This window comes from Temnothorax nylanderi, unplaced genomic scaffold (assembly GCF_030848795.1).
Source record: "Temnothorax nylanderi isolate EJ_2023f unplaced genomic scaffold, tnyl_v1.0 TNYL_tig0142_pilon, whole genome shotgun sequence".
Lineage (NCBI taxonomy): Eukaryota > Metazoa > Arthropoda > Insecta > Hymenoptera > Formicidae > Temnothorax > Temnothorax nylanderi.
Window position 1 is genome coordinate 256,140 of NW_027249204.1, and position 144,179 is coordinate 400,318.

General features: G+C 45.0%; 1 protein-coding gene and 2 long non-coding RNA genes across 5 annotated transcripts; 2 read left to right on the forward strand and 1 right to left on the reverse strand.

The window, feature by feature from the left end:
• The first annotated feature begins 6,737 nt into the window (after positions 1-6,737).
• Positions 6,738-52,715, forward strand: Vvl (ventral veins lacking). The gene is made up of 3 exons (XM_071714579.1): positions 6,738-11,165; positions 48,410-48,658; positions 52,533-52,715. Exon 1 carries the CDS (start codon positions 8,348-8,350, stop codon positions 9,695-9,697), a length of 1,350 nt encoding a protein of 449 aa, XP_071570680.1. The 5' UTR covers positions 6,738-8,347; the 3' UTR covers positions 9,698-11,165; positions 48,410-48,658; positions 52,533-52,715.
• A 14,396-nt stretch (positions 52,716-67,111) lies between these two features.
• LOC139777262 (uncharacterized) lies at positions 67,112-69,154 on the forward strand. Of its 2 annotated transcripts, XR_011719300.1 has the most exons (4): positions 67,112-67,529; positions 67,807-68,018; positions 68,624-68,814; positions 68,902-69,154. It is a non-coding gene; the product is annotated as an uncharacterized lncRNA (long non-coding RNA). The 2 variants fall into 2 exon arrangements; XR_011719299.1 differs by having other exon boundaries at positions 68,624-69,154.
• Positions 69,155-97,142: 27,988 nt separating this feature from the next.
• Positions 97,143-127,004, reverse strand: LOC139777261 (uncharacterized). 2 transcript variants are annotated; one of them, XR_011719298.1, is made up of 5 exons: positions 126,710-127,004; positions 126,220-126,351; positions 124,973-125,270; positions 124,146-124,331; positions 97,143-97,743 (listed from the first exon to the last, which is right to left on the reverse strand). It is a non-coding gene; the product is annotated as an uncharacterized lncRNA (long non-coding RNA). The 2 variants fall into 2 exon arrangements; XR_011719297.1 differs by lacking the exon at positions 97,143-97,743 and adding an exon at positions 121,833-124,021 and having other exon boundaries at positions 126,710-127,001.
• Between the last annotated feature and the right edge of the window lie 17,175 nt (positions 127,005-144,179).

The window sequence follows — 144,179 nt, forward strand, 5'->3', positions numbered from 1 at the left end:
ACGAATACTTATATAATCTGTATCACTAATTTACATTATTGAATATATAGATGTAATCAGTGAAGGCATAGGTCTTTATTATTGCAATATTGTTTAATAATTTCATAAACCGCATTTTTTTTACAATGTAACAATTTTTTTTGCTGTTTATATTGGAAGGAGAGATTAGTTCGTCATATATCGTTGCGAATGTAACGCAATTAAAGTTATCAGTATAGACATATTATCTTCGAAGCTTCAGTCTTCCTTTCCGAACTCTCTGTCTCTGAAACTCTCGATTTGTTTCATAGATGTCACCATATTCATCAACGCATCCCTCTCTTCAGCAACCCCTTCGAAGGGGTGTCCTCGTGTCCTGCGAAGTTTTCCTCCGTTTGCGATGGCATAGCCGCGCGCTGCTGCCATCTCGTTGCAATTCTGTTCACTATACAACAATCCCCCCTTTCCTGTTCCCTTGAACGGCACTCGCCGCACCCCCTCCTTCTGTCTTCTCGAACCCTGTCCCCACTATTCGTATCGCTACCTCCCTCCTTTCCGAGCACGCCAAATCTCGCTGCTTTCTCTCCACGCGCACGTTGCCCTTTCCCCCCCCTTTCCTTACCTCCACGAGGGCAGATACCCATAATAGGGAAAAGCGCACCATAAAATCCCTCATAGCGTATTTCGTATTAAAATATTAAAATATTCATTTCGGGCATAAAAGCGACCAAATTACGCCGGTTAACGTCCTCCATTCACGTACGAGTGACGTGGCATTCCCACTCGGTTTTTTTTTTTTTTTTTACGGCCGCCGCGACCTACGACACGTTCTAAATATTCGCTTTTGCACATAGACTCCTCGGCGAGGAGCGCGTGCTGTTTCGTGGAGATCGTCACGCGTTTTTTATTTCGACGATCGTTAAAACGTGGATACCATATATGCGTGTATGTGTGTGTGTATATGCGTGTAATCGAGTCACAACGATGGTCCAACATTGTCACACGTCGCACTCTGCTTTAACAGATGATCAAATTCGCGCGAATTTGACGCGTGCACTCGCGCAGTATTTTCGGGGTTCGGAATATTCGCATATTTCGGAAAATGAACGGAACGAAATTTTGACAGGTTTTTGGATCGTCGATGGAAGCCGGAAAACATTTACGCGTCATGTTCTACGTTTCTGATGACCGATGAACCGTGTTTGCTTAACGAAGATCCCGGTGTAACACCGGGCTCGTATCTGCAGGCAGTGCAATTGCGTGCGTTTTTACGGACTTTTAAAACCTACAATACATTCCGAAGTACCTGGATTGAACGTTTCTGGGGTGAGCAGTTAGTCGTTAAAGATCATAAAAAATACCCGTCTCGTCGATTATTTTATAGTCTTATTTCTCGGTTTGTCGTTGTGACGTAGAGTCTCGACGTGACACGTTGACGAGTAGTAACGATTGTAATTTCAAATGTCACACCCGAAAAAGTTGACCCAGCTAGCCTTGTGTGCACGCCCTATTATCGTAGCCTTCCGTAGGCGACAATCACGAGCGCGTTGTGTGCGCACGAGTATCGTGTATATCTCTCTTCGGGTCTACAGACGGATTTCGTATGTAAATACGTTTTCTTGGCCACTGTGAGCGCTGTCGCGCATGTCGCGACAGTTGGTTGAGGGGAAGAGGAAAAAACGATTATTTGGGTTTCGACAATACTTTCTCAAAGAGTCGCAGCTAATTTCGGTGCCCGCCCGACGCTACGTCAGCGAGCAAATGTATACATATTGAAATTAAGAGGGCAAAGGTCAGGGATATGTTTCGTTGCTCCGTGTAATGTATAAACTTATTTAGTCTGTGTATGAAGTGTTGCTAAAAACTTTATGTCGATTAACATAAGTGTTGCTGGTACTTTATGTCGATTCAATTCAAGTAATTTTATACAATAATTTCTATTAATTATTTAAAAGTAATTTGTGTATTATAAAATTACGATGTAATTACAATTGATGAAATTACGTAATGCGCACGAATGTGAGATGCTATAAGACATTCAAGTGAGATCAGAACATGAAAAGAAGAAAAGGTGGGGCGTGAAAATTGTCATTTAACGCCCAATTGGACAGAATCGATTTCGTATTGTTTTGCACAAATGTTTTCGCACTTCCGTGGAGCCTCGATCATGAAGATAAGGTGCAACCGGCTCGCTCGGACCCCTTAGGGTTGGGTCCCGAAAGAACCGCTTAAATTATGCAAGCAAATGTCAGGTAGCAAAACATTTTCATGTTGGCAGGAGTAGGCCGTTAGTTCGTTGTTCTCTGCGTTTTCCTGCATTCCTTTCTTTCTCATGCACCCTCGTCAGCTCTCATCTCCCTCTGTTCTTCCTACCTAAATTTATCCCGTGTCGTACGTGAAGTAGAAAGCTAGAGCTACCTGTCGGATCCTAAACAAATATTTCACGGCAGCATTCAATCCAATTTGACACAATAGGGATACACGAAATCGAATTAAGGGTGCATTATGATGCCGCGACCCACTCGATCGATCGAGACGATCCAAAAAGGAAATTTCGCGAGAACGGCTGCCTATGTTATGCAGATAATAGTCGGAAAAACTGAATAGTATATTGCAATAAATTAAATAAATCAAGCAATTAAGGAAATTTCTTTTTTTTTTTTAAGACAACTCGCGATTTTTTACATCAATATATTTTTATATTTACCACATTTTTCACGATATGTTTGAAAATCAAACATTGTTAGCAGAATCGACACTAAGTACACTCATTGTCTATCAATTTATCTTTTATAATCAAATAAGTTTGATCATTCGTTTTTCTTTATTTCGGTACGTCCTAAGACAACATCTTTTGTAAATATCTAGGACAAGGAAAATAACGGTCAAGTGAATTTTGCTCCTTTATTTTTTAAATTCCTTTATTTAGTAGATTTAGCTGGTGACTGTCAATAATAATTTGATCTTTACCACATTGTTCGCGAACAATGAACTTTGTATATTTTTTTTATGTCAGAATATAATGATTTAAAAATAAAACACCAAACTTTCGAATCCTTTTTTGACTTGTCGTGCCGGAAGTATAGAATCTTACTTTTCGTACGTGTCAGTGCCCTTTCCTGCTCGCCCTTCTAATCCTCTTCGAAGCCTCTTCCGCTCTTAGCCGGTATTACGCTTTCTGTTATGCCTAAACACAAGGATGCGTGCGCGCGTGTCACGTTAAAATTCGTTACATGCGTTATATGCGTCAATATCATTTCGGTCGAACGACCGCTCCGACGAGATACGTCTTCGGCATTTTAAGCAGCGTCATTCATAATTTGTCAGTTTAGCGATAGGTATGTAAAGGTGATCCTATTATTGTTCCTCATCCTCTCCCTCCTCGATCCGCCTGTGTCCTATGACAAGCGATGGCACTTGTCGCAGCGAGCCACCGTGGCGCGTGTAACGAACGCGAATTTATACGCCTCGCGTGAGTCTTTTATCGACCGCTCGTAGATCACCGTTGTGCCAGTACCGTCGCGAAAAGTTGGCGAAAGATAAAAAGCGCGAAAAGGGGAAGAAAAGACGGATGACTGGTCTTTCGTTATGTCTGGCCGGCCAACCAGAATTAGTTGCGATAACGTGCTAATATTATGATACACAAGGATCTTATATAAATCTATGAGAATAGTTTTACAGCGTCATAAAAAATAAAAATTTAATTAATCCATTCTAGTTTATTCACACGCACATGTAGCATATTTAACAATATATTTATGCAACGTGTTTTTTTTTTTAATAAGCAATCAATAGCACATTTCGGATTTCGGATGCTTCGCTCGAGAACTCTGGAGGCAAGCCGCGCGTACTCTTGAATATTTGCGGCAACGGAATGGAGAAAGGGGACGAGGCGAGTGAAATTCCGGAGGCCGTTCGCGGGTAACGTACACCCGCGTACACGCGGAATGCATAATTTCTTTCTTAAGCCCGGTGTCCACGATGCTAGAACTGCGTCCGAGTTTCGGTTTAAGCCAATCAACTAGCAGCTCTTACAGAAAAGCAGCAGTTTCATTGGCTTAAACCGAAACTCGGACGCAGTTCTAGCATCGTGGACACAAGGCTTTAGCGACAGAGCTTTGCAGAGCGTTGCTGGCGGCGTGCCGTGGCGGTGATAAAAAAAAGGACACGCAATAAAAACCGTCGAAATGTGACGTCTCGCGGATCTCGCGGAAATCGATGGGTCGTTAGCGATGGACGACAAGGCTCGCGAAACATCGCGATATTTTGAGCATAACGGGCATCCACCGACACGCGCTAAGAGTTTCTCCGGCGCGCTAAGAGGGCCTCAGTATTACCGTGTCGACCTAGAAACCCCACGGCCAACTGTTGCACTTTGTAGAAAATTATTTGGAGAATGCCTCGTAGGAATTCTTTCGAACCGCGAGATTCTTGCTGGTGCCCGTTTGCAAAGTCGTGTTCAAATGTTTTAACATAGCTATTCTAATGCAACTATAATATTGGTATCTTTTACGATTAAAAAGTAAGAAATTGGTGTCATATTTAAATTAATTTTTATACAAATAATTTTCATGACGCTGTTATAGAAATAAGATAATATTCTACTATATTTTAAATCTAATATTGATTAAATAGCAATAAAAAAGTTGAAATAGCTGTAAATCTAGCGTATATTATTTACTTATTACGATCGGACGGCATATTACGGGTAATTATCGCTCTTTTAATTTTCTCACTCTGCATCGCTGGAATCACACAAGGCGTGGAAGACCAAGTATCGCGCGCGCATCTGTGTTTCCACAATTTTTTTTTTTATCGCAACGCTCGAAGCGCAGAACTCGCGTACGTCTCGTACGGGCGATAATTAGTTGCGCTTCCTCGCACGCGCGAGTAATAAAGAACAAGAAAACGAAGGAAGTTAACGGCAACAATAACACGAATGGCCACAGGTGCGGAGGCGCGCAAAGCCAGTCGGGTAGTTGAAACAGACTACGACACAGGAGGATCCCGTGGCACACGATGATCTAACTCACCCCTCCTGAGGGGTAGCTGGCACGTACTGCATAATGCTGCTACCTGTGGCTCTCATTTAAATGTACTAAACCTCGCTCACTCGCGCGTTCGTTCTCGACTCCTCTCCCCCCTTTCTTCTTCCCTCTTCTCAATACACTTACACGCTTTAGCTCGTTTCTTGTGTTCGGCTCGTTCTTATTGATACCACCCCCTTCCCGCCCCTCCCTCACGGGCGAGATCGGGGCAGCCTTTCTCCATAATTAATCATCCCCAATGAGTACCTGTTGCTGTTGCGTAATCGGCAATTGATCGATCTACCTTCGTTCGGATTCCTCTTGAAAGTTTTACGTTCGCAAATTTGGATTATTTTTGCGAATAGTAAAATATCTTTTAAAAAATATTTAAGTAAAGTAAAGGAAAGTATACATGGATCAGTGCCATATCCTGCTTTCTGGTCTGTTAAAGAATTTCGTATATTGAAAACATTTTCGGTGTATAGTCATCATAATTTTTTTAAAAATGTTTTTGGAGAATTTTGCTAGAGTTGTAAATTGGAGTTTTGTGGCGCGTCTCGGATTATTCTTTTTATCTCTTTTTGTCGCTTATTTGCTCACGAGACGCGACGACGATGCGGGGTGCAGAATATTGATAACGAAGGCGTGCGTAATCAGTGAACGAGCCGAAACCAACGGTTATCCGTGCACCTGTTGCACCGCGAGCTACGCGAAAAGGAAATGAAACTGTCGACGGGCAGGATTGTACCGCGACAATGCTTGAAAAATTGATCTTTCGTTTGCGTACGTGACGAGTATGCTATCGTCGTTCTCGTGGAGGGAATCGCAGGACGCGGCAGAATGAACTCTCATATTCAGACTTGTGCTGTTCCAAAAGCTCAACGGAAACAATGAGACTCTTATGATTTGTGTCCCGAGGGTACTGTGTGCTTTAGTTATTTTATATCCTTTATGATTACTTGAATTAATAATGCCTCATGTGCGCGATTCCCACATACGATTCTCATAGCCCCGGATATTCCCACAAGATATACTTTATCCTGAAGACGCGGGACTATTCGTGGCGTCGCGACGTCTACCGTGCCTCGTCGCACATACAATTATTCGTTATTAAATCAGTACCTGTTGCGTGCGCGCGCGCGCGCGTGCCGTGAGAAATCGTGACAACGATCGCTGACCGTGATCGTGAAAAATTTCTGAAGGCATCCGTCGTTTGAAAAACGACGAGATACTCGGTGAGATGTAGTACATGAACATGGAGAGACGCATAGAGATGAGGTATTGAGTGCACCTGAGAAGCGAAGTCGCGGGGAGCTGTGTCACATGGCGAACGTGAATGAGCGCGGGACGAGCCGCGTGTCGAGTCTGCTCGAGTCGCGCCTCTCCTAATCGCGACGGCAGGAACGGAGCAAAACGGAGCAACGGAACGGTTGTGCGGTTGTGGCATAGCGCAGCAACACGGCGCGATGTGACACGGTACGGTGTGGCGATGGTGGCGCGGCACGGTGTGGCAGTGTTGGCGCGGCGCGGGAGCAGCAACGTCGGCGCTGACGGTGGTGGCGATGGAGGTGGTGGTGGTGATGGTGGTGGTGGTGGTGGTGGTGGTGGTGGTGGTGGTGGTGGTGGTGGTAGTGGTGGTGGTGGCGGTGGCGGCGACGGCGGCGGCAGCGGCAGCGGCGACGGCGACGGCGACGGCGGCGGCGGTGGCAGCGTCAGCGAACGAGCATTGTTAGCCAGGCGAGAACGTAGTCAAGTGACGGCAAGGGGGGGTCGAGAAGGACTGGCGCCTGGGGTGCCTCGCCTGCCTTCGTAGGCGCGGTCACAGGAGGTTCCGCCTGATGCTGACGTACGTCGACGGCCACCTTGCCAGCCCGTCCAATTGCGAGCTGCGCAGCGTGCGACGGTGGGGATGTGCACGGCGGTGACGCGCATGACGAACTTCCACCACAAGCGGCTCCGGGAGCCTCGGGAACCTCGGGCGAGCTGCGAGGCGAGGCAGTCAGTCGCTCTCAGCTACGACATGCATAACGCATGAGAGCCCGAGCGAGATCTTTCTAACCCGTCTCTCTTCCGTCGCCATACACACATACACATACACATATACACTTACATACATACACTCTCTTTCCCCTTCTCTCTCTCTCGCTCTCTCTCTTTCTCTCTCTCTCTCTCTTTTTCCTTATATTCTCTCACCCACACGCTCTTTCCACGCATACACGTACACCGTATGTATACGCACACGTACACTCACGTAAAGAGAGGGACATCTACCACCAGAAGGAACATACACGCACGACATCATATACCTATTCTACTCCCGCCGAGTCGAGTCTCTTCCGTTTCGCGATTGCCGTCGTACGTCCCTTTACGCCGAGCCGGTCGGTCGGTCGCTCGCTGCTCGGTCGTCGGTCTGCGGTGGCAACCCCTGAGTGCAGTCGCGTCGTGCATCGTTGTCGTCGGTACGTGTCTACCACGTCGGGGCTACAGACACGACGCCAGTGCGGAGTAATCCTCGCATCGCCGTAGACATCGCCGTCGTCGTCGCCGTCATCAAGACAAGATTAGTGATTACTCGACAAGTTCGAATCCCCACCAGGGATGTGTGACCTCGGCTGAATCGATATCCTCGTCGCGAGTGACTTCCCGACTCGACTCGAGGGTTGGCCAGTACATAGCCAAGAGGCGAGCTTTCGTTTCACGTGTGATTTTCGTGTGGGAACGAGAGTAGCCGCGACACCCAGGGCTGACGACAGAGAGAGAGAGCGCGAGAGAAAGAAGCAAAATTCCGGAGCGCCACGACAGAGCGGTGCTCCGATCTGGAAACGCGCTTTTCCTCCGCGGGGACCCACCCCGTCGGAGCGAACGAGAGAGAAACGGGATATCGACAATCCTCTCTCGCTACGGATTCGTCGATGTTGCCGTACTGTTGTATACATGACACTCTTGAGAAACTATGGACGAAACTTTGTCGAGAACGACGACCAGCTTCGTCTGGTCCTCGGTGTGTCGACGTGAATTGTGGATTGTGCAACGAGTGATCAGTGATTACTAAGAGATTTGCTCTTCGAGGATCATTGGATTGTGAGGTGACTAGACAATCGACGAAAGCTGCATCTAAGGTCCTGCGAGGAGATTGTACCGACAATCTCTTGATTCGTTCTCGTGGAATCTTTACCGAGTTATAAAGTCTTCGTATACTTTCCATCTATTAACAAAAATCGGAAAGTTCAGAGGACTGTTTGCGAAAGGGGTGCGAGCGAGAAACGTACCCCGTGGACGTGTCCACGGTGGGGAACCACACTGAGAGGGTTTCGCGAAACCTCTCGACGAGGGGGAAGTAGATGGCCGCTACCACGTACATGCCGGTTAGTAGCGCAGTGTCTACCGACCTGGATGGTGGTTCGGGTACAATCGGGATGAACATCGCCGTGGGTGGCTATTCCTCGGGCTCGCCCCGTAGCGCCGCCGACGCTGGCGAGATGAAGTACATGCCGGCGCCGCAGCATCATCACCATCATCATCATCACCATCAGGGTGTAGGCTCGCCGTCACCGAACGGACTTTCCCATCCGGCGAGTCTCTCGTCGGCGAATCCCTGGGTGAGCCTACAGCCCGGTAGCGATCCCTGGGCGGCCTCGATGGGCATGCACCATACTAGCCATCATCCCCATCATCACCCCCATCAAGCGAACTCGAGCCTCGATGTGAAACCGTTGACCGCGGCCGCGGCGACCGCGACGGACCAGGGTATGCACCATCGGGGCCCGCACCAGTCCCCGGGTATGGCCTCACCGCACTCCTGGCACGCACCGGTCGTCCCGTCGGCGCACTACAATCCGAGCGGTGGCGCGGCCTCGCCCACCACCCTCCAACAGTATCACGCAGCGATGAACGGCATGCTGCATCAACATCCGCATCAGCATCCACATCAGCTACACAACCATCAGACTGGTCTACCTCACCACTTGAGGGACGCGCACAATCACAGTCCACCGTCGGGGCATCCTCTGCACGCGGGTCATCCTCTCGACAGGGATCACAGCGCCGGCGAGGAAGACACGCCGACGTCGGACGACCTCGAGGCCTTCGCCAAGCAGTTTAAGCAACGGCGCATCAAGCTCGGCTTCACCCAGGCGGACGTCGGTCTCGCGCTCGGTACTCTCTACGGCAACGTCTTCTCGCAGACGACAATATGTAGGTTCGAGGCTCTACAGTTGAGCTTTAAAAATATGTGCAAGCTGAAGCCGCTGCTGCAGAAGTGGCTCGAGGAGGCGGACTCGACGACCGGCTCGCCGACGAGCATCGACAAGATCGCCGCCCAGGGTAGAAAACGGAAGAAGAGGACGTCGATCGAGGTGTCGGTGAAGGGTGCCCTCGAGCAGCATTTCCACAAGCAGCCAAAACCGTCGGCCCAGGAGATCACCTCCCTCGCGGACTCGTTGCAACTCGAAAAGGAAGTGGTCAGGGTGTGGTTCTGCAATCGGCGGCAAAAGGAAAAGAGAATGACGCCGCCCAATACACTCGGCGACGGCATGATGGAGGGTATGCCGCCGGGTCACCAGAGCCAGGGCGGCCTCCATCAGGGTTATCATCCGCAAGATCACCTGCACGGCTCGCCCATGGGTCACAGTCACAGTCCACCAATGCTCAGCCCTCAGGCCCTCACGGCCCACTCGCTCGCGGCTCACTAGCGTTCGCCGGGGCCTCCCCCGTTGGGCCTCGCGGTAACCTCGCAGAACTCGGCGAACGTGTCGTCGACGGCAGAGACGAGCCTGCCGCCATTCTATCATCACTACCTTCAGGCACGCACCGGCAGTTACACGACATCGTAGCTGACCGACTCGCGGCGCCCTTTCTACCTATCAGACGGCGGCGCTCGTTACCGAGACGAGGGTACGGAATGGTGGCTCGTTCGACGAGATTCAACGGGGTTTAACGAGGCCGAGACCGGTCCACCGGGGAGGCTGAGGAGCTGACGCGCACGGTCGGTGATTTTTTTGTCGACCTTGACCGCGCGCCTAGACCCGGAGAGAGGATGAAAGCCGCACGGGGACGGAACAGACAGAATAAGAAAAATACCGAGTAAGGAGAGGACGCGGTGCCGGGACTGTCGCCGCGGCCGTCGGCGAACATCGTGATTGTTCTTCGCCCGAAGTTCTTCAAGATATTTTCATCGCCGAAGTATCATCCTCGTCGTCATCACCGTCATCGTCATCTCACCGTTGTTCGCGTTGTTCCAGCTATTTTCGCGATGTCCCGGTGATAAGTGAAATGTCTTTATCGTGTTTTTCGCGACGCGACGCAAGAGGAGACCCAGTGGCGTTCTCTCGAAGGGTACCATTGACAGACACGTAGTGATGACGTTCCTCCTTCACGCGGCCAGGTCGGGGCCCGTTCGTTCGTTCGTGGAGTCCGAGCTGGATCCCGGACCTTGTTGGCTGTTCGCTGTTGTTGTTGTTGTTGTTTCATCGTCGCCGGTGAGCGGAAGTGGTTAACTCGACGGTCTCCGACGGGGACCGACCCAAGAAAGGACGGTTCGATAACAAGGTGCGTGGACGCGCAAGACTCGGGCGAGGGTGCGGTTAAAAGGAACGGAGGTTTTCTCTCTCTCGCCCACGAACGAAACGGGAATATCGGACACGAGACACGGATCGCAAGGGTGTCTTTTCGCGCGCGTGCGATTCTCCCTTATCTCCCGCGAGGTCAGGAAATTCGCGACGGACGAACGGGCGTCAAGAAAAAAAAACATACGTAAGGAGCGAGTGCTGTGTTCGCACGGGATTTGCTCGGAGCAAACCCGGCGGATGATGTAACATAAGTAAATATGGACTGTAAATAATGTACTAGATAAAGCTAGTAAGTTAAGTGAGAGAGAGCATGAATCGTCATTGTCGTTGTCGTTGTCGTCGACAACGAGCACAAAAAACAGACGCGGGAGCTGGAATAAACGGAGGAAGGTGATATAAAGAGAGATGAGAGGAAGGAGAGAGACAAGGAATATGCAGCGCGACAAAATAAAAAGAGGGACAGATTTATATATATAAAAGGACAGGATGCACATCGAAGAGAGACCGCGTATTGGAAAAGCGCGTGCGAAATCCTAGCGAGACAGCAAGACAGAGTTCCCCCCTCACGCGAAAAACCCCTTCTGTATAAAGAGTAAGTATCCATAAATATATACGTGTATATATACACACAAGTCTATATAGATGAAGATATATTATTATATATAAATAGAAAAAGGATATATATATATATATAAAATATATATATATATATATATATATATGTATAGGAAGACACACACACACACGGAATGGCGTTACATCCGAAAGCTCTATGTCTATGTATAGATCGGAAGGTTTTAGCTATGTCTAATCATTATTGTATTATTATTATGTTTATTATTATATTGCTATTATTATATATTATCATTATTATTATTATATTATTGTGACGTTCATTGTCTGGTCTTGAGAAAACGTTGTGATTGTGGCACAAAATCCGGCGTTAACGCGAATTTATTATTATCGCTATTATAATATTCGCCACTATTATTATTGTCACTTATTATTATTATTATTCTTTATTATTGCGATTATTATAATTTTAATTATTATTATTGTCATCTCGTCGATATTAATATCATCGATATCTGTACTGCCCGGGAGTCGAGCGCCGCGGAGCCGAGAATCTCGCGTCTTCCATCGCTGCTGGGCATAATATCGAAGAACTCTTCCTCTCTCGCTCTCTCGATCTGTCTCCCTTTGTCTCTCCGCTTCTCATCTCGTTCGTCTCCTCTCCTGTCTGGATTGTGACTCTTTTTTTTTTTCAAAGAGGCTTAGGCAGATGCGAAGCTGACGCGCACGGTTCGTACAGTACTATTTACTGAAAGTATCTTACGTCACGAAGTATAGTATTAGACAATGATAAACTGTGTGATTTACGTGGAAGTTATTAATTATCCGATCAGTTTATGGTACAGTATAATTGTATTGTGAGGAATAATATGGGACGTACAATCTCGTATTTACCTTCTGTTATGTTATTAAATTCTACTGTCTTTAAATATCAGTGTGACGAAAAGCACAAAAAATTCGAATAGAATATTTATACGAACCGTGGAGGAAAAAAAACCCATATTTCCCCGCATAGAGATGGTTTATTTAGATTATTATGTATGTAGAATTTTAGATTATTATTACGTAGACCGGCTGCGCTTCTACCAAATTCTCTTTGGTTTGTTTGCCGATCGTCTCTATATACATGAATCGTCTCGCTAAGTTTCGGTTTCTGTTTGTCGCTGTGCGTAACTAATTTGCACTTGTCTGTGCGTGATATAAAGTACCCAGAGATACTTGGTCGAAGGTGACGAAGCTGTCATTCTTGCCGTCGGTAAAATTAAGTTTGGCTTATGACCTCTAAACTTTAAATGAAATGGAAAATAATGAGAATAGGCGCGCGAGAACTTTCTTTCACATAATGTTTTTTGTAATAATTTCGTGTGATATAATAACCCTTTATAGTATCGTATATTATTATTATTATTATTATTATTATTATTATTATTATTATTAAAAATTGTGTTCAATGTTTATTCTCTATAGAGACAATCTCGAGACTTTTTTCTGTTTTTAATTTAATTTATACAGGAAGATTTATTTAATCGAGTTAATTCTCGACAATGTTTTATTCCATAAAAGATCAGTGTTATATCGACAGATTTTCTCATAAGAAATAAACATGATTTTATACCCTCTATGAAATTTAAATTGTGCCCCTCGAGCAACAACTCGAAATTGAGATGAGATCGATCGATCGTACATTCTGTTTTTACTCTCGCGCTTCGTCAAGATTTCACTTTCTGTTTTTAAATGTTTTTTTAAAAGACATTTGTAGATAGTCACGTGTCTCGATGCTCCAGCCAGCATCTCCGTGCTGACTATCTACACGGTTTCTTTTGCGACACGCTCTCTCGCTTCGATAATCGCGTTGATCACGGTAATCGAGCGTTATCGATGTTCCCAGTACGCTCAATAATATTTTCTGTATAATTCTCACATTATAAATTATTAATTCTGAAGATCGCGCTCTAGATCTGCATAAGGAAACATCCGTCGCGCGACGTATTCTGCAAGAAGAAAATCCCCTTCTTTTTCTCCGACTGTCGCGGGTATCCTCGATCGAAGTCTCTCGGTCTCTCAGTGTCGCTTTGTTCCGCCGTTTTATATACGTATATTTTTATCTATCGAGCCCTCTCGATCGACACGCCGCCTTTTTGCGGCTCTTCCTTGGCGTCGTAAAACGCGTAGGTGGTCGCGAACTCCATAGCGCCGACGCACACCTTCGCCTTCTCTCTAGCGATTTATTTTCCACCTCAATCGTTGTGTGGTACTTGGCTGATCGCGCCGGTGTATCGAATGCCCACGCGAAACGCGCGGTGTCATCTCCTTTTCTTTTTCATCGCGGTAGGCTCGTTACGCGCTGTGTCGCGCGGATTTATTTGTCTGGCGTCATCGGCTACTGCAACCGTTGTCATTACTAGCGCGTCCGCAGGTGCTGTTTTCCGCGGTTGTTTGTACGGCATCCAATCAACTTCAACGTGTTAACGAGAGAAATCCGGGATAAGATTTTGATTTGCCGGTTTTGCGAGGATCTTGTCGCACGACTTCGATTTTGTGCGTTCCTCGCGAAAGTTGACATTCGATCCAACGATGAAGTCATTTCCCAGACATTATTTCGACGGTGCTCTTGTACATTTTTTCATGATCTTTTTATGATTCTATTATTGCGCAGCATTCTTTGGTATGCGAAATAATACAATATTAAGTTTAGAAAATTGTTATTAATTACAAGATTTATATTACTATTCATATTCTTTGAGTATTATAGTTATAGTATTCCATGATTAGAATGACAATACAAGCGACGCATTATAAAAGTCAGGTCATCGCAAAAAGCACATACTCGAAGGTCGCGTTCTTATTTGAATAAGGTGGTTCAACGAACCCGTTCGTCATCGTCTATTAATGCCCAAACTATTGTGTTGACATTACGCGTATTTACCGAAATGCCGACGGTAATTTATACACTTCCGCGGAGTTGTACTTGCGTCTGGCAGCCGGGGCCGCATAACGATGCATTAGGTGTGTATAAACTGCCCGGCGCGTTAATAGCACCTATAGTATCTACTTGCCGGACTAAAAGAGTCGTTTAGGGGGCACAAACGTGCGCCGGGGCCGCGGCTTGTAATTCACGGCCCAATTTGGGAAGAGAGAGATTTTTATGGGGACGCGATCGTTCCGTGGCGAGCGCGTCACGGGGCTTTAATAAGGAGGGCCCCACCGCACCGGGGGGACTTTACGGACAGACCGACGTTACGCCGCACGACCCGCTAATCATCGTAATTTTTGATCGTTATAATGCGCTTAACGCATCGCGGGCTATTCATTTCCGTGATACTTCGACGGTTTCGGTAATGGCACGGCATTGGGCCCAAACCACCCCCCCCCCAAAACTTAGGCTCTGCTTAGGAGGTTTAGCCATTGCGTATCTACGACGTGACTACCAGACTTCGACCATTTATTAAATGAATCTAGTCCTCAGCACCATTATTTATAGAAAACTTCTGTGTTTAACTATGATAACGATACAAGATTCATGAAACACTTTTATTTCATTTCATGAAAATTTATTTGTGAAATTGATAAAAGCTAATAATGATATCTAGTAACGAGAAATTTGAATAAAAACTTTCTCAGAGTTACTCTAATTCCACGAGTCACATTCTTATTCGTTTGTGCACTGATTAATCTGTATTCTCGCTGCACTACGACCTTGAAAATTTAGCTCGTTCATTACGATCGATCGTAGCATGCGTTTCCCTTTACGGATTAACATTTCCTAACAAATCAGTTAACGTGTATCCGCTCTTCGCTACTATCGTGCGAACGCTTTAAGGTCTTATCTATGACTATCATAATGGATCGGTAGAAGCATATTTGCTTACGAGACGAGCTTGGGAATTTTATGAGATCCGATATTAGGCCGTTCATCCTCCTGCGAGGATAGAGTCCTTCTCGCATTAGCGACGCTCGTTAGCCTATCCGTTCATTGGAATACAGACGTTTTTCTTTAACGTAATCACCGCGCCGTCGTCAAGGACGAATCAAATCCTTGTTAGGTCCATTTACCAATGCCGGCGTAATAGAAACGTATCTATTCCCGCAGATTCGCTCTAAGAAATTTCAAGCGTTATGTCGTCGTTAAGCTCGCGCTAATGTTTTTCGTCAGCCTCATTGAGTATTACAATATCTTTCCCTGAACAACCTCTTTTCTACATGATTACTGTCGTAAACTGATAAATAATTAATTCGGAGGACCACCGGCTGTAGAATACATCTAGAGAAATTATATAAATCTTGTTCAGCCTTGCTCGTCAACTGGGAATCGATTTCTTATTCTCCACTAATAAGATATGATTCACAATACAAATATCTGTTCTCTCGCATGAATGACAGGATTCGAATAAATCCACCGCGTGGCGAGTTACAACAATTACACCTCATGAAAGTTTTAAGGTTCTATTTAGGAAGAATAAAATTCGGGCCTCGGAAATTTATTTAAGCATTATATCGTATGAAAATATTTCTGAATGTGATGTTAATAGATAATTTCTTCTTTATTAGAATGAAAAGTTCATCTTTTATGATTAGTAACGCATCGCTCTCTGCTCAAAATAGCAGCTTTGCTATATATTACATATGATATACTGATTACTGCAATTACGTGGGCTATTATCAGTCATACATATAACTTCTGTGATTATTTGCTCAATTGGCTGCTGATGCTTATCGCCGTATACTCTTCTCACATTTCCTCGATTAAGCGCGATATATTCGATATGTCAAACACATCTTCGACTTCATCGTGTTTATTCGCTTTTGAGAGGATCAAGCTTGCCTAAAAAGTAGTTATTCGACGAGGAATTTCACTGGTTATATCACCGACAAAAATATAATTTCTATAAACAATGTTCTCATACGTATTATCGCTCAAGCTCGGTATTAATCAAGCAGACGCTAATAAAGTAGTGTCCATGAAAAGATTAATATCCTTGCCAGTACCTGTTTCTAACTTCGACGAGAAGTGTAATTTCGATAATTTTAATGAAATGTATAAATGACGTTGCGGAATTAATCAATTAAAAATTGCTGCAAATTGATCCTGAACAGCGTAAAAAAGCACGTTATTTTATGAATGTTGTAGATGCGATTGACATGCGACGCTCATTATTAAAATGATTCAAAAGATTTCACTTGCGCCATTTGCATGTACATATGTATATTTTTTTTATACGCTGTTCCGCATAATTCAATTGACGCTCTCGTGAATTATAAATTCCGCGCTGTGGAGATTGCACTGCACGTTGATTTTATGATGTGATCTTTTTTATTGTTGCATAAAAAGCTGTTAGCGAAACGAATATTGTTAGAGGGATCTTTTTCCGAGAGGCGCATCGGCTGCAAACTTTTCGCATTAGTTAATTACTCGCGTATTATAACAGTAATTGCGTCACGTTACAAATCGTGTAGAATATACGCGTTAACGGAGGCGTTAACGAAGAATTGTATGTGATATGCGCGATATTTAAAGTCAATCGCCATTTTATCTTTTGTTATTGCATGCTAGTTTCTGTTATTATTATTTTTTCTTTTTAATGAAGATAAAGAAAAAAAACGACACACACACACATACAATGAAAGAGGGCGAGAGGCGAGGAAGAGAGAAAGAAGCGAGTAGATGCGTAATGTGCGTAAAGAAGATTTGTTGAGCCAACGGAATCATCTGCCGTTGTTTAAATTTATCGAGAGATACAAGAAAATACAATCTCTTCCCGTAAAATTTAGCAACATCTTACAACGTTTCCTTTTGTTTTGTTTGTACAATTTGATTGAGAGGGTGGAGAGGGTGGGAGGCAAATGCGTGTGGCTGGCAAAGTGATTTTGTTGTATCGACAAACGACTTTACCCATCGGCATCGGTGCGCGATTGCGAATCCGTTGCGAGAGAGCGACGGACGCTTATAATTTAACTCTCACGCAAAAAGAATGGGCGTCCCCGGGATCGAAATTAACGGTGATTGATCGCGCTGGGTGATTTTATTGGCTGAACAAATCGGACCGTTCGTTTTTTCCGGGCGCCGAGACGAGAGCGAGGGAGACTGATGCGAAATTGCGAAACGATGAATGAGACGCTGCGCCAAAAAATTCGACATTATTATTTTTTTTGTAAATGCAAAAGAAAAAATAGAACGGAAGAAAGGAGCGCAAAGCAAGCGAGAAGGAAAAAAAGGTACGTGTGCGACCGTGTACGGCGTGCGATTGGTGGAAAATCGATATTAATTGTTGCGAATCGTGGCATCGTGCGATTGCTAGCGAACGTGTTCGGACACGTGGAGGTCGAGGAGCGCGGTTGTTCGTTAAGGAAATTAAGGAAATCCTTTTCCGGGCGAATCGGCGCGCGCAAACGCGAAATTGGACAATTGCTAATTGGATCATGTCCCGAGGTACGTTTATTTTTTCCTTCCTCTTTGTGGAATTGACAATAATCGTGATTTCGCGAAACAACCGCACTCTTCGATTCGCGTTCTCTATCTCCCGTGGAAAGTGAAATCGGTATAATTTCGATAAATTCAATTTTATATATACATGTATATTATAAATGCAATGATATACATACATATATGTATATGTGTATGTGTGTATGTATATACAGTGTATTTAAAATAGCTGATAAAAATATATTTGAAATACTATTTCGTTTGTATTTTTGTATTATTTTCTATTAAATTTTCATTTTAAATTTGAAAGATCTTTCTCTGAATATTTTGTACTTATATTTCACATTTGCATTATATTTTCTTATAAAATCAGTTTTATATCTGGGACAATTAGAACGAGAATTCATGAAAATTATACTGATTTCGATCCATAATTTCGCATTTTCTTGAAATGTCAACGCGTGTGGATGTTGCGAATTATGAGCGATATGCAAACGAGAGAGAGGCGACAGAAAGACATGTAAAGGTACATCTATAGAGATACACACGAAATCGTTAAACGATACGCATCTGTAAACGATTTTTTTTCCCCCCGCTCCTCTTTTCCCATGCTGTATATTATTAATATAATTAAATCTTAATTATTATATTAACGTAAAAATAAAGATCTGGCGAGTGATGGTGAACACGATTTTGTTAGAATGGCGGAAGCTAAATTACTATTGAATTTCGATTAATAAATGACATGAAAGTAATGTGCAACATACACCTGGCGTTTTGCTTTATTTTTCGGATCATCATCACCTATATGGCCGAGAAATTCTCACCTCTCTCTATCTCGTCGATATTTTATGTACGTCGTGAGAATAGAATCGTCCTACGGTTCCCCCTTGTAAATTATTTCTTGTTGTACCATAATGTTGATTGTTCAAATAAATGCGAAAGTGCGATATTCCTATTTGGGGTTTTGATCATTACAATCTGCATAATACATGTTTCGATAGGTAAATATTCCATGCACGAGATAAGGTCAGTAGACTTTGAAGCGACTAGAAAGCTGTAGCAATAGTACGATAAATTTCATAAAAAAGAATATTTACACGGGACACGTGATTGACCAAAATCAGTTGTTCATTCGTTTCGTAATAATTGGGTTTTCACAGGATTTTTTTTTAATTTCACAATGGATAAATCTTAAACTACTCGAGGTCTTTAAAGTCTTCTCTTTTTTTTTGTCGGATCACCGTGGGCGAACACTTTTACTCTCGCGTCTCATTTCCATCCGTGATGTATCCATGAATAATTACGGTAAAAGTTCATTCGTGCGACTTAATGCGGTGGTATTGAAGTCTTTCATTGCATTAATTAAGAGCTTAATGAGCAACGTGAGCGACGTGAGGAAACGGCGAAAAATGTGTATTCGCACGCATAATCGATCGAACCTGAATAACTCTTCATCTCTCCGAAGACCTTTTCCTCGCGATTGTCTCTTGTTTCCACGGACGAAGTCCGGGGCTCTGTTTGTCGATCGACGGCGAGAGAGAGAGAGAGATACCTCGCCCGATCGCTCGATTATTCTCTTCGTACATCGCATCGCGTGTAATTATCGCACGATATGACGAAATTGCCGTGACGGCCAAGTGACAAGCGGGATAATCGCGCTTTGCAGAGAAAAAAAACGCTTGAGATTAGTGTTGCGCTAGTGAAATCCATTAAACGTTTATGATATTCTCTGGGATGGGCACATGTCCTATAGGATCACTAACAAAGAATATTGTTCAACTCGCGCTAAAGCAATTGGATCAAACGATCTCTCGTATGCGAGTCGGGATATTAATTGTCTATTATATATTACGTTCTAAAATTAATTAATAGTAAATTATATAATTAGAACTGCATGCATGCGACACGCATATATCTAAAAATCTTATTATAATAGTCGATATACACGGTCGAGCTTTTAATATCTAACTATTTCAAGTAGTTGATAACTTTCAATGATTTTTCGTTTTATTAATGCCTTAGTACATATATCCGCGTTTTATATATTTATTTAACGTGAGTGTGCTTTATGCTCCGCAAATTGTTTTATCATTTCGAAGCAGTCCATTACGCAAAGAAGGTTGGAAAACATTGCTCTAACGTTCGTGAGATTCCAGAGAGAGCTTGGTGTGTTTGCTCATCATCGAACGCGCATCGGGCTGACTTCGAAGGTGTTTCTCGCTACGCCTACGGTTACGCATCGAAGGCTCGTGTCGTTGTTGCTTATCGCGAAATCGAATATCGTGGCATGTTTTACCTTGAAGAAGCAGTCGCCTCCTCCCAGGGATTTTATTGCTCGAATCGTGATGCAATCCGAAACAAAAAGGCTCTAACATTGGCTTCATTCAATAATAATAATTAAGTAACACGTATCTCTTTTTTTGTTCGTCAAGCTTTTCGATTTAGATTCGTATAGTTATTTAATTACTGTTTGCCGTCAATAGAATCCCGTGGCCAGTCTCGCTGCTCGTAATTAAGCCATTTGGAATATCTGATTGAGAGATCTCGGAATATCGTCATGTTTATTATTATTTATTCTAATCTCTGTCTCCTCTGTTATTCCGTAAACGTCACGTAAATAGCTCGATCGATTAATAAACTGGAATCAACGTAAAAGTTTTACAATCGAGTAAAAAACTGTGCAAAGAAAAATGATAGCTTTAGACGAAAGAAAAAAATAAACATGTTTATATATGCAGAAGGATTTATAATATAATTAAAGATGAAGCATGTGAAAAAAATGTGATTAATGTTTTCTTCGTAATTAACGACTTGACTTTAGCACGGAAAATATCGATCTATCTAATGTTTTTATTTTAAACGCATTATTTCAAAATATTTTGCACGTATTTACGCTGCAATTTCGTCGATCGACGTTTAATTATGCATTCTCGATCGTGTTTTTCTCCTGTCTGATACTCGCTGCGAGGGAAATTACGCGAGTCCGATGAAACTAATCGCTACCATACTCGGAGGGCAAATAGTAAATTATTATCGCAGCCGAAATCGTCCTCGATTTAGCGTAACAAGATTCTGCTATCGCAATCAGTATGTCGACGTTCATTTCGTCGTGTCACACAGGTGGTCTCAACGCTGATGCTTTTCGCTAAAATTATTGGTTGGCGCGACACGCTAAATTCGGAACGGAAAATATTTAGATCGGCGCACGTCGAACGAATTCGACGTTTTGTCTGCGCTATTTCTACGTGATTATTCTACGCGATCGTGAATTAATTGGAGGTATATCACATTTGGTCCAATTTTTCCACGTTGATTAGGATGACGGGGGAGAGAGCCTTTTTATGCGGCAATAATGTCACGCTGTTACATGAAAATATCACGCGAAGTACCTCTACACGATATTTCAGGATATACTGCTATCGATTTATCAAAAATAACCGCCGTATACAATTGATTAAAACACGCGAATTCAATTCGATGAATACCAGATCATAGAATACGAATTGTACAAACAAGTGATTTTGCTTGTAGAGTGCAGAATGCATCCAAGTTGATCAAACCTTATAAGAAGTCAATTCTAATAGAAATATTGAGAGTAATATACTATGGATACCTGTAATAAAAATCTTGAGATTCCTGGACCAATCTGTGGAGTCAATTATTTCCTAACGAACAACTGATACAAATTTTCTGGTTTCGTTAGAGGGAGAAAAAGAGCCCCTTATTACTCCTCTGAAACAGCAGGTCTGATATATCTTCCTGTTTTACAACTTCAAGTTCTCTTTAATTACTAGTTTACCACCGCAAAATTAACAGGTGCAAGAGGGCTTGATAAAGATGTTAATATATCGACGGGAAAAGCGTGCGTAACGTTTCTTCTAACGCGATGTCCAATTGTGTAACGGATTTAAAGCTCTTTAACCACTTCTCTCGCGTCACGCCAAACGAATATGACTGACCATTATACTCCGAATGCGTGCGTTTGTCTCGTAAATCTCGTCCGAGTAAGCCATACTCGGACGCCTTTTTTTTTTACAATCCGCCGAATTTATTCGGGGGTATAATACTCCTCTCCTGGACGTTTTTCGTGACGGGGAAAAAAGTCGCACAGGGCACCGCTCCTGTTCGTCCCTGCTGCATCTCGCACGCGGTTGCGCGCGCGCGCGAGTGTGAGGGTATTTTTACAATCGGTTTTTACACGCATTGTTCGCGGTTTATGTCGCGCTTATTTTTACGGCCGTTAAAGGCGAAAGAGTATGATCGCGCGGCCGCGAAACAACCCGTCGATTTCATTGCCTGCGTTCGCTTCCTGCTACGGCTTCCCCATGCGCAAACTAACCATCTGATGCATTATTCAATGCTTCATCTTTTGTCTGAAAAATCACAGATAATTCCATTTACAGTGATAATCAAGTTTTATCAGAAAGTAATAAAGAGGAGTTATAGATTTATCTTAAAGGTATAACGTAGGTAAGCGATGCAAACTAGAAATTTCACACTCCCGTACTCAATTTTAACAATTTCCTCTTTTGGCTAGTTTAGTGAGGAGGGAAAGGGTTGCAGAGCGTCCTGTAAATTCTTGGCGCATAAATTTTTGTAGGTCGCGGATAAACGCGCTTATAATTTCCGGAATTAATTCCGAAATAACGTCGCGGAAACCCCGGCGACAATAATACACGTGGGGAAAACGGCGTAAAAATCTCCGGAACATTAATATGCAAATTTCACGCGCGACGATTACGCTGGTGGCGAAGATCGCGGCTTCCTGACGATGACGGCGTGGCGATCTCCGCCAATCGAGGGGAATGGGCGTCACGGTGAAGGTATCGCGTTACAATCTACTCACTTCGGAAGCGCGCAAACATGCTCCGGGTATAATCTCTGCTGAGAGAGTAAAAGACAGGCGGGGATAATGCCGATAATCATAATCGCGGTCGTCGATAGCCGCGGTGGGCCCCGGTGATTCGCCGCCATCGCTCGGTTCGATGCCTGTCGGTGATATATCGGGCATGTCGAACCACCATCGCATCGACCTTGAGCGCATTTTCTTTGATGAATTTACGGTCGATTTTTTTTTGCTCAGCGAAGGTGTCGAATTAACGTTTCCTGGATGACAAGTCACGGAGAACAAGTGAATTTTCGAGAATTAAATTTTGAAAAGATAGGTATTATGTTTTATCCTTGAAAAAATATCTAATAGACTTTAACAGCGTTATGATGAGAATAATAGAAGCTGGTGCAAACAAAATATTGACTGGTGTAAACAAAAAATCTGTGTCCATTAGGGAAGAATCTGTTTCAGATTTAAAAGACGTGTTATTAAAGATCGCTAGGGCGATGCGAGCGATCCTAATTTCGCATGCCGGTGCACGCCGGTCGTGCAGTCCGTAACAGAGGTGACGATCAGGTGGCTGACACGTGGCTTCCGGTTCCTATAGTGCTAAGAGAAAGAACGGTGTTGCCCGATGCGCGATGTTTAAGTGCCCGACGCTGCCAGGGGTATCCATGCGAGGCAGATTATTATGTTAATGTGCGAATTTCGACTTTAATTATGTGTGGAAATGTGCATCTGATTAAGAGGCATCACGCAGGTAGTCAGAAGGGCGCAGAAAGGCGAGATTCGCCCGCGAAACGTAAGCACTTTAGCTCAGCGCGTCATTGCTCCTCGACGAAGAATAAGCGAAGCGCGATGCATTCTATGATTACGCTGTTAATTAAACGCATAGATCCTAAATAGGTTTCCAAACAGGAGTTTGTACATCAAAATACGCTAGAATTATTGTTAACGAATTACGTGTTACAAATTGTTCAGTGTAAGAATTTCTTACGTTCTATTTAAAAGACACTTCTCTGTCTTTTCTCTTTCAAAATTAAATCAGGAAATGTTGATCATGCAATATCGCAAGATAATGACAATGGTGACGTCGCGTTCATTTCGACGCACCTGTTCTGACTGATCATAATACATAGGTACATACGACAATCTTGACAAATCAATATTAAATTACGATAGTCCATTAGTTGTTTCGTTATTATCAATATCAATCGTTTAATTATATCATGCAACACAACGTACTGATTTACTAAAATTATATAACCGCATCGAACGATAATATATATCTCCGCGTGAAACGTTTAAATCTCTCCTTAAATGGCGTTCGTAAAAACACGACACCCTTTAAACATCGTTATTATAAAACCATCTCTTTCGTTCTACCGATTTCACCGCCGCTACTTGCCCTTCCTCCCCGGGACTGGGATCACAAACGTACTAATTTGACGCTACACCTGTCACATCCTCGTTAGCTCCCCCGCCATTGACAGTGACATCGGTCACTTCGGAAGTCGTCCTCCCCCTTTCCGTCGTCTCGTCACGATCCACCGATCGGTGTGCTCTCCAGCCGGTCAACGGTAACAACGGCTTCTACGATGAGAGCAGACAAGGGAAAGAGACAGGGAGATAGAGAGGAAAAAAAGCAGCGCGTGAAACCAGGTGCCAGCCAGGAAATCGTCGGATGGTTTCACCTCGGCGATGCGTGACACGCGCGAACAATGAGCGGCGCGTATCGAAAGGGGGTGAAACTGACCGACAAGCGAGAGAAAGAAGGGGGGAGAAAGCGATGGACAGAGCCGCTTGATGAGGGAAGGAGCGAGGCAGGGGAAAAAATCTGAGTTCTTCGAGGAGAAAGAGAGGGAAAGTCGGGAGAAGAGAAAGGGAAACGCAAACGAGGGACGGACAAACGAGGAGAAAGACGGGAGACGACGGGAAAAACGATGGACGGAAGGGGGCGAAAGCGAGTGAGGAGCGCAACGAAGGGGGTAGATGCGAGGAGGGGATGATAACGGAGTGGGATGGCTGATAAGAGAGGGGACGCGTTTCCTAGAGGAGGGAGGAAAGGGGGAACAGCGAAGGGATGGAAGTGGAGGGAGAAAGCGGCGCAGGCGCTAATCAACCCCTATCAACCCCTCCGATTCACCGGCGGACATGCGCTCTGGGGGCTCGTGTTCGCATTTCCTCCCCGTGTGTTCTCCTTCATCCCTCTCCTCCGATGGTTTCGTTAACACCTACTGAAATTATTGTTATAGGCGTAGCACGACGTCTGCATGGGCTCACGCGTGCACATTGCAATTTGCGCTCTGCGACGCTTCGTCCTCGGGATCCGTGCCGCTTTCTTCGACGATACCGATCGACCCGACGAACGTTTTGGCCTTCCTAGTTTCTAAAATTATAATGTCGACTTCTTCAATATCTTTCATTTGAATCTCTGATCCAATCTCTTTCCAGGATTTCGTTTACGTTTTCTACGTCTTCCTCGATGCGTTGCAATAATGTTTCCTTTGTTTTGCTCTCTCGTAGAATTCTTTTAAAAATTGGATATCTATCGTACAAATACGTAATAATCCAAGCATAGCGCAAAGAAACCTTCTTAAATAAATCTTGATAAAGGAGAATAAAGTGATTGTAGGAGGTAGGAGGGAAGAATAACTTGGTGCGTCAATCTCAGTACGATCCCTATTTGAATACTGAAATATCAGGAGACGTGAAAGGGTGGTTTAATGGAATTGGCATATGGGCGGATTCCGGTTCTCGTTATCACGGCGCCAATCCCGATCGCCTTCCTGACATTCCACGGATCGCGCATTAGCGAGGCGTGAACGCCGCGCCGCACCGCGATCGGCCGGCATTGCATGCATTGATTTAATAGCCGATTGATAAAAGTGGCCGCTCGTACAAGAGACCGGTAGCCGCGTACGGAGTCGTTACTACACGTTACCCGACCTTATCTGGAATACCATAATTATACTTAGCGACACCTCTCTCGCTCTACTGCATCTTCATCTTGAATCGCCGCCGTCGCGCTTTGTTCGCCGGCATTCCACGCGCGTACTCGCAAGGTACGAATAGACCTCGACATTTTGCTGCCATTGGTACAGGCTGTTCCAAAGAGAACGACCATAATACTTTAAAAAGCGACGTAACTGATATTGTCGAGAACAAGAAGCTCCCCGTTATCTATTTTCCGACATATATGTGACGCTCGTATATTTCTTTAATTTAATTATATCTTATTACATCCTCTAAATTATTCGAAATTTTTTTCTTCTTACAGTGAGTCGTTACGCACACTCTGCGTAACGACAAGAAACGAATGAAAGATAACGTGTACGCGCGACCAGGTAACGCCGGCTTTAATTATAGAATACGCGCGCACGTAGAACCCCTCGCTCGCCTGTCGAGCACGTCGCTCGAACCCACAAATTGTCGTTACTTCTGTTAATTAGTTATTGACGAACATTTCGCCACTCCTTTAATGGTTTTCTCTCTCTCTCTCTCTCTCTCTCTCTCTCTCTTTCTCTCTCTTTCGCTCTCGGAACACGGAGCATAACGAACGCATAGACGCAATCGTTCTTGCTCGCGTACATATAAACGTTTTAGACGATGTGACGAGGAAATGGAAGTGCGATCGTTGCGAAAATAATGCACGTTCAAACCGCAAAGTGCTATCCAAGTATTAGCTGAATAAGTCTTTTCCCCGAGTGCGGTCACACGCAAACTTACTCACTCTTCCTTATTCATTCCTCATTCACAAATAACTGAAGCAATCGAGGAAACATTTTTAACGTACAATTATTTTTTTTTTATACTCATCGTAAAGGGTGCAGTAATTAAAAATAGAATTCTTGCTTATATCTTACCGATATATCATCGCATTTATTGAAGCAATAACTTAACTCCATGGTAGCTCTTTCACTCTCACATTTAGTCATAGGTGAGAATTAATGGTACAACATTTATCTTGTAAAGCTCGATTTTGACGAATCGATCACTCGTTTTACTTGTTTTCTCGGGAGACGTTTCACGCGACATTTCCGTGGCATTCAGCACACAATCTTAAAATCTCCGCTCATCGAATAAGTCGCAGGAAGAGGTGTCTTTACCTACCCTTATGGTTCGCGAGATTTTCCTATGCCGCTGCAGCAGAGCGGCAGCAGCCTCCTTTTCTCAAGGTAGTCGCCTCGTTGACATTCTACGAGTGTATTAGCGAGGCGTGAACAGATCCTGACACCAGCGCATTGATTTAATAGCCGATGCCCACACTAGGATCTTCGCAGCGCATCGCCGTCTTCTTTATATATACGAACGGACGTAGGTACGTACCTACGTGCATACGCGGCACGCGTGTGCGGAGGAAACAATTGAACGCCATCCTTCCCTCTCTCCGTTTTTCTCTCTAGACCTCTTTCTCTCCCTTTGACCGCTGTTCCATCGAGCTCTCTCGCTCTCTCGCTCTCTTTCTCTCTCTTTTTGCCTCTCTTTCTCTTTCTCTTTTTCTCTCTCTCTCTCTCTCTCTCTCTCTCTCTCTCTCTCTCTCTCTCTCTCTCTCTCTCTCTCTCTCTCTCTCTCTCCTTGTAGTTCCCTCTCTCGCGCTCTGAAGCTTAATAAGCATCGCTACCTACATTCCATTTCCGGTGACGCTGACGTCACTCAACAATCCGGCTACGGAGAGCGAGCGTGAGCCGCGTACGCGAGACTTCATCCATCGTTTACGTATCTCCGCACCGAATTTTTCATCGCGGCTTCCCGCTTGAAAATCGCGCAGCCTCGCGGTTAGATCGACGAAACACGATTGATTCGGATTTAACGAATCGAGCGATAGTGAAGACTTTCTTTTTCCAGGCGTTTATACATATTACCTCAAAATGCTGAGATGATTAATTGGCCTCGTAAGAAAATTCGCGCACACGTGCGCAAATAGGCGTGAATCTCAGAATCACATAACGTACAATTGTTTAACTATTTTTAAATTCTTTGCACATTTTCGTTGATCAGTTTCACGAATCCAACATCGGCGTGATCGAAAACACGTCGACGCGAAACGACATCACCATCTAACGATCGTTCTCGGTCCCACTCGAGACTCTTGGGACGCGCGAACTCGTCAATGTTAAGTACCGGATCCACTTTGCGGGAGATTCCTCGGGATCGTCCTTATGCCAACCTTGTTCACCTCTTGGCCATTCTTTTTTTTCCGTCGATTTTCTGTTTCTTTTTTTCTCGCGAGATCGTGTAGTGGTCGCGGCAAAACGGACCGAGCGATAGAGAAAGAAAGAGCGAGAAAGAGAGGGAAGGGAAAAGAAACGGGGAGACTGAGGTGATGGAGACAAACATATAGAAATCGAGAGACGGACGTAGCGTAAGAAGGAAAGGAGAGAACCGATCGTGCGTCCGACAGCAACATAACCAGGTAGGCCTTGAACAGAGAAAAAAAAAGACTCGGGGACCCACGCGCATACGACTCTCTAGGAGTGTTGGCTCGTATATAGAGGCATTCTCGACTGGCGCTGCCGGGCAAAAGACAGATAAATAACTCAGCTATGGCATTGGCTAAGTAAACGAGCCTACGCATACGCTCGTGAAACGTACACCTGTACGTCCACGGTGTCGTGTACGTGCGTGTACAACGTGTGCAACGTGTGTGCACACGCACGTCACACGGCGACCGCGGTACATCTCTTGTACGGTACACGTTTGCGTAGGCGGACCTATCCGTGTACGTTGTGATTTTTTTCATTTCGCGTGCACACGCGTAACTGTACGTGCGTTCGTGCACGCGTTCGAAAATATGCGTGCGTGTGCCTGCACGCTTACGCACGGCCCGCCGCGTCGGTGCAGCGCGATAAAGATTGAACGCTCCTTCGAGAGAGCACCGCTCTTTTAGGTAGCCGAGATTACGTCGGGATCCGCCGACGCTCGCCTGACTTATGCCCGCATTACCTTACACTGCCCGCGGAAACGCGCTTGGCCGCGGAAACGACGGGACCGACACATTTGTCGAACCGCAGAAACGTGGGAGACGGCCTCTCCGCGACGCAACCTGATCGGCGATATTACCTCATTGCTATCTTTTAATGCCTGTGCTTTATTTTGAGAAATTATCTCGACTTCCAGCAAAGACAATCAATTAGGAATCTAGAATTTACTTTCAATCTTTCCGAGGCTTTTGATACGCACATCTGTCACTTTTTGAAAGGATTATATTGAAAAGTAATAATTAACAGTCAACTGAATTATACGAATATTAGTAAATGCAGCTTCATCTTGGGTACATAATATATTTATTGTCCTTTATGTATTTTTTTAGTCACACTTATCTCTAATAATAATCACTAAATAATTCAAATAATGATCTCTAATAACTGATAATGCATCTACCTTTATATTATATATCTATCGTCTCGGAAAGGATACGACAAACGTGTCTTACACACATATTGCAAATGGAATAAGCGTTCCGTGCAAACAATCTTGGTGCGTGCATCCCTGCGAGCTCCACCGTTCTTCCGTGGCTCCATTACACCTCCATAAAAGTGCCCCAACACCCGGTAGTGAGATTTGGCACTTGTAGAATGAACATCGCATGCAATGGAGATACGAACGAACTGACGGACGGTCGGGCGCACGCCTCCTTACTCACTTATAAAGTTAATTGAGGGCAAACGTCCACCGCGGTCTACTGACTAACCCGAAAACATTCGTCGGAAAAAGCTTGCGTGAAACCATCGCAGAAATTTATTTTCGACGTATTAAAAAAAAATGTCCCTTATTTCTGTCCCTGCGACACGTTTCTGTCATAAATATTGATATACATCATCCATACTTCTTTGTACATTTTTTTTGATATGTTAAAAATAATTTATCTCAAAGACTATGTTTGCGAAGCTATGGTTAACTCCGATTAGACAGGTATACTCACAAAATCGTTTTCAGTTACTTCCGAGTAAAGTGCCGCGCCGGTGAGCGTCATGTGTCGTAAATGCATCTCGACTTCGCGAAATGCACTCCGTACGCGAAACGTGTAATGACAGGCTGACACGCCGTGACATAAACGCGACCCATATTCGTCAGTCACAAGACAGCTGGAATTACCGGTGTATGTGCACGTTTATATGTACGTGTGCCTAAAAATAATGAAGAAGCTTTTATGATAATTTGCAATACGCATTGACATGTAGCCGAGAGTCAGAAGTTATGGAGCGAGACAAACTCCAAAGTGAACAATCGCGCGTGACGCGACAGATCTATATATTCTCCTATTACGATATTTTCTCTCTCTCTCTCTCTCTCTCTCTCTCTCTTTCTTTCTTCTTTTTCTTTCTTTGTTTTCTGTTTATACAGATTAGGTAATGTCAGAGAAAAGGAGATTTTTTTTTATTATCGTAATCAGTAAATGTATCGACTGTGATCATGCGTTTTCGTTGACTTATCATTTTACTCGCGTTCCGTCGTCGCTGACCTTCGCAATTGCAAAGTTACTCGCCGAGAGTCTGCGTTTTGAAAAGCATTCACGATAAGTTATTACGTTTTAATGGCCTTCGGCAAAGCACTGGGGTCAAAACACAGATATCGGTGTGTCGAGACCAGTTTCTGCATTTTTCTGCATTTTTCTGCATTTTTCTGCTTCGCCCCGAGAGCGCGGGCAAAGTTTGTTCTGAATTATTTATGAGAGTTGAGTGTCGCAGTGATATGATTATGGATTTTCAGTGGGTAGACTGGTGCTTAAGAGCATGTAACAAATATATGAAAATTTCATTAAATTACTCATTTCTCACTTGTAACTCGAAAGATATTAATATTCCAAATATATATCTGTTATATTTTTAAAATCGAAATTAAAATTGAAATCTTATCTGTGAGAAATAGACGCTCAATTTTTAGCAGGCTTATTAGAATCTTGATGTAACATATTTGCCGAAGTCGATATTACTAGTCACTTATCTAGATGACAGCGGCAATTAGTCATACACCCCGCAGATCGCTTTTTCGATGCTCGAGGAATTAATTTGCCCGTCACGTTTTTATGACTGTCCGAGGCTCATTCGTATTACGCTGACGTATGTACATTCATATGTCTCAATGCGGGGTCCATTTGGTTATACGTCGGAGAGGTGTTATGATTCGCGGTAGCGGGAGAATTTACGGAAGATAATCGCGCTAATTTCGCTGCGGCGTGCAACCGCGCCGCGTATTAATCACGCATTTTTCGCCCGCGGGGCGAGATCGGGCTGACAAATCGCCAGATAGACGCACGGGTCGTCCTGATGAATTATAGTAACGGCGTGACAAGCTACAAATATTGAATCTAATTATGGTAATGCGCCAGCAATCTATTTGCATTGCTGAATAATGAAGACACACAGGTGGCACGGAAAGATCCCACCCCGATCGTCGCGCGAATGGCCCATAGGGAGCGGGACGAAACCGGCGCGGCGCAGCGCGGCGGAGAGGTCGAGACAAATATACAGAGAGACCAAGACATAAGCAGGATGATTACGGGATCAGCCGCAAGTGAGATAGGGAAGAGACGATAGTCTACTTCGGAGCTGGCTCGTTGCTGCTGTACCAGCGATCGCGACATTTCTCTACGCCAGATCGGTCTCAATTTATACGCAAAGATCTTATACTTTGATACCTGCGAAGGTGATCGAAAGATAATATTCGAGTTGGCGTTTCCTTCCTTTCTAAAAAAAAGGCATGTTAAATCGATACTCTCTCGAAGTCTTCTCGAAAGTCTCGAATTGCTTTGTTGGCTCTTTTCCGCGATGCTGATTGGTTTTCTCGCTGCGCTAACTTCGTGAGCGGCTGTCATAGCATATTTTGACAGTTGTGTGTATTGTGTGTAATGTTAAAGCTAAATAGCGCGCGCGAAGCGCGCGTTTGTGATGTCTAGTGATTAAAATTACTCCGGATTGTTTTCAGAACAATCAAATAATACGGAAAACACTATCCTTCTGACACTTTTTTCTTAAAAAACAAATGAAAGATATCAAATCGTTACTAGTGAAAACTTTCGTAAATTATCATTTATACGGAAAAATTCTTTCGCACAGCGTGCCCTCATTTTCCCGTTCTTTTTATTGCGTCACGATACGGATCGTTGATCGCGTGATTGATCGCGCGTGCGTTTGAACCCTTTCGCCGGTTTTTTTTCTTTCTCTTGGATTACGCGCGCATAGTCGTCACCGAGCATGCAAATCATTAATTAAATTATGTGTCACACGGACACATTCGTGTCGTCACGCTTCAAATTGCGGACGAAACTGACGCAGGCCGCCTGTTCTCTACGTTTCGCAAGGGCGTACCTTAATCGTACTTATGCGGCGACACGTGCACGCACTCGCGTGCCGCACGCCGCACCGAAACGCGGAACTTTCGCGTGTGTTCCTGTACGAGACGTGACCCGTGGGACCGATAAAACGCATTCAGATTAAAGCTCGTTCCTTAGAAACTTTTCATAAATCTCGCCGGACTTCTTTCCGTCTAATCGAAAATCTGTCGTAAAGTTTTTGCCTTCGGGAGGCCCCGTTCGGGGCCGGGACGATGATAAAGTGTCTCTGAGTGACCAATTCTGAATACAATATCGTACAGTTTGGAGAGCACTCCTCCACACTCTTCGAGGTTGGTTTCGCTTGTTCCGTGCCTCCGGAGAGCGATCATTTTGACTTATGTGCTTTTAATATGTCGAGAAAAACTTACAGAAATAAGGAGCGCGTTTTATATTCAGTAAATTTGATATAAAGTAAAGCATTTAAGAAAAAGAAATGTTGTACGTAAATCACGTGCGTACAAGTATATCACGTCGCGAGTATGAATCATAGAGCTTATCACTTTTGAGTCGTCGGCTAAACGGAGGTAATATATGTCGAAGGCAATTTCCATCAATTTTTCCGAGGACGGCCACTCCTCCGTCGAGATCGCCATCGAATATGCCGCCCCGGAAGGAATTCCGCTCCGGGCGCATTCGGTGGACATTTAAAAGAGCCAAACGACGAGCCGCGACGGACGCGTGTCGCCGTGGCCGCGTGTGGAACGCGTGTCTCGTGCCGGCGATGCATTCCGCATGCCCGCGGGAGGGCGATAAAACGTATGCAGATTAAAACATTTTATTTGAATGATAATATAACACTTGTTGATGCAACCGCGTTGGCCTAGGTTAGCATAATAAACATTATGTAGATCTCCGTGCTGCTGCCGCTGCCGCCGCCGCCGCTGTCGTTCCGGCTACGTCCCGCCGTTACACAAACGTTAAACTCCGCCGTACGTGTGCGTGCATATGCGCGCGTGTTGCGTGTACGTGTACGTACACGCGTGCACATGTACTCGCCCCCTCCCGTATCTCGCCGTTCTTCATATCCCTCCTCGCCCACCCCGCCCTCGTGGGGCCCCTTACGTCCTCCCCCTCCTCTTTACTATATTCACGAGACGTTCATTCATTAAAAGCGGTAGACCGCGTGCATTCTCAATTTTATCGATGCTCCGATCGACTTACCGTTGCGTTCCCCTTTTACTCCGTTCGACTCGCGGCGATCCGGACAGTCGCGCGAGAAACGCGCTTTCCTCGTCGATTCCCCCCCGCGGTCGTAAACTGGCTTCTTAAATTTTTTTTGTGTGTGAAATCGTTGGCGTTTCGATAATCGTTATTCGATAATTTTGTGTCGAAGTTACGACGCGGCTAATATGTATGCAAGATCGTTCGCCAACATCTACAGCCTTCCACGTAGCGGATTTGCCTTTATGATATTACGTCTGCTGCGTCAACCACGTTTTACAACCGTCCTGTTGCTCGTGGCTAGATTCCTTCGGTGACGGAGGAAAAGAGGAAGAGTACGTACGAGATGGAAAAATATTTTACTACAGCACGGTCTGTCAGAGACACTCAGAGAACGCGATATTTCGGATTCCATCTGCGGCCGAGCTAATTTTCTAAAAAATATGTCACGCACGATTTGATATTAAACGTTCATTCGAAGCTTTTTTTCTATATTGTAGTTTGCAAGATATTTTCATCAACGAGGATCGTGAATTTAAATATTCCTCGCAAGAGATTTTTCAGAGTAAAGTTATAATGGAAGTTATAATAATATTCTACTAAACAGAAAATTAGAAGTTTTTGAAAAAAGCGTTTTTTAAAGTTATAAGATAAAGCCAAGTTATAAAATGTCAGTTTCTAGTGGAACGGTTTGAAATGGGTTCAGCTGTACTATTGTATTCTCTCTCTCTCTCTCTCTCTCTCTCTCTCTCTCTCTCTTTCATAGTACGAACTTTAGCAGCGGACAGACTGGTATCGTCATTCCGGCACCAAGTGGCTGCGATAATAGGACCTATGACACGCACATACGTGCATACACGCGCGCACGCCTAAGTTAAGTGGCCGGTACTCGCTGAAAATAATGTTCAATTCCGACGTAACTGCACCTATGACCCTGACCCCGCGATTTTACCTTGAGCGCTCATTCGGATATCCCGAGGAATACTTGCATATGTGTGTGTATTGTTCCTACATTTGGATGTTCTTAATCTTAGAAATACACGCTGGTGTCTATAATCCTCTTCAACATCTCCTCTTTTATCTCTTTGCTGTATCAAAATATCGCGATGCAAATATCGCGAATATTTTTATTGATATTGAGTACCTATTTTTTACCGAGAAATTTTTTCCACATTTAATTCATTTAGCATTAAGATATTTTTCAAACTCGTACGGATATAGATAGCCAATTTTTTTTGGAGTTGAGCTAGAATTAAGATTAGAATAAAGTGTAATTATAAATTTCAACTGAAGAGATCGGTTTTGATTTAACCGAGATGAGTTAACATTATTGCGTACGTAGAGATTTAGTAGACGTGAGTAATCTTTGCACGCAAAGTACGTCCGAGAACATGACCTTGCAAACTTTGTAACGTGCACGCGCGAAAAATAATTGCGAAAGATACAGACACACGTGTCTAATGAATTTATTGATATTGGTACGTAGTTACAGAAATCGCGTACAATCTCGTAGTAGAAATTTACGATCATCTGTTAATTTCGCTTGTGAATAAACGTTTCTTATCCGCGCGATGACGGCAATATTCATTTTATCTGGGAATGTAGATATCTTCTTTTTTTCTACATTGTTTTTAGACACGTGCCATTAATTACCCGTCTCATTATCGCACAAAATGGACATTTTACAACTTAATTTTTATAAAATTATAGTAAAAATAAATTATGTAGTAATATAAAGTAAATTTTATATCAACTATTTGCTATAGACACGCAAGTCTCGTTTTTGTTCCAAAATGCAGAAAATATAATTTACATTTTAACTCACTCGTGTCATTCGACGATTCATGCATAAACATCCATCGGATTGAAATCAGGATCGTTTACCGAGCAAAACGATTTTTTTCCCAGTCGAACGACGGGACGTGGCTCCCCTCGATCCCTCTTTGGCTCGTCTGTCTCGTAAACAGCACTTAGCCGGGCGCGAAACGCAGCTCATTGGACGGAAGGAGTCGCTGTAACGTAGCCGGTGCACGCGTCGGAGTTAAGTGGCTAAAATAATGTCTAATTCCGACGTAAGTGCACCTACGTGTCCCTGCGCCTTCGCTGGCGAGGAGAGGGGACCGGTCAACCCCGTCGGTTCCCTTCGCCCTTCGCCTTTCGCCCCCTCGCGCCCTTCCTTTTCCCATCTCCGGGTCCCACCACGGCCACGACCATGCTCGCCGCTTTCAGCCTGCGTTGCGCCGCAATCGGATGTAAATGCCATGCAAATTTCCAACGGGGGAGAGATAGAGATAGAAAGGGCCTCCGAGCACTCGGATGCAGGTACACTATCGGCGTACCCGGCTACCGAATGTACCGGGTGGCACGATAAACGGGCCCGCCGCGCCGCGCCCGCCGTTCGGCCGCGGGGGGTGACCACCGACCCCCGGGGGGAATCGAGCACGAATTCCGAGCGCGGAACCTGCTGACAAATTTAATGGCCGTCCATTAAATCGTCTAAACCGCGATAGCGACGAAATATTTACCTGTGGAAAAAAGGTCGCGTTCTCCTCTTCCGTTCCTCTTTCTCGATCTTCGTTCCTCGTTTCTCTTTACGAGAGCAATCGCGAGTATCCTTATCTCTAATATATGCGGTATAACAAAGATCTACGCTGTTTTCTGTTTTACTACCGATTTAGTACTGTAGGTGTAATTGAATTAAAGAGTACATGAGGAATGATTAATGGTAAGCATATTGAATTTATATAATTATTTAGGAAGTACATGTATAATGTATGTGTATCTCGTTTTAATTTTCCAAAAATGCCTTACCACGTTTTACACTATCTCTCCGTGTATAACGAGAAACAGTCGACCTTGCGTTACAGAAAAAACTATCAGGGAGTGCTCAAGTTTTTCTCACCGGAACTCAATTTCTTACACTTACCAGCCCTCTCTCTCTTTCTCTTGCGCGCGCGCACCCATCCTCAAGAGGATTTGCCGTAAGATTTGCATTTCCATCGCATCGATAGAAGCTTTCGTGAACACATCGGCCTTCCGTAGATGTTCCACACTTTCTGGATGCTTTGCTTTTCGCTGCCTCTCGCACTACATTTTTTATCAACGATATTATTACTCGACAATGTAAGATTGTTTACTTTTACAAAAGTATAAATCAACATCGCATAGGAATTCTATGAGAGAGTAGATTTTACGTTTAAGGTACTTGATTAAATCTGCTAAACAGTATCTCCAAGTATCGCAGTATCTTCAAGATGTTCGAAAGATGTTCTTCCTTCGTATTTTTTTACATGTACAGGCTTTATTTTGCGAAACACGAGACGCGGAAGCGCGTGTCGGGCAGATGGAGAGAATGGTTCGCAAAAACTCACAGCGGCCTCCTGAAATCCAATTCCAGGATGGTATAGTCAGATCTCGTTCGAGGGGTAGAGAGACGTAGGGTGAGGAGAAGCTGTGATGTATCGAAGCAGGGAGGGGTGAGAGAAAACGTGAGGAATTAGCGGTCGGACGCGTGCAATGTGGACGCGGCCGCATTGTTGTCCGGTAGCATTAGCGGCGGTAACAATATGGTAGGTGAGAAGCTCTCTCTCTCTCTCTCTCTCTCTCTCTCTCTCTCTCTCTCTCTCTCTCTTCTCTCTCTCTCTCCTCTCTCCTCTCTCTCTCTCTCTCTCTCCTCTCTCTCTCTCTCTCTCTCTCTCTCTCCCTCTCTCTCTCTTTCTCTCGACCGGCGAAACGTAGGAAGAAAGGGAGCGCATCCCTGCATGCAGCGTATCAGCTCTTTGTCACCTTTGTTTGCGTTATAAATAAGGGGAGGCAGAATCTCGGGGCTCGCGCGCCGATCCATGGCGCCATCGGGAATTTTTCCAAGTGCGCACTCTCGATTTTCGAGAGTGCGCACTCAGGATAACCGGGAGCTCTTGTTTGTCCATTATTTTTCTCGTGCTGGCCATTGTCTGGTAATTGTACAATTTTCAACGACCGCAATTGCATTTTTAGAAGGCAAAACTATCGAACATTAGTCCCTTATTATTCATTATTGCAATTCTTAATTCTCCGACTCAAGTCGTAACGTTACGATCGACGATCGCGCTCCCAGCACTCTCGACACTCTCGTGTACAACACAGGCTTGAGATATCTTCCTCGATCTCTCGCGGTTTCCCTGGGCGATCTTCCGTGACCAAGGATCGTCCACTTAGACTCATCGCGGATTCGTGACTCGTGCAATAGCGTGCGACGAAGATCGTCGTGAGTCACAACATCGGCGATAAAGTTGCAAACGGCGGAGTCGCGTCCTTAGATTAATCGACTGCGGTCTAGCGCGGTAGTTTCGCGCCGGTGATTTTCCAATCGTTGCTTCGGGATTTATGTTATCGAGGCTGGTTCTTGCCGCTGTTTCGTCATTTGCGTTGCGCAAAGAAAAAAAAAACGATGACTAGCTCGTTTTACTTCATAACGTGCGTAATTAATGCAATTTTTATCTAATAATAAATAATTGTAACACGTCGGATTTTTGTACAAAAAAATATCTTCCATTATATTATTGTCATTATTGATATGTTATATTAATGCGATTAATATAACACTTGCAAAATTAACCACGTAATAATTAACCAGTTTTTTGTCTACACACATTCGCAGAATAGAATCATGAAGGTGTAACTATAAAGCAATTTCATCGTATCGTTGCGCTATCACACCACGTGCGAGCTCGGAAATGTATTCCGTGAAATGTAATTGCGAGAGCGTATAGAGCGACATTTCCTTCTATGGACGTAGTAGATTTTCCTGATTAGGCGCCGGCATGCCGCTTATTTCCGCAAATTATTTTTCCCCTCTCTCGCCTCTCTGAACGCACGTCGTGTTTATTACATGAAAGAGCGTGTGATTAAATAGAAATTAATTCACGGCATCATTTAATATGCTCACTGTTAACCTTTATAATTTTCAAAAAGAGCCCGAGATTACCATCGTCGCAATTAACCAGTCGGGTTTTTAACACGTTTCTCGTTATTTATCCATTACTTCTCTTTTTCTTCCCGTTACCTTGATTGGCTATATTTCTATCGTTATGTGTAAAACGACAGACGATCTTATCAATTTCGATTATGCAATACACGATTAAAGGATGGAAACCGGTTGAGCCTTTTTTTTTCTTAACAGTGAAAAAGATACGTATTTCTTATATAAATGTAACTATTAAGGAGAGGAAAGCCGATGCGTCATTGGGCACGATGTCCCTTTATTATCGCCGTTCCGATGTGAAATGATGGAGCACGTTTCGCCAGGTTTTCCGAGCCGATTTTTGGCACGGGGCCGCGTTGGCTGTTCTCTCGCTTCGATCGACACCTTTTGTGGATACACACCGTCACAATGCGGCCATTGTGCGCGATCCATAGTTTTTGTCCGAGCGCATTTCCGCGCTCTCGATGGCACACGTCGTCGTAGTTTCATCCACGCTGTGGGGAGACCGCCGTTTACGGGGGTCTACGATGCAGCTGTCCACGCCTAGTGTTCCACCGGAAAACCGTCCAGGCTGCTCGATTTCCAAGTCGAAAGATGCTGCCTCCTCCTTGACACAACTTTGCAATCGCAACTTGTTTGCCATAAAATGGCATTTTTATTGAAACGTCTCGATGGTACAAATTCTTTGATGTAATGTTTTTTCGATAGAGACCTTGCGGGAAGTCATTGGCTCTTAAATAAATATGCTTGGGAACCTGTAAGGATGAACATTGAACTCATGCAAATTACCGACACCAAAATATATGCTCTCTTGTAATATATAACATTATAGGTAAGGAACGAGATTTATTTTTATCGCATAATGTGTGATTAAAATTGAATAGCTTAAAACACAGTTATTATTTTTCGATAAAATAATTTACAATGTTCTATCTTAATTATATAGCTTCAACGCTAGGCCCGATTTACTTAAGCGGCTATACCGGGGTAATTTCGCGAACGGCCGCGAATTTCGGTGTGAGTAAATAACGTGCTATTCAATTATCACGGTAGCCGATCACGCGACTTCGATAATTCATTCCTTTTTCCGTATTACGAGAACGAGCATAAATTTGCTTGTATCTGGTGGGCACGATTTCGATCTCGGTCTTTCCATAAAAGAAGAACCCCGCGCCCGTAAGCGTGCAATAATTCTCCCTATTCTACACGGTGTTCATTAATTACGGATGGTACGCGCAAGAGGGAAAAGAGAAAGAGGAATTATGGATCCAGCTTTATCCATGCATCGCCCAGGTATGGTCCAAGGCAAAAGGGATGTACGCGCTCGCGATATTCATTTTTTTTTCGCTGGCACACGTAGTGATAAAGCTCACACCGAAGGATATTTATTGCCAAAAAAATTCTTACGGTCGTTCATAACGTTCCTACTTGCATCTCGACACGCGAGAATCAGTCGTTTGTAAAATGTTGCTCAAACGATAGCGGATATTCGAACGATGTTCACATTTTAGAATATTATTAATTACAAAATTATTAATGAGACATTACCAATTATAAGACACGTGATCATTACGAAAGTAAATTATTGGAATTTCTATTTATTGAACATATGTGTGAGTTAAAACCTTATAAAATTTCGACTTTATATCTCCCTGTTTCGAACCATGATCCACGTAAAAATTTGTTAATTTCCGGGTTAAAAATCAAACAAATATTTTAATTGTCGATCGTGGGGAAGTTTCTTTTCCGTCGATGTTTATACCATCGACGGTGATACAACTATGGCATTTTATCGGATTTATAGAACAAAAACATTCGGTCTTTCGCACGCGCAGCGGGGGTCATGAGAGAAGTAGACAAAGTAGCGAGCGCAAAACGCTAATACCAAATAAAAATAGTTTATAATCCATAGAAGTTAAGATCGGGCGACAATGGAGCCTGCGGAGCGTATTAAAGGGTGCTTACAGGATTACATGGCTGGCAGGTAAGCGCATTTGATGCGTTACAGGCCAGCATTCCTTTATGAAAAGGAATAAAGAAGGCGACGGGTAATCATATGGCTTTTCGTGACAAAATAGCTCGTCAGAGGAATTGTATTTGCTCGAAATAAACCTTTGTCTCGTTAAATTCGAAAGAATTTAGGAATAATATCCGCCGTAAATATATCCAACATAAACTGAATGTGTGTAAATGAAACATTTCTGTCACATACGAACTTTTGTTTTTATCGAGCACCCAATTGTCACAGTTCCGAGTAAATTAAAAGCCTGCTACCAATAGATACAAATTGCAGTGGCCCTTGAATATTGATTCTAATATCGGCTAACTATAACAATAACCGTAACTAGTCGTCGGATACGAGCGACCGTTACAAGAGCTATTCCATGGGAAATGTAATAGCGATAAAAAAAAGAGCTACACGGAGGCGTAACGAAGTGTAGGATGCACCGAATGCGATCGATCAATAGGGCTTTTCCTCGCGCGATTAGTAGGCGAACGGCATTTACCTGTTAAATACGACGTTTGCTAAGTCGTAACAGCGGTAATTATCGTGTCAGTGGCTATGCTCGCCGGCATCGATAGTCGCTTCGTATCTTCCGCCGTTAAATTATGCCTCGTTAAGATATCGAGAACGCGGCTCGGTTTCATGAACGATTATTCTCTTCGGAAAGATTTCCTAAATGTTTTCTCTTGTTTAATTTCATTAGAAAAGAACATTTACAATAGAAAAGCATAAGCGATCTTTTCTCTAAAATCTTGTTCTTTAGTTAGGCTACTAGGAAACAGCTAAAATCCTTAGAAAGCGTCAGGTCGTGAAAGGATTTACTACTTTCTGTAATATAAATTGCTACCGGGCGCGCGACGAACTCGACGGCCTTGGACGTCGCGCATACGACAAAATATGGAGTCCAAACAAGGTGAATCTGAATAATAATGGACGTTACAATGGCGCGTCAAAGAGTTGCCGGCATTTTGCTTCACGACCGACAGCTTCTGGGAGAACTCTCTCTCTCTCTCTTTCGTTCTCCCTCCCTCCTCTCTCTCTCTTTCTTTCTCTCTTTCTCTCTAAGAACTTCTAGCTCCAATCTCTTGGCGTGAGCAGGCGCATGAGGCGCAGAACTCTGGCAAGGTTCAAAGGGAGCGCTCGCTTTCGGCCCCGGTCCCTCATTCGCGCGTCCCTCATTTTACATCGGGAGAGAAAGCGAGAGCCACTATCGTAGAGCAAGGGGTATCTCTCACCACGCAGGCAAACCTACGGTTAAAGATACGTACGTGCCGATTACATCGTCGTGGATGTGACGAAGTTAAAAGAGGGGTAGTGCAACCTGGTGAGACAAACTGAGGTGAAGGGAACAGGCCGGTGGCCGGACAGGAGGGCAAAGAAGACGTATAATCCTACGAGAACGATTGGTGGCACGATCTTTTTCGGATCTCTCTGTCTTGCGAGAACTCGAGCGTGCCATAGAAGTGTCTATCGGGCGAGACCCGATGGTTTGTTTAAAAGGTCTGGAACGTCGGTCTTTCCTCCACCCCTCCTTCTCTTCTTCCGGTATTCCGTTCGTATTTTTTTCAAAAGGTAGCGACCAGGTTGGGATTGTACGAAATTTTCGTACTTTCTAAATTCTAAGGAGTACGTGCTTCTTCAACAAATTTCATCAAGCTGTTCTGACAATTTTGGAACATAAATCTATGTCATGGCACAAACGCTGAATTCTTGAAATTTTGTTATATTTTTTGGTATTGTCCATTCTCGCATGGATATTTGTGCTTTACAGAAAAATCGTCTCGAGAAATCGACATATCTCTTATTACCCTGTGAAAGAATTTGTACAGCCAGAAATAATGTGGATTCCGTAAGAATCGGAAATCGCGTTAATAACCGGAGTCGCGTATTACATGCGTTTATTCGCGATAACATCGTGATATCTGGTAGAGAGATCGTTATTGTAAACTGCACTTGTAACAACCCGAGATCAGAGAGAGTTTAACTGCGCTCTTGTCCTCTGTATTATCGTGAAAAATATTCGCCATTCTCGCGGACGCGAGAATGGAACAATCCGGTGTAAGGTTTCCAGATGTGAGTGTCCGCGAGGGCGCGAGATACGGCCGATCGACCGATTGAGGATTAAAAAGCTAAAAGGTAAAACGTGCGGATAACCGGTGCGGATAACTTCGCGGACTTAACAACTCGCGGAGCCCCGTCGGTTCGTTTCGCGCTTTATCGTCACTTGTCGATGTCTTTATACCCTTCGTTAAGCACGTTCCGATTTTCACCTTCTCCATTCGACGATCATCTCGGCCGTTTCCTGTGAGAACCCGGCCTCGTTGCGGCCTCGAGATATGGAGCTTGGTGACTACGTTTCTCTCGCCTCGTTCCCCCTCTAATTTACGCGAACTTGAGTTAATATCGTAGTCCTCGGGAATGTATTGAGCGCGCAGATCGCCAACTACCTACGCACGTTCGTTGAGTTCTAGAACTGCTCGTGGACTGTTGTAATATTCCACGACGTTGTCTTCACGATGCACGTTGCTAAACCCGCATACGTCAAAATCATTACGAAAATCCGCCAAGTTAGGATATTCTTAAATAATTAAGATATCGATGATTGTCGGTAATACGGCATTACACTCGCTCCTGACGAGGCAAAACCTAAAAGTTGCTCCCCAATCTTTCGCAGCAGCGTGTGGGGCTTCACCACCTTGGAATCTAATGGTGACAGATCGATCGCAGGATCGATCATAACGGGTGCGCCCTCGGGAAGATCACGCGGCCCGCCCTTACATACCGGTGGCCCTTTTGTCATCTCCTTAGTATAGTCTCGGAAGAGCCTTGGAAGAGAGAGAGAGAAAGAGACAGGGCGAACTGTCGTCCTCCGCATAGTCCACGGGGTGATTCGTCACGGGCGTGAGCTAACGACGACGACGTTCCATCCTAATCACGTCATCGACGTCCGCGACGCTCGATTTTTTTTTCTCTCCCATATCGAGATACTATCTTGGCGTTATACGTTGTTACCGCATACCGTCGCGTCCTCGCTCGCGGGAGCCTTCGTCGTCGATCGGTTATATCGGACTGTCACGCTACCGGACAACATCGGCCTGATTGTGCTGACAGAGGTAGGACGCGGCGGAATTTTTTAAAGTCGGAAATCCAAGCTTCTCGTCGAAGGACACGTGGTTCTTTTTTGATAACGAGCGCAATGTACGTACCGCGTGAAAGGTATTAATTAAAACGGGGAAATAACGTGTTTATCAAACAACACATATGAGACACGTATCTTTTACACGTGAAAAGAAGGATCTAAGGTGAAACGGATATCTTCGCGATAACATTCTATTGACTCATCTGGGAGATTTATGAAGCTCGTCACGGAATTTATCGCGTGCTCGGAAAAAAAGTGCAAGAGATGTTAGCGGAGACGTCGTGAGCGAGCGCGTGAAAAATATATCGCGCTAGCGGACGACGACGGAGTGAAAGGAAGAGTTAGCCGCGAGTTAGTTCGAGCCGCATCCGTCATATCGTTGGTATTTTGAAATGCTTCTCGCAAACTGTAAGGATTGTCTCCCTCTGTCTCTTTCTTTCTCTCCCCCTCTCTCTCTCTTTCCGTGAATGTTTTTCCGTTACGTAAGAGCGTGGTGGTTACACGACAATGAGAATCCGCCTCGCTCTTCCGACCTCGAGAGAGTAGCGACGACAACGATGGAGAGGCTGCGGCGAATTTCTCTTGCGCACCGTGCGAATAATTACATGAAATATCGATTTTCGACAGGCGGCGGAGCGTGTTCGGGTCCTTCTCCGCTTTGTCCACCACGCTTTCAGGAGCGCTGGATAAACGCATTCGAGTGCTTGAGAGAGCGAGGTCGTTTCGGAGAAGGAGAAAGAGAGGGAGGGAGAGGGAGAGGGAGAGGGAGAGAGAGAGAGAGAGAGAGAGAGAGAGAGAGAGAGAGAGAGAGAGAGAGAGAGAGAGAGAGAGAGAGAGAGAGAGAGAGAGAGAGAGAGAGAGAGAGAGAGAGAGAGAGAGAGAGAGAGAGAGAGAGAGAGAGAGAGAGAGAGAGAGAGAGAGAGAGAGAGAGAGAGAGAGAAGAGAAGGAGGAAGATCAGGTAGAGGATAGTCGGCAGCCCGGACTGACCAGCGGGTGCTCCGGATCCGACTGGACCGGTTTTGCCTTGGATTCCCTAGGAGTTCTAGCCTTCGGGAGTCTGCAAGACTGGCTCTCGGGTTTCTGGGATTCTCTCACTGGTCACCACCGGTTACCGGTCACTACGCGGCGCAGAACACTAGGACAGGCACTCGTCGCTCTCTCAGACTCTTCTCTTCTCTCCCTACCTCTCTTTCTTTCCTGATTTCTTTTTTTTTACCTCTCTCCTCCTCTCCTGCGCCTTCGTCCGCCGGGGAGGAAGTTTCACGCCGCATCGCCGCTGGACGGTTCCAACCGTGCTAGATTTCAACGTATCATTTATCATCGGACGAGGGCGGCGGCCGGCTTGCACGCGCTCCTGATGACTTGATACCAAAGGCAACAGTCTCGTTGCGACATCGATACACCGGACTTCCATCTGATCCGTGTGGACCGAGCTAATTCGAGATTTTCTAAATGAAGACGTGTCAGAGAATGTGATTAATCTGAGACGTGCTATTAGGATTTGCCGAGACGTCGTATCCTGGCTTTCAACCTTCCTTAAGTTTGCACTAAATTCTTAATTAATAATTGATATTAAGAATTTAGATTGGTATTAATAATTTATGATTGGAGTTATGAATCGATGACTCTCGAGCACTTCCCACCGGAAGAAGAATCTCCATTGCGATCTCACGTTAACTAGGGATCGCGCTCTTCATCCTCGTTTCGAGATGTTTCGTCGAGGTGTTGTCAAAATCCAGTTTAGGAATCGAGTTCAGCCTTCAGCCTCCTGAAACGGTCCTGAATGACCGTTATAGGTGACAACGATGGAGATCTTCGTTCCGGAAAGGTGGACTGGCCAGCCAGTTGCGTCGCGGTTTTGTCTACTTCGCAATACGCGTGAAAAGAGGTTGGTTGTTGAGAAAAAGGGTTGCACGCAGGCTTTACTTGGCAGGCGGTCTTCTACATCATTGTGGGAACGTCCCGATGATGGATTCGGTCATTAATTAAGTCGGTTAAGTGGGAACCTCCTGGCTCATTTTTTACTCGCGTTCGAGGTACGAACTACTTGATATGCGATATTTATCCTTGTCGTTTATTTATTATTTAACCACGCAGCGATGAAATTTAGGGCTTCTAGCTGCTTATTTACTCTTTTAAATCTTGATACGTTGGATTAATTAACACGTTTAGTACCGCATGAATTACCCGGCCGACAATAACATAAGGGGATTATGCATACCTAATTTTTTTTTTCGTGCGATCACGCGGCAAGTCACGCAAAATTTATGCACCATTGAACGTGTTGAATTATATAATTATTCCTACGTAATAAATCTCCCATACGTGTAATACTTTATAACTGCTGATTTATTCGCATTAATTTCGAGGGACTATAACTTTAATTCTCCGCTTTGTGCGTTAACAACTTTATTTACGTAATCTGCACGAGATCACGTACCCTGAATTAAAATGCAGAAAAATGAGAGAAAGAGATTACAAGACCTCCTCTCTCCCCGACGTATTCAAATCTTGGTGAAGACAACGAAACTTAAGTTTCAAATCTGTAGTGCTATCAAAGAATCTCCTTTGACAAAATAATTTTGTTAGAAAAATTATATAGGTAAAAAAGCAGAAGGAGATATATCAATGCACATTTATAATTGTTAGTAGTCTGAGAAATTATTCAGGGACCAGGAGCTCGACATATGTTCCTGTAGAAAGGATCGAGTTGTAGGTCAAACCTCACTAAGTCATCGAGAATTGTGCTACCTGCATGCTAACACATTTTTTTGCGTTTGCGTGCCCGCCGCGCCAGCGCGCGTGGACGACAGGTGATACGCGTGACGCCCGCACGAGGATTTCGGGAAATCGTGTACATAGGGAGGGGTGCCCGTGGAGTGGAACGTCGGGATTATCGTCGCTGTCTGGCGCTTTAGAGGTGCCATTAGCCACGGCACGTCACGCCGGTGGTAAAAGAGCGCGGCTGATGAATAGCGCGCGATGATCGCCGCTCGCGTCGCATCGGTTTCGAAGAGGGTAAAGTCTACTCGACCGCGGTGCCACCGCGCGCACATTCATTATGCCCACTCTTTTACGAAATGAAACCGGACGCACGCACGACGCTTCCGTAATGGCATTTACGTAATCACCGTGACGAATTTCTTTCGGAAAGATCATTTCTCTCGACCTGCGATCAGATCAGGATGATTCACTCGAATTGTTAAGATTCGGAAATCTCGATGCGTCTTCGTCTAGGAATTCTAAAAGCTTAAATTATTGGAATTTTAATACGATTTGCATCAAGATATTACTTTGATCAAATTCGCGCGGTCGATATTACGCGAACGTCAACGAGGCCTCTCGTGAACTTCGAGGCTTAATTAGCGGGAGGGTAACAAACGGCGGTTACGTCCATTTATTTATGCGACTCCAATCACGAACGGCGTGTCGGCCACGACACTTCGGTGTCGTTAAACTCGCGACCGCGCGACGGTCGGCTATCAAAACGACAAGTAAACAAAGCACTGAATCAGAAATCGATATAAAACGAGGCGCTACGGACGAGAGCCGGGCATCGGACGGCCTGTCGGTGATTAATAGTAAACGCGCCGCGGCCTTTTTTTCTCGTCTAATTTATTCGCCCCCGCCAGATCACATTTTTCCGTGTGCACGCCTTAATAACCGTTTAATGCTGTGCTAATGACGGCTCTTTGCCGAGAGACTAATGATTTTGATCGTCCTGCGCTAACGACAACGTCATCGGCATTCAACAGTAACAGGGCCGCCGCGCTGTGCAACCGCACACGTCGATTACGTTGAAGATGAAGATTTATGTAAAAATATTCCACCGCTGAATCGTGCTAATAGTACGGACTCACTATTTCATTATAAAAACGGTAACTGACTCGTTTCAGGCTAGCCTCTTCTAATTCATCGCCCATGCGATTATACTTGATAATATGATACGATTAATATAATAGTAATGATTATATACTGTTTAAACGGTTAGATAATATATATAATCGGCATACATTGGTAGCGCCGAGTCAGCTGACGGTCATTAAAGCAAATGTGTAGCAATAATGCCCGTTACGCATATTTAACATCGCATTTGTACCTTTTGTTTTGGTGAGAGATCGTCGCGGTTTGATTCGCGATTTGCATTCGCGATTTTCGTGATTTTACGGCGGAGGAAGAGAGAAATTGCCACCTGTGTTTGAGATTTGTTTAACAAAAATACGATTTTGTACATTCAATTATAAGTTCAGAGTAAGTTTTTTTTTTCGATTATTCGTCTACGGTGTGTGTGAAAACAACCGTTTAAATTACTTTACCTCTGATTGTACTTTTACCGGGCCACTTTCAATGCAAGTACCGAAATTTGCGTACCAATACGCAATGATTTGCGTGTCGGGAAACGCGCGGCGAGGTGATCGTGGACAACAGGGCGTCGTTTCCTCAAAACGCAAAAAATTAGCGTCGCCTCTGGGCAGAGAAGGAGGGAATCGAGGTAAAAGGAAAAAAAGAGGAGATACCGCCCGAGACGCGGCCGATGCATCCACAACAATGATAATTGCAAGTTGTTCCTTTCATGGGACCGCGCACGATCACCCGAAAATAAGCGTTTGTAATGGCATATCTTCTTTCCTCGCTCCCGTTGCTATTCGGCGAGAGTCTTTCTTCACCGCTTCTCTTCCGTCTTTCGTCCTTCGGGCACCGGGACGAGAAGCCACTGGCTATCTCTCGGCGATCGCGCGAGAGTCGCTTCATATTTTGATATAGCACGCTCCAAGATTTATATTTATTTGATCGTTGTAATCGTTACAACGACATAACAGGTTCGTTAACATTTTTCAGCGATCGAAGTACAGACTCTGATTCTTCATCATTAAGCATATTTATTATGTATACGACACATAGATAGTTATTCTCTACATAAATTAGAAAATCAATTTACGCAATATACAGTAACATGCAGAATAGATTACAACAGAATTTTTTTTAAAAGATGATTTTCGAGAATAATAGTTTAATAGCGATGGATATTAAAAAATATATATATATTTCACCGAGCAGCAAGCTATATTGAATTACAAAGGAGTTTTGCATCTGCCTGTATATCCGCGGATTCCATCTCGTGGGCCCTACGGTGTAACAAGCGAACGCACATAATGATATTAATCAGGGCGGTGTGTTCGGCTTCCTTAAAATTGCCGGCAGGCTCAATTTCTCACTTAAAATCTAATTAGAGCTTGCCGGAGCTCGAGCTGCCGTAGGCCGACCGACGGGATTTAAGGGGGCGTGAGGGGGAACGGAACCGAGAGGGGTCCCGTTCCCCTTCCTCGGCACAAGTGGGCCGCGAATTTGACCTCGGAATAAAGACGGATCCCAACCTAAGGCCCTACTTTGCGAAATTGCAGTTTCCTGCCCTCGGATCGCCGATCGTCCCGCAGACCCATTTTCGAATACACCAAACTCGATGATCGGCTCACCAGCCCGGCCGCCGCTTCTGCCGCCGCCGCCGCCGCCGCTCTGCCAGACTTAGTCAGGGCCCCCGAAGAAGCATCCAGCCGTCAAGGATCGGTCGTCAGGACTTTCGGGATGTCCAGGATGAGTCGTCCGTCGCGAGTCAGGACACTCGGGCGGGCCTAAATATCGTCGGATTTGAGGTGAGACATTTTACTATCATATTGCGAATCCTTTAACCATTAAAATATAAGATTGTTGGCTTGGAGAAAATCGGGAATGCCACATAATACCGAGACACAATATATCAATCAAAGTTTTGAATGTTACAATGAAAAATGAAGAAAATACTAGTTATTTTATAGCTATCTCGACATGTTTTTTTTATTATCTTTGTACACTGAGAGAAAAGTTATATATACTAATGGTAACAAACAAATATAGTTGTTCACAGATAATAAATAATTTTGTTACGATGGCAAAATGTAATAATTTTTTGGTTGACCAAGCAAAATTTGGTAAATTTTTTGAGTTAACTAAACAATATTATTTGGTTACTCATTTGGTTGTAGTAATTATAAAGTTTGATTGTAGTTACAAAATAAATTTTTATTTGGTAATTTTAACAAAATAATCTGTTATGGTACAAAACACTTTTGTTAAAGCAATACGGAATGGTATGATACCTGCAGTTAACCTAACAATTTCTTAGCCCTCCGTTTGACAGTCACCAGCGTTCGAGCCAAAACAACATCTGCTCGTAAAATTTGCAAGCCCGCCAGAAAATATTAAATAAACGATGTTTATCAAAATGACTATATAAAATCGTTATCTACAATGTTAACACACAGATGTTTTATGAATTTTTCAAGATTTTTAAAAATATTTTAAGGTTATGGGAAAATAACGTCAAAGGCGACAGATCCACGTCAATCGAAAGATCCCAAATAACGTTGTCAGACGGAGGGTTAATAGATATATATATATATATATACATATATAAGTTGGTTAGTATTTTACTATACATATATTACTAAATATTTTGTACAAATTATAGCTCTGATGATTTTAATGTATTACGATGATAGGAAGCGTCTAGAAGCTTGTAATATAATATATTGCAATAATTTGAAGAGATGCTGACATATACATATTACATAAGTTTATTATAAGACATGCAAATTAATGTGTTTACATAATATAATTGATATATCTATATAAATATATTAATATTTTATATTGCAAATATACTTAAAAAATATGTATATGTGGACATCAAATAAAAATGTACAAATATAAATTGTCGATAAATAATCTGCAAAATAATTTTATGATAAAAAACATAGATACTTTATTCTTTCATCAAGATACATATAAAAATATTCAATTTTTCACCACAAAGGATTATTGACATCATACCAAACAGTCAACAAAATAATATCGGCGTGGTAACCAACGGTTTGTTTGATCACATATCAACAAATAGTATTTGCACTTTGCATCAGTAACAAAATTTTGGTTGTTTCAACAAAACATTTCTCTCAGTGTACTCCTGTTGGATTTAAAAAAAATTATTCGGCTTTACGTCCAGGATTATCGCGATATTTGATTGATGCATCGTCTGCAAATATTTAATAGTCTGCGTGAGAGTTTCAGCGACGATAAAATACGTTTGCATTCCGCGATCGACAGGCTGGTGTCACTCGTTTTCAGAATACATTGACGTTCGATGCATAATTATATGCGTCGGACGCTAAATCGCGAGGGTCGCGCATATCGGGGATGCATACACGACGATAAAAAATGCAAACACGAGAGAGAGAGAGAGAGAGAGAGGGGGGGGGGAGGAAGGAGGTGACAGAAGCAAAAAAGACGGCCAATCGTTAGCAAGGTACAAATTTCGCCATTTGCCGCAATAAACTTTCGAAACCGCTTGTAACTCCTTCTTATGGGAGGCATGAGTAATCGCCTTGTTAGCCCTTATGGCCTATAGCCCTCATGCTCGCTCCTTCATCCGCGGGAGGGACAACAACAGCAACAACAACTGCGGACGAATGCACGCACCGATATGGGAGAAATAAAAAAAGAAAGAGGGAAGGTGAGAGAAAGAGAGGGAGAGATAGGGAAATAGAGGAGGAGAGGAGGAGAAACGATAGGTGCACCAAACACATGTGATATATGTACCCTATCGACAACGGGTGTATGTGTATAACGGGTGAAGCGAAGACACTGCCGATGTAAAAGGGAAGAGCATGAATAGAACGGTGGAAAAAAGAGAAAGAGAGAAAGAAAGTCGCGTAGCAAGCAGAGAACAGGAAAAAAAATCATGGGGGACGACAGATAGAGAAAGAGGGCTATAAGGGGCGGATAAGATACAAGCGGATAAGAGAACAGCGGATCTTGAATATATTCCCCTGGTGCCGCCGCGCGGCGTACTATTCTTCCATTTTCCACGTTAAAATCGAACTAGACCGTGTATATCGCCGCTCGCATCTTATACGCTCGTATCTCTCGCGTTTCGCGTCGCTCGTTTTCCACGCGCTCCTTAATTAATGGCACATTAATAGAAGGAATAATCTCAATGAGAGCCGAGAGAGAGATGCGAGATGCGAAACGCACGCACATGATACTCAATGTAATACTTGAGCACGTGTTTACGCATGCTCTCTTCCTTAATGGCAGATTTTTATTTGATAAATTCGAGTTGCACTATTTAAGGATATGGAACATGTATGATATTTAACGATTGAGAATAAATCTAAATGAGATTTTATTGGTAAACGGTAGGAGATATCGATATCACGGCAGTCAAGGATGTTTTGATAAAAAAAAATAAAAATGGAAAATAAAATTTGAAAAAAGGGACTTTATTCTCGATTGCATGTATTATCCTTGTTATCTTGCTGTTATCTCGCATTTATCATCGTATAAATATTCGAATAAATGCGAAGCATTTATTATCATATTACTGATTGCACCTGGATTATATCAAATCAAGGACTTCTTACACCGAGAGTGACCCATATATGTCCAGTAGCCTTTTTAATTAACGCTCAATAATGTTAATGTGTGCGCATGTGAATCGTGGTACGCGTTAATTTCCATTCGATAATTATCGTAATAATTCGTCTCCTCCGCGATTAGCGGCAATTGCATTATACGCACTGCAACTCGAAGATTATGATGTGCCACGTCATGAGATAGTCTCAAATAATAAAAAATTAATTTTAATTAGTAATAAACCTCTTACGCAACAGTTTTTCTACGAGTTGAAGTTTCCCACTATATTGTCCGCAATTACGGTACATATAGAAAAATTATTGTTCTGTTTAAAAAAAAATCTTCGCAGCTCCGGTAATGGAAGAGGAGATCGTACTTGTGTTCACGTCTAGTTGTCCGATTAAATAGTAACCTTTTTTAGACGCAATTCGATGCACGAACATAATTTTTGTCGGGGAGGTATAAGAAGATCGTGCGTGTCGTGTTTCTTTGCAGCGCGAGGAATTTCGCCGGAAACGAGTTGTCCGTCCGTCGCGCGCGCACGGCGTCCCCGGGATTCCTTTTTCCTCGTAATTCTCACGGGACCTCCAGCTTCGCGATACACGCACGCACGTACACACGCGCACATGCGCGCGAGGAAGTCGCGTGGCCCCATATCTTAGGAGGAAGCCAAGGGGGGTCCGGCCGAAGGACAGCGAATGGGGACTAACACTGTTTTATCGTGTAGCCAATTAATAACGTTTCTCCAGGGTTCCTCCACCTTCTCTCTCTCTCTCCACCGCCGCCAGCAGCCTCCTCCGCGAAGAAGAGATCTCGCTTTAGATATCCACCGACTCTCCCGTCGGACCCCCCGAAGACGACATCTCGGGGTCCCGTAACTGCTCGATCTCGCGCGCTTTTTTATTTGCGCGCCTCCCCCGCGTCGTGCCGCGGGACGGTAATGAGCTAAAGCGTCACCGTTGCAGAAATATTCACGATTCCATATACCAAAGCATGCGCCAATTCGCCGCGAAAATAATCGAGCGCCGGCCATACTCGAGCACCTCCGTAATAAGAGCATTTGCCTTTGTGTTTTAGCTTACAGAGTTGTCTCGCATCGTCCTCCTGCAAGCAATCGTTCCAGAATCCAGTCCCAGCCAGGCATCGTGTCAGTGTGTGGAAATACATAATTATATAGAATTACGGTATACGTTGTGTTAAATCAATGTTAATCGCTGTAGCGAAGTGGGGTATTATAATAAATACATTATTTTATGTATATTTGCCGTCTCGCTTTCTTCCGAGGAAACATCCACGTTCCAAGCACTTAAAAATACGAATGGATACAAGTTCTGATGATTGAACGAATCGTATGTCGATTCAGATCTCTAATGTTAATCGGATTGCCAAATTAACAAAGTCCAAAAGTAACTCAGGAAAAATGTCAAAGTCGTGACAAGATTACTTCACCGCTGCGATCCAAGGACAAAGTCTCATTCGAATCATCGAGTCACCGTTTAATTAGTCGTCCGAAGTCATTCGGAATTTGGCGCTGAACTTACGCGTCCCGTGAAAAATTTGTCGAACACGTTTAATTCCTCTTCCTCTCTTTTCCGCGCGGTAAACGGATCGTGTTACGATTACGAGGCACGGTCGTAATCGCTTTTAAAGGCACTTTCGGAGCTTACGGCCCGAACTTTTCCTCGGCTACAAAGAAGCTCAGCTTTTTTCCACGGTCGTTCACCGGGTGCACCGGGGAGGGAAGAGTGGCTCGTAAAGAGCGCCTGCAATAGCCCGGCATCTGCGATGCGCAATTAACGAAAGGGTTTTCGCCTTCACCCCGACTACCACCGTCCTCCTCCTCCTCCTTCTCCCTCCCGCGCGGCAGCTTAAAGGCCAGCCGCCACACCCGCTGACAAGACGTTTGATTTATAACGAGCTTTTACTTTTTAATTCCGACGCAAGTGTCACCGCGTTTTTTCTTCTCCTCCCGAGCTGCCGGGAACCCGTTGCGTCGCGAACGCGTTACGAGACAGCCTGTAATTTATGCACGGTCTTGTTCAGGCTTCGGCTTCGCGTAATAGTGCTGGACGTCAGTGTCGAGATTAATCGTAGATGAAAATCTCAGGTGCTATCCGTCGAATCGTAAAATTAATACGTCGTATTATTCGCAGACAGAGAATACGTCAATTCCTTAGAGAGAATTGGTATTTTCATCACAATTTTTATCTCAACAGTGGGCATACAGCTTAATATGAAAGGTCAAACTAATCTAAGCTCTAATTAAATTTCTAACAATGACATGGAAATATGTATTTAAATTTCCTGACGTATTAATGATATAAAAATCTACTTACTTATTTCGAGATAAGAAAGAGAACTTATCGCGGTTTGTCGCAAGTTGCAGAAATAATCGACCGCGCCGCTTTTTAAACAACTTTTCAGTGAGTATCAGCTTTGTAGCTTTAATTGTCAAAAGATAACACCGAAGGTAGGCGAAAGGCGGACGGGGAAATGAGGGAAGGAAAGAGACCAGAGATCGTGTCGTGAAAGTTTGAAGCTCTCGGTGGGTTCGCACTTAACTCGGGATTTGGGACTCGAGGGGTACTTAACCCTCGGGATGGGTTATGAAATGACTTTATGGCAGATCAGAGGCTTGCTGTAGATTGCATAAGGGGGGTCCAGGAGTACCCGCGCGTACGGGGGTACGCGCGTTCGGCTCTCGCCGACAAGTCCGAGCTGGGAGAGGACGATCTCTACGGTATGACAACGAGGAGCCAGGCCCGAGAGAATTCCGCAAATGGAATCCTGATTACGAATAACGCCGTCCTGCGACCTTTCGAAATCTCTCCGAACGTGTCATTCATGAATCGCCGGCCCAAGTCCGTAAGTAAAAATGTTTTATTGTATATTACAGATGTGAAATTGAAGATAGTTTCTTGTGTGAATAATTAAAGAAAAATATATCGTCGCGATGAGGGGTGATTGTGGACCGCGCGCAGGATATTTTGCAACACTTGGTCTAAAAATAAAGCAAGATTATCCGCTTGAGCGCCTTTTTTATAGTCTTAAGAGAGCTGACTGGAGCTGACGCAGTCGGGCTCGTAATCGTGGTACGTTCAACATCAAATGTCTGACTTTGCGCGATTATGTGTGATACATTGTTCGTTCATTGCATTTTGATATTAGTATACAGATAATATCGTCTCAACGAAAACAAAAAAAATTAATTTAAAAGATATAGAAAATGTTTCCATGTTAATAAAATTATTATGTTTTATTTATTTTCTTTGCCTATTTACATATAAACTGTTATGAGATATGGGCGTTATTATACCAATTCTGCATTTACTGAGAAGTGATTAAAGTGGTTGCAATGAGGCAAGTGGTTTGAATATGCAGGACAATGCCTGCTTTAGTTTAAATTATAGTTGAAGTTACTAATGTTCTTTTAAAATTTACTAAATTATAATTGTCTTAAAAAAATTGATCAAGTATAAGCTATTACAGTAATAATTACAGTAATAATTACGGTAATCTGATATAAAAGGATCTAATTTAGATTTCTGCGGTGGTTTTATAATTTTAAATTTGCATTACACGTACAGCGGCTCAAGTTATTTCATTATTTAACGCAGTTTCCGTACGTTTCACGGTGTAATCGATCGATTACGTCGCATCGCGTCAGTCTTCTTTCCCCTCTTTTTTTTTTTTTTTTCAAAAAAACGAAATATACGCGTCGCCCTCGAAATTTTCGCAGCGACCCACCGTCTCTTTTTGCGTGACGGCAGATACGCGGCAGATAGCTCAGGTTTGAGCACCTCTTTGTAATTTTACGTTGCCGTGGGGTGGCTAAAGCTGACGCAGTGGGGTAGATGGTCGGTGGTATGCCCAGTAGCCAATTCCCGGCTTTGGGCTCGACTCGGCGGGTCCATTCATCGCCGTGCATTACGTGACCGGTTTACCAATCCAGCCCTTCCTGCACCACCGCCGCCACCGCCGCCGCCGCCGCCGCCGCCGCCGCCGCTACCACCATCGCTACCATCACCACCACCAACGCATCCAACGCCTGGTCTATATACCTCTTTTCCGTTACGAGAGCTGGCACGGAAGGGCCGTCGGGTACGTACCTGTGTGTACGTGTATCTGCCAAACAACCCCCAGAGTCATATCGACCGGCTGGAATGGTTCGAACTCCCTTCGCGATTCTGAAATTCTCTCGTAAACGATTTTCCAAGGTTTGATTCCGCTGTCCGTTCCGTTCCGTTAAAAACGACGTTCGGCACCGACGCCGACTTCTCTCGTCTTGTCGCGCCGAGATATCCTTTATTTGCATCGCGTAAGGAAAGGTCGGAAAGATCGCATTCGCGATTCGAATCACGCGTGACCACGTGAATTTTTATACGTCATCGGTGACCAGTGATGATCGCTCCGTTTGCTCGTCAGCAAAAAAGTAAATTACGTATTTATCAAAATTTTCTTTCAAATTAATTTTGACGTGTAAGTTCAGCAGTCATATAATAATCGCTTCGAATAGAGACGTATAATTTCGGACGCTGAGTTCGCGCTTAGGTAGGACGGACTCGCCGCAGACAAATCGACTGGCCGTCGCAAAAAGGACAACGCCGACGGGCAGGCGCGCGCGCGCGCGCAGGGCCTTAAAGTAATTATTCCGTCTATAAAACGGCCCGGCACGAATTTCCGTGACGAATTGCCCGCGATATCCAGCGCGAGCAAACGAAACGCCCACGAAGAAGAGGCCGGCTGAATCCGCGCGCGAGAGGAGAGACTTTCGAGAGGCAAGTCTTCACGGGAGGGCGTCACGTCTCTGGGTCTCTGATGACGACGGCACGTTCGACTTGCGAGCCTTGGACGAGCACGACCTGGCAAAGGGGGCGGGAAAGAGGGGGGGAGGAGAGGAGAAGGTTCACCTCGATCAGCTCGGTTTCTACACGATGATGACATGTTAATGTATGGACGCGTAGTACATAAGCGTGTCTGGAAGGAGGTACCGGGAGGAGGGCGAGCAACGCTGGTGCCAAGCCACGAGCCAAAGCAGGCAGCCTCCTCCCCGTCCTCCGTCGAGCCCTCCGCCGAGCCCCGCGACACCCCTTTCGTGGCGGATGGATTTCTTTCGGTTCAAGACGAACGGGCCCAGGTCCCCGACCGTCGTCCCGAGTCATTGTCGCCCTGCCTTCTTCATCTGCATACAATGCTGGAGACATCCGCGCGGCACACTGAACCGTCCCTCCTCCTCCTCGCTCTTCCCTTCCTGTTGAACTGACTCCCGCTCTCCCCCCTCCTCTCCTCCCCCCCGACGTATCATCGGGATGTCGTTAATGCGACCGCCCGTCGAAATTATCGAAGGAGAAACTGAGATCCATCATGGACATGGCGAAGCAGCTCGAGAGACCGGATTTTGGATTAAATATGACGTCTAAATTAATCCAGCGAATTTTCGAAACGATGAGTGTCGCAAGAACAGCCGAAGAATTCGTACTGCTAGAGGAGTGGCTTAATAAATAGGGAACGTCTACGATTTCTTCGATCTCCTTCTTATAATTCTTGGAAATGTTTAAAATATATAATACTGTGACGAAAATATAACGCAATTTTCATGTCTAACGTTATTGACGTTATCGACCGCAGGCTGCGATTTCAGCCAGAGGGGAAGAACTCGATTAAGAATCTGACGCGGGGATCATAACTATTAGTCGCACTCCCATTCGAACTAAATAGAGGCAACAGTTGCGGTTTATGAAATTAAATCGCCGCTGACTTCTGGAACGAGGGTCAGCCTAGCCAATACTACCTATAATGTCCCAGCACACTTTATATTTAAAAAAAACCTATTCTTCTTTATAAAGTATATCTATTGTATATAATATATTATTTTACAGATTATTATTTTATAGATAATATATATTTTGTAATATTTTTTTCAAGGAAATTATTGATCTAAAAAATAAAATTGATTTAAACGTAAGAAACAGCGTTTAAGATGATGTAGAAAAGCTTTGTAGAGACTGATGTTATTATCCACTTTGCGAAACCCATTTTAATAAAGATTCAACTTATACATAGAGTAGATCATTCTCACATCTCCATCGAGTTGCTCCGATGTCTTACTCGGAGTGAAATAATGCGAAAGTTTTTAACGACGAGATGGCGAGAAAGGGGGGGGGGATCAAAATACTCCCCGCATTTGTCAGAAAGGCAGGATTTATTTTTGGAGGGTCCTGTAGAGCGACACTCGGCCACGATGTATAATATCCAGCCTGTGAGCGCAGCCACCTTTATCTCTTCTATTAACCCCCGCGAGGTAATTAAATTAAATGATCCACGGTCCCTCTCGATCATCCGGCTCGTAAGTGCCTATTTATTCCGACACCCTTCGATGAGAATGAAAGCTTCTACGGACACGTGCTACATATCACTTACAATTTAAAAATGCTTTACATTGCATGGTATTTGTATAATTGCTTACCTTTTTAAAATTTTTCAATCTTTTTTCCTAATATTAATGTGCATTTTATAATTAAGTTTAATGATAAACATAAGTATAGTAACGTATAATCGTTTGCACGAAATAATTCTTAGAATTTTGATAATTCTTTTCATTCTTTTTCCAACTGTTCGCGCGAGAGAGTCAATTCAAATCGCAAAACGCATCGCGATTGAAGCCACAATCGTGAAGTCCCAATTGAATAGGCTAATTCGGACAGCCGTTTCGTCGTGCATCACGCCGCTACGTTATCTAACTTGCTACAGGAATTTCGGAGGCTGAAAGAACTCCCGAAACATCTGGGTCGGGAGGAGCAAGCATTCGTTTCTTCAGTCGCTCCTCGCACGTTCGCTCAAAAAATACATAGGAAACGCGTCCGTAAGGTACGAAGGGCCCCTTCTGTCCCGAGATCGACCTCCCGACGAGCGCAAGCCACGAAAAAGAAAACGGGGGGAGGAGGGGGAGGGTGGCACCGAGGGGGCCCCCGGCACGCCACGGTTGCGCACGTGTTAGATAGAGGGTCGACCAGGCTGAGAAGCTCCCAAGGGAGCTACGTACCATTTTGCATAAATCGCGAGACACCCCGTCGTACCAGAACCTCAGGGAGATTCTGGAATAGGTTGAATCCACCGGCGCCGCGCGATCACGAAGGGATGAAAGTGCCAGAGGTACCGAAGGCACTCGATATTTCACCTCTTTTTCTTCTTTTTTTTTGCTCTGTATTGCAGTGAAAAATACGAACGAAAATGTTGAGGCGGAATTCCGTCTTTTCACGAAGATGGTGCGAAGTTTAAATGACGCTATCGTCGACACGACTCGTTAACGATTGATCGATAGAATTTATCGTACATATGTTTGAGGTGCTCAAAAGAAAAAAAAATCAAAAGAGGGAAGCCGCAATATATTCATCTCTTGTCGAAAAATTTTTTCGCGATATGACTCGCACAAGGTAATCACAAGTTTCAAAGAATTTAATATATTAAAGATCTAAGGAATTTTTTAAATTGTATATTAATGTTAATCATGTGAGCATAGCAGACCGATGACCGAGTAAATTCATGTTCATACGGCAAAACCTACCCTTCCAACAATAACTGCAATATGTTCTCTCTCTTGTTGTAACAGAGCAGTATTGTTTTATAGCCAGCACGAGATAACTTCGAGCGTACTCCTGGTATAGGGATGCGTTATCCCCACGTACGTTTCGATGGGGGTGTGAGTGCCCATGGCGCCCTGAAATGAAACGGAACAATAGCTCAGGGTGTAGTTAATGCTCGTCCTTTCGCGGGGTCGCCGTACCACAAATTATGTGTCTCTTGAAACTTCTGCTTTGAAGGGTTGCTTATTTTTTTGTGGGGGGATACATCTACACACGCGCGATTTTCATTTAATTCTTTCCGAGTTTATTTCGCTTGTAATATACGCGATCGGCTGACAGTTAACTTGTTGACACGCAAGTAACGACATGTCGCTTCTATTTCACGTTTGTTGTCGGTATAATGGACGTTTATTCGCCGATATCCATTTGCGGAAATTCGCCTTTTTTTTGCCATTAACATTGGTACTACTTCCAACGCGTCCTCCTTTTACAAATGTTCGTACTGGCCATTTCTGGAGACAAAATCATTCACGAGCGCGATCGAACGATCATCAAACTGCGACACACTCCGTGATTGAATACCAGATAAGGTGACTCCCGTGAAACCGGTAACTCGATATCCTTAATCGTACTTTGGGTACTGCGGTTGTATTTCATTGTTGCATCATTTTTATGGTGGGTTTGTACTATTCTCAAACCGTGATTCAGTGTCGATTTCTTTCCGGTCAATTAGGCATACAGAAATTTAACTGTAAGACTTAATGAAGATAGATTATTGTAGCTCATACGATTACATTAATTTTTTATACATACAATTAAGAAACTATATGTATGTTGTACTTTCAAGATTTTGTGGGATATTTTGTTAATCTTATCTAGAAAAAAATTGTTAGCATTACAGCCGTCTTTCGGATCGAGTCCTTCACTTATCGAATGATCAGTGAGATTTCGAACTACAGCCAGGTACACGATTTATCGAATGTTTTATGAAGGAAGAGAGTATAAGTTTTTACACTGAAATTTAATTAGCTTATCTCGTCGATTAATGTATAGAGACAGGATCATTTATCGCGGTTATCGGTGCTTGCCTGGTATTTCAGAAATTCGTGCCACTTTGCTAGATTCAGGTGCGTATAAGGTTTTTCGAGAGAGGTGCCGGGGTGTGGTGGTGGTTCCGGCAGACGATCGGGCGAACGGGCATCGCTGCGAGCAGGTAGTCGGTCGGGTACAGCCTTACGCAAGCCTCATACCTATAAGTTAAGATTAACCTTGCTTAGCGGTGCCCGAGAGAACGGATCAGGGGGGACTCCCAGGATCGGATAACGAATGAGGACATTTGACGGGATTAATTTATGTCCAGTTTGGTAACCGAGCGCAACGATACGCCCGGCCATATCGGGCGAAGAGACGGCCTGGAAGACGGAGAAGGATCGATAGAGAGAAAGAGAAAGAGAGAAGGAAAGAATGGAGAACGGGGGAAGGAGGGTAGAGAGGAATACGTACAGGTATCATCGTACGCTCGTATGTTCGACCAGGGACTTCGGTTTTAGGGAATAACAAGTTTTGTTCCCCTCCGCCTTCCTCCTCGCCCGTATAGATTCCGGTGTGATCTTCGAGCTCCCGCAAACCTATCTCAGGGGTTAACGGTGAATGGACCATTCGGTGTTGCCAAACCGGACACACGGTGAAACTCGTTTTTACGTGGAACTCGAGGACTTCTTCTTCTTCTTCGTTTTCTTCTTCTTCAGCAGCTGCCGGAAAGAGCGGGGAACGATTGCTTTTTTCGCGGTGTCATTGATTCGAACCTACAGTATGATTCGACTTACAGAGAATCTTGAGATCGGTTGAGTATTCTTGTATAGTGGAACGGGTCCACCGAGAGATAGAATCGATGGGACGCCCATGGAAAAATCTGCTTGAATGGATCTCATGAGATAACAGCGTTTTCCGAACGTACTCTGCTCACGTTGAAAAGATTGTATCAGATTCATTCTGTAAAAAGATTCGGCGATTATTCGAGAAAGAGAAACTTATACTTATGTAAATCACTTCTGTTATAAAAGTAATTAGTGATCACATTAGGTATTTATGATAATTTTATTTTATCAAGCAATTAATATGTTAATATGTACAAAATTATTGAAAAAAATTCTAATAAATTTAAATAAACTTATATATCTTAAAACGTATTTAAATAAATTAATAAAACATGTGTGCCAATTCTGTTTATTCTGTTTTACTTATTTTGTTTTCGTTGCCGATTCATTCGTCAGGACCCAGGTCAAACTCGTGTAAAACGGGTCCTTCAAAATTTCGCGTGTCGCGAAATTCCGTTCGTTATCGGCGACGCGCCCGTTCCCGTCGTAAATTAAGCGGTTGGCACAGTTTTGCGGACCTCTGTCCACAGGTACAGGACACCGCGACTTTTAATATACTGGCTTGTAATTTTCGCGACCACATACCGGTTCGTCTTTTATTCATCGACGGGAGAGTACGGCCCGACAGGGGCCGTCCACTGAGGGGAACAGCCGGGACATCAGACGGATACCTTGAGCACCTATCGTGCGGGTATACGCACGTTCTCGAGGCAAAAATAAGGGTTGCGTATTCCGTCGCGGTGCGAATTCGCGAACGCGAGTAGGCGAAACAGCGTGGTTCGAGCTGGTGCCCCCGTCGAGTACTTAGTCCGCGATGCCGATGCAACGCGGTGGTTAAACCCGCGAGTTTACGAGCATTCCGACAACCGCGCGCCGTCGGTCGTCGAGGTATCCGCCTGCACGCTTTTTTTCGCCTCCTACCAGCGACGACGACCTCCCCCGTGCCGTCGCATTCCCTTCCCGGATATCGGGTTTTGGATATCTCGGATCCGATTCCAGATGCCGAAGTGGGTTATCGGCTACAATATGCCGCGTACGTCCACATCCGATGCGGAGCTGCTCGAGCAAAACTCGACGATGTAAAATCGCCGATGGTCGGCGATGGGGATATTTGATTCGGCACTCATTCGCGGCCGGTTCGCTTCGTGCGGTTCTACGCCCTTTATCGACCGGCGAATCTTTATTTCTGAATAAAGCGCTAAAGAAGTTGCCAGTGATTGTCGTAAGGTAAGGTATTTAGAAGGAGGTCCGAGTTTTATTTATCCTTTAAAAATGACGCGACTTTATGGGTATGTGATGTATGTCGATTTTGTACGACAAGGATGGCGAGGCACAAATACGCGCGTTTAACGTTAAACGTATTTAATCTGCGATGGATGATATGAACTTCACTGTCGATTAGTGACAACATTAAAAAGAAATTTATCTTATAAGAATAATCTTCAACATTATCAAGCAAGATCTATGTACAATTATTTTTTTTATGCAGACTTATTTGCTCTGACTTAGCAATAAATGTAAGCTATTGAATACCTCGTTTTAAAAGTGGATTAGCATCTTCCAATCCAGTTTTTATACACATGTGGTAAATCGTGTAATTCAATCGCTAATTTATCTTTTGGATCGCATGTTTTAAAGTTTGTGTCCGTTCGACGTGCCGGAAATATTAGTCTCGATAGCGATTCAATTTTTCTTTTTTTTTCCTTCATCATTCATGCATAATGTTTGACATGTAGTAATCAACGTCAGTTCTGTGTGTTTAACGGTAAAAGTTGTGCCACATGTGCAACGGTCTGCGTGTGCGGTCGCACTGTTAAATTTAGATACTTTAAATACCGATACTATCGGCACGCGAGATAATGATAAAAGCACGAGGTGATACGGTTTCGTCCCAGATCGTTGCGCATAACGTAATATAATCTCAATCTGATATAAAGAAACTCGCAAAGAGCGGATTAATAATTACGGCGCTCCCTAAACATCCTAATCTCCGCACTCGTGTTTGCTATAATAATTCCTTCACAAATCTCGTTCATACTTTTAACATGTATAAGATACAAAGAGAGAGTGTCCCAGAATTTAAGAAATTATTATAGAAGCTGTTTCGACATCTGTATAAGATTATTCAACGTATAAACTAAAGCATTAAGTCGTTTTTAATAATTCTCTACTTATTTTCTCTACATGTTCGCTAATTGTACGGTTAGGTATTTTATAATAATGCTGAGTAAACGATAGAGAAACTAGTTCAAAATTAGTCGTCATGCATATTCAGAATGTAAAGAGTTAAGAAAAGAGCTCGCTATTACGATTTTACAATCGCATTAGGAAGCACGTCAGAAAACACATTTCACAAGAATGATTTGCGTGAGTACATAGCGTGTAATTTTCGCGTGATCCGCGCTTTACAGTGCGCCATTGACACGTTACGTCGCTAATAATAGATAAACTGTTAATTAAGCGACGTTACGTAACGCCGCGAAAAAAAGGACGTGCTGCGTATGCGATACGAAACGAGTTCGGGGACGATCTGTGCCCGGTACTCTATCATCATTATCGTGAAAAATCTCTTTTAAATCGTCCGTCTAATTGCGATTTGACGAGCTTCGCGTTCGCTTGGCCCGCGGCTTTTCGCCGGGAACGAGGCGAGCCCTGTCGCGAGCATTGTCCCGACCTTCGTTGACCATTAGAGAGCATGATCGATGATCCGAGCGGGGCGGTACGGAAGTTCACGAATTTCGCTGTAAAGCCCGCGGCGGATTCATATTCCAAAGTAAAACAAATTCTTCAATTTTTAATATGTCTATATATACGTTGAAGATATATATATATATAAAGATCTATCATTGAGTTTTTGAAGCATTGAATATCTCAAGCAACGTTTCTTCGACGAACTTTCGATTCTTGTCGCGCCTAATGCTTATAAACTCTTCTCGCTCGTTCACGCAGCGAGACTCCTCGCACGGCTCGTTAAAGCCGATCGATCGATTTATTTATCGCGAGCGAGGAGCGAGAAGAAGAAGGCTTACAGGAGATTGGCCCCGAGCATCCGGTGTCCGGATCACCCGAATGATTGATAGTGATTTGGCAGATAGCGATCTAGGAACGCGAGGAGGTGTGCACCTGATCGAAAGAAAGAAGAAGAAAGGAGAGAGGATCGCGCAGGAGGGACAGAGCGGGAGGGAAATAGCAGGGCGGAGGTTATCCTTGTTCGGTCAGCGAGGATAAGCTAAAGACAGTCGAAGAGGCAGATAGGTGACTTCTGCGGGACTATAAGAAACCCGTAGAACCTATTATCCGTGGTGGGCAACGGCTATCGGCGAGCACCATCTTTCCGTGTGGGTGTCCGCGTCCGAACGCCCTTAAGACCCTATAAGTCGAGCCGTGTGCCACCCCGTTGAGAAAACCGCCCCCGCGGAGTAGTGCCTAGACACCTCCTTAGACACCCTTTCAATTTCCTATATACCCGATAATCATCTGTCCGACCGGATCTCGCCGCGGGGAGGATATCGCCGTGTGTTCGCGTTTCTTTCTCCCCCAGTATATATACTTTTTCACCTCGACTCATCCACACATGAACACACATGCACATTGCTCGGTCCATTCGCGGCTTCCCTCCGAGGAACCCCGATTGACCCAGATAAATCCTTTATCGATGATAGTTTGGGAGACAACCCTACTGATGACTCATTATTGCCTCTCGATTGCTATAAATGATATCATGAGATAAATTATATAGCTATTGGACGACAAATAGCCATATAAATCGAATAATCCACTCCCCTATCGTTAAAAAAGAAGAAAATACTTTTCTTTGTCCTGCCATTGTGTCACCATTAATGGCTATTCGTTGTTACGAAACGCATATGTTCCTAGGCATTACAAAGTTTCATTTGGTACGCGTGGAAAAAAGGAGTAAAGGTTATCTGGCTACCAAGCGGCACGGGCATATACTCGATAAAAAATGCCTATGTATAATTACGTATGCAAATATCCGTTGTTGCCCGTTCGATTCTTCGACGGAAGAAGCGACCGTCGCGGAGTTTCTTCTGTCCGTAAGAATATCGGTCGTAACGGCTGCTCGCGCGGCAGATCGAAAGGCCCACCGTCGGGCAATATTGTTTCCCTCGCGGGGCGTAATCTATAGCGCTTAAATTTTCTAAAGTACTCAATCACCCGGCGTATTTTCATGCAAACGCCGTCTCACGGGATCTCTCCTCCCCTCTCTCGCCCCCCCTCCCCCCTCCATCCCTCTGGAGGGCCCCACGGAGAGAAACGGAGACGCACAATAAAGCCGTGACGTATGAATCCACTGGCGAAATAAACTTCACGCGCATATTATTAGCCGCTATTCCCGGAGACTTATGCCGGCCCCTTAACCGCGGCCCCGTAAGGCCCTCGGGGTCGATACATCCGCAGAGTCCACGCGGATCGAAGACGTGTATCTTTCCCATCTGCGCTCGCAGGACCTATGCTTCTCGGCCGTCGCGTCCGTGATTTTAATCGCGATATACGAATGTGATGACGTACGAGGGAAGCTTCGGTTGATAAAATATTAGACGACTTGTACGAAGCGTGCCTCCGTTTGATTATATTGCTGTACGCCGAGTACGTTATCGATTGTCGAAGTCACGGATTGCGCGTATCGCGTATATTTCTGTGTGAATTAAGAGACTTTGAGTTCACACATGTACGTAACGAGATGTGGAAGAGATAATTACTTAATCTGTCAGTGGAATACGTTATGTTTGAGAGAGGGACGAGGGGATGTTTTATAGCGGTCGGTGAATATGTCTCTCTGTGGGACCGCGTGGAGTATGAAAATGTGCAGCGTGTAAACTGTCCAATAAGTAAGGCCCCGAACATGGGGCCTCACTTGTAGGCCTCCGCTCCTTGTACTTTTGCGCATACACACCGTTGCCTGCGTTTATAATGTATGGCGCGCGTGTAACGTAGGCGCGGGAGAGGGCGAAAGAAGGGGACGGACGGACGGCGCGGTGAGGGCCCCCGGGCCCCGGCGCTATAAAGAATATCCGAGAGACAAGAATAAAATCCGGCAGACTTATTTGAATCGCCGTGTTGGAAGGACGGAACGAGCGAGCGACCAGGTAGCGGGAGGAGGAGACGCGGAGAGGAAGATTTGCGAGATTGCGGGAAAGGGAAGCGAGCGGGGCCCTACGAGCGTGCCCGTACGTGCCATGCGCCCTCGCGTACGGGGGCCCGCGGGAACGGCGAGCCCAGGGCCCACAGAAGCGGTGGCCGAATACTGCTATATTGCGCGACCTTTGTGATCCGTGCACACGTGCCCACACACGTTGTTACGTTGCACCGGGAGGTTACCTCCTGTACGGTTCAACATTGCGGCGTATGTACGGTAAAGACATCACGCGAAATGTTTCACTTGTACAGAGAGAGAGAGAGAGAGAGTAACAAACTCCATTTCTCGGCCTTCCGAATATTTCCGACTGCATTAGAGCGCGCGCTCGCTGTTTTGAACTTTGTCCTTTGTAACAGGCACGTTATGATCTGAAACGCAGACTGGTGTAAAAGGATTGTATCCTTGATACATTGACCATGCCCTGATAAACCGTGCCCGTCTACGTTTTCTAGAGAAAGGAGTTCCCGCGCTAAATCACACGTTCGTTGTAACAAGTATGCTATTTTCGCATCGCTCTTATCAAACGTTAAACGATCTAAAAAGATCACGGGGGGGGGGGGAGAAGGGGACTCTCGCCGTGAACTTTAAACCTCATCACGTTATTCCTCTGTCTCCTAACTGTAAATATCAAAGATTTACAAGTAACGCGGAGATTATTGAGATAGCGGTATAATCAAGATAGCAGAAGGATTTTCAATCGTCGAACACTTTGATTAGATATAATTATTCTACCGTGACTCGCCGTCACGTGACATCAACGATGAACCTTAACGTATACACGCGATAATCTTGAAACATTGATATTTCCACTTTTTCTCATATGTCATCACGGGAATCACGGAAAGATAGCAAGGCGAGACACAGTTGGCCCGCAGATTTGACGCGCGCGTCTCGCGCGACGACGTCGTCGTGAAGCCGAGCTTCGGCCGATGAAGCGTTGAACGCGTCAGGTTCGCGTGAACGGGTCCTAAGAGTGGATGAAAGGCGCTGCGGCACTAAGTGACGGTAATTATCGTAAAAACAGTGATTTTTCGCAGTATTCTAGTCGGCTATTTTTAGAGACCGAGTCACGTCGACCGGTCTCCCACAAGGTTCTCGCTCCGCGGAGACCGGCGCGGCGCGTCTAGGCGCGACACTCTCATGTGCACGTATATACGCGCGTATTACGCCGGCCGTGTGTGCCACGCCAGACTTCCTAGTTTCGAGAAATCGGTCGTCTGCCGATCCGAGCACCGGCACGCTTTCGCAAAGGCTGCAGAATCGTTCTCTTCTCTTTTGCTGCCGTCCACCGCCGAGCGTTCCGTCTCGGATCGGCTTTCCCTGGAACACCGGCGATCTCGAATGCGCTCATGACAGCCACGGGCGGCGCGAGGTACGGTACTTGAATGATTGTATAAGATTTGTTTTGAAGAAGCCGATCGACGTGTGATCAATATTTTTCACAAACTACGCGTGTGTGAGTATATATATATGATATTTACATAATAGTAAAATATTACGTGGATCGGATATGAGTCGTTTCGCAACTGAGATGATCAATCGATATATCATTGGAAAATAATGAAATGATAAATAATTTTCCATGAAAAAAAATTTAAAAATTGGAGAGAATAAATATTACTTAACCGAATCTATATTTAGTATAGTGAAAACACGCTGCCATCGGCGTGTGGATCTCGAGGTCCACGTGGCTGGTTGCATGTTTTGAAAGAAGGTCGTCTGTCTTCTCCTAGCAGGCTGTCAAGAGCGCCAATCCACGAGTCGATGCGTACGGCGCGGACGAAGGAAAGCGTGAAGGAAGAAGGCGAGACGAGGTCGAAGATGAGGAGTCCGCAGAGCGAGGAGACAAGCGGATCTTTTCAGAAGCGGGAATGTTTATCGACGCAATATTTGCTCGTCCACACCGCCGGGTCGTCTATACGCGATGGCGGAATTTGTTTAATTTGTTAAGTGTTAATCTTATTTAATTTTTTCCACAAACCTTCGCGCGTTCGCGGTACTCCCGGGGCGTACTCTAAATACCTGCGCAAACATCGGGAGCAGGCGGTGTGTTATTGGCTTCTTACCGTTGTGCAATTTCGTCATTCACCTCGTGCGTCTAAGAATCGTGAAAGGAATCGAGATCTCGGATTGGATTTATCATGCCGCCTCTCGAGACACGTGGATTACTTGTCTCGATATGTTATTAACGGGAAGAATATAATTATCATCTCGGGCATCGATACTGATGAAATGCGTAATTCCAACTGGTTTATGAGGAATGTCGTCTAAACATTAACCCCGTTTATTTGACATTTATATATTCTTCTTCGTCTTCTCCTTTCAGCAAATATAAAAAAAAAAAGATTTATACACTTATTTAAATCGTTTGCGTTTCAAACTTCGTTAAAAATGTTAATATATAAGAATACCTTTTTATTTTTGCTGTTTATAGTTTTTATATGTTTATAAAGTAAAAGACATATACACGTGTATGCGTGTATTTTTTTAAGACTCGTTTAAAAGCGCATTATGATAGTCTCACGTTTCTGCTTTCTCTTTCAATGTTAGACGCTGAAAACATCCAACATAAATCGGTGGTCTTACGAAATACATCACGTTGGTTTTTAAAAAGTGTCCATATCGATCACACTAATTAAAATCCTTGAAGCGAAGCGCGCCTTGCGTCGTTGACGTTGAAACCGGTCGATGCTTAAAGCGTAAATCCGTTATTGAGCGTACTCGTCGCAACATTCTACTCGGTAAGTTCAATCTTACGCATTGGCACGGCGTACTACTGGAATGTCCTTTCCACTCTCGTTATCTGGGCACGTTTTACGCTCCGTCAGGTACGAGAACGATGATGCCCAAACGTCGTTCTGTCACCGCATGAAAATCGACTCCGAGGATATCGAGAGAGTTCGCGAACGCGAAGAGAGCGATGACTGCTTGAGGATTAAGTCTCTGCTCGAGGAAAGTAAGTGCTCTCTGTACTTCAGCCAGGCTGCAGATAACGAGCTAGAAATGCGTCAGAACAGCGATGTAAGTCGCGAATGATAAGTTGCACACTTTGGAATAAACAAATTATTTTATAACATGAAATTCTTGAGAGCGTAAAATTTGAGACTCCTCTGTTTTTACAATTTTTCATATTGTAATCGTGAAAATGGCAATCGAGTATCAGCTTAAACGAATAAAAGTATAATTTTTATCGAGAGCTTAAAAGTCGGATGTTTTGATTACGATGCGATTTTCGCGTACACTGTATTCCGCTTTCATCGAATTTCCGATATGGATATTATCAGAGATTTTCCTTCCCCGATTTCTCGTTCATCGTGCGAGGTAACTGTTCACTATCTTGGTTGGATACATTGGTGTTTATTAAAGTCATTCGTTTTCAATTAATTTCACTGATTAACGATAGCGCTCGGCGACGACTCGCGTCGCAGAGTATAACAAAAACCAGTTATCCTCCGATAATTTAATTAGATTCAATCTAGAGATTAAATCCCTTCGCCGCTTTTGCTTTTACACCTTAGATGTATATGTGTACGAACCAAATATAATAATGCAAGCGCGTCGCATTTTTTAACCGTTAATCCAGTCAGAATTTCACTAATGTACGGTTGCAAAAATGATGTATCAACTGCATTAGTCTAATTGGAAATAATCTTGTTAATTCAAACATCATGCTTTTATTTTAATAAAATAAGTATTTCTTTTAATAAAATAAGTATATTGTTTCATTCTAATAGTGTTATTAAATTAACAAGATTATTTCCAATTAGATTAATGCTGTTGATACAGCATAACACATAATTTTTTTTCTCCGTGTGCCAACGATTAACGTATTTCATACGTAATTTTTACAATTTACTATACAATTCGCCTAACAATAAGCACTAATTCTTAAAAATCTGTTACATACGTCACATTTCATACATCTGATACTGCATTTAAATGCATTGGAAATGATTTCGTGAATATGGACACGTATAGCAATACTATCGCGCGGGGACGACGAGAACGGGATGCATCAATATAACGATTCTATTGATTTAATTTTTTTAATAACGGATGTCTTTACATAACCGCGCAAAACCATCAGCGGCGCAACGCGCAACGCCGTCGCTTATTAAAACTGCAACGCTATTGCGTTTCAATTAAAATTTTGCCACTCATATCGAATGCCGTATTCGTGGCGAGTAAAACATATAAGCCCGGCATACGCGGTCGAATATTGGCGAACGTATAACGCGCGGCGGCGTACACCGACAGGCTCATACGTACACACACACACACACACACACACACACACACACACACACACGTTAAACATAAAATTGTTAACGAGTGTACAATTACTTTTTATGCTTTTCATTATTACGTTGTTGTAATTTTCATTATACGCAGCGTGCGAGTTACTAAAGAGCCCAGCTTGTTTATTTATGAGTCAGCTCATAAACTGCATCCGCATTATTTTGTACGATTCGGTTTGCAGTTTCGTCCCACCTATATTTGTCCTGCCATCTCGTTTAATCGTCGCCGAATTTTTAACGTGTCCTTCAAATAAGCGAGCTCATATATGTAAATGTATATACGCCAAGAGAGGTATCTGCCAGACACCGTCGCGGTAGATCCTCGCCGCTTTTCGGTGCCGAGTAGTCCGGCACCCTCCCGGTGGGAGGAGGGAGCGGGGCCGTCGCGCGTTTCAGCGTTTCGGGGCCTCGGGCTACAAACGGCAATCCCTGTCTGACCCACACACGTGAGAATTCTACCTAGCTGACCCGACTTCACCGCGACACTCATACACATACTCGCGCAAACACACACGTACGCACGCAGACGTCGCTACATACACGTCAACCTGAAGAAGCGGCGCGCCCACGCGAGTATCCGCGAGTCGTCTGGTTTTGGCGGACATAACGGATCGCGGATAAAACGGTGAGAACCGTTGGTGGAGACTAATTTCGCGTAAATTTATTGTAGATACTCCGAAAATCTTTTTATGGCGGTATATTTGGCGTCGGTGATAGTTTTGGCCGCGGCTTTCTTTTTAAAAACGCAAGACGCTTCTCGGCAGATGATGACCGGAGAAGGAAGATTGAGGTAAAGTAACGCGCAACACAAAAGGCTGTCTCTCGAAATATAAGGTGTAAAGTGACACGTGAAAGACGTTCATTGACACGACTCTGTATGCCTTATACGATGACCGACATGCACGTTTGAAATCAAGCGTTATTCGAAATAATATGGATTTTGTAATTTTAATAATAACAAGGTTTTGCGACTAGCGACGCCGGGATAACGCAAATAATTGAATGTTGTGACGGCTTAATCGATGGCTGGAAACTGGTTACGTTCCCAAGTCCGCAAATGTAATGCACGCATACGTGTGTTACGAAAGACGTTCGTCGGAGTTTCCCGTGTCCATCCGCAATGCTTTATATTGATTGCCGTCGAAACGGCGCACTTTTTAATTAACGGCCGGTGCACGTTCCTCTCGCGAAAAGGAACAATTTTGATAACACGCTGCGCGGCACGCTTTATTACGGCTATAATTCTCTTAATGCGTAGGTAAACGTTTCACTTATGCGGTTTTGCAAGTTTAGTAAGATGTCAAGTTGCATTCTTCTATAAAACGCGCGCGCGCGCGTCCCGTTTTGTCACGCTTAATAAAGTTAGCTCCTTGAATAACACAGTGTGTAACAGGCTTTCATATTCAGCGGTCAGTTCACATTAGCATTACACATTCACCGATCTGGTAGCAGCCGCGCCGGCCAGTAGAGCTGCCGCCGTTTAATCCTTCACCTTACCGCGCCACCATTAATCACCGCTTTATCATTTTCATATCATTTTAATAGAATATTCCTCGAGACAGGTGTAGGCCGAATCGGTTCCCAGACCTGTCTTAGAACAGCTAATAGCACGGTTCGCCGGTCTTTGACTATCGATTCTCACACGCACGGGATATCTCGGATCAATCGCCTTTATCTTCCGCCTACATACAAAACGAACGGCTGATTCGGATACTGTCGAACGCGGTACACGCTGAAGACGAGAGTGAAGCATACGCGGAAAAGTGGAAAAAGCCAATTTCCCCCTTGAGTATTCGCACGGGAATGCACCGCACGTGCATATGCACATACGAATGGTGCATACGCGGCATATATTAGCATAGCTTTGCTCGGCACGGGCTGTTTCATAGGTGGTTAGCTGGCACGCGACCGTGAGAGGTTCAACATGGACGAGAGCATGAGCGAAGGCCACGAGACGAAGGGGGAGGGGCACGTAGAGAGAGAGAGAGAGAGAGAGAGAGAGAGAGAGAGAGAGAGAGAGAGAGAGAGAGAGAGAGAGAGAGAGAGAGAGAGAGACTTGGAGTACAGGCAATGTTTTTTGCAGTTATCTAAACAAAGCCCCTTGCATACATCACTCGGCACTGTAGCTCGCATAGTTCGCGAGCGGGAAAAGTGTGTCGTGGACCCCGAAGAAAACCAAGCGATACACTGCCGGTAATCGCGCGAAGGGAAAAAAAGGAGAACGTTTCTCCTGGTCGGCCTTAAAGGTTTTAATGTTATGCGGGATTCCCTTACCCCGTGAATGAAGCGGAGAGTGAGAAAGCAAGAGAGGAAAAGAAAGAGAGAGAGAGAGAGAGAGAGAGAGAGAAAGAGAAAGAGGCAGTGAGACAGAAAGAGAGAAGGTCTGGGCCCGAGTCTCTGCCGCTCGTAGGAAGCCGTTAGCCCACTTGTTCGTCGTATACTAATGAGGATGAAAATGAGATGACTGCGTTTATTTTAATTTCATCAGGTGCAAAGGACGTCGGCCGCGGCGCGGACTACACCTGCTGGATGCAAGTGCCCAGACGCGTGTATATCCGACTCGTTGTTGACTCGCGTACTTCCTGTCACGTTTCACTTTTCCGCCATTCAGTGGGATGACATCTTTGACCAATTTCCGGTTTAGAAATTTATAACTCTAAAAAAACGAAGTGTGCTCGTTTACTTTTATAATAAATGCGTCTTCCAGTCTTCACGAAATAACGATTTATTTTGGAGAAACAGACTTTCTCAGGCTATACAAATACGCCGTTACTCGTTCAGAGTCGTTAACTGAAACAACTTGAATATCAACAAGTTCTTACAAATGGGATGAAATTGATTCGCGTGTTTATTTCAAAAGATTGAATGTTTTAGGCGAGTTTAATGCTTTTGGTAAAAAATGCAAATAATCGTAAATTCTACAGATTTTTTACATCATGTATAATAAATAATAATTGTTATAATAATACATGAGTGTTATAATCACACACTGATCACTTTTAAAATTTCGAAACACTCCCGTAACTTCTGGCACTCATTCTATGTATATATCTACCACTCGAAATACATGTATCGCAGAGAAATCGAATTTCAAACGAATGTCGAACGAAAATGCAAATCCATATCCGTTAAAACTCAAGGAGACGCGCAAGCGATGACGAGCGAATGACGAGGAAGCGAAGGAAGCCGAGGAAAAAACGGTTGAGGAAAAAGCTCTCTCGACACATTGGCGCACGCTCGGCGGTTATTTCTTTTGCCTAACAAAAGAACTCTATGCTCTCCTCCTCTCGCCGTCTCGTTTTATCCCTCGTTCTTCATTTCGCTCCGTCACTGTTGGTCCTGAACTCGCGCGGTGCTAAGGTTGGCAATGTTGGCATGAGAACATACCACGGCGTAGTCGGACGAATGCTTTTTACGTATGCACAATTGTCTCCTAGAGGGAAGGAAGGAAGCGAGGAGGTAGAAAGGACGATGTGGAAAACCACGAGGAAGCTGAACAGGGGGGGGGGGAGGGGAAGCGAAGGTGCACCGTGCGGAAAGTGAACGAGCGAGAGAAAAAGAGAGGGTTGAGTAAAGGGTTTCGACGTTTCCTCACGGTTCGGCGATGCCGCGTTAGGACCATCTATCTCAGGGGTGTGATCTTCCTACTCTCCCCCTTCCCCTCCTCCTCTTCCTCCACAGGCGAGAACGGACGGCGGGGGTCACAATGGTTTGCATACACTTTCCCATAGGGATGACACCGCGCTCTTCCGACATCGCGGACGTATACCTGGACCTTTAAACGCGCGGCAGAGGCAGCGTATAAAAAAAAACAGGGAAGAGAAGAGGAGGATACATAACATATGGAGATCTATGCAAAATCGCGGCCTGAGGTACCTGAGGAAGGATATAGCCCGCTCGCGCGTCTCCGATCCTAACCGGGGGTCACCCTTTCTCCACGGTGCTTATTGTTCCAGATCGAAGGAAGAAGGGTTGAAGCGCGCGAGTGCGGGGCACTAGCCCCACCGCCCCTACCCCCTTGGTGTAGCGCCTCTCGCGCTCACCCTTTCTCCCCAGTAGTCACCCTTGAAATTTAAATTATGCAACGACCGGGCCAGCGTCGCGCACAGACCAGGTATATTCAAATGGGCATATTACCTGGGCTCTTCCTATTCAAACATCCTCTGTCTCCCCCCCGTCCCCCCCTTCTGCTTCCTTCCGATCATCGGAGATTTATAATGAAAGCATCACCGTGCGCCACCAGCGAAGACCGCTGCTGAAGATTCTCACGGTATCCGTGACTGCTGCTTTGCCTATCAGAAGAGGCGAAGAGGAGGGGGGGGGAGGGGGACCCGATGCGACACGCATCTTGGGATCTACGTGATGTTTGCGATCTTCCGCCGATCTGTTTAAAGGGTTCGATCTATTCGTTCCGTTTCTCCCACAGAAAACCGTTGCGCGGATTCGTTATTGGCTTCTAACTAAACTTTTAACGTATTCTGTCGATCAGCTGACAAACGCGAGTCGCGCATTTAAATACAACGTCACCCCGTTGCTGTGACGGTTGAATTATCTATCTAAAGGCAGATATTCGCGACAACCATTGTATTTACGGGCAATATTACATTAAAATGATTTTTAGATTAGAACAGTAATAGTAATAATAAAATATTTGTATTATAGAATTTAAATTACAAGAAATTGCTGCTATGTTCTCACATTTTCGGATAAGTATGATTTTCAGATGCACACATGTCTACATCTTTATACACAATTTAAGAAAATTTTTGCTCTCCAGTGCTATCCTAGAAGTAGGAGTCACCACGTGCCAATGTTTTCGCCCAACATGATAATCATACACGTCTGGTCCTACGGTGGGTTAAGGTCATCTCCCTCGTCGCGGAATCGGAAATTAATGCAACGCGAGGATTGGCTACCTAATGCTCGGCGTAATATGCAAATGTCGAGGCTGGCTCACGTTCAACGAGGAAGAGAGAAGAACTTCCCCATCTTCTTCCTCTCTCTCTCTCTCTCTCTCTCTCTCTCTCTCTCTCTCTCTCTCTCTCTCTCTCTCTCTCTCTCTCTCTCTCTCTCTCTCTCTCTGTCTTTCTTTCTCTCCTTTGCGAACTGGACCCACCATCCAGCTGGAGCAGGACGAAGGGATCTAACAACCTTTGTAATATTCTCCGATACGTATGTCTTCTCCTTATCCTCCTCCAACGCAAGTTCTTCCTTCCTTTTCCCTTTTTCCTCTTTTTACTCTCCATCCTTCTCGCGCACTCGGCCGTTCCGACAAATAAATAATTCATCGAGGCTGCATGCTTTATGACGATTATGCTAATCCGTGAACCTGTTACCACCGCTCGCGCTCGCACGCGCGCACGCACGGTCTGAATGGACGGCCGCAGGACGAAGGAATTGTAGGCGATCCTGGCGCACGCGTTCCCGACAGAAGTACACCTTGCGAACCACTCTTCAACTCTCGACAGATTTCTTGACGGATTTGGGAAAACGGGGGAGGGGGGAGTCAGGGTCAGCAAAGGGAAACAGGTGCCGCTATAGACGCTTTCTTGAGAAATGTGGGAAACCGATGACCCACTCTTTCTCTCTCGGCATGCCGTGGACCCTTTCGCCCTTGACACAATGACCGCTCTTTCTCTTTCACAAAGTTCCTTCTCGGTCCATTAAGATTGCGCCACACCGAGGAAGCTGTCGTGGAGGATATCGGAGAAGGTGTCCCTATAAATAAACGCCTGAATAAAATGCGCGTTTAGGCAAGCCAGTTTTTCCTCTTCACCTCTACATTTTTTTTTTTACGCTGGAACAGCGGCGTCCGTAGTGAAACTGAACTGACTGTGCTCGCATACTTCTCTCCAGAATAGTCCGTTACTTTACACTCGAAATTAATAATCCTGTTTATAATCTTCACTCGCGAGGAATATTCTCAGACGCATTAGAATAACGCACGTCGTTTGTATTCAAAGTACGATTGATTTCTATTTATAATATCTGAGAACTCGACTACCAGACTCGCAAGCTGAAGAATATCCCACCATGGAGACTCAGATTTGCGGCAACCTACCGTTCGGACGATGCGATGGTCCGAACGTCGTAACACTTACGAGTATATCTTATCGACTGGACGGATAACTTATTAACTGTCGACAGCACGCTCTGCCCGGGGACCGCTATACGATGTCACGGTAATAACGTAGAAACGCTACGCGTGGAATGCGCCATGATATCGAACGCCGTGATGAAACGTAAGTATCCACGGGTGTAGTGGAAGGACGATGGCGTTTCGCTTTACAGCCTCCGGGATCGCTCGATTCCCAGCTGGATTAGACTCGTCGTCGTAAAGCAGCTACGAAGACGACGACGACAATGACGACTATGGCGCGTCGACGGTCAGCGATCTCCTCTTTCTCGCCAAGCAGCAAGCAGCCGGAAAGAGCCGGAATCCCTTTCCGTCGCTCCCACGAGGAGCGAGCGATCCCACGCGTGGGAGGATCGTCGTCCTGCTGCTTAGCGAGAGAGGATACGGCTCGTGTGTAGCGCACTTCTAAAACGCCTCGGTCGATGTGTGGTACGCGAAAACCCGGAAACCGTTGGATATCCCGTCGCGGTCTCTCTCTTATCGCGTTCTACCATCCTCCGAGCGACGAGCATTATTAGCATTGGCAGTTATCCGGGACTATCTAATAAATTGTTCGCGAAAGGGCGTGAGCGCGTGTGTGCGTTCACGGTTAGAGCACTCTCCGTCTTGCTGCTCGCTGCGAGACGTTCGCGTGGCACTTGCGTATACCTTCTTATTTCACACCGACTACGAAATGTTTTGAAATTCATTGTTCGACTTTGCGCTGGCAAAGTTTGTACAAAAAAATTAATCACGTTTTGTAAGCAAGTAGCTTGGTGCTCGGAAAATTAATATAAGTCTTTCAAGGTGAGAGCAGCATATATTTTTATTATAATGTAATTTACGCTGTGTATAGACGCGATTTAGCAGTTGCTCACCGAGTTTACTCACATTCACAAAAGATGCGACGAGCGCTTCTCGTTCGTGTCAACTTTTTACGTAGGAAAAAGATTGCGACACACTATTTCAACGACTTCCTTCTTCATAGAGGTGGAACGTACTTCGCTCGCGGTACCTGTTCAAACGGAATATCCGTAGATCAGACAACGCTCGTCTGAATAGATGACACTCGAATCCTCAGAGACGGAGACATCCGATCATTTTTATCCCCCGATAGCATGTGGGCCAGATGCCCACACCCCTCGCTCAAATTGCGTCTAAACCCCTCTGGGGGGCGTTGCCCCGCTGATGTAGCAGGTAGAGCAGGTAGGCCCGCGTGCGTCCCGGCTGCACCCTGCGTTCTCTGCCAAGGGTCGCGCCACTGACGACGACGGCGGCGAAGGAAACGGCAGCGAAGATATCAGGACGCGGTGAGAGAGAGAAGAGAGAGAGAGACCGTCAATCAACCAATAGCCGCGGCTCGAGTTAATGCGTTTCTTTTATTATGCAACTCGTCGCAACTCGAGCCTACCAGCGGCAGAGCGTGCAGCCGGAGAGTACTGTGGCAGGCCGGAACCGTTTAGGGAAATTTCCCGCTACTGTTATTCAAACGAGGGTCGCGCGCGTCGAAAAAGTACCGTCCCGTACTCAGCCGCTGTCCCTTTGCCGCGCGAGGTAAACGTATGCATATCGATCATTCTTCGATCGGATGAATGCCGCGGAACCAACGACGTTAACAGCAGACCCTACCTTTCTCGTTACTCGCCTCGAAGGCGCCAACGGTTTTTTTTTCTTTCGGGCGCTGCCTCTCGTCGATGGAATTTCTGGTACGCTCGTACGTAAGTAGGATATCGCTGGAGCTGTAGTATACCACTGTGAAATTGTTAAATGGTTTTTTTTTTTTACGTTATTTCTCTCCGAAGGTGATATACACGAAGCGGGTATTGGGAATCTTCAGGCTGAAATTAATGCGCAGGGCTTCGAGATATACCGGCTTTTGAAGCGTCTCTCGCTATCTAAAATGCGCACGTTTCAACGGACCGCGACTTGACGTGCGTGCGTTTTTAATCAGCCGCGCTTAGACGGAGCCTGAATGCGGGCTCTTACAAGGTTTCTCTCTGTAAGCTGGAAGAAATATTCCGGAGATTCTCTCTCTCGGACTCGCCTAGCGTGCGTCTGCGGATGAAAAGGCAACGGGCGCCGAATGCCGTCGCGCACGCGGCAAGAGCGACATTGTCTTTTATCGGCCTAAACTCATTTAGCCTCGGCTTCTGGTGGCGTTAAACGAGGGCTATTCAACGGGCGTTCGTTCATTTCGTCGCGTGCAAACACACGAGGGGGGAGGGGGGAGAGTACGAGGGGGGTACGCGCGGCCGGGATGGCTGACCGGAACGATTCCAGCAGCCGCGTTCCACGCTAGCGTTTCACGAATTCTCCCTCTCCCCCCCCCCCCCCCTCGCCGATACACACAGATGTGCGTGTGCGTTCTCGCCACCCCCGTCGCAAACGCAGAAGGCGGAATCCAGAGACGCGGAGCGGAGGTGCTGTTTGTGTTTGAGAAGTAAATTACAATAATTGAATAGACCACTAATTCCCCCTCGGCTTTCTGCCGCGGCGCGTTCCTCTCGCACTCGCCTCTCACGCTCTTTCCCGCCGTTTTCTCCGTCTTCGTCGCTCGCACGAAGCCAGGCGAGGCTGGGACCTGCGAAGGTTAACCACCAGCCGCAGCCACTGTCTCTCTATGGCGCGGCGGGCACGCGGTGCGTTACCCGGGCACCGATCCACGCGTGTTGCGCCGGTGCTGGTACACCGCTGGCAAAGGGGGCGCGTGTCGTACGATTAATTTCATTTGCCGGTTGCTTTCTCTCTCTTTCTCTCCTTCTCTCTCTTTCTCGCGCGCGCGTGGGTGGAACGCTAAAGTTCCTCTTTTTTTGCTCCTCTCGCTCGCTCGCCGTTCAACCGGCCGCCGTCGCGCGGCGTTTTTATTGTCATGCATCGTTTCGCGTTGCTGAGGCGGTGGTACAGCGTACCTGACCTTTCGACGACATGACACCGACGACGAATCCGAGTCTGTCACCCGACGATCAAGATGTCACGCGATATATGCATTTCTTTTGTTCGCGGCGTGAATTAGTTCTTGACATTTCCACGCGCATAAAATACGACACGTGTAAGAAGCTGTTGTTAAGTCTCTCGGTTTTATAATTTATCTTGTCACATCGCGTTGAAATAAAGATTACTGCATATTGTACTGCATATAAGCGCATACAATTTTTTTTTCAATATATATGGACACTTGAATTATAATAATTCCATATTTAATGTGCGTTTATTTAAGTTCGATCAATTTAAATCGCGCAAATCCTACGCTATACGTGTATAAATTACGATTGTACGACGCTTACCGCCTTACCCTTAATCCGCAATGACCGTAACACGTAAATGTTATTGGGTTAAATTATTTTTAGATATTCTCTGGAATCAGCGGAATTCGCTGAAGCAAGACGATTGGCTGCGTTACAACCGGACGTAAAGGCACGATATCAGATATACGAGGTATAACGCCGTAAAAAAAAAACTAGAATCAGGAATGTCACCTGTTTGTGCGCAAGTGTTAACATTATCTCACAGCGCCGGCTGCGGATAGAACATAGCGCACCTCACACAGCCGCGAAAGCAAAACAGGATATTATCTCGGTGGCAAAAAATTTCGTCTTGGGAAACGGCTTTTATCACTTTGATTTATGGCCTCGATCCGCAACTTAGCGTGCGACGGGCTACGTGTAACCCCATTTTCAAGAAGCGAGCACGTAGGTAGAATGAAGGGAAGTGATCGGAATTGAAGTGCTCTTGCGATAAACAGATCGCGCGATTAAATTGTCGATTATCACGCTGCTGACAATAATGCCAAGGATTCGCCGCAAAGCATCATAATGTCACGGCGGAACAATTTCCTTTTCCGCAGCGATTTTAAGATTTTTAATAATTAAAGTTAATTGAGCTAAACTTGTGCGTGTGGGAAATTTATCTCACGATTGTTATTACACATTTTATATTTTATATCTATTAAAAAAAAAGTTTTTAAATAATCTTGATGACGCAACTAGAAATATTGACATTTTTATATACGCAACATATATAATATACACATAATAATAAATATTATGTATATATAAAAGAATGCATGCTTTTTAGATGGTATCAGTCATCGCTGCTGCTCCATCTCGACATTCCAACAAGAGTGCCGGCTCATATTCGCGCATAGTTTTAAAACATTTTCGTATATTGTACACATCTCGCAGTTGTTCAGGTGAAGGCGAGTAGAGAGACATATTTGTAGAATGTAGAATCGAAGTGAGGTATAGACCAGATAGATAGATCGAGTCAGAACGAGACGGAAGAACGAGGAGGTGCAGGTTGATAGAGCGAGAAACAAAGAGGGAGAGGAAGTTCGATGAGAAGAGTGGCTGAGATTCTCCAACGCGCGATACTCAGCACACACAACAGCCGATGGCCGCCATTACTCCGCACGATTCCGTTCCAACTTCCAAGTATTCGTTATTTGTTTGCTTCTCTGCCGGACTCGAGTCCGCTCGTCTATTTTAGCGGGCGCGCTGCCGCGTCCACCTCCGACTCGCTCGGTCCACCTCAGTCTGAATACCAGGAATTTCGACGTTACCTACTAGACACGACCCGTGGGCGCGGGTGAGAGAATCGTTCGGTAGTCTCTCCGGGACGAGCGGATCAGCGGCTGCGTGTTTTGCAGGCCCGATCAAGGCCGACACCCCGAGGATACCGTTTTTGCGCACGTTAAAAAGAAGTCGCAACCACTTTCCGATGCAGCGCATTCGTTCGAACGATAATGGCGTTATTAATTAATTCGCTGGAAAATTCATACCATTTCTTCTTGATGTAGGAAGGATCTAGACCGAGTAAAGAAACTAAAACAAAAAACGTTTCAACGTGTACGTTTCTCAATCGATTTTTCTCGATACCGTTCTCTCACTTGTCCTTTACTTTAACTCCATGCTAAAAATATCGCGGGGAAACGCGTTCGGAATTCTCCGGTGATCTTAGATCCTCCTTTCTTTCTCGGATCGTTGCGTTCGCGACGCGGCACGTCCCTCTCGTAAAATCGGCGACGCCAAGTGGAATTGCGTCGGGCGTGTTGCATGACACGATTGCGCTTCAACACTCTCTCGCGTCGCTTCGTACATCGACGTCGTTCCGGAGAGATCCGGCGTTTATCCTCGTTTACGCCTTATCGCCCGAACTCCAAGGATCACGACGAAATATAAAAACGCGAGGCTCGTGCCGTACGACGTCGCGCGCAGCGATCCATGCGTCCTCCTCCCGCGCGCACGGTTTCGGGGAGTCAGTCGGAAACCAGTCTGAAGCCACATCGGGATCGGGTTTAGCAGGATTTTGGTGCTAACGTGCACGTTGGCGAAGCCGAAATAGCGCCCGGGAATGCTCGCGGCTAGAGGCGAGAGAGAAGGATAGATGCGAGCGCGGCGAAAGAAGGAGAGGAAGATAGAGAAGAGCCGGGTCTTTCGGGGCCCGGTCCCCCGGAGTACTGGCGACTGGCGATTATAAAGAACAGTAAAAAAGAAACGAGAGGAGACACGGAGGGAACAGGAACGGGCGAGGCGGACGCGCCGCGGAGGGAACGAGACGGATAGGAGCGGTGTATAGGCATCGTCGTTGGCTGCGTTTAAAAAACCAGTTGAGCGAGCCGAGCCGACAGCGACGGCACTCGTTGGGGCACCAAGAAAACCGGCGAGAAGGAGCGCGTGGGCCGCACCGGGTCCTACACGGGCCCCGCGCGCTTTCGGGCCCTTCTCTCCACGGTGATGCTCGGCTCGGTCGGTCGTCTCGACAGACACTCTCTCGGCTCAACCCAATTCGACGCTATACTCTCGCGATGATTTTACGAATCTTCATAGGAGAGCGGCACAATACCATTACAGAGATAGGAGTGGAAAGTAAATCTTCGATCGATTCCTCAAGCACGATTCCAAGCGATTCCCATCGCACAATCCGGAGATTATGCATTTCTTTTTTTTTTAATGCTGCGATATCACGGCGATACTGGTAGCGTGTCTATTCTATGCGTTCCGATACTTTATATTCAGTAAAATTTATGCAAATTGCAGTAGAGCTGCGCTACTCGACAAGAACCTCTCGCCGAGAGAGTGAATCAGAAACGTAGTAACACCGTGATGTGCAACGAAATGAAAGTGCGCGTACACTTACGAGAGCGAGCGGATATGACTACGCGCATTTTACGCATAGTCAGGTGATTTCGGTGACGTCACCGTTGGCCGACAGATTACGAGGCGCAAGATGCAACCAAAATTATGCAAATACGATGCAAATCCCGGCGCGCCGTGACGCTAATCCGCGTCACAATATTGGAGGTAATTGGCCGGCAGCGCTGTCGCAGTCTCTCTCTCTCTCTCTCTCTCTCTCTCTCTCTCTCTCTCTCTCCCCCTCTCCCTCCCTCTTTCTTTTCATCTCTCTTTCTAGCTTTCTTTTTCTGCCGCTTGTGAAACCTACGACAATCCGACGAATGTCCGGAAATTCATCTTGAAGGAGGTCATGAAACCGAACGCTTCGCAATGATTTTGTCTTTCTGAACATGCATATTTATAAAAGAGATAAAACAGGTTCATGCGATTTTTCACTCACATCAACTGTGTAATAAAAACGAAACTTTCTGTCTGCCGGAAACAGAAAGTTACACCTAAGTCTGATCCGAAAATAAAATTATGGATTCAGCATTTTACGGATAAGAAAATTTATAAATATAAGAATTTATAAAAATTTATGAAGGCTATATAGCTGTGCGATCAAGAGAAAGTATGATGTTTCAGTTTTTAGGGATCAATTAACATAACTGTAACTTAATCGTTACCTTTGCAATTTTCAAAGTTTATAACGCACGCGATAATTTTCAAGATCGGGTCTTCGATATCGATCCATTATATTGTTCAAGTTCAATTCTATTCAATGTATAAGTGATGTTAACAAATTGCAAGTCACAGCTGGAGCTTCTAGAGTCTACGTAGGGATTAATCGCGAGAGATCATCCCGCATACCTGTCTAGTCCTTATCGACCCTTGTCCACCTTGTCCGACGCGCACGAAGCTACAAAAGGGGGGTACGCCGGGGACGAAAGGCGGGCGGGTTCATTCATGCCGGTACCGCAGAAGAAGAAGAATTATCTCGGTCGCTCCGTTATCTGCGGCGGCGTACGTGCGTGTGCATCGAGCCTAAAGGTAGTCACGCACCTCTCGAAAGAGATACCGCAATCTCGGACAAGAGACCTGCAAGCGAGAGAGATGGAGGACGGGAGGGGAGGAGGACGGAAAGAGAGACGCATGCCGGAGCGACGGAGACAGGATGATCTTCGCGTCGCGGCTTCATTCGTGATTCGTGGGGGTTGATGAATGACGGGCGGTCAGCCACGACCACGCTAAAGTTATCTTGGTAATCTGAGTAGGAGAGAGGTCCCACTGTCTTACGGTGAATTTTATTATGGCGCTCCTTTACTCGCGCGGCAAGAGCGAGGTCAGCGAGACGACGCGACGCGGCGCGCGGCGTACATGCGTCGCCGCTTGTGCCATGCCGAGGCCTGAAAACGAGACTGGGTCAGGCTCGCGGTTGCATCAGAGAATAGAGGAGGGGTCCCGGCCACCCTACGCCGATGGGCGACTATGAGCGATGTACAAGGGCGAACTTGGGAATTTCTGCCGTTCAACAACTCGAGTCCTTGACCCACTATTGGCACATCGCGGTTGCTTCGCTATGAATCGCGCATATTTGTAGCGACATCTCGCCACTCGTATTCACGACGGGCCCCCTTGGGCCGTATTTCACGGGATCGGTAACTTCGTGTAAGGGGGTAAAAAAAATGTTGGGCGACAGAGAATACGGCTTCATCCCCGCGGATCCTTTTTACCTCCCTTAGACTCTGTCGATAATAAAAGGGACCCATCGTAAAATGGGTCCTATGCGAACTTTGGATGGATCGGAAGGTCCCCGTCGCGATCTTTTTCGTTACCGACTGTATTCACTCCCTTTTACGCGGATCGATATTATTATTAATAATCTTTAAGCTAATAAATGTTGTAAATTTAGTATGTGTTGTAAGTTTACGTGACTAACTTTTGCCATCGGAAATGACAAGTTCCTAAATTGAGCTGCTCGAAGCACTTAATTTGATCAAGTACCGAGTTCAATGGTAGGAACGTGCATATAAATTATTAATGCAAATTTAGAATTTTATAGAATTCACATTTACTGAAAATCGATAAGGTAATAGAGAAACAGTACAAGTAGACGCGGTCGTCGGCGATTTCGTGTACCGATCAAAGTTATCGAAAAGTCATCGAACGGTGCGCTGGTCGACTTTCCGAAAGGTCAGACGGGTTTTCGCTACCCGTTAGCTCGGCGCCGGTGGAAGCAGTCCAGTGTGCACCGGCTTTGGATTTTAAGGGGATTATAAAGCCGCGTTTGACCCGCGGCCTCGACCGGTTCATTAGAGAATGTTTCTTGTCTTTATCTTTCTTTCTCTGACACGCATACACACACATATACATAAGAGTTTGCGCTAGAAAGGAACGAAGAACAATGTCGATCTTATTGTTAGCCTTTGGAGAAGCGCTGTTCGTCCTCGTGGCGGCGCGGCGCGTGCCCGATCACGCGACGATAGAGGACGATTAACGACGAGATCCGCTCGGACAAAAAGCGAGTCCCGTCGCGGTTAACCGGGGGCATTAGTTCCCCAAAATGATGATATTTCGCCGCGGGTAATTACATGTCATTAAAATTTCGTCTCACGAAACGATTCGGGCCCCAGGTCCGGGCCGGCGAGAATTCAACCGGTCAACCGATTCTCGTCTCGTAATTGCCGTTGGAGTGGGTTCTGATTGGGATCCCGGGACCCAAGACAAGAAAATGAGAGCGCCGATGAAGACAAGCGTGGTAATTACAAACGATTATAAATAGAACGTTTTTGCGTAATATTAATAGGATCTTTTAGAGATGCCGTGTAGTAATAGAGATGAATGTGTAGTAATAGAAGTGTCAAATATTTTATTAGAATATTTATCATGATAGAGATCTCTGTAGAAAGCTATATATTACTTTAATTTATTTTACATTTAGCACTAATTGCAACTATCTAATTGTTATCTGAGATTTATGTGGGCACATTTGAGAAAAATCGACGCATTTAAGAAGACGAATAATTAATGGAAAACACCTTCGTTGTTCGATCGCCGATTCACTTTTTGCACGCAGAACGGCCTTGTTGGCGATGACGTCAGCGAAGACACAGGTCTGTCGAGCATCCTGTGGCGGATTCGCTCGATGCCGAGCGAAGAGCGAAGGCGTGCAAAAAAGGCGCTGCGTAACAAGCAACGTTACAGCGATACGTGCGCCTACTTACAAAGAGGTCGTACGTAAAAAAAAAGAAGTCAAGATAGAAGGAAAATCCCACAGAAGAAATCGGACAACTTGCGTTACGCTCCTCTTCGGCTTTTCATTTTGACACTTTTCTTATGGCAAGTCCTGCGGGATGATCCTGCGTTCCCGTGGTCCCGAAACACCTGCAATTTTTAATCACGATAGAAATATGTTTACGATGGATAATCTACCGTCCAGCACACGTCACGATGTTTCTCTATATCTTAAATACGACATGAAATAGGATTATCTGTCTTCGTAATTTAGAATCTTAATAAAGAAATTATTCTTTATTATCAATTAGGGGTTTAGCTTATTCTTTTAGTAATCTGTGTAACACGTTCTATCTTAAATATGTTATGAAATAGGATTATCTCTCTCTTCGTAATTTAGAATTTTAATAAAGAAATGATTCTTTATTATCAATTAGGTTTAATTTATTCATTTAGTTAATCTGTGTAATACATTTTTTTATATACTAATCGAATTATTGTGCACGGTTGTATGAGTATACTATTGAATAAAAGAAAATTATCATCTGTTCACCATGCTTATTAATCGAAGTAAACTGTCTTTACAATAATCGCTTGCGTGAATCGACTGGTTATAGTGGCACTCTCAAATCACGGCAATTTTCGCCGCAGCGGCGGCAGTAAAAATATCCTTGAGTGAGTTAAACTGCACGTTTAACTTTAAATGCCTCGTACGCAATCGCGCGAAGTTTCTATCGTTTTCTCAAGCACCTTCACGTACGCGCGTCCTGAGTCACGCTCGGAGCTTGAGAGATACGCGGAAATAATAAGGCGCACGTATCCACAAATCAGTTTTAGAATAGCGATCGAGATGGCGAATGGCGTTCCCATTCGCTTCTCGATATAAGCAATTATATCCGAATTGCTATTATCTTCGGTATCGAGAAAGGAAACGGCGAAACCGCATTCCGAGGTGAGGTCGCGACCGACCGATCGTCTCCGATGCGGAAAATCCGTATTCCGCTCTTACGGTAATCATTTAGTCATCGTATTAACGATTGAATGTTGTTCACTTTCGTACGACCTAAAATCGTTCGATGGCAAATATTACTCATCTATCAAATGAACGAGGAAGAAATGGAGAACCGATGCGATGGCGCGACGCGTTACCGTACGCTTACTATACGCTTCTCGGCGCCGCCATTCACCGGATCCCTATGAATGAACAGGGACGAACGCACGACGGCGCGCGACTTTATACGCGGCGCGTTGCAACGTTGAAGTAAGCAGGCTTGCCGGGCGAGCGAAAGACGGAGAAAGAGACGCGAGAGCGCGGGCAGGAAGGTAAGCGAGCGAAGAGGAAAGAGGAAGAGAGGAACGCGGGAAGGGAAGGAGGCTGGGATGCAGGTAAAATGTATGCACATGCACACGCGAGCGTGGTCTCTCATTGTGTTATTATTCAATAGCGATAGAGTAATTGATCTCGCGCGGCTTTCGCGTGTGCGGACGTACATGTATACGCTGCGTCTGCGAAACACACGGCCGCGGCTCCGGCTCCGGCTCCGCTTGTCCGTGGCGGAAACGCGCGCGAAAGTATTCGCCAGGGAGCGAGATGGAGAGGGAAAGTATCGTTTAATGACTTTGATATGGGAGGTAGGCACGTCCCTCCGTGTAATCTTCATTATTCACGCGATGTCTCGGCGCGCTCGCGAAGCCGCGCCGCGCGGTTGAACCAGCCGGAGAGCGATAGCGATCTCCCCGAACCAATATCTTGATCGATAAATGCCGCTCTCTCGCTTCGAGAGACGAAACTCGACTTTTTTTGTCAAGCGAGTCAATTGTGGACTTCGAGTGGTCCCTCGCTTTATTTGGACACAGCACATCTCGAGTACGACAGATGGAAGCGGCATGTTGGTATGAATCAATAATGAGTAGTCAATAATTGGTACAAAATATTCCAATCGTCGCACTTTCACCAAAAGTCTCCCAAAAGTATTTCTAGATTTTCTGAGTTTTACAGGATGAAATTTTTTTCGGAATTTCGTCGAGAGTTCTATCGTTTATTTATCGATTAAGAATCAAACGTTAAAGTTTAAGATAAAAAAATTACGACACTTTGATTACACAGTCGTGAAGTTGCCCCCCCCCCCCATACTTTCATTTGTGTTTATTGAAATCGACAAAATTCTTCTTAATATCAATAGAGAACTCTGGGGGGCAATCAGAAATATGCTCATTTTTGTCAAACTTTGAAAAAGTCTTTCTTGGGGAAAATTTGGTTGATGTTGATGCGATGAGATATGTTAATCCGTTAATAATTGATCTTGGTAAATTTACTTTTATTTTTAAAAATTCGATATAAGTATATATATAGGGATGTATGTTATCTTGCATTTGTCAGTTCGCATCTACGAGCGCCTCCCATACCGAATCATCGGTCCTCCTCCGTCTCCTCCGCATTCTCGCCGTCCGCGTCGCCGTCGTCGTACCAGACACAACGCACATTCCCGTAAGTATAATTCCCGGCGCACTGTTTGTATGCGCATGTAAATGCACGGGTATTGTGTTTGCTGATGTCACAGCACCGTAGGAGAGATGCTGCACGATGTTCCGATTCAAGATGTCGCGATGCGATCTGTTAGATGCGCATCGTCTACATCGTTTAATCGCGCTCGGTTGAGATTATCTATTATTAACTACAAAACAGTATCATATATAAAATTGTCACTTTTACTGATGTAAAAAAAACAAGTTTAGCCTCTAAGTTGGTTACTTAAAGTAATTGATGCACTCTGGCAATACTTAATGTGCTGATAACGGCGCCGATACGGCGCTTTAAAACAATAAATGAGACAATAATTGTTGAGTCTTTTAAAGCAACTTGTAAATTCTGTTATTCACCCAGAAACTGCTCGCAGTTATAACACCAAAGAGAAGAATTCGCCGCAGATCGCGCGAGAGTGAGAGAATAAGAGATTGATTGATTGATTGATTAATCGTCATTTATTATACGCTCTGGGACAGGTCCCCTAAAGCGTTAAGACATTGTTAACAATATGCAAAATTCAGAAAGCGCAAAACATACAACGATGAAACACAAGAAAAAAAAATAGAAATAAAGATAAGGGAAAAAGAGAGAGAGAGAGAGAGAGAGAGAGAGAGAGAGAGAGAGAGAGAGAGAGAGAGAGAGAGAGAGAGAGAGAGAGAGAGAGAGAGAGAGAGAGAGAGAGAGAGAGAGAGAGAGAGAGAGAGAGAAGACGAGAGGGAAGTGGTGATCGCTCGACATCAAAAATACGGTGGAGCGAGAAATGGAGCGGCGATCGCTTACCAAATATTCTGTTACCCGTGTAAACCGATGCAAATATCGCGATGGATCGAATTCCCTGCGAGACGATATCCGCCTTTTACCGCGCCGCGCGAGGACCGACTTGCCGTGGCACCGGCTCTTGTGAAGCGGGCTTAACACCAGCCACGTTGCCAGCTGAACCATCCCGGAGCCCGACAACAGGAATGCCGTGTGTTAAAATGCCTCTGTGCCTGTGTGCTCAAATCGTGTGTGTTCGCGCGCGTGTGTGTGTGTGCGTGCGCGACGTAGGATGCGTAAAACGTGCGTCTGCGCTCCGTCTTTCTCGTTTCTTCCTTCCATCGCGCTCTCTCTCTCTCTCTCTTTTTCCTTCTCTCACTGCGTGTGTGCCTCGGGCCCAGCATCACCTGTCTTTCCTCTCCCATCTCTCCTCGGGTCCCATCTCCCCCTCGCCCCTCCTCCTCCTTATCCCCATGGACCTCTGGGACTTCGTTCTTTCTCGCTCTTCCCTTCTCTCGTGTCTTTCATTCTCGACTTCTTTCCTCGGTCCCCCCCGACAACGTAAAAAAAAAGAGAAAGATCGAAAATATATCCTTGTACACCACACGGATCTCCTAGAGGACTAGCCTTTAAATCCCGAGTCCCTCAGTGAAGGCTTCTGATCCTCGCGCGACGTCTCTCCTCTTCCTCCGATAGTTTCGGTCGAACAACTTTCGAACGCAGACAATACCACGGCTTATAGCTTAACTCACTTGTCCCTTCACTTTTTTCCCGTATCAGCATACGTTCCAAATAGAAGCACTCTGCCCTACTTACTGTTTTTTTTATTGCAAAAAAATATATTCCTATTTGCGAAGATTGTGTATGTAATAAAGCAGCATCGTCCCTCCCAATTGACGATCATCGTGAGGATTTTCATGGTCATGGTGAACAAAATGGATTGTCGCTCGCTCGCCGGGATTTCCACGTGGCAAAACGGCAGGCGCGTGCTTGCGTTTACGGCCGTTGCGGTTTTGCGGTTTTGCACGCCGGAGCCTGATCGTTTCTCCGGCTGCTCGTTCCGTTCTCGCCTACCGTGCGCGGTCGCGTTGCGATATCTTTCGCGCTATATACACGCGGGAAAGCGAGACGCGCGCCGTACATACAGGCGGACGCGACGGCGGCGGGCGCACCTGCATGCGGAGATTGTTAGCGGTCGGCGCGTGACGTTGGAAAGCACGGAAACAATTTGTAATAGGGACGATATTTGCGGTCGCGCGCGCGTGGGTCGCCCGCCTCCTCCGCAGATACGAATCCGCAACTCCGAGATCACCTCGAAGTGGCTCGCGAGTGGGCAACGGTTACGTTATAGCGTACGGACGCACTCGAAGCTATCGTTGCAGCTGCGGTGACTACGCGTCTCGGGTTCGCCTTACGTTCCTACCTTCCTATATCATGGATATTCTCGTTCGGGCCTCTTATCTGTGTGAAGAATCCTTTTTACGCCGCGCAAGAAATGCGCCGAGATCGTCCAATCGTTCGCGATGTGTCGATATGAAAAATAGATGACCAGATGTATACGAATACGTCGATTGTACGTCGATGTAATCTTGCGATGCTCGGCGGCAAGAAGTCGGATCATCGTTATTATACGCAATGTAATTGCACCATAATTACAGCCGATACAATGTCGAGTGAATCATATCAAATTCTACCGTGCGAGTTCGCTTTTCAGCTTCAATGTAATTTTTTGCAATGACGCCTCACTGTTGATCGCAATTAATACGTAAGGAATACTTTCCGCATCGCGGATCTCAATAAATATCGTCCAAGATCCTCTAGTTTAATTTGCTCTTTTTTCCGACTGCACACGTCGCGCTCATCCACTCCACGGTCCGCGCCTACCTCTTCGGGGCTCTCAAAGTGAGGTACGCGCTAAACGTGCTCCGGGGATCTCCGAGAGGGAGGAGGAGGGGCCGGTGGATTCTCCACTTTTACCCTTCACCAATCTCTCTTCTGACGCATCTTTATAGACAGTATCGGGACTGCCTTATCTTCATTTTTGTCCCGTCAATATGAAAAAATGTGCTTTACAAGTACTTACTCCGAAATATGCATTTTAAATCCGATACAAATTCGGGATACAAGCTTCATAAAGTATTTCGTTATTCCACCTTGTATTCTGCGTACTCTCTTGTAACCCGCATATTACAACACGTAAAAAAAAAAAAGAGAGGAGATTCACGCTCGACGTTGTGCACTCTTCCGTGAGGGACGTCGGCTCGTTCGAGCGGCTCGTGCGTTTCGACTCTAGCGCCGGCATCCCGTAACTTTCTGTTCCGAACAGATCCACGGACGGCGGTGCGTTTCCACACTTATGCCCGTATAGTCGGCTCGAGGAGAGAGAAAGAGAGAGAGAGAGAGAGAGAGAGAGGCCCTCGACCTCGGAACACTGTTACGTGTCAGGTACCATAGCTGTACGCGTGAATAAGTTATGGTCGGTCTGCCATATCCACGAGGCAGCACGCGTGCATCAAGCACGGTGCCACGCTCCTCTTCTTCTCTCGCTCTCGGGAGAAGTCGCACGGTTTCTAGCATCCGAGAGACGTTGAAAACCGCTATACGTTTCACCATGGGCATCGTCACCATATAACGTACGGTTATTACATTTATTTACCGTTATTTTTGTGATGCTGTCCATTTCGTTACGGGTAAAACGGCCAATCGCCGAAGAGATGAATATTTAACGAGCTCGCGCGAAATGATTAAACGCGAGTGAATACATCGTGTCCGTCCCATTCATCTTGCGCGTAACAAGGCAACGAAAATGACGGAAATTTTTTTATTGAAAAATTGCGTAGTTAATCAAATTTTGTCTCTTCTAAATTTTACACTCGCATAAATAAAAAAGATACAGACACGACAACCGATTATACTGGTATAGGTACGTAGTAATCTTATACAATATGTGTGAAGCTGATTAAGTATAGCATATTTTCTTCGGAGCGGTGATTGTTAGTGAAGTGACAGAAGAACAGGGAAGAAGGTGGATGGCATGAGGGTGCTCCAAGGACTCCCCATCGCGAACGGTGGCGCAAGTTATCCCTTTCGGACATAATTCACGTCCGAGAGAGGGAGGGGCCCTACGTTTGCTCACTCGCTCGCATTGTCCTCCGGGGTCCGCGCTCCCCTCCCCTCCCGTGGCAAGCCTTTGAGCTCCCGCATTCTGCGTAGCGTCACTTTATAATATTTACAGCCCTCCGCCAAATTCCTTCCGCGCCGTTTTATTTCGCTGACTGGAGAAGAGAAGGCGGCCGATGCCGTTTGCCTCCCTCACCCATTCCTCCTCCTTCGGCGGATGGTTCCATCGGGGCCCAGCGATCGCCTTTGCTTGATTTTCTCGTCTCTGGTCTGAGTTGTGGCTCGAGGGAAAGAAGGAAATAGACGTGCTGAGCAAAAGGACCGGAGAATGAGAAGAGAGTGAAAGAAAGAGAGAGAGGGGAAGAAAGAAAGAAAGAGAGAAGGCAAGAATGAACGAGAAAGAAGGACGAGGAAGAAGAGATTATGTGGCGAGGGAGAGACGAAGGGCGCGTGTGCATCTTCTATTTGTTGGAAAGGGTGGGGCCCCTCGGTGGGGCCCCCCTAACTGCGGTCTCTCTTATAAGCGCCCGATGGGGGCCCCCAATCGGACACATGAAAGCCAAAAAGCCGAAAGTTGTCGTTGATCTAGTGCTCCACCGGCCGCTTAACTAGGGCTGATACCTTCGGATAAGGCGAGGGCCCCGCGCTGAACCCATCGATGTTTCGATGCTTCGGAGAGAGAGACCGGCCGCCGTCATCTATTACATCCGCCATCCACCCTTTATCGAGATTCTCAGCGCGAGACTATCTCTTTCCACGATTCCGCCGGCTTTCGTCCGCGCGAGGGTGAACGCGTTCCTCGTCCAAGATCAATGGGGATCGTCCTTTGATCGGGATCGAAGATACAGAAATCTGAAATTTTTAGCTGCCTTGCGATTTTTAGGTGGACCCAGCAAAACTTTATAACAATGATGATGAAAATGGTGTAATTTAGAGAATAATTTGGGAATAATATGAATTATGTATTTAAAGACTAGTTGGCATTTTACTTAAACAGAAAAACAATTGTCTAATCGAATAACTTTCTATTAAATTAATGTTTGTTAATTTTTAATATTATTTGAATTTTATATTTGAAGACTTTCAATAGATTGGTTCTTTCATTTCGGACGAAGAGACAATTATATGACACTTTTGAAAACAGGAACCGGCGCGGATGGGTAAAAGTTGCGTAAGCTTGAGGAAGCTTGCGTGCCTTCGGCGATATCGGTGTCTATTATGCGCGCGATGCATCACAGGGTTAGGAGGACTCGCGCGTTAGGAACGGAGTAACTACTCTCTCGTCACGGGCGGAGAAAGAATTTTTCTCGGCTAGAGTCTTACTTTGCGGACAGGCTGGGTTAAAGCGCGCGCATACACACGTAACGTACGTGCACGCCGTTTAAAACTTGGCAGCCAGCCGAGATTCAAAGGATCGTGTTGCAACGTTCTTCCTCAAGGTTTTTCGCGCCGCGCCGCGCCGCGCGAACGCGCTATAAAGGCGTCCCGTAGGCGTCGAGCGTTAAACGCATTCCACCTTAGAGGTTACGCGTTGCGAAACCGCAACGCGTGAGTGTTGCGTCTCGTTAGCCGCGATTCGCACGTCCTTGCCTCAAGTTCACATCGGTCACGACGCGCTGGCGGCGCTGATAAGGAGAAGAAGAAGAAGAAGAAGAAGAAGAAGAAGAAGACCGTCGTCGTTCCTCTCGAGATGCGCGCATGACTTGCGGACGATTAGCCACGGCTAATCGTCGATATATTATTATGATGACGTGGCAGTCAATTTATGAGAAGATTAATTCCTTTGTATCTGACAATGAGACTCGATATTTATTAAAAAGAAAGGAAGAAAGAAAAATCGAGACATTCTATCAATTGTGTGCGCACAATCCTTTTGGCGCGTATAATTCTTTTGTGTCTAGATTGATTTAAATTAATTTCTATCCACGAGGCTTTCGAGCTCCGACATTTCTGAGTCATCTCAGTTCTGAGTCATTGATAAACTTTAGACATTTAAACTTTGTGGTTCCCTGCGGGAATACTTTTATATATGTGTATATATATATATATATATATATATATATATATCAAAATTTTTTTTTATTTTGATACGCATACACCTCACATCCCAGCCAAGCAATAAATATCTCCCCGGCAGGACACTCGCGGAATTTCAACGCTTGCATCAAGGCCTGAACTTAGAAACCGCGGAACGCTCGAAATGTCACCCGTCGTGCTAAAAACAAAGGAACGCCGACGATAATCGCGCTCTAAGGTGCCTCGGGACATGTGTGCCACGCTGGCTTAACGCCTCTGCTCGTCGTCGTCGTCCTGACTGGGACAACGAGAGGCACGTCGACGGCGACGGGGGCACGACGCTCGAACGAGGTCGAACCGCGGTGCGAGGTCCGGGGGAAAGTTCAATTTATGGCTCGGTTTAGGAAGAGACCGCCTGTTTCTAAATTCAAGCGAGTCCGCGATAATCGTTATTAACATGGATGGAAAGGCCGAGGAGAGAATCCTCGGACCTACTTGCATCGAATCGCCAATTTTATCCAGTCGACTTTACATTCCTGCGTCACGTAACCGGGAATTCGTCGAGCCGCCATCGAGGAATTTCGCATCCTGTCCACGCAATTTCGTTCCTTTTCATTTAATTGAGCCGCTATGCCCCGCAGGTATAACTGATCAATCGCGATATAATTTCCGACTAAATTATTTCACTTCATAGCGAGCGAATAAGATTATATGTAATACGATGAAAACTCGCAATAAAATCACGTCAGGTCACGTTTATGCTTAATTAGCGCGGAAATTGTTTTTACATTAGAAGTCACCCTCGAGTGACGTATGTATGCACGTGGAAAAAAAAAGAATTAACGCCTTTACACATATAATATTGCATCTATTCGCAGGTTTGCCAAGCGCTCTGTGGAAATGTTCGACGAGCGGCCGTAAGCCAACCAAACGACTTCTACTTATTGCGTAATTCCTTGGCGACGAAGGCGAGCGGGATCGCAGGTCTAGACTATTTCTATATATACATACATACAAATGATCTTTTATCAATTGCATATATATATATATATGCAATTGATAAAATATATATATACCTATATAATGAATTGGTATTATGTGACGCTAGATGTTAGATAACAATCGGTACGTTTAGGTATTCGTGACAATGAAAACGAGATAATTGACGTAAGCGACTATCTCCATATTTATAGCATCGAAAAATGAACTCACTGAGATTATACCGGTTTTAAACCTTGCAAAATACATATAACGCGCCGTAACATACACCTACACACATCCGCGTTGCACAGCCGCCCTTTTCCTTTTCTCACCGTGTAGCTCCTTTCATTTCGCTATTTAATCGTTTCGTATCGGAGTTATCTCGAACGGCGGCTATCGACAGGTTTTTCCGCAGGTTTCGCGGATTAATAAACGAGACATTTTGCGCGCCTGGAAATTTCCTACGAGACTCGTCATGCAGGGTGTCGAAGGAGCGCATAAGATAGCTAAACGCGGTAGCGGCTGACCGAGAGCGCTTTTATGAAGAATGGCTCCGTATCGGACTCCGTAATTACAGCGGAAGTGAGATAATTGCAATAAACAGCAAAATATGAACTGTCCCGACGCGGAAGCAGATATCGTTTGTATTTGAATACGATTGAAGAATGAGATAAGTGTTAATCCTACATAATACATATAAATGAGTCTTGAGATGGTCAAGTGCGACTTGTGTAGAAGTGGTCAGGTTCTACGTATACGTAATAAAGAAGTAATAAACCGATATATCGCTCCGTAGTAAGGATCGATTTTGATCGTAGTCGCTGTTGAGATTAAAAGTTATACTCGCTAAGAAATCGCAATTTTCCAATCGCGTTGGAACGACGATATCATTGGGACGATTTGCGGCGAATACGGGTAAATTATCGTCAAGGCTCGCACGGATGAGAGTAGGCAGTAGCCGGGACGATCGAGGCTCGATCGAGATAACGGGGCTTAAACGTACCAAAGGCGTTTCGTCTAACACGACGCGCTCAAAGTGGAGCTCAAGGACGGGCTGTCTATATAAGGGCTCGCTCTCTCTACCACGTCGGATTTCGATACCAATGCCGATTAGATCCCTTCTTCAGCTTGCTCGAACGTTAGCCCGTCCGAGAGATTAGAGTCACTTTTTAGCGGGAAAAGATGGTAATCCGATCGATCGGACAGCGAACAGTCGTAGCCGGAGAAGCGATACGCTAATTACACGATACATTTGCGTACATTTACCCGTGCGCCGCCGCCAGCCCATCCGTATACATTATCTCGTTAAACCGCACGATCTCGTTAGCCATTGATCTGTTAGGTCGGTTGAGAAAATTATAACATGTGTTAACTTGCGTGTCCAATTTGCATTTTGTAAAGCGCATTTCTTCGAAATAGGTGCGAAGAATACTCTGCCCGCCTACGCCTATACGGAATCGGTTTCTCTCTCTCTCTCTCTCTCTCTCTCTCTCTCTCTCTCTTGGGAATAATGATAATATCGGCGAAATGAATTTCGGGTATAAGTCATCGTAGATCGTGATCGTCCGTTCGGGATAAACGGAAGCCAGACAACGTGCATCGTAGTCGACCTTTTGGTCGGAGACCTTAAGAGTTGGGAGCGGCTCTGTGATGAAACTGGTCGTAGAGGCCACTTGTTCTGCTATCTTTTGGAACCTCTCTGACATCGTTCTTATGCGAGATATTCAGAATAATATAGCTAATACAACATTTTTTCTTACTCCGTAAGAAAAGATTTATAAAAGTATTTACTTTAAAGTCCAGCTAGTTCTCCTGCTATAATAATTTTTTTTTATTCTGAAAAAGTAGGATCTAAAATTTTATATCCTGTTGAAATAATTATGCGCAAGAGAAGATATATATATATATATATATATATATATATATAAAAGATACGTCTTTTTTTAATTGTAATTTATATCACGTTGAATTATACGCAACTGAAAAGACTAAAAAATGGATTTTAATTCTCGCCCGGAGAAGAGAGATACAAAGAAATGATATTAATAGAAAGTAACTCGCGGCGGATATTTGGCGTGAACTAATTCCCAGGTCAATATACGAACGGTATATTCGCGGTCCCGGTCTCTAAATGAACTTGTCCGAACGGAAGGGTGCCGGAGGTATTTATGTGCGGCGGTTGCTTGTGCCGCACGAAAGCCGCAAGGTCGGGCCGCATTAATAAAACAAACACAATGTACGACGCAATTCTGCATACAAGTAGGCTGTCCGTCCCCGAGGCGATGGTTTCCACGTACGATCGACAGGTACTATCTCGGAACCCAATGGACACCGAGTAAGTCGCTTCGGTATCTCTATCTCTCCGGCTTCCTCGGCTTCCTCCTCTCGGACACGTTGTCGTTTCACAATGGATTTTCGTGCAGTCCAATCTCTCCGAGATCGTTTCACGATAGGGTCGATAGTAGCGCAGATTTTAACGCCGTTCCAGATAGCAATGCTTCCATCTCGATATTCTGTAATGGAATTATAAAGAAGAATAGAGAAAAATACAACTGTCAACTGAAAAAATACAAGGATAATAATAATAATAATAATAATAATTTTTCAAATACAATGAAGAAAGAAAATTTTATTACATTAAAATATAATTGAGTAGAGAGAGATTCGTAGCATAAATCAATAAAAATAAAAACTTAATATATATCTATATTATCTTTATTATTTTAAGATAATATATTTTATATTCTTCTTTACAAAATTGTAGAGAGAACGCTAAAACAATATCAATTACTAATATTGAACTTCTCATAAACTTCTATTTCCTCCAAAAAGATTCCACACTTTTTCGCCTAGCGATTTACATATATTATAAGAATCTCTCTTGGATTGCGTTGATTTAAGGCATTGCATTGTTGCGATGCATCGGATATTCAGGAAGCTGCCTTCAGGAAGCGTCTTCATCTCCGCTCGCGCCGTCTCGTCAATGCGGTTGCGATTAAGCCCAATGTCTTCGGGATCCTCTACGGCTCGTGCCACACCGCGTTATTATCCAATGCATTCGTAATGGGCACGCTCTCGCTCTTTGCTCTCGCCAGCCAGGTCTCTAATGAATGGCTCGGCGAGAGCACGAGACATTCATGAGACGCGTAGAAACGCATAAGGCTTCTCTAGTCATCCCTACCAGCCTTCTTTCTATCGCTCTATCTCCGTCTACTTGACTCTCTAACGTATTAGGCACGCATTATACGCGAGCGGTAAGGAATAGTTCTTTCGTTGCGATAAATTTGTCTCGCCCTTAACCATTAGAGGTGCGTCTAGAGGTGTCCGTTTAATCTTCGTCATGTTCAACTTTGTAAAAAAAATATTGAAACGTTAACCACATTTAATTTTTATTTCGATCAGTATTTAGATTAGTAATTGCAAAATATTCTAATTGATAAGTTTCAATCGGTAGTTATCTGTGTTATTTAAAATCGTGTTGATCGAGACGTTATAAGACTTGAAATTGCGTAGAATTTCGAGGACACGAGCAGGTTGTTCAAAAAGACGAGGATAACAGAGACTTTACGAAATTGCACGGCTAGAACGCCGTGACATCGGTCTGCCTGGGTAATTTTCTCGGTTATCTACGGCGATCTGGTTCTGTCGATGATGTAACGACAGCTCGAAATGTCGTCGGCCTTCCAGGCATTCGTTCCCTCCAGTCTCCTGCGGAATCCGAAGATCGAGTCTTTCCCTTCGCTCCTACGTCCCTGGCACGTTTCCTCATCAACGTTTCGTAAGTTCGGATTGTGCTGTGTCCTTCTCTTCGCGTTTCGCGCATCTCCCAGAGTCGCCCCGATATGGATGGGCTACTGGAGAATCAGTTCTCCGGAATCGACTTATTTAATCAAGCATTCCCATAAGTTACCGCAATGATTTGATCTTTAATACCGAATAACTTTAAGTCTCGGATAAAAAGCGCTGTTTGAAATTAATTTAAATTTCAAACAATCGTTATTTATCTCTGTTAGATCGGATTTTACTGTCAGATTTTACTTGGCGACAAGTGATATTTCTAAAATTACAGTACTTTAGTATTCTCTCGATTACAGATGCAACATTTGATGCAGTCATCGTGACTGTGCAGTCATGATAACCGTGGCATTCGATTGTCGGATATTCGGTGCATCATTGACACTGGCAGTGTTATATGCTTCATGAGATTTTGACCGACGCGACGATTGTTTCGCGACGGAATCAAGCGTGACCGAGTGGACGCTCGTTAAGGTCTCTCGTGGACACCGATGACGTCGTTCGATGAACGTTGCGACACGTAACAGCCGCCGCTACAGCTTGCACCGCGCGGTAGACATCCTTGACTGCCCGTTTACACCGTGACAAAACTTGCGTCGTTTAAAACGCTACGCGTATCCGTCCGCACCGCGGCAGTCGTTTTTATTGCTTATCGCCGGCGTTTATGGCGCGGCCAGAAAACCACCGCTTCGCGAAATCGCGTCATTCTGTCTGCGCGAGATGTCCGATCTCGAAGTTGTAATTCTCCGCGGGGAGATAGTGTCGAATAAATATCTCTCAAATAAATATTGTAGCTCAGTCGACTGTATACTTTTTCATTCTTACATACGCACATATACGCATTTAAAGTTTATTAATTCCGGATTAGTTGACGTCAAATCGATTGGCACGAGCGATTAATCCTTCTCTCTCTTTACAATTCTGCGTGAGATGAGCGGAGAAAGAAAATTAATTAGTCTCAGATTAGACAGCTAATTTATGTCGTTGTCGTTGCAACTGACCCTGAATACGACGATAGCGAGAGCTTCTTGAAGTCCGACATGCGCACTGATGACGTGGTCGGATGGAAGTTGCGACACGAAGCGGGCAGGCTCGCGCGGATGGCGGCCATCCTTGAGTGCTCGTGGCTCATTCCAGCCACGGTAAAACGGTCTCCATATGAGAGCGCACACGCCCGCGGTGTCGCGGCGGCATGGCACTCGACTTTATTGCATCGCCGCGACCGGATCGTCCGGCCGCCAATGGCGCCCGTCGAATAAGTCATTTGTTCTAAGTCGCGATAGAAGAAACATAATCACGGCTAGGTTCTTACCTCACGTTTCAAGATTCGCTAATAGAATCGCGGCGCATCGTCCTTTTGCGCTACGCAATGGCAAAATTTCTCTCACGACTCCGTTCTGGAGTTCGGAATCTTATTCGATCCGAGAGATCTTGGAGCGCCATTTGAATCTGGAGCGGAAATGGAGCTCGCGAAAGTAAAGCTCAGAATCGTGCTCCAGAGAGCTATTTTAATTCCTTCCTATGTGATTGGGATTCTTCACGGGTCTCCGGAGGTCACCCCCATTCGGATTCACGTTCTTCGGCGATCGTCAGAACGAGCTAAACTTTTCGACCAGCGGGAGCGTATAAAATTAGTGGAATCTTACCGGAGGTTGTAAATCTCGCACGAAAGCCGATCTTGTTGACCCTGATTGGACCAATGACTGAGACGGAGGAATATAGCGAGAATATCTATCTCTGCTTCCTCAACTCTCTAGGAGCGTGTAACGGCGGTATAGAAATTATTTAGCCGGTTATCGTGTATCTACCAAACATCCAAAACTTGGATCGCGCAACGTTATCTCGAGACGATCGCTTAAGGTTATCGAGCTACAAGATAAATGTACGAGATAAATCCCCTTTTGCGACGGAGAAAAATTATATTATGTATAACGGCGTACGATCGGTTAGAACAGGTCAATTAGGACGGTCTAGCTGAATAATATAACGCCGCAATATTTTTTAATGATGTTATTAATAGCCGCAGTTTTTTATAGATTTCACAATAACCGGTTAAATAAGCGCGGTTATCACATTTAATTTCATAATTATTAGATTTATGATCTTTTGTGTGAAATATTAAATCCACGCACCGTCGCGCGAGGTATTTTTCAGTGTCACGTTTACCTTCGTGTCACAGATCTTTCGATCGAGTCCACTTAGGTGCTATGCCTAGCGCGCGCGCGATCCTCAATTTACTATTCAAACACCGATTCTCGCCGCCTCGGAAATCGCAGGCACTCGTCACGGTGTAAACAAGAGAATAACGACGAGGTGAGTCAGCCTCGAGGATTCTTCGAGGCAAGGGTGTCTGTCAGGTAACTGTGGTCCAGCGGACATAAAGGTGGGTATCCACCAGAAAAGCAACGTTTGCAAACGTTTGTTAAAAATTATTTTCTGGTGGATACCCAACCTTAACGCGCTCGTCGTTGGATCATACATATTTTTTCGCGGATTCGAGTATATCGCCTGACTATCGATGTAGAAAACAACCTCGACATCATCGCCGTAAGCGATGACACGTTGCGTGACTAAAAGCTCTATCCCTCATCTCTCTCTGGGGAGATTTCAATAAATTGGTTCGCGCGAAATGGATCAAACTGGCGCGTCTCTCTCGGCGAACGAAGGAAAGAACGAAGACATAGTTTTGCTCTCTCTCTTTTACTTCCCCCTTACCCCTTTCCTCTCTCGCGCCGTCGATTAGAATCAACGTCGCGAACATGCCGAGGTCTCTCGCGACAAAGTGAGCGTTGGGTGCGCCGCAATCCGTAAAACTCACACGCACGCACTCACCGGTTACCGGTCCACCTGTGTTCCACCGCGAGTAATTCACGTATCAGCGCACGCACACGCCGCGCCGTCGGCGACGATCTAACCGCTCACTTTGGTACGCTTCGTTTCTTCTCGTGTCTGGTATCTCTCGATAACCACGTAGCTTCTGCGAGCAACCTCTGCACGCTCACGAGACACGCGTAAGTGTCGCCGATAGATCACATCGACAAAAGCCACAGAATCTGTCTTCAAGTCGGATATCTGAAGATCCCAAATAAAAAGATAAAACATTTTCTATTCTTTCTTATTCAGAGTCCTCGAAATAAAAAGCCAAATTTGAAAGATTATTATATTATTTTAATTTTTATCCAACGCTATTATTTCATGACTGTCTTTGTTATTTTTATTTTTACACACTTTTGTGAAATAATACTATTATTTTATAAAAATTAAATATTCGGAGAGAGATTAAGCTTTTCCTGTTTTGTATCTGTGAGGTAATCTTTTGATAAATTTTTTTCAGTATCCGTTATGATGAATACGATAGGAACGAACGTGCTCACTTTCATATTATGTCAACGATTTGGCCTTGGCATACGCAGGAAAAGGTTGAGAAACATTACTGTGCGCGACGAACATGCGTGCAGCAACGTTTAACCGCCGAGAGATATCTATAAAGTCACGTCTATGTTGTTACTGGTATTATTATAGCGATATCTATCTACGGATCTCAAGGTTCGTGTATTTAAATATAACTGATATTTCTAAAGAAAATAGCTTTTAATATCAATTAGCGGGTAACAGTGCGTTTCAACGTGATAAATGCCAACAATTCGTTTGAATTACGAGCAGAAAGCATTACGAAACGTTATCACGTCAATTGTAATTAACGTGATCTGCATCTGTCAATAAAGCAGGACACCACGATGTTTAGTAGCGGCTCCAGCGCGAATTTTTTCAAACCCATCAGTGATAATTTCATTAAAATTTCTAGAGAAATATTAAATGAGAAATTATTTATCGCAATAATTTTTCAGTAATTCTATCTTCTCGTCGGCCACGAGATGTGTTTATTTACGAGTCGCGGAAAGTAGTCATCGGAGAGATATGCAGATCGTATGGTAATCGTGTCGTAAGACAGGCGCACGTGTGTGTCGCGTTGCACCTTGAGGAGAAGAAGAGGCGGAGAAAAAAAATCGAATGACGGAAAGAATCGACAACGTGGATTTTTAGTTAATGTCCACGCTCTCTGACGTAGGAGCTTCTACATATGCAAGCCGGAGGAGGCCGCGAAAACAATTGTCCGACGGAAAAAGTATATATTCATAAATTTCGGTCGGCCTTAATGTATGTGCCCTGTCGCTGTGATCGCCGCATAAATCATCCGAAGCATAAATCGTCGTGTCTTGCGCGTTACAATGCGATTATGCGCGCTTCGACTGAGCTGTTTAATTTAAAGGACGAAAGAATCTATGTGTATCTTTATACATCATAGTCCGTAGCCAAAGCGAGAGCCGGCGTCAAAGAAACTGCGGCCGAACACTAAATCGTTGGATCTAAAATGTATTACAGTAAATTTTATGTACTACTGCATGAGAATGATCAATCATCGCAACGTTTGGGTTATAGTAGATTACCATCTTAGGAATAAGCCGAATACCTACTTTTATCTAATATGACAAGGAAGTTTTTATGTATAGTATATATTACACATATGTATCTTGACAATATAGTATTTAGAACTTAATTACGAATTTAATACATTAAATTCCATGGCTCGATAACTTTATATTTTCCTTTGAATTTGATTCAGAGCGAGCCTCTTTATCACAGTTTAATTTTAATTATTTAAAAATGCCTTAAAAATAACGATTTAATTTCCTTGATATTTTGGCGTGTCTCCTTCGATTATGTGGCAGACTCCAGCATTATCCCACGTTACCAACGTGATGAAGATCTGCCTAACGTAATCGAATGTAGCATTAACGTTACGGCCCGCGCGCGAGCGGTACGCAGAATTATTCTACGTCTTTCTCCGCGTGCGCACCGTAAGCTAATGATTAGGTGCCTACTTAGTGGCGAGCCCGCCGCGGTAATAAGCGGCGATAAGTTAGAGCGCAATAACTCGAGAGGACGGAGCGGTACAGAACCGATCGTAGCGCGTGTCATCGCCTCTTTTACGAGTTTGCGGGTGTCGCTACTTAATAATATTTAGTGGGCCATTATTACGCGGTCGGAGCCCGCGTTATGCCGGCGAAACACCGGTACATGCCCGGTGCAATTCCTATACGTAACGTCGCGATTTGTTACGTGTCGTCAAACTGGTTTATTTACGTACGCCGGCGTCTCTTCAGCTCTTCGTCGAAACACAGAGAGAAAGAAAGAAGGAGGACGAACAGAGGTATTTCACGAAACAGGAAGGGCAGGCAGACAGGCCGGACTTGTATACCGGATTTTCCAGTATATCTAGACGCAATCGCGAGCTACGACAGATACGTACACGTGTGACATACGTGTGTCATCGCTGACTTTTCGCGATCTTGAATCGAGCGGCTCTCTCGAACGGAGCCGCGCGATTTCGCGCCGTTCCGGCGAAGGTCAAGTGTCAACGGACATGAAACAGTCGCGGCCACTCGGTTCTACGAACTGTACGTTTCTCGGGATTGTACATGTGGTAAGGTCGTTTGCGACACGCGGACGTAATGCCTCCGCGAACAGCGAGTCCCTCGAAACGAAATCCCAGTTTTCTGCGCACGGAAGATATATAGATTGCGAGGGAAACGATGGTGGATCGCGATTTCCAGGGAACCTGAATTTCGCGGGTCAGCTGCGATTTCCGCTCGGACGACGCCTCATGCTTTCTTCCTTTTCAGGTCAGGCAGATCCCTCGTTTGCAGCCTAAATCACGGGCTTACCTATTTGTTTCCTCGTGCAATTAGCGCCGTTGTATACTCGCGAAAATAATAAGCGCTTCCGCGAGCGGTATCGTCCACGTTCTACTTACAACTTCCCGTTTAAAAGCGAGCCGGCGGGAGAGAGAGAGGCAAACGCGATCGTCGAGGATCTGCCAGGGCGGCGGTCGAGATCATCGCCAACAGCGTCGTCTCCCGCGAGCGTGACAACACGCGTACGACTCTCATTTCGAAAACGCGAGCGATTCTCCGCCGTACTTCGCTCCGCGGCAATCGGCCACGGCCGCTGGCCAGAGCTCTGGCTTAATCGGCAGATTAATTATTTATGAGGCGTGTTTCATTCATTCATTAAAGTTCCCCGGGGCCTCCGCGAGAGAGATCATTATGACGTGATAATGTCTTAATTAACGGCGTTTAATGAATCCCTATCGCGGGATCACTTCGCTTTTATAATGCGAGCGCGCGACCACGCGGCCGGCCTCTAAACGGCGAATTAACCCGCGGTTAATAAACGAACCAACACGGGGAAAGATGCGCGTGCTCCCGGAATACACGGCCGCGACGTAGAGATCGGCGTGTGGTACCGATCGTGCGATCTACCTGCCTGCCTGCCGTGGCTGACCATTTTTGCCGGTCCCGGCATGTCCTCGGCGATGGCGCCAATTAACCCGCGCACGGGGGACATTTGACGTCCCGGTAATCGCGAGAATTCTCGCGACCTTAAGTAAGCCCGATAAGATAGGCCCGGTATGCGGTTAGGGCAGTCACTAGCCAACTCCTAATTAATTTGAAAAAGCCCTGGACCGGGATCGCGAATTCCACGCGTGATAAATCGTTTCTCGATAGGCGACGAGGTGGAGGACTAATTCCGGATGCGCTTCCGATAAGAATATGCTCCTTCGTATTTTATCACAAGAATATTACACGTATGATGTATCACTATATCCTTAATTATTTTTTAATGTAAACGAAATAATCTTATTTCTTCATTGTCACTTCCAATTATTAAATATTATTCGGGACTCTCTTGTACAGTTTCTCATATTTATTATCACATAATATAACATATTAAACTTCTTTTTATTATGCATCTAGTTTCTCAGACGGTTCTGTTTACCGTAGATCGTAAATATACCGATGCGTGGCAGAAATGCGTTATGTAGAACCAGTCGTACCCGTTTCTCTGGAATAGTATCGTTGTCGTCGTCGTTGTCGGGCACCTCGTGACTACCCGAGTTCCTTCGTACGTAACTTGTATTAATTATTTTGACGCGCCGGGTCCATGTTTGTAGTTACTTCGCGGCCTGCTCGCGGCGATAATTAATAGCGCCAGACGCGAATGAAATCATCGTAATGCGCCGTGACTGATTGCGTTAGGGTTACCGTGTATCAAGCCTTCTCAGTTGAAGGCACCACGACCGAAGGAATGCAAGATTAATACTGCTTGCTCACGATTCTCGCGGCCGGCGCTATGAAACCCTATATACTTACACCTATAATATGCCGAGCACACTAATTACATCGATGGACAACAACGTCCAGGATAAACTGATCAGCGGAAAACTGATCTACTTTACGAGACATTTTGTCCAAATCTGTCACAAAAATGAACTAAAGTTTCTATGAGGATATTAAAGATAAGACAGACATATATTTTTGAATCATAAAAATAGAGAAAAATATTACATCCCCCAGAAAATTAAATTGGACGCAGTTCTGCAATTGATTCTGCAATGCGGAACCAATTCCAAAACTTTACTTTTTCGCTGGAGTAAATTTCGCGAAATTTAGAAATAAAATGCTGTGCTAACGTTATTTCAAATATAATGACCGAACTATATAATTTTTCTCAAATACAATTCTATTTGTTACGTACGTTTTTAGAATATCTCCTTACAGAACTAAAAATCACGAAAGTGCAGGCGCTTGGTACCTTATTGCATAACTGCATCCAATTAGTTCTATGAATACAATCTATATATGAATTATGTTTGGTTCCGTTATAGTTATATTTGAATTTTCATAAAATTAATTAAATGAAATTTACATAATCAATTAATAGCACACCCTTAATATCTTTCTAAAGAGAATCCAAATCGCACACACATCTAGGTGATTTAAATTTCTATCCAATCTCAATATCGCGCGTTTATCAGTTAATTACAATGTGCCGTCATTATAATGCTCACAACATGCCCAAAAATGTCAAGACATTTCAATTTCAGGTTCGACACGCGGGCTAAGTAGTGGGTCAGATTTTACAGAAGGGGCATGGGGCTATTCTCCGCACGAGCCGAAGCCCGTGCTCTCTCTCTCTCTCTCTCTCTCTCTCTCTCTCTCTCTCTCTCTCTCTCTCTCGCTCTCTACCGCTGATAATTCTATTATGTACGGTTTAATGTACAATTAACCGATCACTTAGAGGCCTGACATTGCGCTGAGTCACGATGTCTTATTAAGTCTCTACCGAGCACCGGCACCGGTCGGCCGAGAGCACGGTGGCAGGCGGTCTCTCTAAGAGCATCAAAAGCGGTCTTAAATCGGGCCAGGCCACTGCTATTTAGCCTCGGCCTGGGCTGGCTGCCGTCGATTTAATGATTGCTACCGCACCGATTTGCTATTTCGCTCATAAACGTATCCGTAATCCGCGAGAATTATCGCGGAGCCGTTGATTTACTGTAATGGGAAAGAAGCAATCGGTACGTCATGCCTTCCACGAGGATCTTGTATTTATGGCGAGTATGGTAATTATATGCGCACCGCAAGATGTTCGGGCGTTAAGTACAAATCGCGATAAGGGCAATGAATTCTCTGCGGAACCACCGCGTCCGTCGTTTTGTTCCTGTATGTTAAACGCTCACAAAGTAGCCACTGATACGAATGGAAAAAAAAGAAATGAAAAAAAATGAAGATAAATAAATCCTGCAGCTGCGCATCGCACGGAGATGACGCACGCCCGGGGCGCTCATTCCGTTGAGCAATTATCTTGTAATTATTGTAAACGATAAAGAGAGAAAAACACACGATGCACATTCTAGCGCTTTTCACTCTCTCGTTTTTAGCTCTCATCTTCCGGGGCTGAAAAATTATTGCAATTATTATTTGCCCGCACACAGTCAATGGGAATTTATGTACGTCATAACTATTAAAAATAAATTATATGATCTCTTAAATTATATTAAGCACAACGCGCACACCTATACAAATTTGTTGTAAGAAGACTTCATCGCTATCAATGTACTTTTTCGAGTATTGGTGGCAAAAAGAAATCCGATGGTTTCAAAAGAGGGCCTGTTAATATAAAATATATTACTTCCGCGACGGAAATTCGGTACCGCCCGATCTCCCGCGAAGCTCGAATCGACTCGTGGCAATCGGCTAATTTAAGAGTCCATAAAGTTGGCCAGTCCTTTAGTCCCTTGTCTGGAGGATCCGATTCCCCTTTCCCTTTCGCAGCAGCGACGGCGGCAAAATCCCACCTGAGACACATCGTGTACCACCGTCCCTAACGGACCCACACCGATGATATTTCAGTGTTAATTGTACCCAGTATCTACCGCTCTCGAGTCCGGGGCTGACTTCTAATCTCGGGTTCATTAAGGACTCCTACCCGGGACCAACCGAACTATTTTCAGATCGGGACACACGTATGTGGTAGCTCGAAGCTCGTGAGAGAAACGAACAGCAGGGAAGAAGGAACAGGACGATGAAGAGCAGGAGGAGGAAGGATCGAAGGATGGTACACATAGTGAGCAAAAACATGGGATGCACTTCGCACATGTATGTGTATATGTGTGTGCATGTACGTGCAAGTGTGTATAACTGTATGTATGTGTGGGTGTATATGTATACATGAGCGTAAGTTGTGTGTGGGACGGATTCAGTGCAAGAGGAAGGACGAAGAGTACGATGAGAACGATGGGCGAATACACGGGGAGGAGGAAGGCAGGGAGAGAGGACACAGAGACGGAGGGGGAAAGAGAGACGGAGAGCGAGAAAGAGACGTGGCGAAGCAACGGCCATCCCCGATTTCCATTTTAATTGAACTCAACGCAACATCATACTTAATGCCAGAAACGCGTCAGAAACTCCAATTAAACGGCGACGCCATTTCACTTTATCTCCCTGCACATTCGTCCTGATTGCCGGACCGATCGTCGCCGAGGTAGCCATCGATTACTCCTCCCCCGAAATTTCTCGAAGAAATGCTCCGCATGTGCGGCGCGACTCGCTGCCGTAGGATTTATACATGTAGGTATCTTCCGTCCGTGCGATCGCGTGTCGCTATCGATTCACTGAGAGCAAACTTTGTCTCTCACGCGTTTAACGTCGTACGAATTAACATCGCCGAACGGATGCCCCATCGATAGGATCATTCGCAGATTCGCACCGAACCGGAGTTAGGAATAAATATTCACATCGACGTAGCTCTCCTCAAAGACGATATTTCTTATACTCTGGGAGAAATTTAGACCGGTTTTTTTTAGTTAAGCAACATTTTAGTTAGTGCCCCTGAAGTGAAAATTATCTTTGCGTAACTGAATATCGACAGAACTAATTGAGAGAATTGATTAGTATAACTTAAAAATCTTTGAAATATAGCTAATTACGATTTTTAGTTACGCGGGGTTAATTAGAAATATCGCTTAAGAGAGGAAAACGGTTACGTAAAATTAGGATTACGAGCAACCCAAGTAATTGGATTACTAATCGTGGGCCCCAAAGTGGGTTGCTTAACCGTCTTTTCTTTCCCATGAGTAATTTAGTTCGATTCGGCCTCAATAAAATTTATCGCACTTATGATATACAGAGATAGAAATGTAGATGTTAATCAGTAAATATTCACTATGCACTAGAATGAAAATTTGCTTATAAATCTTTTTTTAAGAGAGAAATATCTTGAACAGTTACGACGATCGTATTTAAAATATATTTTATATAAGATTTTGAATAAGGTGAAATTTATTTAATTAATTAATTTAATTTATTTAATTCTAAAGAAGAATAAACGTTTTTCGCACGGTCAACAGCGATTGGCTCTTAATTAGCCAGTTCTCCTTTACGTGTGGATGTCCAACAGAGCCTCAACTTTCCAATTTATTTAATTAAATTTATTTAAATGACGTCTCTGAGAACGGCCTTGTAAAAGAATATTCTACTCCTAATAACGCAAGAGATCAAAATATCCGCTTTCGTTTGGTACGCTCTTCGTGTTTCTTACGCGTCGACGAGTTTCTTGCTTGAGAAGCGACGAACAAGCATAACCGGCGGACGAAACAAAGATGTATGTGTATGTACGTGTATATGGTAGCTCGCGCTTTTCCCAACTAACTACCGGATGCTGGAAACGCTCGTAGCAGCGAGACGCGTTGACAACATCCAGGGTGACGTTTTTCTGAACGCGACTGTCGACGAGACGGTATGAATAAGGAAGCAGCGCGCGGCGGCGGCGGCGGCAGCGGCGGCGGCAGCGGCAGCGGCAGAGCGACGACGACGAAGAAGACGAAGTCGTCGACAGTCGCGAGCGGCGGCAACGGTGGCAGAAATGCCGAGGCCGGCCCGCGGACCGGCTTGATTTATTGACGGGAAAATCTAGTCGCAGTCGTCGTCGAAGTCGTCGTCGTCGCCGTTGAGTCGCGGTTGGTTCGGCTTACCTCACCGCCTTCTGCGCGCCTGCGGCCGGTGTCCTTCGATCCACTGGAACAGAAAAAAAGAGAGACACGTAGAAGAGAAAGAAACAGAGAGGGAACGAACACCGGTAGCTGTTTCGTGCTTGCCGGGAATCCTTGAGAAAGAGATTTCGCCGATGCGTTGTCGAAATAGAACACGCCTAACTCGGTCGATCGGCTATAAGTTGAAACCACATCTGAATTCGCACTCTACTTTCTGTGGATTTACACGAAACGCGAGAACTCTCACGATCAAAATGCAATCTTTATTCCTCTGCGAAAAGATATAAAAATTTTGATTATGATAATCATATACGACGGTCAATAATTCAAAATATAAAAATTCTGAATGTATAATAATTCATGTATATCGTATTTGTATATCACTGGACTTCCAGATTAAACGTCTAATTTTGTAGGTCGATGACATGCATGCTCGACATCTTATACTTCAATCTCTCGCTCAATGTATGCGTAAACTTGAAAGTGTAAAGTAACTGCACGTGTGTCCGATGTCGAGTGTCACAGACGATTCTCTTAATTTAATTGCTTCGAGATACAGATTTATGTTCGACCGGCTGGTTTTTCAAGAATTTTGCATGCGATTTCGGCGCGCCGTTATGTGTTGTGTTACGACGATGCATATATGAAAGAAGTTCTCGGGAACTCGAATGGAATTTAATCGACACTTCCGTGCCGACGCGAATCGTGTCATCCACGTGTTCTCAAGACCCATGTGGCTAACCTTTGATTAGCATTACCGAATCAGACATTCTAGCATTCACGAAAAGATATTTGCAAAAAAAAAAACTGCGAATAAGTCAAAGGTAAAGACCGAAAGCTGTCGGTCTTGAATATAATGAGGTAAAAGATAATCGAATCTGCGAAAAAAATACTGCCATAAACTTCGTGCGAGCGTGCGATTTCGCATCGCCACACCTTCCATTTATGGAAATGCCGAAGTTTATTATACGACAGGACCGAGATTGCCGGTTAACTTTATGATATTAAATTAGTTTGCATCCTGCCAATTGCCGCTACCGATACCCGATGTAAAGTGTTCTTTAGAAATCTTTTTTTCCCTGAAATATCGGTCGATCGCTCAATAACATCACAATGTACTTCTGATAAGCGGATATATGTATATTAATATATGTGTCGGATATATTTATTATGCCATGCTTCTCTCTCTCTCTCTCTCTCTCTCTCTCTCTCTCTCTCTCTCTCTCTCTCTCTCTCTCTCTCTCTCTCTCTCTCTCTCTTCTCTTCTCTCTATCTCCGTTAAAGCCTGTCTCTCGCTGGAGACCTGTTCGGATTTGTTTATCCTGATGAGAGAGAAAGAGAGAGGGAGAGGGAGAGGGACAGAGAGAGAGAGAGAGAGAGACTCTGAGCAAGTTTGTGTTCCAGAGATTCCGATCGGGCATACCACATCGTAGATTCACTCCCAGGTCGAAGGCTGTCTCGTCGAGCCGTCTGTCATCTGAGGGGAGGAAAAAGCGACGAGGAGTGTGCCGAACACGTAGGTGTAACGATTTCGATGAGTCTCATTAGGCAACCGCGTTACCGTGAAAGAATTTAGAAGAGAATAATCGCGTTGCGGAACAGAGATTCACCGTACTGTCTGTGCAAATACTAAATTAAGTTAATTATTTATAAACCAGTTAAAGACTAACTCCGGCATTTGACAACTCAGTTTAGAAGATTGTCTCCCATTATTTAAAAACGGAACGAGATTAAATGGAAAATTTAAAAAAGTTGCATAATATTCTGTCAAATGGAAAGCCCTACATTTTCAACTAGCGATATAGATAACGAGCAGAAATCTTTTGAGAAGTTTAATCGTTTCATCTTCCATTGGGTTGTCATTTCTCTTCGGGTTTATTCGCCATTTACTCGCCGATCCACTAACAGATGCTTTTTGAGCCGTATAGTAGACCATGTTTAACGCGCTTATTGCGACGGTATCATGGCGAGCGCATCACGGTGCGGTCGATTAGGCGAAAACACCGCCGCGGGCTACCGGTCTTGGTGCGTCGCAGGGCCGGCCCGTTCGCCTCCACGTCCTACGCCGGCCATCGATATCTCCGTGGCGAGGCGATGCGGCTGCTCGAGGTGGCTGCGAAAGCGCGTATGAGGCCCCGAAATCGGCTCCATTCGGCCCTCTCGTCTCGCGCGGCTAAGGGCGAAGGCATTGAGATGCAGAGAGCGTTGGTGCTACCGTGCGATGGTCCCGATACCGCCTAATGGACCGTCCCCGCCCCCTTTTCCCTTCGCCCTCGTCGTCGTCGATTCTTCTTCTCCGCCCTCCAGCACCTTTCACACTCTCTCTTTCTTCCTCTCCGTCTCGCTGCCAGCATCCTACCGCCACTTTCAGCCTCCTCCTCCTCCTCCTCCTCCTCTTCCTCCTCCTCTTTCCACCTTCTTGATTTCCCTCCTCGCCCTTCTCTTCCTCTCTCTACGGTCCCTTTTCTTCTCATCCACATCCTTCGTACCACCGGGACTTCCACGAAGTGCAAAAGAAGCAGAGCATCAGCGAATCCTTCTGTCGCTTCGCGTGCTAAGCGCCTCAGCGATAACAACCTACCTTTCGATCTGACCCCATGACATTTCCATCATGGACAACTGATCGAGACTTTCCTTACTTGCGAGAACATTATAGGATAAAAATAACTTTTTTCCACAAAGAGCATTTAAAGATCCTTTTCTCTATAATATCTCTTCTTTACCTTTAACGCTTCCTAAGATGCGCAAGCTAGAAAGTTGCGGCGAGACAACTTGTATACACCATAAGAAAGCTTCGGAAAGAATATAGGAAGTCGTTAAGAATTTCATTGATCGTCGATGCGTCTCCAGGTGTTCGTTGAAACCGCGGTATCTGCGAGTCACGGCGGTCGTAGCCGTCGTAGGTAGTGTGCGGCTCCGTTATTGCCCGCTCGGAAACAAAAACCTATCGCGGCTTAGATGATCCAACCGCGGAGTCGGCGGCGACGTAGCGGGAAGCGGGATGACCAAGCGAGATGAGGTACGCGCGTGTGCGTCGTGCGATGCGAGATGGCAGAAGCCGAGAAAGAAAAGAGACTCGTCTACGCATCGTGCGTTTTATGCTCTCGCATCCGCGCGCCACGAAGAGAGACGAGGAGGGGGCCTGCACACACGGTAGCACGGCAATAACTGCGTCGCGGCATCATTTATATTTACGAGACACCGCGAAGCCGTGCCCAGGCCGCATTGTTACTGCCCAAGGGCCTTATAGCCGCCGTCTGGGCCTTATAGGGCCGCCGCGATATCTCTCGCTCCCTCTTTCCTCTCGGGTGGAGCGGACGGGTCGCGGGACCAGCCCTGAACGCCGACCGGACGAAGGAGAGATACTGGGGACTTGGGGCCCTGTATCGATCCCGATTGATCGGATTTAGTGCGCGCGAACGCTCGCTTTCGTGGACGTCGACCCTCGAGAAACTCGCGTAATTGGGTCGAAATTCTCGGGAGATAAAGGATAAAAAAACTGTAGACTTATAGCGCGCCTTTCAAAATAATCTAAATATAGAAATGGATAAAATTGAATATACAACGTATAAAAAGGATGTAAAAATTACATTAATAACGCGATTATAGCTTAAAATGGATTATTTTGATATAGTCGCGGCTCATTCTTAAATCTTCACAAGCTATGGAAGAGCAGTGGAAATATTTTGCGCCCACCGACGTCGCGGCAAAGTTCTCGTCAAGTGTACAACAATAGTCCCTTAGTAATGGCTTTCAGAAAAACGATCGGCGATATCTGTCGGGCCGTACTGAATGGAGCCTCTCGGAGAGAGGGGGCGCGCGATCGAAGGAGGGAAGAAAGATTTACCGCGGCGCAACGGTTCGCGCCAATCAGACACGACGCGGCGCATCGCCGGCGCAGATATTTCACAGTTATGGCCAGATAAACCACGACCTTAGCGTCGGATGTACCGCCGTTTGGGGAATAGAGCGCATCAATGATGCAATGTTCGGCATCGCGCGCGGCATCGAACGCGCGTTTGTCTTCCTTACCGGGAGTTTATAGTCGCGCCTATCACGTATACAACTCCGCTTATATATTATCTTTCTCACATATACGCCCACTGTATTCCGTAAACTTCCTCGAAATTCAAGAGGATTCCACAGGCGTCGTGTAATTTATCATTGATTAAACGGAAAGGACGGATAGAACGAGGAATCTTAATCTTTTCTTATGACGCGAAAGCGATAACAAAACGTTTAAAATTAAAAATATCTCGAAATGAGACAATTTACATGATCGAATGATTGTTGGACGTTCGATGACTAATGTCAGAAACCGAACGTCTTTTTCCTCGTTCCACGAGAGGGTAGCTATCGACTGTAAAGATAGCGCTTTAAGGGTGGCTCCTTCGAGTGCAAGTGAAGCCTAGGGCTGCGCTTTTCTGCTGATCAGCGTGCTGAATCCCGGTTTCCTTGACGGAGTCGTCACCGGCGGATCGAGAAAGAGAGAGACAGAGGGAAAGAGAAAGAGGACCGTGCGTGGGAGGGAATGGTAGTGAGTTTTAAACCGCAACTCGATATCTGCTTGTTTCCGCGCCGTATACCAACCCCTGTTTTGTGTAAGTCTCTCCAGGGATTTCGGTGGAAGCCAGAGGGATGCCCGACAGGATGTGTACGAGCCGTGCAAAAATGGGAAAACCAGAGCGGCGTTGACACTTTCAGAGTCGTTTCTGATCGCACGGGTTAACGATGGTGGAAAAATGCCCTCGTCACTCCCGATTTCGGTTTAGGGTCGGCTGAACGCGTTGTTATTACAGTTGCGCCGACCAGTGTGATAATTAAAACGTTCAATTTAACCGTCGTGAAATCGAATCACCTCGAAAAATAAAAGCGAATTATTTAAAAAAGTAATTCGTAGGTCGCGCAGATTATCGTTTGAAGAATGACGTTAAGCGCTACATAAATTAGAATATCTTACACAGTGATAACATCGGCATCAATAACAATAAGAATTGCTCGGTAATTTCTTTCGTAAGAGGATATTATTTCCGTGTGTGAGAGGACGACTCAGCTCGAGAGGACGTTCCGCTCGAGGAAGTTACTTGGAGGCTGAGAAAGAGAGAAGAGATCGGCGACGCGGCGCACTCGCGGTCCCCCGATAAGTTCAAAACCGTGTCGATACTCGGCGCTATAAATCGTTTGGCCGAGAGGATCGCTATTCGCGGACGAAGGGAGTCGAATCGGAAACGTGACCGAGCGCGGAAACGGGGACAAGGAATCAGACAGAAAAGGAAAATATAAAATTCCATCAATTCGCGAATCGACGGTTGCCGTTTACAATTTCTCTCTCGTCTTGTGGCATTGGAGGGTATGCCACGGCGAGGGGTGCAATGGCACCGTCGAAGTATGTATGATGCAGGAGAGCAAAAAAAAAAAAAAAGAGCGCGCGTTAGAATGGCGAACTTCGCCTTATGTGTGTTTGGGGTTTCAGGTCTTATTAATGATTGATCGAGGGATATCGACGTCTCCCCTCTGACGCGACTGATATATGTGGAGTGCGCGGCAGGGAGAGGAAGGGGGTGGCGGAAGGGAGAGTTTGTCTGTGCCTTCGCACGTGACACAATAAAACAGCACACGGCCGTATCGATAGCTTATTGCGAGACTTTTTATCGATCCCGATAACTCCTCGGTTGTTGTCCCACCGAAGCGACGCCGATGCGGAACTTTATATAAATCGCGCTCCTGTCGGGGACCGACTTTGTTTTGCCAGCAGATTAGCCGGAAGCGTCCCCAAGTACCTATCTTGGAGAATATCGATGGGTCGTTCGTATCCATCCGACGATAGCACAGTGGATATCGCATTGATTTATTTATCTCGGAATAGTTGATTGATGCTACGTCATAGTTTAAACGCCACTTTAATTAATACGAAGTAGATTATCGATAACATTCATTTCTAATTCAACTAACGATAGTTTGATTTAATTTAATCTGGTAAAATATTGAATCTTATATGGTAGCTCTCGATTGGAGAGAAGCAAATAAAGAATTTCTATTTATTAAGAGGAATCTTTCCAGAGGGAGTTAGAAATATTTATCGCATGCCCGCAGCTTCGCACTTTTAATAAAAAAATAATCGTAACGTCTTATTAACTGCAATTAATGTCGGGCGCATAAGCAATGATTCGGGCGAAGACTATTTTCGGCAAATGTCAACTAATTTTCGTAAAAGGTGAGCGAGGTCTTAAAAGTATAAGGCGCATAAAACCGCTCGAGCAAATACAAGGCTAAAGCGGGGTGGATACAGCAAAGGTGGAAATAAACCACGTGGATCCCCGAGGGTGGCGTTAATCCGCCCTCGCTCTCCCCGATGCTTACCCATCTAGACAACGGAGACGAAGCAATCATATTTTCCGCCCCAGAGGCACGATACGTGTCAATGCGAATCAGGCTTAGTGATCTAATGTGGATTCCGATAGTTTCTGATTTACTTCCGACGTCTCTCTCTCTCCAGGCAAGATACACCCTTATTCCGTTTGTGCAGATTGCAGCCGTCTGCTTCAGATTTAAAAAAAAAATCAGATCGATATCTCTTATCTGGCGTTTTCATAAACAATTCTTAAATAAATTCTTCGATTGCAATACCTATATTGCATACTGATTAGATATCGACGTATAAAAAAAATTACTGATACGCGTCAATACATAAAAAAAATTATTGACGCGAGCTTATCAAGAACAAGAGGTCTGTAAATAAAATTATGTTGGTTGCCAAAGAAACGGAAACTGTTATCAGCCGCTTTCCGTAGCAAATCGCGTAAACGACTGCTATCGTACTTTCGAATACGGCGTTTTAGGAAGAGGAAACGACGTAAGGATTTCGAAAGTTGGAAAATCCCTTGCGAGTATAATCCAGCGTCCCGCCATCAAGCACGATCGTCGTTCGCGATGGACGGAAATTCGCGACTGGCTTTTTTTTCCCTCGCTTTCCGCCGCCCTTTTCTCCCTACCTGGATCCTTTCTCTTCTCGTTTCTACTCCCGTCACGTATGTAGCGAGAAAAATTGCAGCCGAGCGCTTTGCCCGGTACTCGGTTCTGCACGCTCGGCTCCCTCGCCTCGTCTCACTCTTTCTTCGCTTCCTCTGCCTGGATACGCTCCTGGAGCCAGCGTGATGAATCTTATTGTTAGATAGAGACGCCCTTTTTACTCGGCCAAGTATACCAGTTTATTGTTAGTTACGCCGATATCTTTGTTGGATTGCCAAATTTGTATCTTCCTCGATTTATCGTTGTTACAGATTTTACGAAACGTTTCTTTTTTAAAAGTTTATGGCTTTCGATAATTCAGAAAATAAAATTCACAAAATTTATGTCATTGTCTCGCACTACGTTCTTCCTTGATTTTATACTCAACTAATGTTCGATGCTCGATTGCACTCGACAGCACGCATATCCGCGAACGTAAGGAAAAGGAGTAATTTTCGCGTATATCAGCGTTTCTGAAATGCATACGGATTCGAGGAAGACTAAGCTAGACTGCTCTATAACTAGATTTTCAATGGAATGATAGTTTTTTCTCTCTCTCTCTCTCTCTCTCTCTCTCTCTCGTTCTCTCTTAGACATAAAAACGACATAATGATAAATCGCAAAGGAAAGAAGATCAGAGAAAACCATATTATGTTAGAAGCAATCTATAAATTTAAATGTAATAACATTATTGGGTTAATTATAGAAAGTTCTAAATGTAGCCAAGAAAATTCGATAATGTCACAGCGGCATTTTCAACGAAGAAACCATTTAATTCTACTGCTCGTATTTCTAAGCACCGGGATCTCGCGATCGTGTCTAACGAGTTCGCATAATGATATCAGGAGGGCGAAGAGGATCGTCAGTAACTACGTAGAGGTGGGTGATTACCTCTCGGACGATCTGGATGCTGCTCGTTTAATATGCGGCAAGTTTTCCTCGAAGGCACACGACGATACGCCACTCTTTTGCGATAATGCAATCACGATATTACACCATTGCAACGAGGTCAACTTCAGTTCACATCAGTGATTCGCTGTCCCTATCTTCTACCACCGATCTAATTAATCTTGATTTGACGAATTAATTTATTACTAGTTGACGATATTACTTTTGACGCATTTCAGTCAAGTGACACAAGAGACGTGTAATAAAATTACTTTGTTAATGATTGACTTACCGCTAAAAACTGTACTATATGAAAAATGTATAAAGTTAAAATGATAAAGATTGATGACGCGGTGGTTTATTACGATACAGTGATTAAAAGAGAAAGATATATCTTGACCAGGAAATTGTTTCCGTGATTTCCTTGAGAGAAGTGATAAATGCACATAAGTTATAATCCATCTAATCGCTTGTTAGAAAATACTATAATTAACGTTGGAAGGTCATATCCCTACCGTTCACGTGAGAATTAGTATCAATCTGATTGAGTTGTTTCACACATATTATATGCAATAAGATATTATCTTAAAATACTCGAAGAAGATTATAATTTTATTGAAATGTTTAATACGAAATTTGATATAATATTATCGCCCGATGGAGTGTTATGAGAATAAGAGAAAAAAATGTCTAGGTGATTTTTTAAAAGGAAAATGTGCGCTCTTTAAAATTTCCTCAACTTTGAACATTATCCTAGTCCGTAATCGAGGAAACGATCTTTCATCCGTGATTCATATCTCCGGCTGGATCCTTACAATCTCAGGCACACCCCGGCGGAAGTAGTCGCCCGCACTTTTATGTAACCGACGCTACGTGTTTTTTTCCTGAACGATTTCTATCAAGGCGAACAGACTGTTAAGGGAAGACACGCGCATCCTGGGTAAGCCGTGACGACACGCGTGTCTGTCTCGACTTCCCTCCCGACTCGCAGCCCCGGGGTTTCCTCCGTCTCCTTCGCTTTCGTCACTACGTGAGTTTGATCCTTCGTCGATATCCGTAGAAGTAAATTGCGCGTAACTTACACACGTAAGTTGCGCATGAAGCCCGTTTACATTACTAACACGTGATAAATTAGGCACTTTACCAAATCCTTAACCAGATCAGACCCTTGGTTGCATTTCGTTCAAAGGCTAAGATAAATCTTATTTGATTCGCGAAATTCGAGGGACCAGATGCGTTGGGGGATATCTCGATATCAAATTTATTTGATAGCCGCTGCTCATTGAATTACAGAAAGCAGTAATCTTACGGAAAAGAAAATTCGCGACGAATGCAATAAATAGGAAAATGCTCGTAAACCGCGTCGATGATGCGCGTCGTTAAAGCTCTCGTCCATCGTCGAGCAGTCGCGCGAGGTGTCGCGGGGAAGCAATAATTGTTTCTTATACGCGATGCCATGCCATGCCGGTCCAGCACTCCGTCGCTTCGTGCCTGTCGATGGCGCACGAGCGAGTTGTCAAGTATGCAAATGATGAAGCTGCTTGTCCGTCACCTTAAGACCAGCCAGCATTGTCGGCGATGGATCATAGCCATCGTGACCGTTAGTTTGTATAAAACACGGACTCCTCATGTTCGTGATGCGCATCACGTGACCGCGAGGATCGCAGATAGTGACTGATGTTATCTATCGTGCTGCATCGTGCTATACAGGCAATAATGATCCAAGACGACTAGCTGATCTCTGAAGAGTCTCCGTCCGATTCTACAAAATCGAGGATAATCTCTAAAAGTAATTGGTTACATCGTAAAGGCTAATTGTAATTGTGCCTTAATGGACATCTGTGTCTTTCATTGATGGTAACTGATTTAGCGAGTTTGACGACAAAACGGTTTGTTGTGTAAATTGTATAGGTACACTATAAATCACGAGATATAATAATTAAACAAGCTGCCGGTCGAATGTATTCAAAGATAATATAGCTATTGTCATTTAGAACTATGAGGACAATAATAATTTTCATTTTAAGATGACTGATAGGCTATTAAATAATAAATTATATAATAAATCATATAAAAATAAACTTACTTCATCAGTGTAAAATATCTTTTTAAATCTTTATAAGAAGTATTAGTGGATCATCGATGATCTACTAATATTCTTCTACAAGATGCCGTTTTGTTTCGTACTGTACATCTGGCATGACTTTCGTACGGATGAGCGCGCGCAATTATGCCAGTCTAATGAATCAGAATTATTCGTTGGCAGTCTCATTAACGTCAAAGTCGGCGACGTGTTGCGCGCCAATGACTCCTGCGAAACGTTTCTGGCATAACCGCACACTTATCATATACGGCCATTCTTTTCCCGGCTCGTTGACACAAGTCTTCAAACTACCTCTCTCGAGCGCGTCTCGCTCGACGTAGCACCGATAAAGTCGCGTGATCATCGCGGAAGACGATCATCGCGGCGGTGGCATCATTTCGCGCGCGTTCAAGCGATGCACACTATCAACCAAACTGATTAGCATCTCCGGGGCCGCAGATAACCGCCCCCGTGAAAGTGCGCACAAGGTCGGCATACCTAGCTATCTCGAACCAGCCGGCGTGGTAAGCGCGGAGGGGGTTGGTTCCTACCACCCCCGGGATGGGTGTTGCGTGTAGAACGCGGCATAAATATGTAAGAGCTACTCTCTCTCCCTCCCTCCTTTCTCCTCCCGTCCCCCCGTCCCACGAGCTGTGCTGGCCCCCTCGGTACTCCATCCTACGCGGCACTCTCCTCCCGCGGCGCCCCTCTCCTTACCACCCAGACCTTGCGCAACCCCCGTGCATGTACGCGAGAGAGATGGGGACGTCGATGATGACGTCAGAGTACGTCCACGTCACCGGCTGGCTGCGTGCAACGTCAGTGATCGAAGTCAGCTGAACCGGCCGTGGTGCCTGGAATGAAAACTTTTGAGCTTGCGTATGAATCTTCGTCGATTCGTCTGTCGATTAGCACTCGTATCCGTAACCGACGTCCGTGACATCTTTTTGGTCTCTAGGGCTTCAGTACGAGGGAATCGAAAAAAAAGTAATCGACCGGAAATGCATAAGCTTCTAAGAATGTTATGTGCAATTGGTTACCCCTTACCCCGATGAAACACTAAACATTGATCGTAACTGCATAACTATAGTAAATAATTCTGATTACGGCTCTGAATTAATTATCGGCGCTGAGATTAAACTGTTCCAACGATTGTCCGTCGATGATGTGACGGTCCTTCCGAGAGCCAGTTTAGGTCTTTGGTGATGATCGAAAGGGGTTTCGAGCCATCCACTTGAATGGGACGAGAGGCGGAAAGGAGCAGGACGAGCAGCAAGGCAAGGTGCTCATTGTGATGAAGCATGAGTCTGACCTAGTGGGGTAGTGGGGCAGGTCGCAGCGGATGATACATACATATTTATGTCGCGCACCGCGTACCACCACCACCACCACCACCGGCAACCAGAGTACCACCGTGTCGGCGGCGCTTCCACCATCAGACCAACCCCCTCCCCGGCTGTTCTCTCTCTCTCTCTCTCTCTTTCCTTCTCTCTGCCTCTTTCGCACGGCACGAGCTTTCGCTACCCCTTATACTCCTCGCGGAAGACCAGGCAGGCAGGCAGGCAGGCAGGGTGCCATTGGCCTTCGCTCGGTCTGGGTTGCTAATCAGGCCGCGAAGGTGCGCATCCCGAGCACGCGCCGTTTTCACGTTGCCGTTGAAAAGCGCCACGAGGATGCCACGTGAGACGAAAGCGTGAGGATTCCTCCCGCGTGGAAAGTGGAACGCTTCCGGACGAGTGCCGCCGCCGCCGCTGGCTTTCGCACCGCCAACTGCCGGCACGAACATAGCTACGAACATCCCCCCGGTTACCAAACTTTCACCACGTGGCCAGCAAAAAGCTCCGCCGCTATTCTTTCCGTATTTCGCGCGTCTTCGACTCTCGTCGATTTATCGAGAGAGCAGTTTCCGATTTGGTTCCATCGTTGTCTTTTCTTATTTTACATCGATTCTATCGTCAGAATTTTTTTCTTTGAGAAGATCTGTCGAAATCAACTTATGTTAATTTTAAGATACGCAAAAAACTCTTCTTTAGTAATTTACTTCGGTATTACTTTTTTTATATTCGCTGACTTATCTTTTTTGCGTCAATTTTTAAGATGGACAAAAATGTACCATTGGTTGTTCCGATGTTATATTAAATATTGTGCTCTGTTAATTTATCAACTCACACACGCCGCCAGGAGATCACACATACGAGCAAATAAAAATGCAGAAATCCTCGAACGGCAACAAATATTACTCGTCGAAGTCGCACGAGAGGTTCTTGCTGCTGTCAGCGTGAGTTATTAATCAGTGAATTCCTTGCGTCACGTGGACGGTCGCCGAGGACCTGTCGTCCTATTAATCGTGCCCGCTAATGACGCCTGGCTACCGGCGTAACACCATCATCGTCGTCAGCGTCGCGTCGCGTCGTAACGGTCACGCGATCCAGATCGCGTTTCAGGCCGCGCGACGTGCAATTATAACGAGAATGCGCCGCAAGCACGCACCATCACGCGGGACAAGCGTGTGTCCCCGTGGCTGGAGGGGGGGGGGAAGGGGGAGAGGATAATTTTATTCTTCCTTTTGCTCGCGAGGAGGAATCGATTTCGCCTACGACATCGTCAACGACGATCCCCGACACGACATTGAAGGCAACGACGATTCCGAGGCGTCCATCGTCGCGCTGCTCGCATTTGAACGCACTTTTACGACGGTGCAACGCGATAATGACCGTCGGCTCGTGCGGCCACGCACGCAAGCACGCACGCACGTATTTACGCGTGTATAGTGTACGTAATGTATCACATTAAAAATATCGATCGGTATCGCGTCGAAGAGCGCGATATGCTGATTGGGAGCGATCCCTTTTCGTCTACGTGTTGCTTTTTCGTTCCGCTATTACCGTGTTCCGGGTTATCGGTACGTCCTTACATGCGACTCAATTAATTACACTATACACGCGATAAGTCCGATTACAATTTCGCACGCGCGCGCACGTGCGTCTCGACATCCCTATTTAAAAGATACCGCGCGGTATTTACGATCGGCACGAGTATCTTACTCCGTCGCCGCGGCGGATGCGAATTCCATGCGGGTCTTTAATGAGAGAGCGAGGGACTGCGAGAAATTACACATCCCCCGGGACAATCCAGATCGCCGGGCGATCGGTCCGTGGATTTAGAAATTAAAGACGCGGCTTATCGCTTCGAGGGCTTTATCGTCTTCGAAGCCGTTGAGTAAAGAAAATACACGGTATCTCAAAAGGAGCAAGGACGATACCTTGTTTCACGCACGAACACTGATATTTCTCGAAGAGTATTTAAATTTATCATCTCTTTTTTTAAATCAAGATCGTATGTGTTTCAAATTTCGCCTCTATCCCATGTCCCTTTCATCTATCCTTCAACTAAATAATTTGGTGGCTATCTATTAATTTTTTTCGTTCTCCTTAATCGCGAGTCTATCATTCCTCTTAGGAGACGGACGTTCGCGAGGAACGACACGGCGCTATCAGGAATGCAGTTGGCTCGAGGAAAAACGAGGTGCGAGTTGACGATGCATACGGAGGCGGTTAAACAGAGACGGACGTCACGTCGCGTCGGTTGCCTCGCACGATGCGCAATGATCGACGATAGGTCCGGTCTGGAAGATAGAACGGGATAGAAGTGGACGGTGCGCGTTGTAGGCCCCGATTTATCGATCGATAATACCCTTACGTAAAGTGTTTATGTCGCGGACGCACCATTAATAAAACCGTTTACCGTACCTTTTCGATGGGGCTGCCTCATCCGATAACTGCCTCGGTGAATAGCTTTGCCTTCTTCCTTTTCTTCGATATTTCTTTTTCTCCAGCACACTTCTTCCTCTTCTTCCTCCACCACCGCTTCCTATTCTATCCGCGGGCAACGTCGTTATTCCGACATTTTTCGGCTGGCTGCGATACTCGAGTGTTCTGCAACTCGTTGAAAGTTTTCATGTCATCGTTGCGCAAGCATAATCGGCATTAACAAAACGAATTCGCGTTGTACGGAGCACGGACGTTTTTATAGAACAATCGATAGGTTTACAATCGTGCTTTAATTCTCTTGGCGATTTTTATTTCAAGAAAAACGCGTTCTATGAATTATATCCCACGCTTCGTTTTCCATGTAAGACTTCTTCGTGTGAGAGCAAAAGTGCAAGGATTCAGCTGAAACGTGATCGCTGAGGAATCCAATATTCCAGAATCACGGATGCGATAAGTAATAAAACCGGTTTGCGTAAAGCCGGTAAACGCTAATCTCTCGCGCTGTTAATCATGATAATCCGCGACAGAACGGTCTCATTAGTTGAATCGTCGAATCACTTTATAATCTACGGGGGAATATTATCCACTTTTTGTAAGAACCTAATGAAAAGAGCGTAAATCCAAAGTTGTTGCTAATTTTTTTTTTCAATAAGCAATAAATCGCTATTTTTTAATTTTTTATATTAGTTTTTTCAGTATTTATCTCGTTAAAGCACCATGAGTGAAGACTAGGAAAAAGCCGATTGCGAGCGAAATAAAAGATCGACTTGTCTATACTCAACCTTGTAAAAAAATAGTTTTTATACCGGTATCGAAGCGGACAACAAGTCGATTGACGTCGGATCGCGGATACGAGTCCCGGGTTCGCAAACGGGTTTCATCGGGACACGCGGACTCATCCACGCTCGAGCTAACGCCCACGCGTTCGTCCAAACGCGCACGGTGCATGCGATCATCTGGCGACGCTTTGTAATCCGTGGGTTACCACCTTGACACCATCTCCAGGAAGTTATTGGCCATCGCAAACTTTCGCCTTTGGCCGTTGTCCCCGTCCAGCTGACGTTGAGCCCCTCGCCGGAAATAATGGGCCCGGTATTTTTCGTACTACATTGTTAAATATTAAAAGATGAAATTTAAACAAGTACCTACCTTAAATTAGGTTATTTTGTTATTTTAACTTAAGAAGAGACAGGATGGTAGGACATCTGCTGAGATTACACAAAGGACTAGTTCGTGACATTTTGGAGGCGGAGATAGGAATAAAGAGAGACAGATAGATCAAGATTAGATTATTGTTCACAAATAGTCAAAGGCGTAGGATGCTCTACTTTGAGGGAAATGCGTAAATTAGCTCAGGACAGGAAAGGATGGAGATCCTTTTCTGTCCTGAGCTAATTTACGCATTTCCCTCAAAGTAGAGATACGCGTCCAATCAGTCTTCAGACTGAGGGAGGACTTAACAATAATTTTTAACTACCATGTTAAAATTTATTATTTTAACACAAAACAATATTATTTTAACTCCATTAGTTCAGTTAAATTAACATTGTTTAGTGAAATTAACGATATATTGAGTAGAAGCAGTATGGCGACCTATGGAATGGTTAAAAATAACTCAAATAGAGTATAATTTGACACTATGAATTTAACAGTGTACCAATATATCGTCTTCTGCCTGATTCTCCCACTCGCTTGATATGCAGATTTGATTTCTTGAGATGAACTTTTGACGGTAATTAAGAAATAAAATCGTATAAATCGGGAGGATTAAAAAAAAGATAAATGAAGTGTTCTCTTCGTGGAATGACGAATATGCCGATAATAAGATACGGATAATTGGCTGTTTAATTTGTTCGCGGTTTAATTTAATGCGCATGTCGACAGAAATAACTTCTAGAACGCGCAATCACACATGCCTAAGTCAGAATATAGAGTTATAATCATATTGCACGATAGCTGTTCTTCCCGGTATTTGCATATCTGCGTAAGTTTCGCTTGTTAGAGATGCGTTATTTAGGTAAGTAAGAGGCGTCCCTCTCGGATCCACACAAACCTGCTTTCCAATAAAGTTCTCGGAACCGAACCTTATTACGTAAGTGCACGTGTCACCTTGACTTTCCGGCGAACGACTACGACTCATCTCCCCGTTGTTCCTACCCCGGTAACGGCGAACGAAAAATGACGTCTGCGTGAAAAGAACAAGGAATCATCGTTAGCTAACCGATAACGGATGCCTCGTCAGAAAGCCAATGATAGTTCAGTGAAATGTGAAATGTCGAAACAACGCGGCAGCGGCGGCGACGACGGCGAGAGGAGAGGGAGGCCGCCTTCGACGTGTCGATAATAGCAATTAACGCGATTATATCGCTCGGTTCTTAGTCATTAATAGTTGCAGAGAGTAATTATCGGCGACGATTTATTGCGGGTAATGGCGCGTAATGAGCTCGTGGCAGCGGCGGCGGAGGCGGGACGGCTCGCACGCGGTTAAGCTTCTACGTGCGTTCCTCGTTTCTTTTCGCTTCTTTCTACGCGCCTCTACTCACGGTTTTTTCTCTGTCTCGCCTTGTGTATCCGCGAGTGGTACGATTACGTGGACGAGGACACATCTTGGCACTTTGCGATCGGCACTGCGAAGTCGGGGACTCGGCGACTAGGTGTCCTTGCGCTTTAAATAAATGCGAAAAACACCGCCTGCGCGGCGCGGCGCGGCGCGGCGCGGCACGGCGCGTCGCCGATACCGCCGCGCTCCTCTTACGCTTACTTCGAGAGAGGTGAGTTTCTTACCGCCTACGCCTGCACGACCGGCGATCAAACGTCCCTCTCGTTTCTCCCCCGCCCTGGAATCTGTCGCCCGTTCTCCGTCTCTTGTTGATGCAGTCTAGAATTGTATTACAAGTGTCTTTGTGTAACGGCTACCAGACGGCATAACGATAATAATTGAAATGTTTTATCCTAAGATTATGCCTTCACAGAAATCCGCGCAAAAACTGTATTAGAACAAACGGCCATTTATAGTGCCAATTGTTTTTTGACGAAAAAGGGTCTCTCGTAGTCTCGACGTGTAAATATTAAATTTGGTAATGGCGAAGCCGATACGTATCGTTATCACGCTAATAAATTGGCCCAATCATCGCGGCGATTGATTAACGGCGAAACGCGAGTAATCTGTGAATTTTCGATTGCCGGGTTCGACGGGGGTTTCGTTAATCGGCGCTCGCCCCGTCATGCGCGTGTTTGCTCGGTCGTTATTATCCGGCATTTTATACGACGTCAGGGTTCTTCGTCACAGGCTGAATTTTGATAATTGATACTTGCGGACGCACCTGTACGTACCGCGACGTAGGGGAGGCAGCGGTGCGGTTGCGCGATAGCGAAAAAAAGAGGATGCAAAACGACGGGGAAGAACGCGCGAGGAGAAGAAAAAAGAAGCGGAAAGACGGTTTCCCGAAGCGACGCGAGGCCCGGGGGCAAAACCGATCGCTCCTTTCCTACCGCACCCCAATTTTAATCAGGACCCGAAGTATGCAAGTAGGATGGATGCCTGCGAGCTCTCCCGGCGGTACTACCGGGCGTTACGATGCATGTAATTTATTTTTATTGCCACCAATTTTTTTTCTACCCCTCGATCAGCTCCTACTAATTCCGAGGAGGAGGGCATCGCGCGAGAGAGGCATCCGGGCGACCAGCCCGGGGTTATGTCCGCGCTTGAAATATTCTGCAACCCAGAAATTTTCATCAAACGCCCGTTTACGGCGCGTAAACGCTGCCGTTTATGGAACACACTTTGTCTCGAGAAATTAACAGATATGGATAGAATTACTAAATAGTTATCACAATAATTCACGTGTTTCGATGAAAATGCACTTGGATGGGTAAATTCGCGCGAGCGATCGTTGTTCCGCGAATCGTCGTGAGGCACGTAGAATGAGAAACCCCGACGATATCCTGGAATTGCCTTCCGGATTCTATTTGTGCAAATCTTCGCGGAAGCGGCAGCTCTTCTTTCGACGATACGGAACAGCGATCCACCCACGCGGTTTTCCACCTTCGAACCTCTCCCCGTTTTCCTCGCTGCCGTTGGAAAAGCCACCGAGTTCGAGCGCCCGAGACATTTCTTCCGGATTCCACGCGGAGGCCCATCACGCGCGCGCCGCGTTTGTCCGATTTAGAGGTGCGTGAGATTTATAGCGAGTCAGGAGCGTGTAAGAGGTGGAGTGGCAGCCGGTGATGGAGGATCCCGCAGGAGGGTTGGAAATGAAGAGCGGGGGCGGGGAGGGGGGGGAGCGGGGAGAAGTAAGAGAGATACATAGAGCGAACGGCGGGTTTTGAGTCTGAGCCGCGAGGGTTATTGCAGTAAGCCTTCTCTTGGGGGTTCAAGAATATTACTATCCGCGCGGGCGTGCGCGCGCGCGCGCATACGCGGAGTCTACCCTACGCTTTCATCTAAACCATCCTCCCCTCCTGCCGTTCACCCTCCACCCGACCGCCCTGCTCGCGCGTTTCGTTTCTTTCCCTTCGGAAGCCCGGAGCGAACATGAGACGAGGAAGCCCGGAGACGAGGGAGGAAGAACGATTCCCTCGAAACCCAAGCGATCATACGTGCCTAGGCGATCTTTTTAAACGCGCCCCACTTAAAAGAACATGGTTTACGTTTATAGCCACTCATTCGACGGGAGAATGAAGGGACGAGAAAGAGATGGAGCGAGTGAGAGAGCGAACGACACAATTCCACGCAATTTCGGACGAAGGGCGAAAACGTTTGTACCGGCGGGGGGTGCGCGAGCTGATAAGCAATAACGGCTGGGTTTGGGACGAGGTGGAGGCAAGCGTGTGGATACGTATGATTTCCACGAGAGCGTTTCATAATCGTAGGTATATATTTCCTTGGCGCGCGATCCGCGAATTTTTCCCGGTTGAACTTTTTGCGACCGCGGCTCGCCGCGAGCGAAGGCGTGCGTGAGTAAGAGATAGAGTTTAATTATACGGCGAACGCTGCTTTAATGCGATATTGAATATGTACATGCGTTATTGCGCTATAATATCGACGGAACGGGTCGCGCATATTCCCACGTTCGCTATTCAGAATTTACTGGAACCGATGCCGATTTTAGTTTTCGCCATTGAATTTGTACCGAAACGAATGCATAGTGATGGCCTGTCGAACCAATAGTTATTCTAATATACGCGAGCAAAACAAATACGGCAATCATAATGCGAGAGATTAATACTGGAATATTTTCCGATCGGGAAACTTAATAATCATTACAAACTCTGTAATTGACTTAATTGCACTGACCATTTATTTGATAAATATCGCAAAATTATTACGGCGATTACTAATCGCATTTCGCTGCTGCAAAAAGAACTTTTGTTTCCAAATGGAGAAATTAACGTAAGTTCCGTCGGAGGAGACAGGCTTCATTTTTATTTTGACGAAAACGCTCGAGGGGTAATGCGGGACAATTTCTCTGTTCGGAAGTTACGAGGCTCTTTCACCCCTCGTTTCACTTTCTTCGCGGGCGCTTTGTTCCTCGCCGCTCCTCGATCCCGTAAGACAGGACACGGTCGAGTTAGTTAAAAAAAAAATGAATTAAAAGTGTAATCCGCGCGCTGATTGCGAGAGAGGAGGACTTCCGAGATGGAGAACGGTCTCGCCTCGTGATTCTTTCTGCTCTCTTGGGGACCGACACGGCGGCGAGGAAGTTGTCTAATTAAAGACGGGAGTCGATCCATGGGCACGAATGAGGCACTTTCTGACAGAAAAAGAATTCCTCCTCTTCGCCGAAAGAAAGGAAAAGAAAAGGGAGGGACGAGGGTGGAAAAAAAAGAAACACAACGTCGCGCCTCCCCCCGTGACTCGCAGCAGTCGTTCGAATGGGGGTATTAACGTCCGTTGGAAATTCCCAGCGGCGCTTTATTGACCGGTCGATATAACCCGCTTCGTAAAAATGCTCCTGCCTCGCGCTAATTCGCAATTCCGGGTCGGCCCGGAAAGCGATACGCTTCGTTAAAGTGGAGCGAGAGCGACGACGAGAGAGCGGCGCGCGAGAGAGTCTTTTCCGATCTCTCAGGAGTACGGAACATCGCCCAGCCGAGAGAGATTATTGCTAGGATCAACGGCGCGGCTCAATTTACCGCAATTTACCACGGACTTTCCCCGATTCCGAATGCCTCCCAAGGAACCTTACGTCTTCGGACCAAATCCCTCCCCGCACGCACGAACGGCAAGAAGGGGGCGAGGCGCGCGAGGGTCGCTCTCGCCCCTTCGGTACCGTTTCTCGCTGCGCCTCTTTACGAACGCTTTACGTCCGTAAACCGCGCGCGCGGCTGATCTCCGGGCCTCGGAGCTTAGCCCAGTTTTATTTAACGCGTGTTTAAAACTAATAAAAGCCGGCAGAACTTCTCTCGTCCCGGCAGATCCGCAATCAGAGCTGCGAGTCTCAACGGCGGACAACCGCATTATCCACCCCCCAGCGTTTGTGCCCGCTCTCCCCCGTCTTCTTCTCCTTCGCCTCTATCGGAGGGTTGTTGCTCCAAGTCGTAGAAGAATAGACGAAGAGAAGGCTAATGACTGAGTAGTCTTCAAGTTTCGGCGCGACATTAACTGCTCGAGCGGTCTGAACAATTATCGTTTAAGCTTTTACCGTTTTACGAGTCGCTTCTTTTGCCTAAATATAAATTCAGGTTACTCGGTCGAGGCAAGGAGAAAATATGATGAAATAACTATTATTAATAAATACATAATAAAAACCACTATTATCCTAACGGTTTATTGTCGCGCTTCGATCTTTCGATCTTTCATTCTCTTTCGATCTTTGAAATAAAATACATCGGCATACCATCCTGTACCTACATGCAGTTTTTTGCCCGCAAAAACAGAAGCGACAGAAAAATAACGTAGGAAAACAGCGGGATCGCTTAATCCGACGCGACGCGATCCATGCAGATTGATAAAACAGTCATGACTGAATTTCGCTTCCGATGTTGGTAGCCAAAATTTTGCCAGCCGGTCGCGCGAGCGCAAATATAGAGTACCCCCCCCCCCTCGTTCAAGTTACGACAAAAACAGCCAACAATTCCGGCGACTTTCGGCTCGCAGTTTGTTTTCCGTTTATAACCGTTTGCCGCCGTTCGCGTTCCGGTATTGGGAAAATTCGCCGCTGCTTCCTGCGAATTATCCGACGTTGCAGGTACATGGAAAAGTTTACCCGTCCGCGCGGATTGTAAACGAAACGGCGCGTACACCACCATTGTCTACGAGCCGGTCGTTTGGCTGGATGACCTACGTGTTGGTTATTTTGACTAGCGGTCGTATTTACACGAGACCAGCGGGTGGTCCGTGGTCCGGGACCAACCGTTTACATCGCCCGTCCGTTACAATGAACCCCGCGCGCCCGCGCATGTTCGTCGAGATCTGCTTCCGTCGTTGGTGCCGTTGCTGATGAGGCTGCTGACAACATGCTGCTACGAAACTATTATCGTTATTAACGTGGTCACTTTTATCCACGTAGTTAAATTTCTTCCACCTGTTTTTTAAATAAAAACAGTGCCGATGAGGCACCAACATGATCGATCGAAACCGATTCTTTCAAGAATATCGCAATTAATAAGTATTGTAATTAAAATTCGCTATCGTCATCATACCACCTTCATTGGTGATTGAAATGGTTCGTTATTCGCAAATCGAAGCAAAAGTCTGTTTATTAATATTACGTCGTTAATTGCTATAGAATTCATAATTTTATAAAATTATATATCACAAATATAGTTCTCGTCATTTGATATATTCTGTGTACACATATTCTTCACGTGTATTTCTTAAAATTGTAAGCCTGCTAATTTCAATCGATTTAATTATGTTCTAATTCAATCAATTTTAGCAACGTAAAAGTATATTGAGATGTCGTATTTTAAAAATTGTACGCTAGCTAAGCAATTAAAAAAGTGTCGCAGTCAAGAAGGAACAAAAAGAAGATTGTTGCTGATGTGACATGTACAAAGTCCTGCACCTTGAATTTGCAGGAACCTATCAATACAAAACAGTTTAACAATATGATAAAAATCTACTCTCCTTCTAGTATTTGTTTTTCCTTACGCATTTTCTCCGAAAATGTGTTAGGGTTACGGTGATTGTGTACTAATAACCTACATGTTGAGAAAATAAGATCTGCAAATTATCACAATATAAAAGGGATATCCAGAGGGGCATCAAACTGAAACCGTTTTTGAAGCCAAAGAAAACATCTAAGAAAAGCCAACGTGTCAATCACATATAACGACCAAATATTGAAGTGCTTGTGTTTACGATCGTCCGTGGATTCTGGAATTTATTACTATTTTCCTTACTGTTTCTTTCATGCCTCTAAATAATAACCTATTCTTCTCACAAGCTGTCTCTGATTAAGTATGCGATCGATATTGCATAAACGATTATTTTTAATCAGTATGCTTCAAATAATTATCTTTGCATGAGTCTAATTTCGAAAATTTTTTACGAAAAATAATATTAACCCGTATTAATTCATGTCCATGTCACATTAAAATTTATAACGTTTTAAAATTTACAAGTATCAAAGATAAGCTTATTAATCATTAGGTTGATTAATTTTAAATAAATTCATGATATTGCTTTAATTACATTTTTGCGCAATATAATTATCGATGTAGTCGCGTAACTTTTTTCACGAGATACCAGACGCGATTTCGTACTACAAATTTTTCGTTTTATAACGGGAATTGAAAGATATTTCATGTTAATTCAACGCGGCTAATTTTCTCGTTGGCATACCATTCAAAATCTAAATCGGGCCTATCGAACGCCTCAAAATCATTAAACGACCACAAAGAACTACTTTACGAGTTGAGTATATATTCACAGGTTTAAAATATTACGTTGTAACACGAACGAAGATTTCGGATTGCATTTAACTGAACACGAGCTTTATTTAATATTTATTTTTTGCGAAAGCAATCACCTATCGGCAAAACGGCAAAATAAAATGTATTTTATTCGCGATTTATTTGGAATTTTAAGGCCCAGTTTCACAAGTGTCGGTTAACTTTTAATCTTAGATTAACTCACTCTTCGTCTCTTTCTAAGGGGCACATTAGAAAGAGACGAAGAGTGAGTTAAACTAAGATTAAAAGTTAACCGACACTTGTGAAACTGGGCCTAAGTATCATTTTACAGTTAAATAAATAATTGAGAAAAAATTTATGAGCACTGTTACTTCTTTTACTTTTTTATAAAAAAGTTAGACTGTTTTTATTACAATATTACGGCAAGGATTACATTGTGGAATAAGTTGTTGTTAAGTCGTCGCCAGCTACGAATTAAACAGCATACTCGTAGCTATAATTAACATTTTCTCTAATTACAACGAATAACTCGCCGCGCTGGCTAATCTCTTTCGTTACTTCCTCGACGGCGACACGAAGAGCGGGCCCGAAGAGAGAAAGAGAGAGAGAAATGCGAGAAGGAATAAGAACCTCTCTCTCCGGGAAAAAAGGAGGAAATAAATCCTGTTCGCACGGGGAAGAGGGGAGGAACGCGGGGAAGGAATCGACCGAGACTAGTACCAGGAGGTGTTCTCCCTTAAAAGCAATCGGCTGTACCACTATTTTGAACATTTCGTCGCGGTTAGGTCCCTGAGATATAACCGCCTCGCGATGAAATTATAGCCGCTCCGCGCTAACCGGGCCTTTAACTTATGCGACGCATCGGCCGTTAAATTATGTAACGCCCCGCGTAAATATCGCACCGCACCGCTCGTACAGTATGTTCCGCCGCACCGATGCTAAACCGCGCTTCAATGTTTATCCTTCTTGGTTTCTCGTTGAAACTTGCGCGGTCGTACCTCTCTCGCTCCTTCGAGCGGAGCAATTTGCTCGCGAACCTCGTTGTCCAAACAACACGGACCGTAAGAGAAGAAAACGTAACGTTTATACGATGATTTAATAGCGCTTGTATAAAGGCAATATCGTCAACGTAACTCGTGTCTGAGCTTTATATCTTTGTAATGGATTAATAGCCTAATTTTTTCCACGTAAGAAACTAAGATATAATATACATATAAAATAACATAGATAACGAATATATGTTTTATATGTTATATTTATTCCGCAACTAAAATCTCTGCATATTTCATGTACGATAAAGCTTATAAAGTAGTTGAGTTTCATGAAAATGCTAGCTTCTAAAAAAATAAAAAACTTCATAGCTGGAGGGGTATATCCCTGCCGACACTTGGTATGTATACGAGAGGGGGCACGACTCAACCTTCCATCTTCGAGCCGAACGATCCGTTTTCCAGATAGCGGGGAACCATTTTTTCGAGTACAATTGCTTTTTAAAGAGATAACCGTGGAGAGCGCGCAAACGGGGACACGGCACGGCGGCACCTCTGTACCCCCCCTGCCCGCGTCGCCCCCTCCGGCCTGGTTCTTGTTACGCGGCGGTGTAAGAGCGAGAGAAGAAAAATGAAAAGAGTCTCGGAGAGTGAATGAAAGAAAGGATTGAGTAGTCCCCGGGCTCGCGCAGCCTGGATGTAACCAACAAAGGGTGTGTCGAGAAGGGCAACGATGGCCCCCACAATGCCGTTCTGATAAACGAGGCGACATTGTCCGTCCGCGTCCGTACATCTCTTTTTCTTTTTTCTTTCTCTTTTTCTCTTTCTCTCCTCCTTCTAGTCTTCCTCTTGCCATTCTTCACGCGCGAGAGGACGAGAGGTCCCGTCAGTCACGCTACGACGGTTCCTCCGCTTTTTCACAAAGCGAAAATTGGATCTGTAAGTAGGCCGAGGAATCGGAGAGCCGCTGCCTGGTGAATGGAGGGTATTATCTTGCGCAACGGAGGCACTTGCTTTCCATTTTCCATGTAACAATAATCAACACAAAAAATTAGGGAAGTACTTGGAAAAAGATTTAATATATTTCTACTTATACTTATCTGACGCTACATAAACGACATCTAATTTTCTTGCCAATCGAATGTTCGGTTGAACCGATCGGACAATCAGACTGCAGAGATGTTCCTCGAGATATTAATTTATCGGATATGTATTCGGTCGACTCGTCCGATCAAAGCAACCGCGTTTCCACTTCTGCGAACGAACAGAAGTTCGCCTCTTTAGCAGATCCGATCAGTTTTCGATCGAGAGGCATGCCCGTTAATAATTGAGCCGCTTCATTTCGGTGGCGGTGTCAAGACACGAGAGAGAGAGAGAATCGTTTCGCTGCGTTTCGCAGCGTCGAAATTGTGAGGCGGCCGGTCGGATGGTTGCGAATTTAAGGCGAGAAAGCGGGGCTGCACGACAGCGAATGCCCGGGACACGCCATGAGAGAGACGACTCAAAGTTGCAATTTATGTTTAACTTCCCTGGCAGTTCGTTAACGAGGTCCTGCTACGGTCTTTATAAACGCGACGTGTATCTAAGATCGGCCGACTTGAGTGGACACGTTCCCGCAGCTTTCCTCTCATTTTTTTGCCTTCATATTTTCACTCGTTTAATATTCCCGCCGGCACATAAATAAATCCCTAATTGGACCGAGGTCCTATTTGTTTCTCTTCTACATCGCACGGCCACATCGGTCCCCTTCCTCCTTCACCGTTCACGGTTCGTCGAAGATAAGAACCTAATTTTGGGAATTAGCGCGAGTTTCCTAATTCGCCTGCTTCGTTACGGATTCTTTGGTTCTCGACGGTGTTGGAATTCTCGGTCAAAACCGTGAAATATTCAATTAACAGAAGTTAAAATTGTAACAAATGTTATAAAGGATAAAAAAGAATAAACAGAAAATTATCAAAAATTATAAACGCGAGAAATCCCTGAAATGCATAAATAAAATAAAAAATTGTAATTGTGAAAATTTCGGCATTATCAAAAAGTGCAATTAGCATAAATGTTATGCAGGAGGAAAAAGAAATCTGATCAAACTTTTGACAGATAACTTTTGTTGTAGATTTTGGCAGAACATAAATATAATGGACACGCCTTAGAGAATCTAAAAATTGTGGAATTCCGCATCGCGAACGTGAAATATTACGACGCGGTCGATTAAAAATTGTCGGTCGCGGCTGAGACGCGACAATTTTTTCTTTCTCCGATAAATTAGCCACCGCCACAGATAATCAACGGCCGTAAAATTCGGGCGTTCATAAATTAAAACAAACAATTTTCGACCCGATTTTTCTTTGAGCGAGCGAAAGTCTCGCATTTCGTCGGAGAACCTATTTTAGAACGTCGGTGTGATTAATGACGGTGTATTTTAGCCGTTTCGAGACGAAAGTCGAAAATTATTAATTTCCTGAGGTACGATGACCTGGCGTGGCCCGGCCGTGCCCGATGATGTTTATATCTCGATATCGTGCGGGTCAATGTTTTATTCATGTGCGAATTCACCCGTCATTCTTTCGCGTGACACGAATATGGAAGTTTCGTCGTAAAATTGTCGGCGACTTTCGGCGAAGTCGTCTACGATATGCGTCTAGGATTAACGGTATTAGCGGTTGCCTCCCATTAAGTCAGATCGTTATCTGTCCGACGGCACAACGTAAGTAATAAAATATAACGACATTCGCACAAACTACGATAATCAATGTTTACGTAATTATCAACGCGTCAATATTTCATCGGCTATTACACGCATTTTCAACGCCGTAAAAAATAACTTTATCAAAATACACTCTTCCCTCCCCATCGGGATACGCGTCACTTGGCGTCGTTTATAGCCGACGATTTTCGAGAAGACATCGTCGGAGCTGGCTCCGAATCATCCGAAGCCATTTACTCGTAATCTTCTACGGTTTGCAAGCCAAGCGGTGGATAGAGTGTTACCGCTTGTTTTTGCCACCGAGCATTGTCGTCGGAATTCTCGTAAAATAATTAAGAGAGCCTGGTAGAGCTACCGTGACGATGGCATTTTAAAGGGTCATAAAAAGGACGTTAAAATCCACGCGGTCTCGCTCGTTTCCACGGAGACGTCCGCCATCTGGAGGATCGCGTGAATTCGTAGTGACAAGTATCCTTCCGGATTTTCTCGGCTTTCTAGAACACACGAACCGGCGGCAGTTGTTAGCCGGGAAGGTCGAGAAACGAGCAATTAACAGCAATATGTCAAATGGCAAATGAAACGTTTGTTTATCGTTGTTTGATTCAAAGAAATCAAATTCACTACGCAATCGTGATCAATTCATCTCACGAGATGTCTCGCTGTACGCGAGAATTTTTAATTACGGCAATGATAAAGGGGAAGGGGTAAAAAGCGGGGGCGAATTGTAATCGAGGTAGTAGTTTCTTCTTCTTCTTCGAAAAAAAAAGAGATCACAAAGATCAACCGAAGCGTCGCGCTCGATGAAGACGGTGGGAAGGAGAGCGGGGAAACAGAAAGAGAGACGTAGACCGAGAGCACGGCAATTAATTATGTATACGCGATTAAAAGGAAGGCTCGCGCGCTTTCGTGTCCATAAAGAAGTCGAACGGACGGAGAAAAGGAAGAAAGGCAGAGGTAGGTGTTGCGTTTATGCATCGCGCATTCCTCGACGCACTAATTATATCGAGAATCATATTGCGTTACCACGTACATAAATATAAGCGGGATCGAAGTAAGATCGCAAAAGCATCTCGCAAACACCATTAACATACGGAATCTCCATCGGGTCCTCTTTACCTACCGACTAGTCTTACGTAAGAATATATGCTCCACTATGTCGATTAATTGACAGTTGAGTGAAATAATTGTGCCCCGTTGATACGAATAAAATCATGACAATGACGCGGCATAAGAAATGCGCATTCGCGCATTCGTACGATCGCGTGTGCGGCCGGTGCAAAGAGAAATTGATACGTCACTTAAAAGTACAGAATAGTGAATATTTTACAGCATAATATGTGTATAATATTATTTCCAGATTCGCGCGTAAATGGTGCAAGTTCGTTTCGAGCCGTTCATTCGGTTTATATAATATGATACAGATATTACTGCTATGTTATCAAGCCGGTTTACATAATTTGATCGCATACTATCAAGAACAGGGGGTGAGGGGAGGGATGGTAAACGCGTCGCGTATTTTAATGAGACCCACGGAAGACCGGGCGTGCGTGGCTTAACGATTGCATAACGACGAATAAAATTCAAATTCTATCGGCCGGCGTTATATAAGGTGGTTTTAGAATGTCCCAGAAATCAGAGATCGTTGCCTTGTATTAGGATACTCGCGCGTCGTCGCGACACGACGACGAAGGCAGGTTGTAAAGTGGGCTGGGCCCGCTACAGTCTAGACGGCGGAACGAGTTTGGTGACATCGACGGGGTCTTGTCACAGAGGTCCACCTTGCCGCTTTCTGAGTTCGGCGGCCCCCCGAAGTATCGGCTTTTCGTGAGAAGCACACAGCCTAGAGAAAGTGCGCGTCATTACACGCGCGCCTCGATATCTCTAAGCGCCTATTTCTTCTTTTTTTCTCGTCGACCGAGAAAAAAAAAACGAGGCCTTCGCCTCGAATGGCGCTACCTTGTTCGCGATGTGTACCTGCTGCTTTCCGAATGACCGAATGTCTCTTGCCCTATCTCGGGACGTTGCGCGATGTAGATGACAACTTTCGAAAGGAGAACGCCTCGTAACTTTGACGTTAACGAAGTAAAAGACGGCCCGGTGCGGAACCTTGCCAGATATACGTCGTATTTTATCGTCGATCGATAGCCGGTTACTGATTAAATTTTTAAGTAGAACGACAAGTCATATATATTATATACTAGTAATATACATATACTATCAATATATATCTGGCCATTAATTTCTGAACGTTCAAAAAGATAAAATTTTTGAATGAAAAGGAAATGACATACATCTACATTATAATCAATACGTAAAAATTTTTATATTATAAATCGATAACAGTATTTGCATAAAAAAAATTATTCTCTATGCATAAATAATCAATACATGAGATTTGTATGAATCACTTCTATTATCTGAAACTTTCTTAATAAATGTTTACAAATTAATAATCAGTTTTATCATCTCGACATATTATGCGTTATATAAATTATATAAAAATTGTCCAATCGAGTGAGTATGATTGGCATCGAGTTCTCTAAAAGTATCATCGCACTATCGCATTGTTCCGCTTCCATAACGAGATCGAGCAACTTGCATTGTACTCGTTCGCGCGCGATGATCTTCTTGGTCATCTTCTGCGTTTTCGGGCTGCGTAAAGGGTATATCTCGAGGCATTATATCTCGCAGAAATAAGTGTTTACGAGGCGAGGACGGTGGTATATCCTATGAATTTGATCTTCGATCGCTCACGATTCGCTCTTACGTACATACGTACGGAACGTAACTCCGGGCACGTATCTTTCCGAGGACTTCGTCCGCGAACTCCCTTAAGGTCTCGTCCTTATCTCGCATCGGGCATTGTCGCTTGCGCCGGCTGACAGCGCCGTAGAGCTACCGAAGAAGGTAAGATACGAAGACGCGAAACGAAGAACCGCGCATCGTGTGCGTGTGTGTGCGAGGGAAGATCCGCCCGGAGATCGAGAGATCCGAAGGAGACGACGACGACGACGACGACGACGACGATGAGAGGACATAGTTGAGCGAAGGACGAGATCGGATGTCTCTCGAGCACGAAGCAGTGGATGTGTGCCGAGATCGGTCCACGATCGCACTCGCGATCGAGAGCCAAGACCGACGCGCCCGTCACTTGTCCCCTCGCAGACAAGTTGCATCCGGCAGATTCTACAATTACTCGAGCGCCTTTTGCGAACTTACTCCGCACGCTTTTAACCTCGAGAACGCGAACTCGACTCCGTATTTTTGCATATCGATGTTGTAATAAGATAAGAATCGATTTTTAATTTATTCTGACGCACGCATTTCAGGTATCAGGTAGGTTTTAAAAAAAGGGATGGAAAAAAGACGATGATCAGAGACATAGGAATAAGTTACGTCTCTTCGCGTAATTTATTTTTTTATTTATTATTTGGCCGTGAGAGACGGAGATATTAAAGGCTCCGTTTCTTTAGTGCATTAAAGGACGGAGTTTTTTTCAGCATACGTCAAGACAACCGGTTCGGCTGTTTCTAGTGTTAAAATACGGCTGACGTTATACGGCCCGTGCCGGCTGCTCGTTTCTACGGGCGTTTATGACAAAGTCGCGACGACGGGGCAGCTGGGCGATAAATAATTTATTCCCGATTTCGGTGAACATGCTCCCAGCTGTAAATAATGTCACCGGCAACCTCTCGAAGGCCTCGCGATACACGCCTCGCGGGAATAGAGACTCTCGGTTAGCCTTCGCACGAGCGAGCGCGCTGAAAAGAGATTGCAGTCCGCCGTGGGATCCGCACGACGGACCAGGGAGGACATCCAATCCATGATTTCCGGTTTTGCCCATCGTCACATAAATTGTCGCGCCGAATGGCCATCGGTTTGCACGCGGACGGACGAAACCGCACTGCCGTTCGCGGTATTGGCCACGTGTACCGCAGCCCCAAAGAGATCGGCACGTTCGGGACGGCCGAAAGGTACTGTCCGATGCCGAGTAACATACTAACTGTGAGTATCCCACAGCGTGAACCTGTCAAAGGTGTCACGATGTTAGAACACGCCGGGATACTAAGAAGGCAAAAGTGCACAGTGCACACTCTGGAAATACACGATTGTCCATATTTGGATAATCAATGACACGTCGGAATCAATACCTTATAATCTTTAAAAACCTCGAATCTGTTTTTCAAAGCGAAATGATTCACTCTGAAATTATAAAATAAACTTATATAGCTTATTTAGATTTCATTATGAGGATATCATAGATAAAAATCTTAGAAACTCATTTTAAATCGCAATATTATTCGAAGCGTTAGGCCGACGAAGATTTATAGCGAATAGAAATCTCACGGCTACCGGTAGAGCTCATCCAATCCTGAAGATCGATCAGCGAACGGGGAAATGGATTTGTTGGAAACTGCGGAAGTGCCGCGAGGAGAGACGGTTGAATTTCTCAAAGTCGCGTCGTCAGGTACCGAGCGCGTCGCAAACTCATTTTGACAATGTGCGTACGTACACGCATCACATATATACGTATGTACGCTATATACATATGTACATATAGCGGCAGCATCTCTCAGCTTCGTTAAAACGAGCGTCCCGACCAATGCCTTCGTCGTTTCCTCGGACGACGCGCGCGTCTGAGGTTCGATCGTATCGTTGCCGGGGGAAGGTACCTCCCCGCGACGTCGTGAAAGCTGGTTCGTTTTGGTTTCCCGGGATCATATATTGCGAATTTAGTGGGAAGCCGGGACCGTCGGAACGATCGGTTCGATCGTAGCTGGATCTTCGCCCGATGCTCCGCCGTCGTTCCATCCCCCGCTCGTCCCGGCCCGTCTCCCGTCTCCCGTCCCCCGATCCATTCCCTCGCGCTGCCCTTTTTCCTTTTTTCTTTATATCGACGTACGTATTCCGTGCCGCTTGTTTTTATCGGCACGAATGGGACTTTATGACATCCCGTCACCCTGCCGTGCCGCGAGCTCTCCTCTCTCGCCTCCTCGACCCCGCGATTCCTATCCGGATCGGATTTTATATCGGGAAGAACGCGGGACACAACCACCCCGAGTCCCGCGAGGACTTTTTCGACCGCGAAACTACTCGCCCGGCTCCCTAACTTCTGCTGAGATTCGCGCGGATACAAATTCTCTCTCGGAAACGCGTGTTCCGCTCGTGTTGAATCTGTTCGCCTGACCTCCCCCTCGTATCCTCGACGGAGAAGTCGCGGAATAACAACGGGTTAGTGCCCGATCGCATTATTCGCTCGAAGTAATTCGTAACGCATTGATTTTTATTTCTTTTTTTGTCGACTTACAATGTTTACGTATATCCGTGTAGAGTTGTGTAGAGAAAAGAGATCTAAAGAGTATTTTTTAATTTTATAAAATCATATGAAAAATTCTTCTAAATTTACCTCTTTGTATAATTGACTCGTTAGACTGCGCTTTTCTTCCAGGTTAAAGTTTACTCTCCATTCGAGCGCGATTGTATCGCGAGTTGTCGGGCGCGCAAAAATTCGACGCACGTCGTTTCGATCGAAGGTAATCGGATCAATCGCGACGGTAGTCCGATTTTTCTGTCGGGTGGCATACTGGAGACGTAATACGCGAGGTATGTCGTTCATTAGAGCTCGTGACTTTGACTAATAGTGTTTATATTCGTCACGTATCGACGCGCGAACGGCTCCGATGATCGCAAAATAGCGGGCGGTAACTCCCGACGTGTGACAATCATTAAAATTTATACCTATGCTTTTGAAATGGCACATCCGAGTTTCCATTATACAAACGTACTTCTTAATTGGCTGACGGACATTTCACGATAGTCTGCAGTGCAGACTGGTCACAATTGTTGAAACTACGAAAGAAAACTATGATTTTTAACATTGTTTACAAGAAATTTAATCCTTTCGCTACAAAATGGTATAGAAGTATACCTCAAAACAGGATTAATAGATTTTATTTGGAACGTATAGTTGTTACAACACATACCTATATTGCATATACATATATTACTTGATGTTTGATTAAAGCTTATCTATCAAAATATTGATTGTTTGGTTTAATATATTTTTTGTTTATCTTTGATTTGTTCTAGAATAATAGCATTGTCGCTATTTTGATACGGCTGATGAATATCGGTAATGTTTATTTTGAAAATACGTGCTCTAGTCTGGATAACTATATAATCGATAAGTAACGCGACGTGTAGTTATCGTCGCGTAAAATGGAGTTGCATATCGTAACCGTGTAATTGTATCGTCTCGCCATCGAAAATAAGTAGGTAAACGGTTCGAATTATAAAATCGCCGATAAAAATAACAGGTTGCAATTACGGATACTTAATTGCCGCGCGTCAAAGCAGCGACGGCGTTAATTCCTAATATCGATCTGTTCACGAAAAATGTCAAATCATTTATCATCCATAATCCATTCGGATCGCCGGCTTTTTGCCGACGTGTTGGAAGAACTTAATATTCCATCTGTAAACTGTCATGTGGCCTTAATCGCTGAAAGCTTAACTAGATTTAGCGCTCTTGACATTTACCAGTTTATTGTGGAATGTATGCGCGTTCTTGTTTCTCCTAGTAACGGCGCGACTATATAATATTATGCGATGCCATTTATTCCTAACGGCGCGCCACGATACAATTACAATGAAAAAAAGTGCAGATACGATCGATCAATCGATTATCTTTCATAACGTAAATTCAGCGTGTAATTAACTTACATCGCTCAGGAGATGGAAATACGGCAGAAAAATGTGAAAAATGACGAGTGTGCGTTGTATTTTCTTTTAAGAAATCGTATCGCGCAATACGATTATTTCTCGGTTCTGATTTCAGAGATTTTACGTATTAAACCCCCGAGATGGAATGCAACAAATAAAGGAGGATCCTTTAAATAATTCTAAGTCAATTCTCTCGTGGCAAAAATTCGATTGGCCGTCATGTTTTTTTTCGCGACTACTTTTCCAGTTGCCGTTTTCCAGTCCCGTCACGCAAGAACGTGCGCTCGGGATTTTTTTTCTTTCCTTTTTTTTTTACGCGGGTGTTTGCGCGCGAGCACGCGCCTGACTGGTAACGGAGAACGCCTGGGAATTTTCCGCAAGTCCGACCGCACCTATACGAGAGAGAACGAGAAATCGGATTACTTTTTTCCGGTATATCACGACGCGGAAAACGCGTCAACGTCGCCGCCGCGCGCCGCTGCCGTCGCGTTCGGCCATCATCGGCCTTCTCTACGCGTCGCCGATTTCGCGCGTACGTGATAATAAAATGCCCGCGGGCTGATCTATCGAGATCCAACGTTACGATCTATGAACCGCCGCGAGCTGAGGCAAGGTGGAATTATCGCGACGTCCCTTGATGGATGCGATTTGTCGTTGGACGTTGTTAAAGAAACCGATGCTCGACAACGAGCAGCGATCGACGCGAATGCGTAACACGTTCGTTCAAATTGAATCTTA

What these genes read in the sequence shown, in the direction of transcription:
- Vvl (XM_071714579.1), top strand. Translation starts at nt 8,348, where the DNA reads ATGGCCGCTACCACGTACATGCCGGTTAGTAGCGCAGTGTCTACCGAC.